Source organism: Mastigoproctus giganteus, chromosome 10 (assembly GCF_048544385.1).
Source record: "Mastigoproctus giganteus isolate SK-2022 chromosome 10, ASM4854438v1, whole genome shotgun sequence".
In the NCBI taxonomy this organism is placed as follows: domain Eukaryota; kingdom Metazoa; phylum Arthropoda; class Arachnida; order Uropygi; family Thelyphonidae; genus Mastigoproctus; species Mastigoproctus giganteus.
This window is the reverse complement of record NC_143584.1, coordinates 198,407,127-198,551,305: the sequence shown is the minus strand read 5'-3', so window position 1 is coordinate 198,551,305 and position 144,179 is coordinate 198,407,127. Positions and strand designations below refer to the sequence as shown.

The following is a 144,179-nucleotide window of genomic DNA, read 5'->3' as shown; positions in this document are numbered from 1 at the left end:
GTAAATTCAAAACCGGAGGCAACTAGCGTGGAAAGAATTTATACACAATATTTGTAAAGAAATACATCGAAAACATAGATCATATATACATTCCATAAAGCAGTTAAGATCTGAAACCATTACGTACAACATATTGGTTTGCAGCATCTGAAAACCACAACAAACTACCTCAAATACACAAATTCAATAACAGCATGTATATGCATATGTTACATGTAATTTCCTACAAGTTACTTGTTTACTACAAGTTTCCTAGGCCTAATGACTCTGATGAGTATAATAAGATATTGTACAGGGAAATAGATTGGGCCAGTAAATCAGGGAGTCTTATAATGGGGGATTTTAATTTCCCAGATATTGACTGGAATTTGGGGGCTGGTTACTCACACACTAGCAGGGCTTTTGTGGATTTATTGGATGATTGTTTTCTACATCAGCATGTTCGTGAGGCAACAAGAGGGAGCAATACTCTTGATTTGATTATCAGTAGTGATTCTTCATGCATTAAGAATCTGCAGATAAATGAACCACTAGGTGGCAGTGATCACAGTGTGCTGAAGTGGGATTTACTCAAAGAGGTAACTACCATTAGGGGTAAAGGGAAGGGTTATTGCTTTCGTAAAGGCGACTATGATGGTCTGAGACAGTATTTAAATTCTATTGAGTGCGACCAACTGATGATGTTACCAACAGCAAACTCAAAATGGGAAGCATTCAAGGAACTAATCTTGGAGGCTACCAGGCTTTACATACCAACTAAGAAATATTGTTCAAGGTTCAGGCCTAAATGGTTGTCAGATGAACTAATGAGACATGTGGCAGAGAAGAAAAATGCATGGGATACATACAAATTAATGGGTGACATGGAAGCCTATGATAGATATAAGTTGGTCTGTAACCAAGTCACAAAGGAGATTAGGCAGGCAAAGGCAGGCTACGAAAAATCCTTCGCAAAGGATGCAAAGAAAAACAGAAAAGAGTTCTTTACATATTTAAACTCAAGAAGGAAAGGGATGAATCAGATTGGTCCACTGGATATTGATGGTTCAACAATTGAGGATCCTGCTCAGGTGGCTAACAATCTAAACGAGTATTTTGCATCTACATTCACACATGAGGAGTTATTCAGGAAGGAGAATGATGTAGGTAAAGTAAACATTGGCAGTGAGCTGGATGATTTTGTAATAACTGAGAGGAAAGTGGAGGAGAGATTGTTGAGGATAAACATAAAAAAGGCACCTTAGGTGGATGGGATCTATCCAGTTATATTAAAGGAGGCAGCAAAGGAAGTAAGCAAACCCCTAGCCATAATTATGAGAGCTTCTTTGGACTCAGGGGAGGTACCCATAGACTGGAGATGTGCAAATGTAACCCCAATTCACAAAGGAGGATCAAAGGCTGACACAAGTAATTATAGACCTGTTAGTTTAACTTCTGTTCCAGGTAAATTAATGGACACACTGGTTAAAGAAGCACTGCAGGATCATCTAGACAAGAATTCAGTTATAGCCCAGACGCAGCATGGTTTTGTTAAGGGCAGGTCTTGCCTGACCAATTTGATTGGATACTATGATGCAGTCACAAAAGAACTGGATGCAGGGAATAACTTTGATATTATATATTTGGATCTTAGAAAGGCTTTTGATACTGTTGCACATGGAAGACTGCTGCACAAATTGGAGCAGTGTGGCATTGGAGGCAAATTGCTGCTATGGATAAGGGGATGGTTGAGTGGCAGAAGACAGAGAGTGGTAATCAATGGACACTGCTCAACGTGGACTAATGTTATTAGTGGAGTTCCTCAGGGTTCAGTGTTCGGTCCGTTGTTCTTTTCGGTGTTTATGAATGATATTGATGATGGGATATCAAGTTTAATGTCCAAGTTTGCAGATGATACAAAGGTTGGCAGGGTTGTTAAGGACACTACTGACGCTATGCTGCTGCAACAGGATCTGGAAAGGTTGAACAGATGGGCTGAGAGGTGGCAAATGAAGTTTAACATTGACAAATGTAAAGTACTACATATGGGAATCAGAAACCCCAGAGCAACGTATCAACTCTGCGGTACTACACTGACAGTGGTGGAGAATGAAAAGGACCTGGGGGTAATTGTGCAGGCAGATATGAAGTTCTCTGAGCAGTGCAGACGAGCTGCAAGAGTAGCTCATGGTGTCTTGTCAATGATATACAGGAATTTTTCTAGCAGGGATAAGGAGGTGATTATTCCCTTGTATAAGGCAATGGTCAGGCCACACCTTGAGCACTGTATACAGGTCTGGAGGCCTCATTTCAAGAAGGATGTAGAGCTGCTGGAACGGGTACAGAGAAGGGCAACAAGATTAGTGAATGGAACAAAGGGTTGCTCTTACGAAGAAAGGCTTAAATTTTGCAAATTACAGAGTCTGGAGACTAGACACCAGCGAGGTGATCTGATAGAGATGCCAATGGGATTCTTCATCTTGCTCAGAATAATCACCTCAGAGGGCATAGATTCAAATTGAGGAAGGACGGATGTCGGATAGATGTGCGGAAATTTGCCTTTGGCCAGCGGGTGGTTGGTTGGTGGAACCGACTTCCATCACTTGTTGTTGAAGTTGATAGCCTAAACAAATTTAAAGCTCAACTGGACAGGTATTTCGAACGAACGGAGGGGTGAAATGGGAGTGGTGTGTTCTTTTTTTTTTTTTTTGGCTGATGCTGAATAAGCTTGCTTTCTTGCATCATATGCCTCTACTAATGCTAATGCTAATGCTAAGTTAAAGCAGTTCTAGAAAAGTATCTGTGATAAAACAAACAAACTTATAAAGTCATTCACCTGCGGCATCCAAAATTTGAAAGTTCACAAGCTAGACGTCTTTGTGTATACAACCTACATAAACAAGCAATAACAGGATCAAGTTTAATGTCACAAGTGAACGAGTATAAGCTTCCCAAATAAGTAACGACTTTTAGAGAAGAGACCATTACAGAAGATCATCAGAACATAACTCTGCATATTTTTCATAATTCGTTTAAAATTGAGATGGCGTGCATTTTAAAAGGGCTAAGTAACAACTTTTGCTTAGACCTTTTACTACAAAAGCAGATAATATATTTGTGTGTCTCAAAGCCGCCTTCAAAAAGGAAAACCCGTCAGTCACATTGCCTGACTTCGCTAGTTGCCATCGTAAAAGGAGTCCATGTAAATTCTCTGTGAACGTTCTGAATTGTCCAAGATAAATGATAGGAAAGGACAATTCCTCTGCGTGATTCATCAAACAGGAAGCTTTCCAGTACGTTGATTGTCCTGGGGCGAGTCTAAGATATTTATCGTCGTCCCACAACAACGATTGCTATTCGGCGATGAGACTTTCCTCGATCAAAACCGCTTCCCTTATGTCGTCTTTAGCAAAATTAATATCATGTGTTTGTCATCGAAGAATGTCTGATCTATCATGATTTTTTACAATCGATGGAGAGGCGTGTCGACCAAACATTGAATCCACGCTTTAAACACTTGCTTTCTCACTAACCCGATCAAACAGCTGGACTTTCGTGATTTCTTACGTTTTATATGCTCCTTGATACAATGATCGTCCTTAAATGGACCATGGTGTTGACTGAAACAAGCACCTTGACCATTTGGCCCAGAATGCTGTGTCATCCGTCGGCGTGCCTCAGGCGCCTTATGAATATGATCTTTATTGTTAGGTTCATAGGTACACGCAGGTACGCTAACTTTACAAACCCTTCACGGCATTAAACCAGGGATTAAAAATTTTCTTTTTTATACTCCGGCAAGACAACCAGGTCAGTGGAGTTTCAATCAATAGAAATTGTTAATCATATTTAGTAGTCACGGGTTTGAATCACGGTCACCCAAAAGACTCGCGCTCCTTACCATTGGGCTACGTCAGGCCCTCTGGGTGCTCCCACATAGAACGCAGGTGACTGCTTACTTGGAACTAGCAGCCTAAATGAACAATGTAAGTCAATGGGAGTGCATACAATAAGAGCGTGTGGACAGCAGCATCGCTTCTTGTTTTAATCTCCCAGCTTACTTCAACAATTTAAGCTTACTGGTCTCAGGGAAGTACAGATGTCACTCAACTGGGTATGCGTTGTTCACACCTCTGATATTAATCTGGCCTTCAGGCAATTTTTAGAACTGCTGTTGCTGTAGAAAGCACGAATTCACGGAAATGTAGAGAAAACTTGTAATCCAAAAGTTTTAAACATGGATATTGAAATTTTTATTTCAGACTGACTTTTATGGATTTAGTCAGATATCAAACTGCATTAAACAGGAATACCATGGAGAAATGCTGAAAAAAAAAAAAACAAAATAAATAAAATAATAATAAAAAAATACCATTATATTTTTTTATTTTCTCAAAGTAACAACAGTTCTTTGACTGACCGACTATTTCTAAATACAATATTTATTAGCACTTTACAAATAAATATAAGAAAACAGTGTTTTTATTATTCGAATTGGAAACATAGCGTTTCTCTATTCGTTCCGAATATTTAAATTTCCAATTCGTTACATAAATTATGATATTCAAAATTTTGCCTACTGTAATGTACAGACATTGGATATGCCCATCAGTTCCTTATTGTTTTCAAATCTTGAAAAAAAAAATTAAATAAATAATCATTATGGCAACGAAGAAATAGTTTTGGAATATCTAAAATAAACTTTTCATTACTTCAGTTTCTAGATTTATACTTATTGTTTCTAAAAACTTCACATTAAATTTATTATCATTGAAAACAATAAGAAACGTTTTAAGAATAAAAAGTTTCTTATTGTTTTCCTTTGTACAACAAATTGCAGCCTGCACGGTGTGTAAAATATGCATTATATTTTAAACGAAGACCTTAAAATAGACAGTAACTGATAACACCCATAGGTTTCATATTTCCTCACTTCTAATTAATCTCGGGTTTCCTTCTGCAGTTAACATTAAATGAAACTTAATTAATTTGAAAAATGCAGGTTGTATGATTTTCATTTCTAAGCTATACCGAAAAATCACTGATAATCATCCAAATTTAATCCGTTAATGGAAAATGTAATTCATCCCCCTCTCCACCAAATCAATTCGTCCCGCTCTCCACCTGCACTTAGGTCTTCCTCTTATCCTTGTTATCACATAGGTCTTCCTCTTATCCTTCTTCCTCGGGATGTCCATTTGAGGATTGCCTTTGCATTTGTGGTTTCTTGCATCCGTTTTACATATCGCCACCTTTTTAAATGCTGCTCTTAGATAGTAGCAATTATATCATTTTTATCTTCTATTTTCTCTCTTATGGCTTCATTCCGTTTTCAGTCCCTCCTAGAAATCCTTGCTGAGCATCTCCAAAAAAATCCATTTCCGTTGAGAGCAATTTCTTTTCTCGTCACCTGTTAAAAGTTCAGATCTCAGCTACATATATTGAAGGTTGTGATTCCGCCCTCTTCTCCTGGAGAGAACGTTAGGCGGAAGTCACGTGTCATAATAATATGGCAAGCGGGTACTGGAAAGGAAGAAAAAGGACCGCCAAAGCTGCATTTTTCTTTTAAAGTAAAAAAATGCACGTTATTCGGCGTTACAATATGTTAACTGACATCGCAATATGACACAGCTGAAATTTAGAAAAGGAAAGGCAATTTTTTTTTTTAAAAAACAAAGAACAAAAATTCACACCACGTGCAACCACCGATTTTTCTCGTCCGTACATTACAAAGCGATTTCACGAGCATTAAAAATGAAAATTGCTAATTTTTTCCCTTTTTTTAATCTTTTTTATTACTTAAGAATGTTAATTTTTACAAGCGGCTCTCGCTTCCTTGGATTTTTGATGTGACTTTATCCTAAGTCTTGGTAAAACACCTCCCAACATGCTCCATTCAATGCCTCCTGTGGTCTTCCGTCAAAAGGATATCACAAGGATTTTGATGAATCTTGATGCTAAGATAGCTCCAGGTCCTTGATGGTATTTCTCCACTTGTTCTCAAAACCTGTGCTCCTGAACTTACTCCTATTCTTTGCCGCCTTTTTTCACTTTCTTATTCGAAAGGTGTTTTTTCCTTCTGCTTGGAAATTTGCTCATATCCAGCCAGTTCCTAAAAAGGGTTACAAATCCCTCCCATCCAATTATCGTCCCATTGCAAATACTTCTACTCTTTATAAAGTAATAGAGAAATCAATTAACCGCCAACTCTTAAACTACCTAGAAACCTTCCGTCTTATGAACGATCGCCAGTACGGATTCAGTCAGTGTCGATCCACTGGTGATATTCTGGCTTATGTTACCCATTTCTGGACTAATTCAATGAAAGGTGCGGTGAAACACAAGTAGTTGCTCTTGACATCTCAACGGCTTTTGATCGTGTTTGGCATAAAGGTTTTCTAAACAAGCTTCCATCTCATGGTTTGCCAACTGTTTTTAGTAATTGGTTATCCAGGTTTCTCTCTGATCGCTCACTGAGGGTGATGGTAGATGGCTCTCTGTCTTCTAACTTCTCCACTAATGCCGGTGTCCTCCAAGGTTCAGTTCTTTCCCCCACTGTTTTCCTCTTGAATATTAATGACCTTCTCCCATTGACTGGAAATCCTATCCATAGTTTTGCCGATGATAGCACATTGCATTCCACTTTCCATTTTGAGAAACCTTGTCCTCAACAATCAGCTTCAACTTCTCGAAAATTGCTACCAATTCCTTAAAATGCCGATCTTCAGGTAATTGTCCATTGGGGCAAAGACAACTTAGTTGATTTCAACCCTTCTAAAACTCAGTCTTGTCTTATATCTCGCAAAAAGAATTCATCTGCTCCTATGCTTATCTTTAGTGACACTCCGATTTCTAGGCAAAACGATATATCTCTTTCGGAGATTAGCCTGACTTCTAATCTCTCTTGGCACAAGCACATTACAAATATTGCTTCCTCTGCATCTAAAAAACTTGGTTTTCTCTTTCCCTCTCGGCGTTACTTTTCTTCCAAACAGCTGCGCACTCTGTATAAATCGCAAATCCGCCCTGCCATGGAATATTGTTCCCACATCTGGGCTGGTGCCCCCAAAACCTCTCTCAGTCTTCTTGATTCCATTCAGAAGAGGGCAGTTAGGTTAATTAATGATTCATCTCTAACAGAGTCTCTCCACTCGCTTTCTCATAGACGTACTGTTTCTGCTGCATGCCTCTTCTACAGATACTTCTATGGGCACTGTTCTTCTGAATTAGCTTCTATAATTCCTGATCTCTCTTTCAAAACAGTCCGAACACGTTCTGCGACCAGCCAACATCCATTTACTGTTCAACTTCAAACCCACAGAACCAACTTTTCATCTTTCTCATTTATTCATTCAACTGCCTGCCTTTTTCTGGAACAACCTTCCTTCATACGTATTTCCTGAAAATTACAGTCTACACAAGTTCAAGTCGAATGTCAACAAATATCTTCTTTCGTCTTCTCAACCTCCAACCCAAGCACGGTACTAAATACTATAGGTTCTAATACCTCTAGTGTTTGGGGTTCGCATAAAAAAAAAAAAAAGTATTCTCTTTTATTGTTGTGTATAAAAAAGGAACGTGCACTTTTAATAAAACTGTTCTACCAGAATAACAGTAAAGCTAATGCAGTACTATGTGAAAATTAAAGGTTTCCGTAAAGGACCTTTGACGTCAGTGGGGCTTGGGAAACTAATAAAGAACTTTGAACCGATCGACCGAGCAGTTAGGTGTAATTCCACGAAAGGGAAGACCACGTATCGGAATGGAGGTAGTGGATGAAGAGGCGATTGGAATGGTCAAAATGCGAAACAATACCAGTGAGTAGTGGCTGCCAGAAGTGTGTCAAGAGACTTGAACTTTCCTTGGTCTACTGTACGTAAAGTGCTTCGACTGGTTTTACGCTGGCTCCCGTACAAGATTCACACAGTGCAACAACTAAAGTCTTGTGATCAGCAATAACGAATAGACTTTGCTCTACGATTTCTGGCTCGTATGGAACTTGACGTTACATATCATGGGCTCGAATGATCTTGTGGTCTGATGAAGCACATTTCTCCCTTCATGGGGCTGTAAATGCACAAAACTGCCCAATATTGGAGAACTTCTCTTCCATCTGCTGTGCATGAAAGACCACTACAAAATCCATACGTAACAGTATGGTGTGGATTCACAGATGAGTTAATAATCGGGCCATTTTTCTTTGAATAGCCTACATCTCATGGCCCTGTAAGGTGCACAGCAACTAGTGCACGGTATTTCGCTCTTCCAAGAGATCATATTATTCCCTCTCTGCAAGAACGGCAATTCTTGGAGACCGTAGTGTTCATGCAAGATGGTGCCCATCCCCACGTTGGTCGACAAGTTAAGGAACTGCTCTGTTCAACATCCGAAATCATTCCTAGAGACTTCCCGCAATTCTGACCAACCCGATCTGCGGATCTCAATCCCTGTGATTTTTGGGCATGGGGATACCTGAAAGACAGAGTTTACCAGTTTACTATACAGACGCTTGTCGATTGAAAGCAAGCATTAAACAAAATGTAGCAAACATCCCTAATGAGATACTACGCGAAACTGTGTCGCATGTAGTCCTCCGTTTTCAAAATGTCATCTCAAGTGAATTAAAGCACATAGAACAATATCTGTAGATTTCTAATCCTAAGTTAAATATTCCACCTCATGTTTACAGTGCCAATGATGTCGGAAATTTGAACTAAATCTTTTCTTCTACAAATCGCTACCCCTACCCTAAATGACATACTCACCGATTTTCACAGCGCTATCTCTAACCGTTTTAACATATCTTGTATATAAATCTTGTATACATCTTAAAATATATCTTAATATATCTTGTATATAAATTTTGTACATATTGTGTTTTGATGTACATAATCTTGAGACTGTATATTGTGTGTAATTAATAAATGAAAAATGAATGAATAACCGTTTTGACACTAGGGTCTCCTGAACAGGGAAGCATTTTATAACCACCCGGTATAAGGGAAATTTGCAATTTGTTGCTGAGTATATTTCCTCAATAGAGTAGAATAAGTAGCCTAAATTGGACTTCAGTGTTATACCCAGTAATTAAACACATAATTAATAATAAAACTAAAATGCAATAAAATAATATAAGAATAAAATTAAAATACAATAAAGATACAATTAAAATGATGTGAAACAAATTGCTGACAAAGGGATTCATTGAATGGTACGTTGACGAGGGCTACCACAATTCAATACATCCTATCAATAATTGGCTAAGGCTATCTTCTATGTGAGCCCTCTGGAAGCATGCCGCGATGTGTATTGTATGATATCTTTATGTACAATAAAGATTAATTAATTATCTGCTTCTCTTTGGTGTTTCCCAGTTTTTCTAGGTCCAAATACTCTAAAATGATAGCATCAATCTATGTGAGATTTAGCATGAAACTTGCAGAATAACACTAGCGAAAGAGATAACAGTGAATCAAAAATAAAGAAAGAAGGTGCCAACTATAAATTGCATATGGTTTTTGCCAGAGAATATTAATTAAGTAGTGGCAAGGAAAGACCTTTTCACGAATTAAGGAGAAAATGAGGAACAGTTAAGGATAGCAATAGTACCTAAGTTTCTCTCCAATTACTTTAATAGATTTTGAGGTATAAAATTTAATAGTGATCCTTGTAATCATCCCTTTAGTAGTGATCTTTGTAATGATGTCTGAAATAAATTAGAAGAAACTGTGAAATACATAATGCATTGCATTACATTGCAAAGATCCCATAAAAAGATTATAGTAATACCAGATGTAGTAAATTAATAACAGAATTATTTTTTTGGAATAATAGAAGCATTTAGAATAAATTAAAATAATATAATAAGCATAAATTAAACTTTACCAAATAGTAAAACAAAATTAGAATTAAAATTGAAATAAATTTCTGAAATAATAAATAATTAATCAGCCCTTCTGAAATAGCGATCAAATAGAATCTTTAGGACATGCACATTACCTTCATTCTTTTAAAAACATTGCTAAAATGATTTATAACTCAGAATGCCTGATAAAGAAAGATAGCAAAGCCCTCTCAATTTAGGTTACATTGTGATCAATTAAATGAATAAATAAATAATTAGTTAAACAACTCACAATTTTAGAAAACTGTGGAAAATTGAAATAATTAAATAATTTGCAACTTTAGAAAAATCGGGTAAATTTTTGAAAACTGAAACGGCATCAAATAACAGAAAATAAATAAATAGCAGATAATCGCGAACATTATGACAAAGAATGATAGCAGCGCCTCCTATTTTTCTGACTTTAATACCAATTAAATAAATAAGTATTTGAATATTTGACAACATTACAAAAATTCAGCAAATTGTGGTAAGATTAAAATAATTAATTATATAACTGGCATTGTTAGAGAATTGCTGGAAATTGAGGAAAAACTGCAAATAGTTGAAAAACTGAATTACTTAAATAACTGAAAATGTTAGAATATTGTTGAAAATTTTTGGATAAACTGTGAAAGGTGAGTAATGACAGAAAATAACAGACAATTACACATAATTGTAGAAAATTGTAGGAAATGGTGCAAAACTGAGGAAACCTGAATAGGTATAAATTAAATTAAAAAACTGAAAATAACAGCTATTTTAGCTCGCTATGCAAGAAATTAGTTGGTACCCTAATAAGAATGAACAAGATAAATATACAAATATCAATAAAGATAAATATAACTCTCTAATTAAATAAAATTACTAATTAAATAATTAATAACTGCCCCTAGTACAAATATAGGCACATCCCTTCTACAGTGTAAGCTGTAAGTAATATATAAGGGAAGTTATCATTTATATATTTACAAGCTCCCAGAATGACCTTAGAATAAACAGAGCGAATCAATACGATTATCGTATTTATTTGTACTGTATATATTTTAAATATTACCTATTTGAGCCATAAGGCCAAATTTCAAGTAGCCTAAGTTGGACTTCAAGGTTATACCCTATAAATAAACATTATTAATAATAAAATAAAATGCAATAAAATAATATATTAATAAAATTAATGAAGCAATGAAGCAAATTACTGGAAATTGTGCAGTCAGATATGAAGTTTTTAACCAGTGCAGATAGGCTGCCAGAGGTTAAGGGGTGTTGTCAATGTATCAGAATTTTGCGAGCAGGGATAAGGTGTGATTATCTCCTTGCATATAGCAATGGCCAGGCCACACAGTGAGTATTATGTACAGGTCAGGAAACGTCATTTTAAGGATGTAGAATTGCTAGAACGATTATGGAGACGTGCAACAAGACTGGTGAGGAGCACGAAGGAGTGCTCGTAGGAAGAAAGGCTAAGTTCTGCAAATTGCAGCGTCTGGAGACTAAGCACCTGTGAGGTGATCTGATTAAGGAGATTAAGCCCTTGAACGGATTGAGCAGGCTCAGTGCTGATGGGATTCTTCCTCTTGCTCAGAGTACAAATTTGAGGGGACATAACCTGAAATTGAGGAAAGACAGTTGTCAAATAGATGAGCGGAAAATTCCCATTAGCCAGCTGGAAGTTGATTGCTGGAACAAACTTCCATCTGTCATCGTGGAAGTTGGTAGCTTAAATAAATTCAAAGCAGAACTAGACAAATATTTGGAACGAATGGATGGATGAAATGGGAAGGTTCCTTTTCTTTCTTTTTTTATTCTTTTTTGGCTGATGCTTTATAAGCTTGCTTCCTTGTATAAAAATGCTTTCATTTTTATCCCGTTTGGCTTACCTATCGGATGCAATCTTTGCTTCAAGACCCCCTATACATGTGTCATTGCCTGTATGTGTAAGACGATCGGGAGAAGGCTGTGTTTTACTTTCGTTTTCGCACGTACAATTGACACCGCACCAGAGAAAGCAGTCGTGAAACATTACATCACTGTTACTTGTCCCCTAGTTAGTAGCGAGAGGTCGTTATTCGTGATTGTTGTCTGGAAATAAGCAAAAATGAACAGACTTTAGAACTAGTGATTACCGCTGGACAGTCTAGAGACGCAACCCGATATAAACATGAAGTTCCCCTTTGCCCCTCATGAATTCCATTTTGATTGCGTCAGATTTCCGGCACAATAGTCCCTGGGAATTTCTTTTCCCCACGAAATTAGTCTTTAGACCAATACGAGGATTCTAATCTAAAAAAAAGGGGAAGACATATATATTTTGAGGAGGGAAAAGAAAGGGGTGCTGGCGGATCATTCTTGTTTTCTGGGCATTCCGGTGACGGTGATCCTTCGTTGTGTGGAGTGTGGTTGTGGCTGGTAGTACAGTTGTAATGAGGTCTGAATCAAAATTGGAAGAAATTGTGAAACACATTATGCAATATATCACATAGAGGGATCACATAAAAATACAGAAATACCGGATGTAGTAAATTAATAATAGAAATTATTTGGAATAGATTTTATTCAAAAAAATAGAATTATTTGGAATAAAAGTATATATATATTCATCTTTTAGAGGATTGATTAAGAAAAATTGGAGAATAGCAAGAAATCATAAACGGAAAACAATTTTACTATAAGAAAATAAATCAAGGAAATCCATATCAATAAAAGAGAGGTGGAATGACCTTGAAATTTCAATGATTTAAAAAAAAAGAAGCAGTGGCACTTATTATCACTTTTCTGCTCTCATTTACGGAGTAAAATTTGCAAATGTAAATCTTTATATGTGCCAACATCGAACCAAATTTATGTACGATAACTGAATTATTCGGTTAGAACTATTTTGCCTGTCAACGTATGTGAAGTATACTCGTAGTAAAATAAATAAATAATTACGAACTGTGCAACTCGATTTTCCTATCAGGCAATCTTATAATGCACATTACAATTCATTCAGAAGAGAAAACGTTCACCTGTTCCACCTGTGAAAAGAAGTTTTCCCGTTCACACCATCTTAAACGACATGTCAAAGTTCATACAGATGAGAAAGCTTTCAGCTATCAGAAATGCGAGAAGCAGTTTAAAACATCACAAGAATTGAACTCACATATCCGAGTGTACACAAATGAGAAAACTTTCTGATGTGAAATATGCGAGAAGCAGTTTAAAACATCAGATTTCATATCACACATGCGAGTACACACAAACGAGAAACCGTTCAGCTGCAAAATCTGTGAAAAGAAGTTTGGACGTTCAGGAGATCTCAGAACTCATCTTCGAATTCACACAGGGGAGAAACCATTTTGCTGCCAAATCTGCGAAAAGAAGTTTGGCAATTCAGCGCATCTCAAAAGACATCTTAGAATTCAGATAGAATTCAGATAGGGGAGAGAGAAACCTTTCACTTGTCCAACCTGTGCAAAGACGTTTTCCCGATCAGGTAATCTTGGAATGCATATTAAAATTCATACAGCAGAGAAACCTTTCACCTGTTCAAAATGTGAGAAAGCGTTTTATCATTCACGTGATCTTGCACTGCATATCAGAGTTCATACAGGAGAGAGACCTTTCAGCTGTCAGAAATGCGAGAAAACAATTTAAAACATCGCGAGATTTGAAATCACACATGAGTGTGTACACAAAGGAGAAACCGTTCAGCTGTAAAATCTGTGAAAAGAAGTTTATCAAATCAGGATATCTCAGAAGTCATCTTCGAATTCATACAGGAGAGAAACCCTTCAGCTGTCAATTCTGTGGAAAGAACTTTAGCTTTTTAGCAAATCTCAAAAGACATCTTAGAATTCATAGAGGAGAGAACCCATTCAGTGGTCAAATATGTGGAAAGAAGTTTCTCTCAACAAGCGACCTCAAAATTCATCTTAGAATTCATACAGGGGAGAAACCTTTCACCTGTTCAACCTGTGCAAAGACGTTTTCCCTATCGGGTAATCTTAGAATGCACATTAAAGTTCATGAAACAGAGAAACCTTTCACCTGTCCAACCTGTGAAAAGAAGTTTTCAGGATTACGCAGTCTTACACTACACGTCAGAGTTCATACAAGTGAGACACCTTTCAGCTGTAAAATTGCCAAAAGCTGTTTAAAACACCAGGAGAATTGAAATTACACGTGCGAGTGTACACAAAAAGAGAAACCTAAGTTGGACAATGCATATAACAAATCTGTACAAAAAAATGAGATTTTATGTGTACTTTTTTTATTACATTAAGAATAAGTTAAATCTAAGAATGAAAGTTACCTTATATTATGCATTAGTGGACTCCCAACTCAATTATTTAGTAAATGTATGGGCACGAGCAAATATAACTGAAAAAAAAAAAAGTGTAATAAACAACTTAACAGGATTTTCAGACTTTTAATGGGGACAAACATTTGGAATGACCTGAATAAGAGAAGGCAATTTTTGTTGAAATATAAAATACTTTATCCAGTTCAAAAACTGAAGTTAAATTTAATCTTGAAAAATCTTAACACTATTTTTGAAGAGTCGAATCTGCAAAGAAATGACTCACATAATTTAAGGAACCCTGAAGCAATTGTTTTGCCTCACCCTAGGCTACTAAAGAGATTTGTGGATAGTCAGTCATACAATGAATATAATAAACAACTTGAAGGCTAATGTAGATTTCAGGCTCAGGAGAAATTATTTTAACTCCAAATTAAAATTCTTAATAAGAAAATTTTTGATACTAAATGATACCGTAGATTTGAATTGCTATGCAGATAAATTGCTATCTCTGTTTGCAGTGCGGAATGTACTATGTGTTGTGATTTCATTATCTTTTCTGTTAGATAACAAATTTTTATGCAAAAACATTTGTAAATGAAGAATTATAACTTGTTGTCAAGAAATTTACTTTTCTTAACAAGTTCATTTATTGTGAACAAATTCTCTTGATAAAAATAAATTGTATTGTATTATTGCTTTATATATTATTTCTCCCTGATTGGGGGATTCCACTCCGTGACGTGTACCGATACCAAGAACACAGGATGGTTGTAATGTCTGGTGTTACTGTTGGTCGAGGAACTCTCTGACTATCCTACAGGTGTTCAGGATTGCGACTTTCTGGAGTTCCTTGTAGGTGTTCTCTGGGGGACCTATTGCTGCTAGGCTGCTATGTAGAGGCTTTGGCACCATACCGGTGGTTGACATGATCATCGGGACGCTCGATAATTCTTGCATATGCCACATCTCCTTGACTTCATGTCTCAGGTTCATGTATTTCCTAATTTTTTCCTCATGGGTTTTCTGGACATTGCTAGTGCTGGGCACCGCTATGTCAATCAGCACTCACATTATTGGCTGTCAGTTATTATTATTATTATTATTATTATTATTATTTAGCCGGTATGACTAGAACATGGATATCACTGCACCTATACAGTATATAAATATGCAGTGTTTCACGGATAGAGTTGATTAATGTGTTTTTGGGATTCTATTACTGCTTATCAAAAAAAAACATTTTTGAATAGGCTCCGTTCGGTCATTGTTATGAAAATCCCACATATCAGATAAAAATTTCATTTGCCTGCAGGCTGACAAATTCTAGAATTCAGATCACTTGTCTCACTGAAAATATCTGGACACCAACGATTATTTACAATTATTTTAATTGTGAGAATTTTAATTTCAGTAGACATATGTTAAGAAGTAAATTTTGGGATGCTTCTTTTAGATGTGCCCTAGGGTCCACCTCCCCCAGTACTTGTAATCTGGAAATCGTTTGTTGCAAAGAAAATCAAAATTGGGGGGGGGGGGGGGGGGTAAAAGGCATTTCGCTTGCGCCAAATCTATAAGGGGAACAGCAATAATTTATAGAGTATACATAGAATATTTCGACATACTTCAAAAGGTTAATATATTATAAATTGGTGGCTCACATGATCTCTTGTACATAAGAGTTCGAGCTCATGCTGGTAACAATACAGAAAATAATGGCGTCCAGATTTGTGTAAGAATTTATCATCAGGTCAGTGCCTGATTATGGTACGAGCTACTAGGGCTCTTTATCGGGGCCTCATTCTTTAAGGGGCGTCAAAAAGAGAAAAACAATGAGGCAAGAAATACATATATCCTTAGTAAGGAGGCGCTGAAAAACCTTTCTCCCCGGGGCGCGGAAATACTTTGTTCCGGCTCTGCTTCAGTTGAAGTATTCTTTTGGCAGTCCAGGAAAAATTGTTTAAAATGTTGGAAATGCACAAGTGCCTCTCGGGCGATATCTGATATACAAAGTTTATAAGATAAGTCATGTAATCTTTAATTGTAGAACCTATGATAGTGACTTCCAGTATCCCACATGTATTAAACGTTGGGTTAACAAAGAGGATTAAAATTTGCTTACTTCAAATACGCTATTTAACATTAAAACTACCCATTTAATCCAAAAAAATTACATTACCCCTGGTCATGGAATTTGTTTCACAAACCACATTGCAAATTTAATGTTGAGAGTTTCTTCATTGAATATGCCATTTTACATTTTATATATTTTCTTTCCACTTTCACAAGACTGTTGAAGAAAAATTGGAGAATTGCTAGAAAATATAAACGTACAAATATTTTACTACAAGAAAGGAAATCAAGAAAAACCACAACAATAAAAGAAACTTAGAATGATCCTGAAAATTCACTGATTTAAAAACAAGAAATAGAGAATGCATGTACTATCACTATGCTGTCTGTTTGCAAATGGAAATCTTTATGTGTACCGTTATCGAAAGAATTTCTGTACGATAAGGGGCGCCTCCGTAGCCAGGTGGGAAGGAGCAGCAGTACGTAGCATACGCTTCTTGATTAGAACGGGGTTCCAAACCGTCACCACCAAATACGGACTATTCGGAATTGTCAGGGAATGACCACCGCATATCCCTGAGCAATATGTCCTTAGTTGCTAATGCTCCTAAAAACCAAATAACAACAACAACAATCTGTACGATAACTGAATTCTATTCTGAGAATCATTGTGTCTGTTAATCTCTACAAAGTGGACAGTAAAGTTGGTACCGCTGTAGTATTACCAAATATCGCCATCTCCAGACAGATTCCATCTGAATGCAGTACTTATACCTCAGAATTAAACGGTATGGTTCTAGCCCTAGAGAATATCAAAGAAGACTCGTATACCAAACCCATCATATATATGGACTCGTTAAGTGCTGTTAATGCCCTACAGTGTAAATTCTTCCCTAATCATCCGCTGGTACAAAACGTTTGGGCACAGCTACTAGAACTTCACGGACATTAATGACAGTACTGTAATGGCAGTGTGCTACTGCAACAGGATCTAGATAATTTGGGCAGATGGGCTAAGAAGTGGCAACTGAAGTTTAACCTTGACAAATGCAAAGTACTTCATATGGGTAGAAGTAACCCCAGAGAAACGTACCAACTGTGTGGTACTACACTTAAGGTGGTAGAAAATGAAAAAGACCTGGGAGTAATTGTGCCGTCAGATATGAAGTTTTCTGAGCAATGCAGACAGGCTGCCAGGGCAGGTCATGGGGTTTTGTCAATGATATATAGGAATTTTGCTAGCAGGGGAAAGGAGGTGATTATCCCTCTGTATAAGGCAATGGTCAGGCCACGCCTTGAGTACTGCGTACAGATCTGGAGGCCTCATTTTAGAAAGGATGTAGATTTATTTGAGCGTGTACAGAGAAGGGCAACAAGATTGGTGAGGGGAATGAAGGGATCCTCTTACCAAGAGAGGCTTAAGTTCTGCAAATTTCAGTGGCTGGAGACTAGGCACATGCGCGGTGATCTGATTGAAGTGTATAAGGACTTGAATGGGTTGAGCACGCTGAATTCTAATGGGATCCTTCCACTTGTTCAGATTACGAACATAAGGGGGCATAAATTCAAATTGAGGAAAGACAGATGTAGAATAGACGTGCGAAAATTTGCCTTTAGCCAGCGGGTGGTTAATTGCTGGAACAAACTTCCATCTGTCGTTGTGGAAGTTGATAGGTTGAATAAATTTAAGGAGGAACTGGACGGGCATTTGGAGGGAATGGTGTGATTTTTTTTTTTTTTTTTTTGGCTGATGCTGCATAAGCTCATACAATTGCTTTCTTGCATCACATGCCACCACTACTACTACTACTACATGGACAGCTAGTAATATTTTGTTGGATCCCTGGACACGTTGGAATACCAGGAAACGAGCAGGCAGATTTAGCTGCTAAATGTGCTACAAATATGATACCATCTAATTTCAGGACTCCTTATATTGACCATAAATCCATTATCAAACAGATGTATAAACAACAGTGGACACGCATGTGGCAAGATCAAGCAAATAATAAACTTCTTGAAATCAAGAGAGAACCCAAGCAATGGCAATCCAGTCTGAGAAGAAACAGAAAGGATTACGCATTGGTCATACATTCCTCACTCATAGCTACCTACTAACAAACGATGATCCTCCACAATGCAGTAACTGTTTATGCTCATTAACAGTAAAACATATCATCCTGGAATTCCCGCTATATCTGAAAGAACGGAAAACTGCTTTCTTCTATCATTTTCATAACTCCAGCCAGTTATCATTACAGTGTGTTCTTGGAGATCGTGAGGATATGGATGATACTTTTCTCTTTCTAAAATTGATAAATAAATATCACAATATATGAACCATATCACGCGTAAGACAAACAAAGAAGATATTAGACAGTAATCAGTGCATTATAGCCTAAGTTGCTGATGCACCAACAAATTTAACAACAACAACAACAAAGTCGACATTTCTCATCGTAAAATAAAATAAAGAAAATCGTTACTAACTCTTCAACCGGTTTTATATACAGTATCAGAAAACTTATAATATTTTAAAGTTCATGCAAGAGAGAAACCTTTCACCTGTACAACGTGTAAGAATAAGATATTTTTCTATAAGCAAATAAGTTAAGAAAACCTAATTCAATAAGGCAGACTTCGAGTGACCGTGAAAATTCAATAATTTATAAACAAGGAGTAGTGAAGTATGCATGTAGTATCACTAAATCGTCTGGTCTGATTTAATGATTGAAATTTTCAAATGGAAATCTTTATATGTATCATTATCGAAAGCAATGACTGCAGAGTAAGTGAATTCAACAGGTAAAGTGTAAAGTGTAAAGTGTGTTTGAGGTCAAACGGCACCAGGGGTTCCCCCCATCTCCGCGTAGTTTACATTGTGGGTGAACCAGTTGACTGGAAAAGCCAGAGATTTAAAAGTGTATGGACTTTGTATATGTGTGATGCCTTGTACCGTTGTTCATCTGGTCATTTAGCCGCTGGGCCTCTACTGAGGCCCAACGTTGCCCCACTTACGCCCCGTGGAGGCAGACCAGGAACCCAGTAGTCTGTTTCACTCTGGCAGGTCCTGCCGCTTAATTTCCTGAGATTTCGGCGGCTAGGACCTAAAAAAAAAAAAAAAAAAAAGAAACGCGTCAACGTAGGAGTAGAATCGCTTAGTTTTGCTAGGCCAAGTTATGGGCGTAAGGTAATTTACACATGTTAAGTTTTTGGTGTGTAGGGCTTTCGCTAGCGTATAGATAGAGGGGGGGGAGGCAGAAGGCTGGAAGGAGAAAGACAGAAATAAGGGGCCAATAGAGTAGATAGCCTCAGTTTTCAGTGGGACATGCCCATGTCCCACCAGAGTAGAAGATATAGGGTGGAGAGGAGGGGAGGACGAATGTCCCCCCTCCTCCCAAGGAAGTAGGTATAAAGGTGAAGGGAGCTAGAGTGCCCTCTTCAGATCGCCATATGGCTATTGGCAGCTATTGCTGCATTTCTGTTTTCAACTTTCTTTACTCATGGGGCAAGCTCCGTCCTTGTGCTTGTGTCCCTCATCTTTAGTTTCAGCCTTTACATTGTGCTGGCTGGTGTCTCAATAGTGGTACTTGATGTCAGTCATTGTAGATGGTGATTAATGTCCTTCTCCTGACGAAGAGGTCTTTTGCAAACTGGGATAATGCTCTATATTCATCCTCAGTATCTATGAAATGGGATTCCAATCCTTTTGGTAGGTATTTTATTTTTGTTAGAAGTATCCCTCTGAGGTCTTCATATTGTGGGCACTCGTACACTATGTGATTCCAGCTTTCTGTCTCTCCGCACGTACAGTTGGGGTCCTCAGTGAGTCCAAATCCGTGCAGCTTCTCATTGTAGGGTCCGTGTCCTGTTATTAAGGATGTCAAATGGTACCCTGGGAAGTACCAGGTCGGCTGTTTTGGGTAGATTTTCTGGAGGTCTGGTAGATATCTTCTGGTTATCTCGCCCTTGGTGGTTTCCGTCCATCTTCTCTGCCATAATTTTAGCAGGTGGTTCTGTAATCTATTTTTTTCCGTTTTTAGGTTGTTCGCTGGGTCAGTTGTGTAGTCCAGATGTGTGGCCGCCACTCCCCTGGATAGCAAGTATAGCAGACCTGTGCGAACGACCTCCAGGTCCAAAGGAAGCGCTCCAGCGAGTACCTGTAGTGCTGGAGTACTCACTGTACTACACGCACGCGTCGTAGTTAACAGTATGGTCCTTTGGATCATGTCCAGAATTCTTCTATTCACTGCCAATGCAGTTTTTGGGAACCAAACTGCTGAGGCGTAAGTAATTGCTGGGAGAAACGTTGTCTTGTAATATAGCGTCAAGATTTTTTTTTTGAGTCCCCAATCTTTCCTAGTAACTCTGGCTACCAGTGCAGAATAGCTCCTGATTTTTTTTCTTATGTATTTTAGGTGCAGCTGGAACGAGAGGTTGTTGTCCAGTACCACGCCTAGGTACTTAAGTTGGTTTACAAACTTAATGGTGACATTGTCAATTTTTATTTGCGGCGGTCGTCGCAATTGCAGGGTTCCTTTAAGCAGGATTGAAGAGGTCTTTATGGATGAAATTGTGAGCTGGTGTTTTGCGGCCCATTGCTGGAGTTGCTGCAGCGCCTGGTTTGCTTGGGTTTCCAACTGGGCCCGGGAATCCGCTCCCACGGTCAATATCAGGTCATCAGCGAATGCTTGTGTCCTGACGGATCCCAGATCCATCACCAAGAACTCATCTAACACCATATTCCACAGGAGTGGTCCCAGCACAGACCCCTGCGGACATCCTCTGTGCACTTCTCTTGTTACCTTCTGGTATTCTACATTGATCTCCACTCTTCTATGTGATAAATAGTTTTCCATGACCTTGAATAGGTTTGTTGGCACCCGTGCCTCCCTCAACCTCGCCAGGACGCTTGGCCACCAAAGTGAGTCAAACGCCCCAGCAAAGTCAACCGAGATGAGAAGCAGATACTTGTTTCTACATTCTTGCACCGTCCTGAGTAGGTTTCCCAGTGCGTCCACTGTCGAGGTCCCTGGCTTGAAGCCATACTGATTCACGGCATGGAGTCCAGCTTTTCCGTAGTGAGCAATTATTCTTGTGTGAAGTAGTCTTTCGAATACTTTACTTACCACCGAGAGCAGTGCGATGGGTCGACATGCATCTGGGCTTTCTGTGTTTTTTTTTGGGTTTTTGGAATTAGTTTTAAGTTGGCCGTTTTCCATGCCTTTGGAAAGTGGCCAGCTTCCAGGCATCTGTTGTATAGGTTGAGCAATAGGTACGGTGCGTATTCAACAGTTTTCTTTAAGATTTCAGGGTCAATCATATCGAGACCTGGGCATTTCTTGCTTCTTACTCGACTAGCTGCCACGCTGAGCTCGTCATTGGTAAAGGGGGGCTCCATTGCCTGATTGGTGTAACTGGCATTGCAATCGCATATTTCGCTCTATACTGGTAGTATCGGCATCGCTGGTTTCTGGTAGATTGTGTCCAGTATATTGTCCATCGACTGCTCCCAGGTCGTGGTAAGGTTCCCCTGCCGGGTACTGGTGGTGGCATTCACCTCCCCTCTGGGCATTTTGTTGGTGGTTACCTTGTAGACTAGGCCCCAGGGGTTAGTGTTTCCTTCTGTGGATACTAAGAGCTCCCAAGAGCGTCTTTTGCTCTTCTTAATGGCATCAGTATAGCGGTTTCTTATCTCCCTATATTGTTGTCTGAGGACTTCGACTTCGTTTGCAGGCCATGATCTGCGGGCCCTCTGAAAGTCCTTCCTTGCTTTTATCGTTTGCCGCCGGAGCGTGGCAATTTCTCGAGTCCACCAGGGTACTGCCCCCAGTTGGGGGCGTTTTTTTCTTATTGCTTGGTTACTGATAGTTGTCATCAGTTCCGTAGTACTTTTCTGCAGGTCGTCCGGGCTGTTCAATGGGTTCAGGGTTAGTGGGTTACTGTTGATCGCTGTGGTCAGTAGTTCTTTGAATAGCGGCCAGTCCGCTTTGGCAACTGCATATCTATGGCATCGTTGGTTGATTGTTGTTGCTCTTGTCATTGTTCTTGTTATTGTGTAAGTTATAACTCGGTGATCCGAGGTGGTCCAGGCTACCTCCACCCTCCAGTCGGCCACGTGGTTCGCCAGGTTCCTAGTGGCTAAGGATATGTCGATTGTGGCCTCCCAGAGGGTGTTACAGAATGTCGGTAACTAGTGTGGCTGGTTTAGGACCGCTAATTGTGATCCCGTCAGGTAATTCTCAAGCTGCTGTCCGTTTGCTGTCCCTTTTCTATCATCTGTAGCGCTATACCATAGCGGGGAGCGGCAGTTTACATCCGCGCCTATTATGATTCTTTCGTTTGGCAGGATGTTCTGTAGGTAGCGTAGGTAGTTGATGGCGATCTCTATGTCTTGTCCCGGTCTACTGTATAGAGCCACCACGTAGAGGGAACCCAGTGCTGTGATGAGTTGGGCACAGGCTGCCCAAGCCGTGCATAGTTGCGTTATTCTTGTTGCGGTAATATTCTTGTTTCTGACGAATACCGCCGCCCACGGGGTGTCTTCCTCTGTGTGGATCACTTTATATTGTAGTGGGTAGCCCGCCACCCGCCTTGCATGGACATACGGCTCCTGTAATATAATAACGTCTATGTTCTCTTCATCAGCCTTGACCCGAATCTGGTCAGCCACCGCTTTTGCTCGCTGGGCATTTGTTTGTATTATTTTGATCATGGTTGTGTTATATTTCTTAATTTTTGTACCCATAATCGATTCTGTTTTGGTAGTTGCTCTTGGATTTTATATAGATTGGGCAGTTAGGATCCCTGATTGAGTGTGTATATTCGAGTTTCATTGTTTTACAATTTCCACATGTGGCTTCCTTGTCTTTGTGTGGGCATTTTTTATATTCGTGGCCCTTTTCAGTGCAATGTCCGCATGTTGGGACTGTCTGAGAACAGACGTGGCTGGAGTGGCCGAACTTACAGCATCTAAAGCATTTCGGTACTGCCACCCGCTCACGAAAACGATAGCTTCCCCATTCTATGTAGACCCTTGTCCGGTCCTTTAGGACTTGCCACGCCTCCGGGATTAGTTCCACACTCCAGCTGTTTTTTAAGCCTCCTCTCGCCTCTATGTGGAACTTTGGTGTTATCACTTCTTGCGGCTGTTTGTTCGGGATCTCGCGTTGGAGGTTTCTGTGTGTAAAGTTCTTCAGCTATCTGGGTGGCTGTAATTTCTGGGCTAACGTCATAAATTAATATATTCGGTCCCTTCCTTTTGGGCGGCTGGGCCGTTAATCCAAGGGCGTCAATCTTGGGGTTTTCAATGATGCTCTGGATTTCTTGCCTGGTCTCTGTCTCTATTACCAGTCCTACGTCTCTCATCTTTCTCATCCCTTTTATTCGTGTTAGCTTCAGGTCCTCCTTCATGTTATTTATACTTTTGCTTTGAGGTCTTCGCTTGTGGGAATTTTTCCTGTTTGTTTCGGTCTAAGAATCACCAGGTTTGGTGTTGGTAGGAGCGTCTTCCTCTTCTGGTGCGTTGTTATTATCTGGTGCGTTGTTGTCTGTTGCGTTTCCGTTGGGGTCCTCAGCGCTTCTGAATATGTCGGGGCGCGCTGTGGCATTTGACTTGCCCCACATTCCATATAGGCCTGTAGTCGTGTGGTAGCTCTCTCTTTGTGAAGATGTTCATCATGTAAGATTGTCTCCATCTTGTGAAAGATTGTGACAATCTCAGATCTGAGTGCTGCTGACACTCTATTTGAATTTTCTTTGAAAATATTCTCAAGTGTGGTTTTGAGAAAGAGCGTCTTTTCATATATGGTGCCCTCTGGTATGTCATGGTCTAGGGGTGAGTCCTGCTGTTTGTCTTCTTTCGGGTATTTTTGTGATGTGGCTATTTCTGGATGTTCTTTAGTATCTGTCTGGGAACGTGTTTCCCGCCCAAACTTGGGGATCAGCTGATTGCGATTTTTCCGCTTGGTGAGTTGGGATCCAGAACGGGGGTCCTCCTCTTTGTCTTGGGGTTCCACAATAACAGGGTCGTCACTATGGCCCTGGGGTTCATTGTGTTTTCCTGTTCTTACTTCCATTTTACGAAATCCGGATAACCGGTACAGTTCGGATTATCGGGTGCATGGTAAAATAGTAGGATAAGGCACTGAAAATGATGGCAAATGATGCCCACCACAAGTCCGTGGCTTAATTTGAGGGCACAGTTGGTTATGGGAGTTTTGGGCGATCCCCTCTGTCAGCTGTGGGGGGGGAGAAAAACACCTAGGTGTGGAAGTGCTTCTAGAAAAACGGGGTTACTTCCCCCTTACGGTTTTCGGAGGCGCTAATCACGCTGGTGAAATCAGTTTCACAACAGGAACAATAATTACAGAGATCTGTCACTTCCATGGTATGTCTATGGAGGGGGGGAAACACTGAGCGCATGGTATATTTAGTTACGCGAGCACATGGTAAATTTAGTTCCGCAAAGAGAGAACACAAAATGGTGGGGCACTCTTGCAGCCCAGAGAGCACTAATTGGCGAATCCTCCCAAGTCAAGAATCAGATTTGAACGTGGCAGCCGCGTTATATCGGAGCACTCTCCATTACCTCGTTGTGAGCGGCATGGTGACCTGTCTCACAACAAAGGAAATAGATAAAGAACGTAAAAATCTGATTATAATTCCCTAGAAATTTGGAAAAGTCTCACCCTATTAGTCCACTGTTGGTTAATCTTCAACTAGAACCAATAATTTTTAACTGTATTATATTTAAAACACAATTTAGACAAATTATTGCAGAGCGACAAACAACACGTCCGTACTGTAAGGCAGCCATATTGGCGATCGGTATGTGAAGCAGTGAGCAGACACGTTATCGTTGGCGTTGAGTAATTAACGCGTTGAAACACACGAATGGATCCACAAACCAAGAGACAAACCTCGCCACGTTGTTCTTCGTCCTTAAAAACCTGGTTATGCAGAAAATCCAAGCTGTAGCACAAGTTAAAATCACTAATTTATATTGAAATTAACGGAGCGGTAATTAGCACGTGCACACTGAACGGCAGCCATATTGGCGATCATGAATTCAACAGGTATGAGGTATGAGGTATATTGAGGGTCTAGCGGCTCCTGGGATTTCTCCCATCTCCGCGAATGTTCTATGTATCGGTGACAGTACCCTGTCAAAGCCAGAGATTTAGAAGTGTGTGGGTCATGAGTAGTGTTATATGTTGTGCCCATTGTTTATCCGGCTTATTGGCCGCCAGGCCCCTAATGGGACCAGACGTTGTCCATACCTCGCCACGTGGAGGCTAGCCGGGTGTTACCATTGAGTCAATTGTACTCTGGCAGGTCCTGCCACTTACTTTCCTGGGATTTTAGTGGCTAGGACCTAAAATAAAATTGGAACGACCGCGGTTGATTTTAAATCACTTACATTAAAGCACTAATATGGGGTTTGACGCTGAAAGCCTGTTTCTGAAGTGCCTAAAAGGTTGGGCGAAATTTAAAAAAAAAACATTAAAAACTGCGCCACTCGGTTTTCCCCAGCTAATCTTACAATGCTTATTAGTGTTCATGCAGAAGAGAACCCTTTCACCAGTCCAACCTGTGAGAAGTTCTCCTGTTCACAGAATCTTAAACAATAAATTTCCACTGTTATAAATGATTCTAAAAGTAGAGGCCGTAATTTCAAGTTGCGCTGGAAGATGATTAGACTGGATTGCAGGAAGTTTTATTTTAGCCAGCTATTTAAAAATGACTGGAATAAGTTACCTACATGGGTGGTAGAGGCTGACATTTGGGGAAATTAATAGTTCAACTGGAACTATGGGAAGACGCATAGGTTGTCTATTTCATTTTCTCTTATTAATTATTATTATTATTTTAATTTATTTTTTTTGTTATTTTATTTTTATTCTTTTGTTTTATTATTATTTTATTTATTTTTTTGTCCAGTGCAGCATAAGCCATAGGCTTCATTCACTATGTTGCCATTGCTAATAATAATACCTTTGTAAAACACGATTTAATATGTTAATTATCATGAATTCGGTAAAAATATCCAAACTAATTATCTGTTTGCAGGGGCTGGAAACTTTACCGAATGTTCACTTCTGCAACTTCAGCAAAGTCGTCCTCAAAACATTACCACATAAGCAGCGACGCGTTATGACTTCATGGGTCCCCGGGCAAATTTTAATTTGGGGGCCCCATGTATAGTATTGAATTTTTCTTCGGGGGGGGGAGGGAAATCCCTACGCCTCCGGTATACTCTTACTCATGCAAAAAGCTAAATAATAATAATTGTAGATATAATTTTATTAAAAATAAAACAAAATTTAGCCCGTTTGATTTCATTAATAATTGTATTTCTTATGTTAGCGGCCATTAAATATATGAATTCGTCACACGTAGTATTAGAAAGATAATTCACCTGTCCTTTACCACATTTCTAAGTGAGTTTTCAAAAACATATCAAAATTAGCTAAGTATTCTGAGCAACTCATCAAATTTCCTACATTACTATCATGCCCTCGAAATCCCAACCCTAATGAAGCTAACAGTTTCACAGTCGCAACAACTCTTTTTAGAACCTCACGCCAATAACTTGTTTGATTTTCATCTAGTCTAAATCAATTCTTCCTACACTTTTCAAGCGCTTTACCTACTTTCCTTATGTTCTCTAGACTCATCGTGCCTTTTTAAAATATCAACAATATGTTTCCGATCATTACAGACAGTAACTAATAATTATTTTTTTGATTTAACTGAAAACAATTTGCAAATAATAAAGTACACAGATTTCGTGGTTTCTGAAAAAATTAACCACTCTTTTTTCTGTGGTACCATCAGCTCTACTTAAATAGAAATGTGATTCGTTTAATTTTCTCGTAATGATTTTTCCATCGCAATTAAAATTTCGATTTGAATTTTTAATGTTTCCAAAATTTTGCGATTTTTCGCGAAGGCAAAACTCAATAAAATCATTTGTGATGGGGTTTGGCCATAAAGCAACATCTTTAGTGTATGTTTTATGTTTGATATTATTTGAATGTATTGCATTCGTATTTTTATCATTATTATCATTGATATTGTTTGTATTAATATTTTGATCCTTATTATCATTGATATTTGTATTAATATTTTTATCATTAATATTGTACACAGTTGCGTTGTTGGTATTGTTTTCAATTTGATCAATAATAACGCCGGCGGATACTGTAAAGTTGGAAGGTTCATTTTCTATCCTATTTTCTCGCCATACGCCTGCGTCACACCTGCAATCTAGGTATGGGATCCCCAGATATGGGACCGAAATTTAATTTCCGATTTTTTTACTACAAAAATGAGTTTATAGAATATTGATTTGGGGACATTGGAGCCCCCCTGTTGATGGGGGCCCCAGGCAATTGCCCTTTTTGCCCATAGGATAACGCGCCGCTGCACATAAGGAAGAACTCTCATCCCACACAGCTACTCCTTGACCCTTCCATTGATTTCTTATTATATATTACTGGAAGTTTTATTTTACATAACATCAGAAAGTACCATCTGGTCATGAGCATTTAGCTACATCGAATGGCGTTTTTAGCTTCAAATTACACAAATTAACTATTAATTTTACTATAATAATGTTGTGCAGATTGTTCAGAGACTGAGAAGTAATGTTCTGGTCTAGTAGTGCTGACCTTACAAAAACGAAAACGGCGAGTTATTTCTTCCTCTTTTCAGAGCGAATTGACCCTTACTCATTGGAGGTCAGTGTAAAAACGGAAGTCATGTGACTATACAAGTCACTGCTGTTTGAAACCACCACCACCACCACCAGAGGGTATAGTTGCGCTCCGGCATGAAAGCAGCATTTCTTCGTGCAGAGGCGTTTTCGCCTCGGATCAGTTTACTTCTTTCTTTGTGTGTCTTAAGCATTAATTCAATTGCGTTTCTTGGCTGAGCGTTCAGAGAACAAAGGGATTGGGTTCTCCTTAGGGAAGTAGAAACGGTAAGAAATCATATTTTTATTTTAAAATGTATAATTCATAATACTGTAATTGGTTAAAGTAATCGAATACTCTTTATTTCACACGTAAAAATTCGGCTGGCAGTCAGGGGAAAGACGGCATTCACTGTAGAGCACTTGCGTAGCATTGTACGAAGGTTTAGAAGTGGGTACGGATGTTCTCACTGCTGGTCGCCGAGATCGGAGTAAGGAGTAAGCAACGGCATGTCACATGACCAGTGTATGACGTGTAACACACGTGACTAGCTTTCGAAAGTTTAGCCAGTTCTGTGGTCATGTGTGTGTGGCAAGCACGCAGCCGGTGTTAAAAATGCATTCATTTTAGCGCTACTTCGCATGTGTAGAAGTGGATGCCCGCATTCTCTGAGACTGCTGTTGCCGACATCCGAGGAAAGCAGCAGGGAACAGCGCCATTGATGTACATTCTGTGAGACTGCCGGTTGCTGAGTGAGTTCAAAGAAAACCGCGGGCATAACGCCATTGATGTCATGTGACCAGCTTACAACGGCAATGCGCAGTCTCGGCAGCCTCCACACGCACATATGTCAAATGACCAAATACGTCATAAGTCACATGATCGGAAGTGACGTCATAAACTTCACGTGACCTCTTCGGAGAAGCAGCGCCTGTCAAACACGGCGTCAGGCAGACCACGCCCACCGAACATTCAAGGTGGGTGTCCGTACCCGTTTGTAAACTTTAACCATTTAAGCAGTAAGTATTGCTATTTACTTACTGCTTAAAAAATTAACCCATATTTTAAATAAAAACCCATATGTGTGCAGGCTGCCAAATTTTAGATTTCAGATCACTTGGCCAACTGAAAAATTTTCAAACCCAATAATTGATTAAAATAATTGTAAAGAAAGAAGAAAAGAAGTGAATTTTGGGTGCCTTCTGTGCGTACTGCCAGAGACATGCACCTCCCGTAGTTCTGCTCCATAATTATGTCGCTGCACCAAAGGGTAGAGATGGGGTAAAGGGCCATTTGGCAGTGCCAGAAGTATAACGAACTAGGGAAAAATCTTTAGCATTTTGGGAATAAAGAACGCCGTTTTGGCCAATCAGTCATATACACATTTTATAATATAATTTCTTTCTTGCAGAAGCTGTGCTAGGGTCTTTCAGTATTCCCAAATGTAATAAATAAATCACATAAATAAATAGATCACAAAACGTTTTGTGATCCCAGTCCAAAAATTTGAAATCAGTGAATCAAAATAAAGCTTTCCTGAAAATTTTCCAAAATATTTCTTTTATATTATTTTATTTATTTTATTTTTAAACAGCTCGTGTGACTAGTACATGGATAGGGCCGCAACTATATATAAATAACAGCTTTTTTTTAACGGATAAAGTTAAATACTGTAATATGTTTCTGGGATTGTTCTTCTATTACTGCTTAAAAGAGGCCATATTTGAATAGGAAATGTTTGGTCATTGTTATGAAAATTCCGCATATTAAATAAAAATATTCATGTAAATGCAGGCAGCCAACTTCTAAAATTCAGACCAATTATCTCACTGAAAATATCTGCATACCGACGATTATTTATAGTTATTTTAATTTTTGAGAAATTTAATTTCAATAGACAATTGTAAAGAAAGAAAAGTTTGGTTTGCTTCTTTGAGAAGTGCCATAGAAATCCACCTCCACCAATCCTTGTAACCCATAAATTGGTCCTACAAAGGAAATCAAAATGGGGATGGGGATATAATAGGCAATTAGCATTGGCCAAAATTAGGAGGCAAAAAATCCGATAATTTGTAGGGTATACATGGAGTATTTCGAACTCATCCAAGAAGTTAATGCCTTATATTTTAAATTGAAATGAAAAAATAGTAGGGTCCAGATTTATGTAAGACTATATCATCAGTTGAAGTGTACTTTTGGCAGTCCAGGAAAAATTGGTTAACATGATCTGAATAGAAAAGGGCTTCTCCGGCAATATCTGATATACAAAGTTTATAAGATAAATAATGTAATCTTTATTGCAGAAGCTATGATAGTGTCTTGCAGTATGCCACATGCATTAACCAGTGCTTTATTTAAGAAAGAAGATTTAAATTTGCTGCCCCCTTCAGACAAATAAACCACTTAACATTGAAATTACCTGTTTAATTCAAAACAAATTCCATTATCCATGGCAACAAATGATTAACAAATTTAATTGCAATTTTTTTATGGTAAGTTTCTTCCTTTAATATCGAATTTCATATTTTATACATTTTGTTTTCCTCTTTTACAGGACTGTTGAAGAAAAATGGAAGAATAGCAAGAAAATATAAACTTAAAAACATTTTCTGTAAGAAACTAAGGCAAGAAACCCACATCAATAAAAGAAACTTATAGTGACCCTGAAAATTCACTGATTCATAAAAGAAGTGAATAATCCGTGCAGTATCACTACTCTGTCTCGTCTGATTTAACGATTAAAATTTTCTAAAGGAAATTTTTGTATAACAGTGTCGAAACGAATTTCTGCACGATAACTGAATTCCAGTTTCAGAGCGATTGTGTCAGTTAATCTCTGCACCGTCGACGTATCTCACCTTAAAAAAAAAATTAAAAATCGTTATTAATCGGCATTTCAGTTTACCTAGAAGGAAACCTTGTAATATATTAAAGTGAATGCAAGAGGGAAACTTTTCACCTGTCCAACCTGTGAGAAAATGATATTTTATTCTAAGAAAATAAGTCAAGAAAACGGACATCAATAAGGGAGACTTTGAGTGACCCCTAAAATTCACTGAATAAAAATCAAAGAATAGCAAAAAATGCATGTAGTATCACTACACTGCCTGGTGTGACTTAAATATTGAAATTTGTAGTTGAAATCTTTATATATATCATTATGAAGGAATGCTTGTAAGGGTAGTGAATAATACAGGTTTACTTTAGTGTCTATTAACATGTTCAAAGCGTTCTCGTCGTAAAATAAAAAAAAAATCATTACGAACGTTGCCACCCGACTTTCCCTATCAGCAAATTTTATACTGCATATTAGTGTTCATTCAGGAGAGAAACATTTCACCTCTCCAAACAGTGAAAAGAAGTTTTTCTTTTCACACAACACGTGAGAATTCACACAGCCAAGAGACCTTTAAAATATCAGAAGTGCGAAAAGCACTTTAAAACATCAGGAATTTTGAAATTACATACGCGAATACACACAGAGGAGAAACCTTTCAGCTGTGAGAATTGCGAAAAGCAGTTGAAAACTTCAAGAGATTTGATATCACAACAATGACACTATACAAACGACAACCTTTCAGCTGTGAAATATGTGGAAAGAAGTTTTCACTAACAGCGAATCTCAAAAGCCATCTTAGAATTCATACAGGGGAAAAACCATTCAGCTGTCCGAAATGCGAAAAGCTATTTAAAACATCAGCAGAATTGAAATTACATACACGAGTGCACACAAAGGAGAAACCCTTCAACTGTAAAATCTGTGGAAAGAATTTTTCCCAAACAGCGAATCTCAAAAGGCATCTGAGGATTCATACAGGAGAGAAACCATTCAGCTGTGAAATTTGTGAAAAGAATTTTTCCCAATTATATAATCTCAAAATGCATCTTACAATTCATACAGCAGAAAAACCATTCAGCTGTCCGAAATGCGAAAAGCTATTTAAAACATCAGCAGATTTGAAATTACATACACGAGTGCATACAAAGGAGAAACCCTTCAACTGTGAAATCTGTGGAAAGAATTTTTCCCAAACAGCGAATCTCAAAAGCCATCTTAGAATTCATACAGGAGAGAAACCATTCAGCTGTGAAATTTGTGAAAAGAATTTTTCCCGATTATGTAATCTCAAAATGCATCTTACAATTCATACAGCAGAAAAACCATTCAGCTGTCCGAAATGCGAAAAGCTATTTAAAACATCACAAGGATTGAAATTACATACACGAGTGCACACAAAGGAGAAACCCTTCAACTGTGAAATTTGTGGAAAGAATTTTTCCCAAACAGCGAATCTCAAAACGCATCTTAGAATTCATACAGGGGAGAAACCTTTCAGCTGTGAAACATGTGGAAAGAATTTTTCCAGCAAAGAATATCTCAAAACTCATCTTAGAAGTCATACAGGAGAGAAGCCATTCTGTGAATTTTGTGGAAAGACGTTTTCTCAATTAAGTAGTCTCAAACGGCATATTAGAAGTCATACAGGAGAGAAATCTTTCAGCTGTCAGAAATGTACAAAGCAGTTTAGAACATCAGGCGGTTTAAAATCACATACGCTGATGCACACAAAAGAGAAACCTTTCAACTGTCAAATTTGTGAAAAGAGTTTTTCCCAAAAAGCGAATCTCAAAGCGCATCATAGAATTCATACAGGAGAGAAACCATTCAGCTGTGAAATTTGTGAAAAGAATTTTTCCCAATTATATAATCTCAAAATGCATCTTACAGTTCATACAGGGGAGAAACCCTTCAACTGTGAAATCTGTGGAAAGAATTTTTCCCGCAAAGCGCATGTCAAAACTCATCTTAGAATTCATACAGTGGAGAAACCATTCAGCTGTGAGAAATGCTAAAAGCAGGTTGAAACATCAGGAAAATTGAAATTACATACGCGAGTGCACACAAGGGAGAAGTCTTTTAGTTGTGAAATTTATGGAAAGAATTTTTCCCAAACAGCTCATCTCAAAAGTCATCTTAGAATTCATATAGGGTAAAAACCATCCAGCTCAAAACTTTGTGGAAAGAAGTTTTCCCACGCAGTGCGTCTCAAAACGCGTCTTAGAATTGATGATGTAGGGGAAAACCTTTCAGCTGTCAGATATTCGAGAAGCAGTTTAAAAATACAGGAGAACTGAAATGAAGTAGCGAGTGCACACAGCAAAAAACTTTCAGCTGTCAGATCTGTGAAAATAAGTTTGGCAATTCAGTAAGTCACAGAAATCATTGTTTGAATTAATTCAGGTCCAGAAATTATTGAGCTGTGAATTACATGGAATGAACTTTTTCTTCACAACCAATCAGAGAAATCAGCTTAGGATTCATAGAGGGGAGAAATCTATCAAATGTCTGAAAAAATGTTTTCCCTTTCAGGGAATCTTAAAAGCATATTAAAATTGATACAGACAAGAAATCTTTACATATCAAATTTGTAGAAAGAAGTTTTCCTTTTCATGGAATCTGAAAATGCATCATAGAATTCTCTCATCAAAAAAAAATCATTCAGCTATCCAACAAGGGAGAAGTAGTCTGCCGAAATTTGAACTCCGAGAAAACCTATGAGTATTTACACTTAGAAGCTCTCTTGTGCAGCACAGTGGACAAATCCCTTTCCCTTACCAGATAAAAAAGACCAAAGTTCAGGTCCGTTCCATGATGTCATAATATTTTATGTACCTTTTTAAAATGTCGTTGTGTCAGTTGGAAATTGTATCAAGGTGGGAATTGTACCCTCGGAAACATGGATCTTTCTTCCAGCAAACAGAAATTCAAGGACAAGACACATGCAATTTCTAGACGGTATGCTCACGGAATAAATGGTCCGAGTTGCTGGTGCTTCTAAAACCTAAAACAAGAGCATATTGAAAAGGCCAGTCTGGTGTGTAACTTACCTGTAACATGAAAGTTTCACGTGTCATCTCTCCGTTCATAGACGAGAAACAGTTTTCGTGTGTCAGATTTGTGAGAAACAGTTTAATGCACCAGGTAAGTTGAAATGCCATACACAAAGTAGAAACCACACTGCTGTAAAATGTAAAAGAAAACTCAATAAGGTTAATGATATACAAAAAAAATTTAAAAATAAAACTGAATATTTTGGACAGAAATTTGAACATTCATATTCTTAAAGGTAGAAATCACTTTTCAAACAGGATCAGCCCTTGCTCACTGATATGCTTCTGACTTTTATGATGTCGTTCTTGGCCAGATGATGCTCTAATGCAAATCTCTTTAGGAAAATTATTCAAACAGAATCGTTTTGAAAGCCAAATATGAACGGGAAACCTAAGAACACCTCTGATATGTGACACTTTTGTGAGAAATAAAAACAAAATTACATGAAATTAGTAATGCCCATTTTTTATGTATTGATTGTCTCTTGAATTGACGTTATATTAAATAGAATTACTGCGCTTGCCAGAGTTCATATGCCCTAATAGCTAAAGCCCTGTGCCACTTTCCCTATAAGAACCAGATGGTTATAAAATAAGTTTCCCTATTCAGGAGACCCTAGTATCAAAATGATTAGATTTTATTGTATTTTATCTATACATGACAAGGATGGCACGAAGACTAATGTCCATCTTCACCAATATATTCTGTATCAAAAAAAAAAGATCAAAATTAAAAAAAACACATGCCTCTTCGCCACCAAGGAGCAGGCCCATTCTGAGTGCCTGATACCTCGAACCCATCCCTATGAAATGAAGCTGGGCCAGGGTCTACTGCTCTGTCAGTGCAATTCGCACAAAAATTCCACACCCACCAGAGGTAGCGCAATACTGGTGGGTGCCGACAATCTCCCTCCCAGGCAATCCAGCAAGAAAATAAATAAAAAGTAAATATTAAAATAAATAATAATACAATAAATAACACAAAAAATGTTAATTAAATTTAAAAATTAATATATAAAAAAATGTAATTATTAATGAAATTTGAAAACAAAATTAAAATTTCCAGCACTCAGTATCTGTCAACCAGGACTAACACGGACCGTTAGAAAATTAAACAAAAAAACGAAACCAGTAATATCAATACTGTATTTATTAAAACAGCCAAATGTTTTCTTTTTTTTAGCATTAGTAAAGGCATTTGATGCAAGAAAGCAAGCTTATGCAGCATCAGCCAAAAAAAAAAAAAAACTTCCCCTTCACCCCTCTGTTCGTTCGAAATACCTGTCCAGCTGAGCCTTAAACTTATTTAGGCTATCAACTTCCACGACAAGGGATGGAAGTCTGTTCCACCAACCAACCAACCACCCGCTGGCTAAAGGCAAATTTCCGCACATCTATCCTACATCCGTCCTTCCTCAATTTGAATTTATGCCCTCTCAGGTGATTATTCTGAGCGAGAGGAAGAATCCCATCAGCATTGAGCATGCTCAAACCTTTCAAGGCTTTATACACCTCTATCAGATCACCTCGCTGGTGCCTAGTCTCCAGACACTGTAATTTGCAAAACTTAAGCCTTTCTTCGTAAGAGCACCCCTTTGTTCCATTCACTAATCTTGTTGCCCTTCTCTGTACTCGTTCCATCAGCTCTACATCCTTCTTGAAATGAGGCCTCCAGACCTGTATACAGTACTCTAGGTGTGGCCTGACCATTGCCTTATACAAAGGAATAATCACCTCCTTATCCCTGCTAGAAAAATTCCTATATATCATTGACAATACACCGTGAGCTACTCTTGCAGCCCGTCTGCACTGCTCAGAGAACTCCATATCTGCCTGCACAACCACCCCCAGGTCCCTTTCATTATCTACCACTGTCAGTGTAGTACCACAGAGTTGATACGTTGCTCTGGGGTTGCTGTTTTCCATGTGTAGTACTTTACATTTGTCAATGTTAAACTTCATTTGCCACCTCTCAGCCCATCTGCTCAACCTTTCCAGATCCTGTTGCAGCAGCATAGTGTCAGTAGTGTCCTTGACAACCCTGCCTACCTTTGTATCGTCTGCAAACTTGGACATTAAGCTTGGTATACCATCATCAATATCATTTATAAATACAGAAAACAATAATGGACCCAGCACTGAGCCCTGAGGGACTCCACTAATAACATTAGTCCACGACGAGCAGTGTCCATTGATTACCACTCTCTGTCTTCTCCCCCTCAACCACCCCTTTATCCATAGCAGCAATTTGCCTCCAATGTCACACTGCTCCAATTTGTGCAGCAGTCTTCCATGTGCAACAGTATCAAAAGCCTTTCTAAGATCCAAGTATATAATATCAAAGTTATTCCCTGCATCCAATTCTTTTGTGACTGCATCATAGTATCCAATCAAATTGTTCAGGCAAGACTTCCCCTGCTGTGTCCGAGCTATAACTGAAGTTTTGTCTAAATGATCCTGCAGTGCTTCTTTAACCAGTGCCTCCATTATTTTTCGTGGAACAGAAGTTAAACTAACAGGTCTATAATTACTTGTGTCAGCCTTTGATCCTCTTTTGTGAATTGGGGTCACATTTGCACATCTCCAGTCTGTGGGTACCTCCCCTGAGTCCAAGGAAGCTTGGACTCAGGGGAGGACTCTTTCATTTTTGAAAGAATAATCTACAGTATTCTTGAAAGATTAAATAATATTCCTTGGATTGAACGTATAAATATTCATAATCTTTATCAAAATTGGAAAATTGTAAGAAACTCGTTTACATTCAATCAACTGAAAAAAGGGCTAAAATCTAGCCATTAAGGAGATTAATTCGCCATACATATGATTTTTACAGGTGTGTGTGTGTCTGTGTGTGGTTAATGTCGAGAATATGGAATATCGAGTGTATTTTGCAAATTTCCCATCAGCAAAAGGGCTCAATTTGAGTAAGGTTAACTTTGCTTTTGAGATTTTATCAGTCCTTGTGATACTAAACATGATTACTGTGGATAGACATATATAGGTGAAAAATGAAATGTTGACCTTGGAAAAAAAAAAAAAAAAAAAATATATATATATATATATATATATATATATTCTGTTAGTTTTTTTCAAGGTAAAAATATCCATTTTAATTCCAAAGAAGTGTAATTTTAAATTTTACTTTGTAGAGATTTACACATCAAGTAAGGTTTCAAATAAAAATTAAAATCATTACAGATAAAAAGTTTTTCATCCAGCAAACCAACAACGTGACACATCTGCATCGCATACGCGGCACGTGGTGAGAGGGTCAGCTAGTGGCCCACAACATAACCACTCCAAAATAAACTTCCCAGAATACCCCTATAATTAATATCCACCCACCCACAGTTCAAAGTGCAAACCTAATTACACATTCACAAACTTTTGACGTCACAGAACGCTTCCTTCAATTACCACCTTTACTCACACTCTACTGATAAACAACATAGCCCCAAAGAAACGCAGATAGACGCCAACCAAACAGATCCCATATTATCCATCAAAAAACATTGAAAATTAAATTCTGAAATTACAAATAACGACATCTATCTAGACAAAACAAATCTTTTTATTTCAAAATACCATTTCCTGCCAAATCGGGACCCGCCTCCGTCCGAACGAAATCGGTTCAAACCCCACCGCAATACTACTCAGTTAATATAAAGCTCTATTTGAGATACTACCCTAACGACCATTCGTGCTAATATATGTGACTGGGAAGTTTATTTTTCATAACATCAAAAAATTGCTATCTTTCCGTGGGCAATAAAATTACTCAAACTACTTCATTGTATTACTTTTACTATATTCATGTTGTGCATGATGTTAAGAGACTGAGAAGTAATGTTCTAGTCCAGTGGTTCCCAAACTACTGAGATCTATGGACTCCTTAAAAAAACAAGTTTACGGACCCCTTCAAAAATGAAAAAAAGTTCGCGAACCCCTATATATATATTTATACGTATGTGTGTGTATATATGTATTAACACTGGGTTTTTTGAAAAGGAAATTCAAGTTTTGTTTAAAACAACTCTACTTTATTCTTATTTTCACATAAATATATAAAAATAACTTTATTTTTCATCAATTTGCTGTACATATACCGAATAATTTGATCAGTTCCAGAGGATCGTTTCGCGTGCCCCCTGGAAACTGGTCTACGAACCCTGAGGGGTTCGCGGTCCCTAGTTTGGGAATCGCCCCCATCTTGGTTAGCAGAGGATCAATTAGTAAGAAAAGTAGTTCATCTATAAGGTCCAACACGTAGGAATAAATTCAGTTACGATTTTCGAACTATGTGCTGAAACGAGAACTGGAGAAGTTTATTAGCAATACGCCAGTTAGACAGGTTTCTTCAACAGGATTTAGAGATTTTCAAACTTTTGTGGCTTGAACCCAGCCTTTTAGTGGTAAACGCTAAAATCGGATCGAGTCCAATGTGGACATGTGTCTTATTTAGGATTGAGTCCAATGTCCCTTGTGTTGTATTAAATTGCATGAAACGAAGGCTGAGTTGAAGGTTTCTCCAGAAGCAGAGTTGGCAGGATCGCCGTTCTGTCAAAGTTTGATTGAAAAGCCTTGAGTTCGAGTCCCGTCGATGACGGGAATAACCTTTAAGGGCCTGTTTCAGAACGTGAATGAGTTGTTTGTTCTCAGGCGAAGGTAGCATGTGTTTTTTATCTTGCAAATATAAAATTGACTTCAGAACACGCAATTTACAAACACTGAACCGAGCAATAAGGCATTAGTCGCTGATTCTCCTGAAATTCAACAACCAGATTGAAAAAAATTTTAAGAGTTGGTTCTGTGAATGATTTTTAACAAAATCGTGCCAATATAAATTGTATCTACAGTTTGCAAGCATAAAGGAGTGCGTTAAGAAAATCCCGAGTATGGATGCTGTTCAAGTGCCACGAGCGTATCTTGGAATTTAGAAGAATAAATGAGCGTGCCCATCGCTGTTTATGTACACCGGACAACGGAACGAGCATTCGAGAAAAGATACGGAAGTAATCAAAAAAATGAAGAAATTTTAAATTACACAACGAAGTTTTAGGAAAAGAGACTCGTGAAAGAAGAGCTTCAGAACATAACTGCACATTGAACATGATTTATTTAAAATAATAAATAAATAAATATTCATTTATTGCAAATACAGCAAGCCCATCACAGCACATGGCTAGGGGCAGATAAGAATACAGAGGAAATGATATAAAGTATATGTACATAGCAAATTTTATATAGATATTAACAATGGCTAGGAATTTTAGTTATGAATTTAAAAAATTGTAGAACAGGGCATTTATTTTTCAGCTGCCATTACTGGGTTGGATTATTTTTCTTCATTTCATCGGAGATCTGACTCCTGTAGGCTTCAGAGTTGATTAACCTGTTGCAATCAACGTTGTGATGATTTATGAAGTGAAGAGATGCATTGGGGAACATTCTGTCCATTTGTTTGAGCCTGGAGAGGTTGGATTTGAATCGCTGGTTTCTTGTATTTTCCCTGTTGGGGGCAGCTATTATATTGCCTAAATTTGGTGAATCGCATGCAGAGGTGATTATCTTTGCAAGAAGCATGACTCCAGACTCGTTGATCATCTGTTGCAGAGGCTTTGTTTTTAGGTTTTTATAAAGCTGTTGCCTGGATATTGTATGGGGAAAGCGAAGCTTCCTATTGAGCCATCTAAGAACCCAATATTCTAGGGCAAGGAATTTCTTGACGGTTACTTGAGGAGCACCAGACCAGATTTCGGAAGCATAGGACAGAATGGGAAAGATGCATCTTTGAACATGCTTAATGACGGTTTTTCTGTCTTGAATCGCTGCTGTTTCTTGTTTCATTAATCATTTTGCTTTTTGAATTTTTTGAGCAACATATAAATAGTGGGCATTAAAGGAGAGATTTTTATCAAAAACAACTCCAAGGTCTGTGTGAGCGTAAACATTTGGGATTGGGACATCTGCAATTTTTATTTCTATGTGGTTGGGTTGTTTCTGAAGGGAATAAGTAATTTGAGCAGATTTGCTTGCATTTATATTCAGATTGAGATCTTTCAGGTACTTGATGATTTCACAAATCTGTGAGTTCGCATCATTGATAACTTTGCGAATATCATCACTGGCTTTGGAGGTTATAAATAACTTTAAATCATCAGCATATGCCAGTAGATTTGGATTTTCTTGTAGAAGTGGTTGAAGAGATGCTGAAAATATCGTACTGGAGAAGAGAACGGCTCCTTGGGGAATGCCTGTTGAGGTTGTGACGAGAATATCGTCAGTATTAGTGGGGAAGAGGAGAAGCCTGCGATTTAGGCTGTATTGAAGATAAGAAATAATCATTGTGTCAACAAGAAAGTGATTTTTTAGTATTTGAAAAGCTTTTTTGAGATCTATGTTGTCGAAAGCACCTTTGATGTCAAAATAAAATACGTCGCATTGTGCCTTGTCTTGAAATGCAGTTTGAATGCGTACAATGGTGTCAGCTAGGCTTGTTGTTGTGGAGCGCCCTCTGGGACCAAAATGCATATTGACAGGTGCCTTGGCGAAGATTGCATGTTGAAGATATGGGAGCATAATTTTTTCAATAATTTTAGTGATTATTGACGAAATAGCAATTGGTCGATGGCCGGGATGGTTATTTCTGCAAGTTTTTTTAGGAATCAGCGTAATCCTGAAAGTTTTCCACTGTCTTGGAAGGAATGGCTGGCAGATGCACCTGGAAATGATATGCCCTAACGAGTCAATGATGTATACGCTGGACAATCTAATAATAAAACCAGGGATGCCGTCAGGGCCTTCACTACTATCAGGGCGTATTTGGTTAACTGCACGCTGGACTGTATTTTTGTTCACAAGTTGGTTAATTAGCAGGGCTTGATTCGGAGACACATCATGTTGCACTTTGTCTGCTTGTTCATAGGAATTAAATGCTATAAATCTGTTTTGTATACCTTCAGTGAAAATGTCAGATCTGCTTGTTTTCATATCGCATCTTATCCATTCAACAACTAGATCATGCTGTAAGGTAGCTGTTGTTTTTGTAGAAAGTGCTCTTTTATTGTGCTTTAGCGTGCACATAACATAATTTTTGTATGATTGAATTTTTTTGAGTTGAAACAAAGCTCTGCTCTTTTTATATTTTATGTGTGCTGATGAAGTGCCGTATTTCTTCCACTGTCTGTGGTATTTTTGCTTACTTTTAAAGTATGGTTTCAGGTGGGATTTGAACCAAGGTTTGGAGTGAGAGGATATTCTAACAAGTTTGGATGCCGACTCTGTTTTCAGTTGATTCAGCCATTTTATAAGAAGAAAGGTGGTGTCCTGTATAGGAATATTTTTGAGAGAATCCCATGGGTAGTATTTTAAGAGCTGCAAAAACTTTTCTTTCTGAAGGAATTTAATTGATGATATTCTTTTAGTGATTTCCAGAGGGGGGCGAGGATTCCCGCAGCAAATTGTTGCTTGCAGTTCTATACTTTTGTGGTCAGATTTAAATGTAATGTTCGTACTAGATTTTTCATGCAGTGGAAAGTTAGAGTATACAAGATCAAGCGCTTGATTACCTCTTGTAACAGGGACATTGATTATGTTTGCTCCTAGAACTAAAAATGAGTCAGACAGCAGCTTCATTTGTAGATTATATTTGGGCAGGGGAAGGTTAAAGTCGCCCATTATAATGATGTTAGTTTGAGGCTTAAGAACAGTGGTGATCCAGGTTATTACTTCATTAATGATGTCATCAGTAGGTCCAGGCGGAATATAAATATTATAAATTTGAAGCAGAGATTCCTTAACTTGAATTAGTAGGGAAATTCCTTCAAAGTTGAAAGTATTAGAGTTGTATGTGTTCAAAACTTTAAATTTGGATTTTAAAATTATTGCTGTCCCACCACCTCTACGATTAATTCTTGATGTCATGAATGGCGTGTAGCTGAGATTCTTCGGCAGTAGGAAAACATCTTGTAAAGATTCCTGCATCCACGTTTCAACTAAACATATGATGTCATGCGATTCTTCAACCATTAATGAAATAAGCGTAGACAGTTTATTTTTTATGCTTCTTACATTTTGAAGAAAAATGCTGAGATGGACATTTGTGTTAGAAGGATGTTTGCAAACAGATGTATTAGATGGCAAATTAAATGATGGATTAGGATGAGAATTAGGAATATTATTCTCTAGCTATGCAGAGAATTCCGCAGATTGGGAATTAGTTGGTAACTTTTCACTAGGGTTGTTGACCGATCCTCCAATGGCTCCATAAAATGGCATGACGAGTAGACCGTTTGGCCAGATATCAGGATTTAGATATTGTTGTATGTCACAATCCTTTAGCTCAATTCTAAATGATGAATATGTGGGATGTTTCGTTTTTATTTTGAACGCTCTACCTGGAATTTCTAACTCTAATAGTAGTTGGTCCATCTGCTGGGAAGTAGTATTCGGGTCTAGCCTGCTAACAAAAATGTTACTATTTCTAAGCGTCGAACTATTTCTGTTTCTAATTTTAACACAAGACTGCATATTTCTTGTTCCTATTATGCTTGCATTTCTGTTGTTTTTGCGAGGAAACTTAAAACTTGGGGAGTTTGTAGGCAAGCCATTATGGGAAGGCACTTCAGGATAATGCTCAGTGCGATCATTTTGACAGTGCACGTACAAATTGCTTGGTTTTTGTTGATTACTAATAGAGCTGGATATAGGTTGTCTGCCTGTGTCAACACGTTGCGAGGAAGCACGATTGTGTTCTCGGACAGAAAGAGAGCTACAGCTTGATTTTTGGTATCGCGCAGCTGTTTTTTCTGGAACGAATTCTTCAGCTTCTGGGCTGAGGGCTGGAACTGCAGAGGCCTGATGAAAAGAAGGGTGAGGCACCGGATGGCTTTCGACCATAGCCTTTAGTTCGAGAAGCAAGTGGTAGAATTTACATTGCTGATCTTCAATACGAAAAAGATGTTGTTTAATATCTTCATTTTCTCTAAATTGTTTCCTCAGCATTTGTTCCAGAGAGGCAGATGAGCGATCATTGTGTGGGGCTGTTGAAGGCAGGGGGGACAAAGAGGAAGCGTCATCCGTTTGGGCGGAGGCATCTTTAGTTGACTTCCTTGTATGGTCTGAGGGCTTAGGAGATTGTACTATTTTGACGGGGGAAGACGAGGGATGGTCAACGTTGCTAAGGAGATCAGCATCTGTTGGGGTATCTTGGGAATTCAGCTTATGCTGATTAGGAGACTGTAAGTTTGCACTCCCCTTGTTAGTACTTTTGCATGAAGGGCATCTGAAATTGTTTTTTAAATTTCTGGATTTAGAAAAGTTCTTTATTAATGAACATGCATCACAAAAAACCATACTGCAAATTCCCTTGCAGATAACCCAATTCCGTACTGTTTTTTGACAGACATTGCATGAAACCGCTTCTTTAGGTGGCATGTTGAAGAGTTGAGAATGGCTTTAAATATCAGCAAAAAGAATGCAACAAATAAGCAAGTGCGCCGTTATTGACACAGCAGGGAATGGAAGAGAAGAGTATTAAGCCTGAAGAAATAACAAAACAGTTCGGATGTGGGAGTGGCTGACTGCAAAATTGCTAGAGGGCTGCAGGACTTTAAGCAGGAACACTGCCAAGGTCACCAACAGCTTTGTGTCAAGGTAGGAATTTCAGGTCAAAAGTCAATAACGTTGCTGTTTGTAGCTATGCTAAACAAAGGCTCAGATAGCAACGTTGCACACTAAAAGATTAAGCTTAAATAAATAGTACTTATCTTGATGAGGACTTCATAGAAACCATCTAAGTTGCTTGATAGTCATCTATGGAACATGTCAATACACAGATTTTATAAAGATGCCATTTAAAAACTAGTTAAAATCACTATAAAGAAGGAGCTGAATCACACACGTCTAACACCTAGGCCACCTGGCGAAATGGAGAAAGCATACGTTTTAAAGAAGTATCAATAACTTCTTGCAGAAGATCTTTAATCTAAACAGAAGCTTATTGTAAACAAATTCACAGTTACATTACAAAAAGTAACAAAGATAATTTCAATTATATTTTAAATCTTTCGCCATCCACCAAACTTTGGGGGAGGGGAAGAAATACGCCTAAATAGTAATAATATCCGCTATATAGTGCGGAAGAAGCCACTGGACTTTGCTGCATTAGCACAAAAAAAAAAAAAAGTGGATAAGGAAACACAAATTATTCTCAAATAAGCACAAATTTTAAATTTAAAGGTCCACTTGACCTTTGAATTTAACAAACTGTCAGCCCCAACTACCTATGAAAGCTACTTGTTTCAACTATCAACCACTTGCTTTTAGAAAGTTCCTGTAATTTGAATTTATGAACCCGACTCCTGGAACTCTTTACAACATCGTGTATAGCAGGGGTGGCCAACTAGTCGATCTCGGCTTTAATTTCGGTCGATCACGAATTTTAAATATATATAAAAAATAGATTACTCAAAATCTAAACATTATTATTATGAGCCCCACTGCATACGCTTATTACAAATATGTTGAACCACATGACTACTCTTGTTGCCGTGCAGACAGAGTGGGAACCATAATACTTTTTTGTAATGAGAAAAGAAATTTGTGGCTGTTTGATTTGCAATGCTTCCGTGGCTATACCCAAAAAAGGAAATTTAGAAAGGCACTTCAACGCACTCCATGGTAAATACCAATCTGATTTTCCGCCAATGGTCACCTTAGAAATAATCAATGAAAAGAACTTAAAACCAGATTATTCGCACAACAAAATTTCTTTGTGACACCATTTTACAATCTAAAGTAGCATCATTTAAAGTGAGTCATTTCTTCCAAAAAAGTGCAAACGATATTGTGATGGTCAATTCATCAAAGACGCATTTTTAGAAATTACAGATTCTCTTTTTGAAAACTTTAAGAACAAAAGTGGAATTAAAAGTGCCCTTCAAAATCTGCAATTATCTCGAAATACTGTGATGCAACGCATCGAAAAAATGAGTAAAAATGTGAGCAAGCAATTGCGTGCTCATATTCCTAATTGTGTTTCCTTTTCTTTGCACACAGTTCAGTGATATGATCGATGATTCTGCCACTAGAGAAGAATTGCTGGGTATGGTTTCGTTAAAAGAAAGAACTAGAGGTCTTGATATATTTAACTCATTCAAATATTGTATTGAAAAAATTAAATCACCACTCTTTAAACTCGTATCAATAACAACAGATGGAACTACAGCGATGACGGGGCATCTTAACGGATTCATCGCATTGTGCCAAAAGGATGATGAATTCTAAGATTTTTTGAGTTACCGCTGTATCATCCACCAACAAGTGTTAGTCAGCAAAAGATTAAATACTAAAAGTCTTACGGACATAGCTTTCGAAATCGTGAATTCCATCAGAGGACAATCTCTTAAAAGGAGACTGTTCAAAATGGAACTCGATGAAAATGAACTAGATCTGATATTACACACAGATGTGAGGTGGCTGAGTCGGAGTAATCTTTTACAGATTTAGAAATTTGCTGAATGAAATTTAAAAAAATTTGTTGATCGAAGGGGAGATGATTATCAGCAGCTACAAGATACAGAGTGGTTGTGGGAGCTGGCTTTTTTGGCAGATTTTACCATTAAATTAAATGATCTGAATTTGGAATTACAAGGAAAAAATAAATCTGTGGGTGACATGATTAGTAGTATTTCTGCATATAAATATCAATTTTTGGAAATGGCTAAAGATCTCAAAGAAAAAATATTCGATCATTTTGCAAAACTATCCTGTTTTTGAATTTAATAGTGAGAAATATGTTTCTGAAATTGAGAATGTTGTGGATGATTTTGAAAGCAGATTTGGTGATTTTAAAACAATTGAAGACATTGTTCAATATATTTTTTGTCCATTTAATGTCGACTTAGATACGAAACAACTAGGCATAATATTGCCTAGCGGTACTTATTCGAGGTAGTGCAATACATGGTAACTTGTTGTGAAGATGGAGCACTATAGGAGATACAGTTGAAATGATTCCTTTCACTCTACTATTGTAGTTTTCCTTTAAGAGTTGTCTGTGGTGTTTTTACACCGATGCAATATTATACATACAAAGATATTCTAAACATACACAAAAGCCACTTTCAAATTCAAGACTAAACATCCCAAAAATCTTACCACACAATTTAAGCAACACGATCAGGAAATACATCTAGATATGAATTGATCCAATCAGGCAGAAAAGTGACCAATCCAAGATGATATTTGAACAACATCATGCCAAAATTTTCCATGCGAAATCTATCAATTATACAATTCTACAGTAACGTCAGGAGGAGAAATAAGTAACCAAATTAAATAATTAAGGTAACTTTCACCAGCAACAGAGTGCCTATATACATAAAAACAACACATATACTGTATACAAGACAACAATTTCAATACAAGTTCAACAAAACCACATATATAAAATCAAACTGCATATACTGTTACAGCAAATATCGAAGCAACCAGCAATAATTTATTAGGACTATAAAATATACATATTAACAGTAATATCAGCATGCATACATACACACACCTAAAACGGACAATCATACATACGCCTAATCAGTGGCTTCCATAAGTAAAAGTTCACAAGAAGAAACAATCAACAGAGAAACTTATGTATACCATCTAAATAAATTCAAAAGAATCTACAAACAATATTTATAAAGAAATACATTGAAATCATATATACATTCCATAAAGTAGTTAAACATCTGAAACCATTACACACAACATAATGGTTCGCAGCATCTGAAAAACCACAACAAACTACAGAATATACAAACTCAACAACAGCATAAATTTAAAAGTTCACAAGCTAGGCGTCTATGTGTATACATAGACGTATACAAAAACTACATAAACAACCAATATCAGGATCGATATTAATGTCACGTGTGAACGAGGTTAAGATTCCCTTTAAGAACTTTTCAAATAAAGGACGAAGTTTTAGAGAAGAGACTCAGGACAGTAGAGCATCAGAAAATAACTGCACATTTTACGTAATTTGTTTAAAATGGAGATGGCATACATTTTAAATAAATAACAATCACTGTTTTATAATGATCTTTAATCTAAACAAAAAACGTATTAAAAGCAACCTTTAAGTTATTTATACAGTTATAGTAATAGTAATATATTAGTAGAATAACAGCAATAGTTATAATAGTAACAGTTATATTAATATTAAAACTAATAATATTCGAGGTACAAGTGAAAGGAACTCGCATTTCAAAATGTCTTTTGTAATCAATTCATCAAAATAATTCGAAATTATTAAAAGGGCTAAGCAATGACTGTTGCTTAACACTTTTAGCACAGAAGCAGAAAATACGGATGTGTGTCTCAGCTAACTGATTGTTCCACTAACATGAATTATCGGTAAAAAAAAGTTCTAAACACAAATTTTCAAAGAAAAATTTGAAGTCAACTTTTATGTCTGAATTTACGGTTAGTTGTTTTGTGTTATGTAATGTGTTAATCAAATTTATTCAATTTGCATACTTTCTATTTAAATATATATTTGATGTGAAAGCATCTTTGGCGCCACTTACTAAATTTGGGACTGAAGTTAAACCAATATGGCAAGAAAATGTAATGCGGAAATGACGTAATGAGCCAACGTTAATGACTGAGTTTGAGTCAGCCGATTTCTTTGGCACTTAAGAGAGCTGTAGTGTGTGTTAGCATGTGCAAAGTATTCTCTTCGTAAAATAAAAAAAGATATCATTAGAAACTGTGCCACTATGTTTTCCCCATCAGTAATCTTATGTTGCATATTAGTATTCATGCAGGAGAGAAACCTTTCACCTGTCCAACCTGTGAGAAGACCTTTTCCTATTCAAGGAGTTTTACACAACATATCAGAGTCCATAGAGGTGAGAGACCTTTCAGATATGAGGAATGCGGAAAGCAGTTTAAAACAACACAGCAATTAAAATTACACACCCAATTGCACACAAATCAGAAACCTTTCAGTTGTGAAATTTCTGGAAGGAAGTTTTCCCAATTAGCGTAGTCTAAAGTACATTTTAGAATTTATAAAGGGGAGAAACCATTCAGCTGTCTGAAATGCGAAATGCAGTTTAAAACCTCAGATGAATTGAAATTACAAACGCGAGTACACACAAAGGAGAAACCTATCAGCTGTGAAATTTGCGCAACAAAGTTTTCCCAATCAGGGAATCTCAAAAGACATCTTAGAATTCATACAGGGGAGAAACCTTTCAGTGGCCAGAAATGCGAAAAGCAGTTTAAAACATCAAGAGAATTGAAAGCACATACTCGAAGGCACATGAAGCATAAACCTTTCAGCAAAATTAGTGGAAAGAAGTTTTCCCAATCAGGGAATCTCAAAAGACATTCTAGAATTCATACGGGAGAGAAACCTTTCAGCTGTGAAATTTGTGGAAAGAAAAATTTCCCAGCACGCAAGTAGGAGGGGAGGCACTTTGAGCCAATTTTAGTTGCAGCGGCGGCCGCTAGGTGGCACCACACTATAAACATTTTGAACCGATTTTGTCAGCGGTGGTCTTCCACCCTCCTTCACCAGACCCGCCGCTAGGTGATGCTGCAGTCGAAACTCTTGAACCGATTTTGTCAGCGGATGGTCTTCCTTCCTCCCCCGCTGCTGGGTGGCGCTGCAGTTGAAAGATTTTGTTAGTAGGTGGTCTTCCATCCTCCCTCCCTCCCCACATCCCCCGCTAGGTTGCGCTGCCATAGAAACACTTTGAACCGATTTTGTCAGCGGGTGGTCTTCCACCCTCTTAATATCTTAAAAGTTTTCACATAGCTTCTTTACTTCTAATTTTGTTGCAGGTTTTTCATTACAATCTTCAAAAAATTTAAATGAAGATTCTTTTATGGCCAAAAAATTCATCTTAACAGCTAAAATTGCATCTGCTCTTGAGGACCATCTTGTAGAACAAATTTCTTTTAATGTTACATTTCCTTTTGTAGTCGCTTTCGTTAAAATATCCCATCTCTTTGTAGAAGGAGAGAAAAATACAAATAAATTTTGAATAAAATCGAAGAAATGGAGTGCTTTTGGACAAGCTTCTGCAGCAGAATTTCCCACTAAATTTAGGCTATGAGCCGCACAAGGGAGACAAAATGCAGGTTTACTATGGCTCGTAATTTTCGCTTGTAACCTGTTGTTTATCCCGGACATGTTGGCTGCATTGTCGTAAGATTGTCTTCAGTCTTGGATATCTAAACCATATTCCGTTAATTTTGAAGTTATAATATTTTCAAAACAATTTGCAAGTAAAACAGTACACAGATTTTGCGGTTTCTGAAAACATTAACCACTCTCTTTTTTCTGTGGTACCATTAGCTCTACTTAAATAGAAATGTGATTCATTTAATTTTCTCGTAATGATTTTTCCATCGCAATTAAAATTTCGATTTGAATTTTTAATGTTTCCAAAATTTTGCGATTTTTCGCGAAGGCAAAACTCAATAAAATCATTTGTGATGGGGTTTGGCCATAAAGCAACATCTTTAGTGTATGTTTTATGTTTGATATTATTTGAATGTATTGCATTCGTATTTTTATCATTATTATCATTGATATTGTTTGTATTAATATTTTGATCCTTATTATCATTGATATTTGTATTAATATTTTTATCATTAATATTGTACACAGTTGCGTTGTTGTGGTATTGTTTTCAATTTGATCAATAATAACGGCGGCGGATACTGTAAAGTTGGAAGGTTCATTTTCTATCCTATTTTCTCGCCATACGCCTGCGTCACACCTGCAATCTAGGTATGGGATCCCCAGATATGGGACCGAAATTTAATTTCCGATTTTTTTATTACAAAAATGAGTTTATAGAATATTGATTTGGGGACATTGGAGCCCCCCTGTTGATGGGGGCCCCAGGCAATTGCCCTTTTTGACCATAGGATAACGCGCCGCTGCACATAAGGAAGAACTCTCATCCCACACAGCTACTCCTTGACCCTTCCATTGATTTCTTATTGCATATTACTGAGAGTTTTATTTTACATAACATCAAAAAGTGCCATAAATCGAATGGCGTTTTTGGTTTGAAATTACCCAAAGTCCTTAATTAACTATTAATTTTACTATAATAATGTTGTGCAGATTGTTCAGACACTGAGGAGTAATGTTCTGGTCTAGTAGTGCTGACCTTACGAAAACGAAAACGGCGAGTTATTTCTTCCTCTTTTCAGGGCGAATTGACCCTTACTCATTGGAGGTCTGTGTAAAAACGGAAATCATGTGACTATACCAGTCACTGCTGTTTCAAACCACCACCACCACCAGAGGGTATAGTTGTGCTCCGGCATGAAAGCAGCATTTCTTCGTGCAGAAGCGTTTTCGCCTGGGATCAGTTTACTCATTTCTTTGTGCGTTTTAAACTTAACAGCATTCATTCAATTGCGTTTCTTGGCTGAGCGTTCAGAGAACAAAGGGATTGGGTTCTCCTTAGGGAAGCAGAAACGGTAAGAAACAATATTTTAAAATGCATAATTCATAATACTGTAATTGGTTAAAGTAATTAAACACTCTTTATTTCACACGTAAAATTTCGAAGACCACCAATCTGGGCATTTTATGTTATTTGTTACGTTAGAATTATCGCTGGTGTTGCATTTTTCATTAGAAATTGCAAACTTCATTAGTATGTTTATTTCAATTTCATTAATAATAGTGAGAGGGATTAAAATAGCTGAAATTTCTTTTATCTTATTAAAGAAAATTATTATGGAAAGTAACTAAATTTCTGAAGGTTACAATAAAATTTATAAGAAAATTCGGCAATTTTTTAAAAATATGAAAAGAAGACCTGGCTAAGATTTAGTACTACACTCGCTGACACGGCAGTGATTGACGGGTGCTGACTCCGCCCAGTGTCACGTCTTCTCCTGAACATACTGAAACATATGGAAAGTGTGCCACGCCGTGCGTGTCACCCGTGTTAGAAATGTCACGTGGTGTTAATATGGTGTGATTAGCAGATTATTTAATTTTATCGATGCGTAATTATAAAACAAAAAAATAAAAGTTGTTTGGTTTTGGAAAAGGCTGAATAATACGTATATCGGGGTTATTATAGATATCGGAGGTATACGTATATCGGGGGTATTTCTGTGGGGGAAGAATCCCCCACAGAAACGAGGTCTGGGGGAAGAGCCCCCGCAAAAAATTTACCTATTTGCTTATTCGATTGTTAGTGACTTTTACTTTTTTGGTTTTCCTTGGTTGAGACGAGCGTCTGTTGTATTGGCTGATTTTTTTTTTTTTTTTTTTCCCTGCGAAATATTAGTTCGAAAATGTTGGGTTGTTTTGAAAATATAATTCGATTGATGAGGTGAGTGGTTTTCTGTCGTTTTAGCATTTCTGTTGACGGGCATCAACCATTTTCAGAGTTGGCACGTGGTGTTAATTTTTGTTACAAATATGCTAATTACTTGTTTTTTCATGTTCGGGCAGAAAGGCAGGGGATCGGGATCTCCGTCTAGTAATGTACGGGCGACAAGAATCAGGGGTTGCCCGTGGTGCGAATTTATTTTAAAAAAACAAAAAAAAAAACTTTTTTGGTTTTGGAAAAGGCTGAATAGTACGTATATCGGGGGTGAGGGGGCAAAAGCCCCCACAGAAACGGGGGTCTGGGGGCAGAGCCCCCAAAAAAAAAAAAAATAATCCCCCTATTTAATTTCCTTAAAAATTACTGTTTTGTCATTTTTTTTTTCTTTTTCAGCCAATCTCATTGTTAATGCTCGTAAAATATAGCTTAGAAAAACGTGCATTTTTGTTTGTTTTATTTTTAATAATTGTACATTTGCCGTTCCTTTTCTTTCGCGAAAATAACCTTTCCCCCTTTTTTTTTTTTCTTCTTTTCGGCTCCATCCGACTTATTCAAATGTCACGTGACATTTTGTGATCCACGAAAACCGTATTTTTGTAACTTGAACTTTTGAAATTATTGGATTTATCCTGTTTTCAGCCGCCGTATTTGTTACTGTGCCACCCGCGTGTCACTCGACATCCGTCTGCCGAGGAGAACACAGTGAGTGTGCGGAGTCACATCCGTCAATCACTGCTTTCCCCCCTCTTCTCCTCGCCGCCATTTTGAAGGGTGCACCATCAACTAAATCTTAACCAGAAAATATATTAAAATGTTTTTGGTATTACTATTTACTTACTGCTTAAAAAATTAAACCATATTTTATAATATAATTTCTTTCTTGCAGAAGCTGTGCCAGGGTCTTTGAGTGTTCCCAAATGTAATAAATAGATCACATAAATAAATAGAGCACAAAACGTTTTATGATCCCAGTCCAAAAATTGGAAATCAGTGAATCAAAATAAAGCTTTCCTGAAAATTTTCCAAAATATTTCTTTTATATTATTTTATTTTATTTTATTTTATTTTTAAACAGCGCTTGTGACTAGTACAGGGAAAGCATCGCAACTATATATAAATAACAGCTTTTTTTTTTTTTTTTTTTTAACGGATAAAGTTAAAAACTGTAATATGTTTCTGGAATTGCTCTTCTATTACTGCTTAAAAGAGGCCATATTTGAATAGGAAATGTTTGGTCATTGTTATGAAAATTCCGCATATTAAATAAAAATATTCATGTAAATGCAGGCAGCCAACTTCTAAAATTCAGACCAATTATCTCACTGAAAATATCTGCATACCGACGATTATTTATAGTTATTTTAATTTTTGAGAAATTTAATTTCAATAGACAATTGTAAAGAAAGAAAAGTTTGGTTTGCTTCTTTGAGAAGTGCCATAGAAATCCACCTCCACCAATCCTTGTAACCCATAAATTGGTCCTGCAAAGGAAATCAAAATGGGGATGGGGATATAATAGGCAATTGCATTGGCCAAAATTATGAGGCAAAAATCCGGTAATTTGTAGGGTATACATGGAGTATTTCGAACTCATTCAAGAAGTTAATGCCTTATATTTTAAATTGAAATGAAAAAATAATGGGGTCCAGATTTATGTAAGACTTTATCATCAGTTGGAGTGTACCTTTGGCAGTCCAGGAAAAATTGGTTTATATGATCTGAACAGAAAAGGGCTTCTCCGGCAATATCTGATATACAAAGTTTATAAGATAAATAATGTAATCTTTATTGCAGAAGCTATGATAGTGTCTTGCAGTATACCACATGCATTAACCAGTGCTTTATTTAAGAAAGAAGATTTAAAATTGCTGCCCCCTTCAGACAAATAAACCACTTATCATTGAAATTACCGATTTAATTCAAAACAAATTCCATTATCCATGGCAACAAATGATTAACAAATTTAATTGCAATTTTTTTATGGTAAGTTTCTTCCTTCAATATCGAATTTCATATTTTATACATTTTGTTTTCCTCTTTTACAGGACTGTTCAAGAAAAATGGAAGAATAGCAAGAAAATATAAACTTAAAAACATTTTACTGAAAGAAACTAAGGCAAGAAACCCACATCAATTAAATAAACTTATAGTGACCCTGAAAATTCACTGATTCATAAAAGAAGTGAATATTCCCTGCAGTATCACTACTCTGTCTCGTCTGATTTAACGATTAAAATTTTCTAAAGGAAATTTTTGTATAACACTGTCGAAACGAATTTCTGCACGATAACTGAATTCCGGTTTTAGAGCGATTGTGTCAGTTAATCTCTGCACCGTCGACGTATCTAACCTTAAAAAAATTAAAATTCGTTATTAATCGGCATTTTAGTTTACTTAGAATTAAACCTTGTAATATATTAAAGTGAATGCAAGAGGGAAACTTTCACCTGTCCAATCTGTGAGAGAATAATATTTTATTGTAAGAAAATAAGTCAAGAAAGCCAACATCAATAAGGGAGCCTTCGAGTGAGTGACCCCTAAAATTCACTGATTAAAAATCAAAGAATAGCAAAGAATGCATGTAGTATCACTACACTGTCTGGTATGGCTTAAATATTGAAATTTGTAGTTGAAATCTTTATATATATCATTATGAAGGAATGCTTCTAAGGGTAGTGAATAATGCAGGTTTATTTTAGTGTCTATTAACATGTTCAAAGCGTTCTCGTCGTAAAATAAAAAAATTCATTACGAACGTTGCCACCCGACTTTCCCTATCAGCAAATTTTATAATGCATATTAGTGTTCATTCAGGAGAGAAACATTTCACCTTTCCAAACAGTGAAAAGAAGTTTTTCTTTTCACACAACACGTGAGAATTCATACAGCCAAGAGACCTTTAAAATATCAGAAGTGCGAAAAGCACTTTAAAACATCAGGAATTTTGAAATTACATACGCGAATACACACAGAGGAGAAACCTTTCAGCTGTGAGAAATGCGAAAAGCAATTAAAAACTTCACGAGATTTGATATCACAACAGCGACTCTATACAAACGACAACCTTTCAGCTGTGAAATATGTGGAAAGAAGTTTTCACAAACAGCGAATCTCAAACGCCATCTTAGAATTCATACAGGGGAAAAACCATTCATCTGTCCGAAATGCGAAAAGCTATTTAACACATCATCAGATTTGAAATTACATACACGAGTGCACACAAAGGAGAAACCCTTCAACTGTGAAATCTGTGGAAAGAATTTTTCCAAAACAGGGAATCTCAAAACTCATCTTAGGATTCATACAGGAGAGAAACCATTCAGCTGCGAAATTTGTGAAAAGAATTTTTCCCGATTATGTAATCTCAAAATCCATCTTACAATTCATACAGCGGAAAAATCATTCAGCTGTCCGAAATGCGAAAAGCTATTTAAAACATCACCAGGATTGAAATTGCATACACGAGTGCACGCAAAGGAGAAACCTTTCAACTGTGAAATTTGTGGAAAGAATTTTTCCCAATCATCACATCTTAAAACGCATCGTAGAATTCATACAGGGGAGAAACCTTTCAGCTGTGAAACATGTGGAAAGAATTTTTCCCAAAGAACGTATCTCAAAATGCATCATAGAATTCATACAGGAGAGAAGCCATTCAACTGTGAATTTTGTGGAAAGACGTTTTATCAATTAAGTAGTCTCAAAAGGCATATTAGAAGTCATACAGGTGAAAAACCATTCAGCTGTCAGAAATGTACAAAGCAGTTTAGAACATCAGCAGGTTTAAAATCACATACGGTAATGCACACAAAAGAGAAACCATTCAACTGTCAAATTTGTGGAAAGAGTTTTTCCCAAAAAGCGAAACTCAGAAAGCATCATAGAATTCATACAGGAGAGAAACCATTCAACTGTAAAATTTGTAAAAAGAATTTTTCCGATTCATCACTTCTCAAAAGGCATCTTACAGTTCATACAGGGGAGAAACCTTTTAGCTGTGAAATATGTGGAAAGAAGTTTTCCCGCAAAGCTTATGTCAAAACTCATCTTAGAATTCATACAGGGGAGAAACCGTTCAGCTGTGAGAAATGCGAAAAGCTGTTTGAAACATCAGGAAAATTGAAATTACATACGCGAGTGCACACAAGGGAGAAGTCTTTTAGCTGTGAAATTTATGGAAAGGATTTTTCCCAAACAGCTAATCTCAAAACTCATCTTAGAATTGATGTAGGGTAAAAACCATTCAGCTCAAAACTTTGTGGAAAGAAGTTTTCCGACACATTGCGTCTCAAAACGCGTCTTAGAATCCATAAAAAACTTTCAGCTGTCAAATCTGTGAAAATAAGTTTGGCAATTCAGTAAGTCACAGAAATCATTGTTTGAATTAATTCAGGTCCAGAAATTATTGAGCTGTGAATTACATGGAATGAACTTTTTCTTCACAACCAATCAGAGAAATCAGCTTAGAATTCATACAGGGGAGAAGTCTATAAAATGGGTGAAAAAATATTTTCCCTTTCAGGGAATCTTAAAAGCATGTTAAATTTGATACAGGGAAGAAATCTTTCATATATAAAATTTGTAGAAAGAAGTTTTTCTTTTCATGGAATCTGAAAAGGCATCAGAGAATTCGCTCATCAAAAAAAAAAAAAAAAAATATCATTCAGCTCACCAACAAGGGAGAAGTAGACTTCCGAAATTTGAACTCTGAGAAAACCTGTGAGTATTTACAATGAGAAGTTCTCTTGGGTAGCACAGTTGACAAATTCCTTTCCCTTACTAGATACAAAAGACCAAAGTTCAGGTCCGTTCCATGATGTCCGAATATTTTATATACCTTTTTAAAATGTCGTTGAGTCAGTTGGAAATTGTATCAAGGTGGGAATTGTACCCTCGGAAACATGGATCTTTCTTCCGGCAATCAGAAATTCAAGTACAAGACATATGCAATTTCTAGACGGTATGCCCACGGAATAATATGGCCCGGGTTGCTGGTGCTTCTAAAACCTATAACAAGAGCATATTCAAAAAGGCCATTTTTTTGTGTAACTTACCTGTAACATCCAATTTTCACGTATCATCTATCCGTTCACAGAGGAGAAACAGTTTTATTGTATCAGGTATGTGAGAAGCAGTTTAATGTACAAGGTAAGTTGAAATGCCTTGCACAAAGGAGAAACCACACTGCTGTAAAATATAAAAGAAAACTCAATAATGTTAATAATATACAAAAAAAAAAATTTAAAAAAAACTGAATATTTTGGACAGAAATTTGAACATTCATATTCTTAAAGGTAGAAATCACTTTTCCAACAGGATCAGCTCTTGGTCACCGATATGCTTGGCCAGATGATGCTCTATTGCAAATCTCTCTAGGGAAATTATTCGAACAGAATCGGGTTTTGAAAGGCACTAATATGAACAGGATAACCTTAGAACACCTCTGATATGTGACACTTTTGTGAGAAATAAAAATAAAATTACATGAAATTAGTAATGCCCATTTTTTTGTGTATTGATTGTCATAAGTTTCCCTATTCAGGAGACCCTAGTATCAAAATGGTTAGATTTTATTGTATTGTATCTGAATATGTCAAGGGTGGCACCAAGAATAATGTCCATCTTCACTTATATATTCTGTATCAAAAAAAGAAAAAAATTAATTAAAAAAACACATGCCTCTTTGCCACCAAGGAGCAGGCACTGTCTGAGTGCCTGATACCTCGTACCCATCCCTAAGAAATGAAGCTGGGCCAGGGTGTACTGCTCTGTCAGTGCAATTTGCACTAAAAATTCTGCACCCACCAGAGAGGTAGCGCAATACTGGTGGGTGCCGGCAATCTCGCTCACAGGCAATCCAGCAAGAAAATAAATAAAAAGTAAATATTAAAATAAATAATAATACAATAAATAACACAAAGCATGTTAAGTAAATTTAAAAATAATGAAATAATATATAAAAAAATTGATTATTAATAAAATTTGAAAACAAAATAAAAAATTCCAGCACTCAGTATCTGTCAACCATATCTAACACAGACCATCAGAAAATTAAACAATTTTGATTCATGAAAGATTAAATAATATTCCTTGGATTGAACGTATAAATATTCAAAACCTTTATCAAAATTGGCAAATTTATCCCTTAATATATATCGGCATTCTTAATATAGCAGACACTCGTATAGAACATGCACCAAACTCTCTGCCATTTTGCATTCACAATATGGTTGGGACTCTAAACCAAACTGATACAACTTTTGTCTTAAAGAACCATAACGCAGGTCTCAATGTTAGGATAAAGCCAATTAGTCATCTTGTTTTCACAATAAAAATTAACTAGTAGAATGAACAAACGAGTCACAACACCAGTTTCACTAGTATTCCATCTTTGCTACCAAATATCAATTAATTTCATAAGAATATTTCTTTTTTTTTTCTTAATATTATCTTTAAATCATTGGTTATGCCCAAAAACGTAATATGTTTACCCTTTCTTAAAAAAAATATCAAAAACCTCTGAATACTACCACCAAATCTAAAGTGCCCCGGGCTAAAACTTGCAATGCATTAGTTGATACAATTTTACATGCTCTCACTATAGTCAAAAGCATAACTCTTTGAATTGATAGTAATCGCTTCTGGAACTTAACATTAGTAATCCTATCATACCACGCTGAGGCTGCATACACAATAATAGGAATAAAAATTGCCTGATATTACTGATTTGGAACACGCTTTGCTAGTCCCGAGTCCGATTCAGTGATACGGACAATAGATGCTGTACAATTTTAATTTTAATACTTATATTTTCAAGGTGTGCAGTAAATAACAACCAGTTGTCTATAATTATTCCTAAATACTTCTACTTCGATACTAAGGGTATTTATTTATCATTTATATGCAACTTAGGAGCCTACCATAATCTAACTTCCCTCTGAATATCATCATTACTAGACGATACTAAGTTTATTGTTTTAGTCCATTCAATCAAGGTATTAATTACATTACTCATTTTTCTATTTCGATTACAGAATTTACGAGAACACAAATAACCAAGACATCATCCGGTTAAGTGCGCTGAATCCGTACACTGCCTTAGAAGTCGAACAGCTTTATGTGGTTTTGAAATTAGCCTTTTAAAAATAAATTGAATAAAAATATCATAGTAATTTCAATTTTTTTTTCTCTGTGTCAGTAACAAGAGCAAATCTAAAAGTTTTTGATGATATTAGATCTTTTAAAAAGGTAGCTACAGACAATGAGAATAGGACAGAAATTTTGGACTGTTACAATGTTTTTTTCAACTCAGTTGAATGAAAATGGGGTCGATTCATACAACTCGTCTTCTGTTGTTTTCGAACGCAGGCAAAAGTGTATTTCCTCGCAGGTTGAATTTGTGTTCTGCTGTTAATATGTAAGAAACTCGTTTACATTCAATCAACTGAAAAAAAGGGATAAAATCTAGCCACTAAGGAGATTAATTAGCCATACATATGATTTTCAGACGTGTGTGTGTGTGGTTAATGTCGAGAATATGGAATATCGAGTGTATTTTGCAAATTTCCCATCAGCAAAAGGGCTGAATTTGAGTAAGGTTAACTTTGCTTTTGAGATTTTATCAGTCCTTGTGATTACTAAACATGTCTACTGTGGATAGACATATATAGGTGTAAAATGAAATGTTGACATTGGAAAAAAAAATAAAAAATATATATATATTCTGTTAGTTATTTCAAGGTGAAAATATCCATTTTAATTCCAAAGATGAGCAATATAACCAGAATAAAATCGAATTGTATAATTCTCGATATTCACAAATTACACTTTTTGTGCTTAATATTAAATTTTACTTTGTATAGATTTACACATCAAGAAAGGTTTCCAATAAAAATTAAAATCATTGCAGATAAAAAAAGGTTTTCATCCCGCAAACCAACAAGGTGACGCATCTGCATCGCATACACGGCACGTGATGAGAGGGGCAGCGAGTGGCCCACAACTTAACCACTCCAAAATAAACTTCCCAGAATACCCCCAGAATTAATATCCACCCACCCACAGTTCAAAGTGCAAACCTGACTTTTGACGTCACAGAACGCTTCCTTCAACTACCACCTTTACTCACACTCTACCGATAAACAACATAGCCCGGAAGAAACGGAGATAGACGCCAACCAAACAGACCCCATATTAACCCCCAAAAAACATTGAAAATTAAATTCTGAAATTACAAATAACGACATCTATCGAGAGAAAAACAAACCTTTTTATTTCAAAATACCATTTCCTGCCAAATCTGGACCCGCCTCCGTCCCAACGAAATCGGTTGAAACCCCACCGCAATACTACTCAGTTAATATAAAGTTCTATTTGAGTACTACCCTAACGACCATTCGTGCTAATATATGACTGGGAAGTTTATTTTTCATAATATCAAAAAAGTGCTATGTTTTCATGTGCAATAAAATTACTCGAATTACTTCATTGTATTATTTTTACTATATTCATATTGTACATGATGTTAAGAGTCTGAGAAGTAATGTTCTAGTCCAGTGGTTCCCAAACTACTGAGATCTATGGACTCCTTCAAAAATGAAAAAACGTTCGCGAGCCCCTATATACATATACGTATGTGTGGGTGTGTATATATTAACACTGTGTTTTCTGAAAAGAAAATTCAAGTTTTGTTTAAAACAACTCTACTTTATTCTTATTTTTACATAAATATATAAAAATAACTGTATTTTTCATCAATTTGCTGTACATATACCGAATAATTTCATCAGTTCCAGAGGATCGTTTCGCGGACCCCAGTTTGGGAACCGCCCCATCTTGGTTAGCAGAGGATCAATTAGTAAGAAAAGTAGTTCATCTATAACGTCCAACACGTAGGAACAAATTCAGTTACGATTTGCGAATTATGTGCTGAAACGAGAACTGGAGAAATTTATTAGCAATACGCCAGTTAGACAGGTTTCTTCAACAGCATTTAGAGATTTTCAAACTTTTGTGGCTTGAACCCCCTTTTAGTTGTCAACGCTAAAATCGGATCGAGTCCAATGTGGACATGTGTTGTGTCTTATTTAGGATTGAGTCCAATGTTCCTTGTGTTGTATTAAATTGTATGAAACGAAGGCTGGGTTGAAGGTTTCTCCAGAAGCACAGCTGGGTTGAAGATTTTTCCAGAAGCACACTCGAACTCCAAAAGCCTTGAGTTCGAGTCCCGTCGATGTCGGGAATAACTTTTAAGGGCCTGTTTCAGAACGTGAATGAGTTGTTTATTCTCAGGCGAGGGTAGCCTGTGTTTTTCATCTTGCAAATATAAAATTGACTTCAGAACACGCAATTTACAAACACTGAACAGAGCAATAAGGCCTTAGTCGCTGATTCTCCTAAAATTCAACAACCAGATTGAAAAAAATTTTAAGAGTTGGTTCTGTGAATGATTTTTAACAAAATCGTGCCAATATAAATTGTATGCCAATATAAAGTGGATAAGAAAACACAAATTTTAAATTCAAAGGTCCACTTGACCTTTGAATTTAACAAACTGTCAGCCCCAACTACCTATGAAAGCTACTTGTTGCAACTATCAACCACTTGATTTTAGAAAGTTCCTGTAATTTGAATTTATGAACCCGACTCCTGGAACTCTAGAACATCGTATATAGCAGGGGTGGCCAACTAGTCGATCTCGGCTTTAATTTCGGTCGATCACGAATTTTAAATATATATAAAAATAGATTACACAAAATCGAAACATTATTATCATGCGCCCCACTGCATACGCTTATTACAAATCTGTTGAACCACGTGACTACACTTGTTACCGTGCAGCCATCTAGGGGCTCTTGTGAAAATTCACTCAGTTACTTTGTGGAGAACATAGTGTCTGTGTCGAATTCTTATGCGGCTTACTTAATATTAAGAACTGGACAGTGCTTATACGTTAATTTAATACCCTTTGATTTAAAATGAATAATACGAAAAAGAGTAAAACGTATCGTTTTCATCAAGAGTGAGAACCAAAATACTTTTTTGTAATGAGAAAAGAAATTTGTGGCTGTTTGATTTGCAATGCTTCCGTGGCTATACCCAAAAAAGGAAATTTAGAAAGGCACTTCAACGCACTCCATGGTAAATACCAATCTGATTTTTCGTCAATGGTGACCTTAGAAATAATCAATGAAAAGAACTTAAATCCAGATTATTCGCACAACAAAATTTCTTTGTGACACCATTTTACAATCTAAAGCAGTAACTGTAGCATCATTTAAAGTGAGTCATATATTGCAAAAAAGCGCAAACGATTTTGTGATGGTCAATTCATCAAAGACGCATTTTTAGAAATAACAGATTCTCTTTTTGAAAACTTTAAGAACAAAAATGGAATTAAAAGTGCCAATTATCTCGAAATGCTGGGATGCAACGCATCGAAAAAATGAGTAAAAATGTGAGCGAGCAATTGCGTGCTCATATTCCTAATTGTGTGTCCTTTTCTTTGCAACACCGTTCAGTGATATGATCGATGATTCTGCCACTAGAGATAACAAGGGAAAGAACTAGAGGTCTTGATATATTTAACTCATTCAAACATTGTATTGAAAAAATTAAATCACCACTCTTTAAACTCGTATCAATAACAACAGATGGAGCTACAGCGATGACGGGGCATCTTTAACGGATTCATCACATTGTGCCAAAAGGATGATGAATTCCCAGATTTTTTGAGTTACCACTGTATCATCCACCAACAAGTGTTAGTCAGCAAAAGATTAAATACTAAAAGTCATACGGACATAGCTTTCGAAATCGTGAATTCCATCAGAGGACAATCTCTTAAAAGGAGACTGTTCAAAATGGAACTTGATGAGAATGAACCAGATCTGATATCCCACACAGATGTGAGGTGGCTGAGTCGGAGTAATCTTTTACAGATTTCGAAATTTGCTGAATGAAATTAAAAAAAATTGTTGTTCGAAGGGGAGATGATTATCAGCAGCTACAAGATACAGAGTGGTTGTGTGAGCTGGCTTTTTTGGCAGATTTTAGCAGTAAATTAAGTGATCTGAATTTGGAATTAAAAGGAAAAAATAAATCTGTGGGTGACATGATTAGTAGTATTTCTGCATATAAATATCAATTTTTGGAAATGGCTAAGGATCTCAAAGAAAAAATATTCGATCATTTTGCAAAAATATCCTGTGTTTGAATTTAATAGTGAGAAATATGTTTCTGAAACTGAGAATGTTGTGGATGATTTTGAAAGCAGATTTGGTGATTTTAAAACAATTGAAGACATTGTTCAATATATTTCTTGTCCATTTAATGTCGACTTAGATACGAAACAACTAGGCATAATATTGCCCAGCGTTCATTCGAGATAGTGCATAACTTGTTGTGAAGGTGGAGCATAATAAGAGATACAGATGAAATTATTCCTTTCACTCTACTATCGTAGTTTTCCTTTTAGAGTTTTCTGTGGTGTTTTTACACCGAATATTATACATACAAAGATATGCTAAAAAATAAACAAAAGCCACTTTCAAATTCAAGACTAAACATCCCAAAAATGTTACTACAGAATTTAAGCAACGCAATCAGGAAAAACATCTAGATATGAATTAACAATAATTAATTTGACGTATTTGATCCAATCAGGCAACAAAATGACCAATCGAAAATGATATTTGAACAACCTCATGCCAAAATTTTCCATGTGCTCAAACCAATCACTAAAACCAACAGATTAAAATATCACAAAATCTATTAATTATACAATTCTACAGTAACGTCAGGAGGGGAAATAAGTAACCCAATTAAATAATCAAGATAACTTGCACCAGCAACATAGTGCCTATATACATAAAAACAACACATATAGCATATACTGTATACAACACAACAATTTCAATACAAGTTCAACAAAACCACATATACAAATCAAACTGCATATACTATTACAGCAAATATCGAAGCAACCAGCAATAATTCATTAGGACTATAAAATATACATATTAACAGTAATATCTGCATGAATACATACACACACCTAAACCGAACAATCATACATACACCTAATCAGCGGCTTCCATAAGTGAAAGTTCACAAGAAGAAACTTATGTATACCACCTAAATAAATTCAAAAGAATTTACAAACAATATTTATAAAGAAATACATCGAAACGTATATACATTCCATAAAGTAGTTAAACATCTGAAACCACAACAAATTACAGAATATACAAACTCAACAACAGCATAAATTTAAAAGTTCACAAGATAGACGTTTTTGTGTATACAAAAACTACATAAACAACCAATATCAGGATCGATATTAATGTCACGTGTGAACGAGGTTAAGATTCCCTTAAGAACTTTTCAAATAAAGGACGAAGTTTTAGAGAAGAGACTCAGGACAGTGCAGCATCAGAAAATAACTGCACATTTTACGTAATTTGAATGGAGATGGCATACATTTTAAAAAAATAACAATCACTATAATGATTTTTAATCTAAACAAAAAACATATTAAAAGCAACCTTTAAGTTATAGTAATAGTAATACATTAGTAGAATAATAGCTGTAGTTATAATAGTAACAGTTATATTAATATTAAAAGTAATAATATTCGCGGTACAAGTGAAAGGAACTCACATTTAAAAATGTCTTTTGTAATCAATTCATCAAAATAATAATTCGAAATTATTAAAAGGGCTAAGCAACGACTTGCTTAACCCTTTTAGCATAGAAGCAGAAATTATGGTTGTGTCTCAGCTAACTGATTGTTTCACTAACATGAATGCTCGTTAAAATAAAGTTCTAAACACAAATTTTCAAAGAAAAAATTGAAGACAGCTTTTATGTTTGAATTTACAGTTAGTTGTTTCGTGTTAATAAACTTTATCAATTTGCATACTTTCTATTTAAATATATATTTGATGTGAAAGCATCTTTGGCGCCACCTATTAAATTTGGGACTGAAGTTAAACCAATATGGCAAGAAAATGTAATGCGGAAATGATATATTTAGTCAACATTAATGACTGAGTTTGAGTCATTAGCCGATTTCTTTGGCACTTAGAGTCAAGAACATTGTAGGTTTACCGAGCTGTCTAATTATAGCGAATTAATGGCATTGCGTTGAGCCCAGTAGTAGGTCGAGTTTGCAATTGTCCTTAGGAAGGCCAAATTGTTTTTGATACAGCTGTTAATGTATTCTTTGGTTGAACTTGCGCCACCTTCAAAGAGTCTCTCGTTCTCAATCTCATTATCTTCATTGCTACGTAAAGGAGATGATATAGAGGAACACCGCGTCGGTAAGGTCGTCGAAGCTCCCTCGTTGCCATCCTGAAAGGAGTTCCATGTAAATTCTCTCTGAACGTTCTGAATTGTCCAAGATAAATGCTGGGAAAGGACAGTTCCTCTGTATTCGTCAAACAGGAAGCTTTTCAGTACGTTAGTTTGTGTTTGTCCTGGGACGAATCTTAAGATATTCATTGTCGTCCAACAATAACGTTTGCTATTCGGTGATGAGGCTTTCCTCGATCAAACCTGCTTCGCTTATGTCATCTTTGCATGCACCATCACTACGCTGTCTGGTCTTATACAGGGTGTTTCAGTTAAACGTTTCAGAACTTCTAAGAGGGGTAGGGTACATCCTGACAACTCGAAATCATATAGCAATGTGGGGTCGGAAATGCTTTCCTGAAGCGGTATTGTACACAGAAGTCGTCGTGCGACGTCGTGCAGCACAGATTCGATTTTCGGTCAATGTATGGGCCGGTATTATGGGAGATCACCTCATCGGACCTTACCTGTTACCGTGTCGTCTAACCGGACCTATCTACTTGATCTTTCTGCAGCAAGTATTGCCACAACTTTTGAGAGATGAACAGATTTCTGCATCGACGCAACAGACAATGCGGTTCCAACACGATGGAGCCCCTGCCCATTATAGCGGAGATGTTCGTAACTACCTGGATGTCACATTTGGTCAACAGTGGATCGGACGTGGTGGACCCGTGCGTTGGCCTGCTCGGTCACCCGACCTATCATGTCTTGATTTTTATTTCTGGGGTCATATGAAATCGCTAGTTTATGACACCCCTGTTGACAATGCTGAGGAGCTGGTTGCAAGAATCGCAGTAGCTGCCGAAGAAATTCGAAATTCGCCTGGAGTATTCCAGAATGTTCGGATGTCCATGCGTCGGAGATGTGAGGCGTGCATTGTAGCCCGTGGAAGAAACTTCGAACACTTACTTTAATCCATGTACCTTTTGCTTCTTTTCATGTATTATTAAAACGATTTCTCACTTACGGTCTCTTTTCTTTATGGTGCTTCTGTGTACAACACCGCTTCAGGAAAGCATTTCCGACCCCACATTGCTATATGATTTCGAGTTGTCAGGATGTACCCTACCCCTCTTAGAAGTTCTGAAACGTTTAACTGAAACACCCTGTATAAAGATTGAAATTTTCTAATGGAAATCATTATACATGTATATATCATTATCGAAAAGAATAACTATACGGTAGGTGAATTATACAAAGAGAACTGTAGTGTGTGTTAGCATGTGCAAAGTATTCTCTTCGTAAAATAAAAAAAGATATCATTAGAAACTGTGCCACTATGTTTTCCCCATCAGTAATCTTATGTTGCATATTAGTATTCATGCAGGAGAGAAACCTTTCACCTGTCCAACCTGTGAGAAGACCTTTTCCTATTCAAGGAGTTTTACACAACATATCAGAGTCCATAGAGGTGAGAGACCTTTCAGATATGAGGAATGCGGAAAGCAGTTTAAAACAACACACAATTAAAATTACACACACAAATCAGAAACCTTTCAATTGTGAAATTTCTGGAAGGAAGTTTTCCCAATTAGTGCAGTCAAAAGTACATCTTAGAATTTATAAAGGGGAGAAACCATTCAGCTGTCTGAAATGCGAAATGCACTTTAAAACCTGAGATGAATTGAAATTACATATAAATAACTCCAGGGACTCACAATAACTCACAATAACTAACATAATAACTCCAGGGGTTCACATGTGGCGAGTATGGGCTTGGGATACCCAGGGTCCTGAGCTGGATATCATCATCGTTCTTCTCTTTCTTGGTGATTCCTTTCTACTTCTCTCTCTCTCTCTCTCTCTCTCTCTCTCTCTCTCTCTCTCTCTCTCTCTCTCTCTCTCTCTCTCTCTCTCTGTCAATAATTCAGAATTTTTTTTTTTTCGGCTGGTGCAGCATAAGCCTCAGGCTTCCTTGCACCGTATAGGTAATAATAAAATAATAGAGGACAACTAATAGGAATACAATGGGTTTTTGGTGCATTCGAAAGAATTACTAAATGATGTTTTTTTTTTAGTTCCGGTAGAAAACAGAGATAAAACAACTCTATTATCAATTATAAGAAAGATAATATTGCCAGGTGCAAGAATCATCACTGATGGATGGCCTGCACATAAAGATCTCTACCGAGACATTAATTATACCCACGATGAGGTTATTCATCGCTATAATTTTGTTTCTCCAGATGATTCAATTAGGACGAAGAAAAATAATCCAATGGCATTCCTTCGCGGTTTCAAAAAAAGGTGGGGCTAATTCATTAGAATTTTTTCCACATTTTTAGATTTGATTCAACAATTTAACAATTTAAAGCTATGAACCAACGGTAATATCGTTTGACCACGAGTGTAACTACGTATTGAAATTGTTGTGGTTCCCCTCAGGGGATCCCTGAATAATATAAAACCGATTCTTCGCTTTATAAAAAAAAACTATTAAATAAGATATCCCTACTATGTTTACGATTTATAGAAATAAAACATTTCAATTATGAAATATTTATATTGTTAAATAAATATTTCTTAATTTAAATGTTACATTGCCAAAATACATAAAATGCTAAACATATTTAAAATTTTTACATTTAAACTCATTCCGCTAAAAAAAACCGCTATCTGCTATTACATATTTTAATCCGCCAAACCTGAAGCAATTCCGCTAAATCTAGCGGGGAAAACCGGTAAATTGGCAAACTGTGCATGTTGCTGCTGCTTCAAAGTAAGCGGTCACCTGCGTTCTACGTGAGAGCACCCTATGACTGATTGGCCCGCTCGTACGCTGTACCCACAGAGTAGTAGCATGTCCTACTTCTGTGGCTGTACCACAGCGCTCCACCTCACTACAGTTGATTTCGTCAGGGGATCTGACTCAACAAGTGGTGCATTCGATTAATTCATCCACCGTTAGACTAAACGGGTTTTATTTTCCACAAATGCCAATCGCGCAGAGTCTGTGCGGAGGTCCCCTCTCCCGATGGAATACTGTATTAATAATTTCTGAAACTTTATTTAAATAAATGTTTCTTACATATTTTAAACTTTTAATTAGAGCTCAAAAACTAATTTTATTGCGAATCCCCAAATGTTAATGGCAGAACCCTAGGGTTCCGTGGAACACAGGTGGAGATTCCATGCTCTAGAACAAAGTAGATTCTCTGCCGTCAGCTGTAATCCTGTTTGCTCTAATGTTTATCCGTGTCTCCGACCACCTACAGTTATCCTATTTTGCAGCTGGCCTGAAAGGATATCGCTCCAGGCACTACCGTAATATCGTCCTCTCCTGTCCAAAGGCGTCATTGCACACCTGTCCGTGATAACATCTTTAGCCAATCAAGATTAGAGGAAAGGTGGGAACCATTAAAGAAAGAAAGAGGCCATTAAACAGAGCCATTCACTCTGTAACGTTTCTGTGTGAAGTGGACATCATCACGTAGGTGTTGTTTTACTTGTCTTAACCTTTATTGCATTCATCCTTCTACTTTTCCCTCGTGTGACTGTTAATGCAAAAAAGTAAATGAGACCTTCTAGAAGGTTTAAGTTGAGGAGTTATCAAAGTTTAGCTGATTCCTTTTCTTCGGAAAACTGTACGGTAAGAAATTCTTTTATTTTTTATTGAATTTCGGTTAATCTTTACAAGCTGGTACATCCAGTTGAGTTCCGAGGAGGCGTGACGTCACTGCAGGGATCAACAAGTTTCGTTCCTCCCACTATTTGGGTGCAGTTTACACTGTCACTGACCATTTCTTAAATGTATTTGAAAGAGGTTACAAATCATATTACGCATGATTTAATGCAGTAACAACTTCAAGAATTTTGCTAAAATTCCGTTTGCCAGAATGACGGAATGGAGGTAATATTTTCATCTGCTTTATAAAGGGGTTGTAAGTTACATCTGCGATGTCATTCTCGAAACGATCATGTGATCATTCAGCGATGTGGCCGAAGTTGCAAGTAGAAAATGGCTATTCTCCGTTTCATATTGATAGATTTTAAATGACACCAAAACAAAATACGATTGGGTAAGGATTCAGTTCGGTCATCATCATCATCATCATCATCATCATCAGCCATTTTCAATCCACTTCAGGATGAAGGCCTCTCTAGTAGCTTTCCAGTTCCTTCTGTTTTGAGCACTGTCCATCCATTTACTACCCACAAACTCATGAATTTCATCCATCCATCTCCGCCTCTGTCTTCCAGGTTTTCTTCTAGCTCCTCTTGGGTACCATTCTGTTATTTTCTTAGTCCATTTGTCATCGTGTGTTCGAGCTATGTGTCCTGCCCAAGACCTTTCAGTTCTTTAGTTCTGATAAGAATGTGTGTGTGTGGGGGGGGGGGAATGATGATGATGCTTCTTTTGGCTTATTTTGTATTATATATTTTATATATATATATATTTTTTATTATATATATATAACTTTTATTTATTTAATTTGTTTCAAATTCCAACTCCCTTATTTTACAGGTCTTATTTAATTATTCCCTGTACTCTACTATGCCCCCCGTTTTGTCCCCTCCCACTTTACACCTGATTTGTTTGTCTCCCAGAAGATTCTAGACTCTAAGGGGGTCTCTATTTTTTTGTATTCCTCCTCTGGATTGGCTGAAGCTCAAAATGACTGACAGACACTTAAGTACCAAACCATAATAATATTTATTGACAATCAATAGCTACGATTAACTGAGAACTTTATTATGTGTGGCTTTGTTAGACTGATAGGCCTTATCTGTGTAAATATCCTTGTAATTCAAACTACAGAATTTTTATGCATATATATATATCATCATGTTCTTCATGTGTCTCATCCTTGGATTGTAACAGATCTAGGAGTTCACATTACATCTCATAATCTTTACATCAGATTTTCTACCAATCAACTGTCCTAGCAGGTCTACAAGTGGCTTTCAGCATGGTAATAAACAATTTCAAGTAGCTATATATATATATTTATATCCCTTTCCAAAATTATGACGTACACATATATATATATATACATATATATCTCAGTTAGAAAATCCTTTCCTCAACTACAGACCTGTTCATCATTCATAATCAACCAATGTAATTAACCATCTTCCCGTATCTAATCCTATAATTCTTTAACTAGCAGGGCACTCAAACAGTGTTTTATCCGTTTAAACAATTACTATCACACTAAGTTATACTCTCTATAAATACAAATTCACTATAATATCACATTCAACTACAATGCTTTGTTACCTAATTAATCATTCCCCCAAAATTAACTATTATCTCAAAGTATCCTTTCTACCCATTAATAAACTTTTACCATAAGGTCCTACTCTTAATTTCTCTAGAACTCTGTGTACATGGGTGCAATTACATTTAGCTTTCTCCCATAGGTTAAGTATTTCTCCTAGAATCCTTCCTTCACTAACTTAAGATTTTTCCTTACTGAACTATCACTTACTCAGTTTCCCGAGTGTTCTTTTTATTCAGGGCTGCCATAACCATCAGCGTAACGGCGTAGACTTGAAGGCGGGCGGTTGTTCATCCTTGGAATACATCAATCTACCTGAGGTTCGCTCTCCCGTGGGCACTGCTCTGCTGAGTTGAATAAGGATCCTTTCTTTACATCATTCTCTAGAATTCTCCTTGGGCACTCTCCTTCCTTCACTGTGAATTTCATCAGCTTCTCACACTGTTGTTGTATTCATTGGCCACTCTGTATCTTCTTTCTTCCACATGGACACATTCTTTCCCCAACTTTAGACTTACAAAATTTCTCACAAGGAAAATTTCCTTCCCATTACTAAACTATCACCCCAAACTCAACAACGATTCTACCACACGTCTGTCTACCTCCACGCACTTCCAAAGACTCTCTTCAAAACTTTTTTTTTTTCCACTCTGAATTTCAAAATTTTCTAAGCTTTTCTCTCTGACCAATCGCTCACCCTTTCACCCCTTTCCCTGCAATTCCCATTCGTCCCCTACACTCTTCCGTGGGCGTGTCTTCCATCCTTTTTAGAGAAGGCTTCCGATTTCCAGCAATTTCTGGCAATCTCCTGGCCTTCTCCCCACCAAAACAGTATTTCTCTCTCTCTCTCTCTCTCTCTCTCTCTCTCTCTCTCTCTCTCTCTCTCTCTCTCTGTCTAGGATTGAACAAGAAAAGTGAACTCCCTCCCCAAGTGAATGAATAGAACTGGAAATTTCAGGAAAAGGAACCCTGTTTTCCTTGATTCGGTAAACAGCTACTCTGTGAAAGCAAGAGAAGTGAAATTATATTTTTATGGTAATTATGAAAATGCGATAATATGTTAACCGTATTACTGGATAAAATGCATCAATTGTTTAAGAAAATGTTAGCAAATAATTTCAATCCTTCTCTTTATAATACATAAAGGATTAAAATATAACTATAGTCATAATTTGGGTATTAAAGAGTGCTTTTACAAGTAGGATTGAAATTTGCTGCTCACTTCAAAAAAATAAACCACTTAACATTAAAACTACCCATTTAATCGAAAACAAATTCTATTATAAGTTTATTCATTGAATATGAAATTTTATTTATATATATATTTCTTTTTTCCCTTTCACAGGACTGTTCAAGGAAAGTTGGAGAACAGCTAGAAAATATAACGTACAAATATTATAACAAAATAAGTCAAGAAAAACCACATCGATAAAAGGAACTGAGAATAACCTGAAAATTCATTCAGTTAACAACAAGAAATGCAGAATGCATGTACTATCACTATGATCTCTGATTGCAAAGGGAAATATTTATGTGTACCACTATCTAAACGAATTTCTGTCTGTTAATCCCTGCAAATTCTATGTTTCTCGATGTAAAATGAATTTTAAAAAACGCTACTAATTCTGCAACTCGGTTTTACCTATCAGACAATGTATACTAAGGTTCATGTAAGGGAGACACCTTTCACCTGTGAAACCTACGAGAATAAGATATTTGACAATAAGGAAATAAGTAAAAAACACCCACATGAATAAGGAAGAATTCTTGTGACCCTGAAAATTCACTGATTTAAAAACAAGGAGTTTGTAGTATCCCCACGCTGTCTGGTCTGATGTAAAGAGTGAAATTTTCAAATGGAAATCTTTATATATATTATTATCGAAAAAAATTCTATAGTGTCAACATGAGCAAAGTGTTGTCGTCAAAAAAAAATCATTACAAACTGTGCCACTCAGTTTCCCCTACACCTAATGTTATAATGAATATTAAACTTCATGCAGGAGATATCTCTCACTTGTCCAACTTGTGAGAAGTTTTCTCGTTCCTGTGATCTGACACATCATGTAAGAGTTCATTCAGTAGAGAAACCTTTCACCTGTTCAAAATGTGAGAAGTTCGCCAATTCGTGGAAATTTATATACATTCCACTTTCCATTTCATATTTTTAGATACATTCCATACCTTTCACATTCCATACATACCTTTCATCTGTCCAAACTGTGAGATGAATTTTTCCTATTCAGATAATCTTACACAACGTAGAGTTCATAAAGGCGAGAGACTTTTCAAATGTCAGGAATGCAAAGAGCAGTTTAGCACATCACAGGAATTGAAGACACATGCAAAAGTGCACACAAATCAGGAACCTTTCAGCTGTGAAATTTGTGGAAGTGAGTTTTTCCGATTAGCGAATCTCAAAACACATTCTGGAATTCATACAGGGGATAAACCTTTCAGCTGTCAGAAATGCGAAAAGCAGTTTAAAACATCAGGACATTTGAAATCACATATGCTAGTGCACACAAAGGAGAAACCATTCAGCTGTGTAATTTGTGGAAAAAAGTTTTCCCTATCAGTGAATCTCAAAACACATTCTAAAGTTCATACAGGAGAGAAACCTTTCAGCTGTGAAATTTGTGGAAGAAAGTTTTCGGCTTCAGGGAATCTGAAAACGCATCTTACAATTCACACAGGCGAGAAACCTTTCAGCTGTGAAATATGTGGGAAGAAGTTTGCCAATTCATCGTATCTTAAATGTCATCGTAGAATTCATACAGGGGAAAAACCTTTCAGCTGTCAGAAATGCGAAAAGCAATTTAAAACATCAGGACAATTGAAAGCACATACGCTAGTGCACACAAAGGAGAAACCATCCAGCTGTGTAATTTGTGGAAAAAAGTTTTCCCGATCAGAGAATCTCAAAACACATTCTAGAATTCATACAGGAGAGAAACCTTTCAGCTGTCATAAATGCGAAAGGCAGTTTAAAACATCACAAGAATTGAAAATGCATATGCGAGTGCACAGAAATGAGAAACCATTCAGCTGTAAAATATGTGAAAAGAAGTTTTCCTATTTAAGGATTCTCATATGTCACCTTACAATTCATACAAAAGAGAAACCTTTTACATGTGCAACCTGCGAGAAGCAGTTTAGAACATCAGAAAATTTGAAATCACACACCAAAGTGCACACAAATGAGAAACCTTTCAGCTGTGAAATTTGTGGAAAGAAGTTTTCCTGTTCATCGAATCTCAAAACGCATATAAGAATTCATACAGGGGAGAAACCTTTCAGCTGTGAGAAATGCGAGAAGCAGTTTAAAACATCAGGACAATTGAAATCACATACGCGAGTGCACACAAATGAGAAACCATTCAGCTGTAAAATATGCGAAAAGAAGTTTTCCTGTTCAGGGAATCTCAAATATCATTTTAGAATTCATACAGGGGAAAAACCGTTCAATTGTGAAATTTGTGGAAAGAAGTTTTCCCAATCAACGCATGTCAAAAGACATGTTAGAATTCATACACGAGCGAAACCTTTACAGCTGTCAGAAATGCGAGAAGCAATTTAAAATATCACAAAAATTCAAATCACATACGCTAGTTAACACAAAGGAGAAACCTTTCAGCTGTGAAATTTGTGGAAAGAAGATTTCCTGTTCAACGAATCTCAAAAGGCACCTTGAAATTCACACAGGGGAGAAACCTTTCAGCTGTGAGAAATGCGAGAAACAGTTTAAAACATCAGGAGAATTGCAATTACATACGCGAGTGCACACAAAGGAGAAACCATTCAGCTGTAAAATATGTGAAAAGAAGGTTTCTTGTTCAGCGAATCTCAAATGTCACCTTAGAATTCAATCAAATGAGAAACCTTTTACCTGTCCAACCTGTGAGATGCAGTTTAGAACATCAGGAAAATTGAATTCACATACCAAAGTGTACACAAATGAGAAACCTTTCAGCTGCGAAATTTGTGGAAAGATTTCCTGCTCAAAGAATCTCAAAAGGTGTATAGGAATTCTTAGAGAACAGAAACCTTCCAGCTGTTCGGAATGTAAAAAGCAGTTTAAAACATCGAAAGAATTTAAATCTCTTTCGCGAGTGCACACAAATGAGAAAAGTTTCAGTCGTCAGAAATGCGAGAAGCAGTTAAGAACATCAGGAGAGCTAGAATGACATACGCGTTTGCACACAAAGGAGAATCCTTTCTGCTGTAAAATATGTGGAAAGCTGTTTTGCTTTTTATGGAACCTCGAGTGCCATCTTAGGATTCATAGAGGTATAAATCTTTCATCTGTCATTAATGTGAAAAGCAGCTTAAAACAGCAGCACAATTGAAATCACATAGTGAGTTGCGTGCACGCATATAAAAACTTTTCAGCTGTCAGAAATGTCAGAAGCAGTTTAAACTACAGGAGAACTGAAATCAATGAGCAAGTGCACACACAAAAGAAAAAAAAAAAAAAAAAAAGACCACAGCAATACAACACGAGTTGCTGATGCTGCAAAAACCTTTAACAAAAGCATACTGAGAAGACCTTTCAGTTGTCTAACTTACCGTGTAGCATGCACTTTTCGCATTGCAGTATGATCTCGTCTTTTTCATACAGAAAAAATAAACTTTCGACAGTCGAAATGCAATGCGAGAAGCGACTTAAAGCACCAGCTAAATTGAAGTTCCACGCAACAGTTCACACCTAGAAGAAACCTTTCAGCAGTAAAATTTGTGGAAAAAATTTATCTCTTAGAGGGAATATCAAAAGGCGTCTTAGAATTCATACTGGGTTGAAAACTTTCATCAGTGAAATTTGTGGAAAGAAATTTCCCCTTCAGTATATCTCCAAAGGCATCTTAGAATTCTTATAGGGCGAGACCTTTCAGTTGCCAAATTTGTGGAAATGAGTTTTACCTTTTTTGGGAATCTTGAAAGGCATCTTATTCATACAGGGGAACAATCTTGCAGCTTTCATAATTTTGGAAAGAAATTTTCCTGTTCAGACTGTCTCAAAACGCACGTTTAAATTCGTGCACGGGAGAAACCTTCCTAGGATGTAGGTTCATTTCTTTAAATGTCCAATTTGTGGAAACAAGTTTTCCTATTCAGGGTATATCAAAGGCCTCTTAAAATTCATACATCAGAAAAATTATTCAGCAGTCCAACCTGCGAGAAGGTGTTTTCCAAATCCGAAACTGTGAGAAAACCATTCAGTTGTCTAACTTAACTGTATCATGCAGTTTTCACTTTGTATTTTCAAAACATAAAATGTCACCCAGAAATACTTCGCAAATTGGTGTCCTGCAAATACTTATTCTTTGGAATTTCCTTACTCAGGAATGAAAGGAAATACTTCGTGGTGCTAACTGTCGTACTAAAGATTAATATCACTGTAATCTCTGGTGAGGTTACCATAGATTCAGTTGTGCATTTTCATGAGAGTTTAAAAAACAAGTATGAGGTTACTTTGGTATTTATGGTAAAGGGCACGAGAACTAGATCGAAAATCACAATGGTGTCCCGCAATTTACTGTTTTGCCTTTCTTGAAAAAATTATTTTTTGTGTGTTTTTCTTGTTCATACGAAGAAACTTCTAACACAGCTTTTTTTTCGACACAAATTTTAACACATTCTGAAAGGAAGAAACTCTTTTCCAACTGGACCAGCTCTTTGCTCATCGATATGCTTCTGACTGTTATTTTGTCGTCCATTGCCAGATGATGCTAGTGTGCAAAGATAGTATCATGAAAAATGTATTTTAACGGAATGTGTTTTGAAAGTAACAAATATTATTGGACAGATTAACATTAGAACACCTCGGCCATGGGACACTTTTTTGAGAAACAACAATAAAATTACTGGAAATTTGTAATTGTACTGTTTTTTGTTTTTTCACTCCATATGACGAATTTATACTGTTTAATGATCTAAACACGATGGATGGAGGACGATATGAACGATATTTTGGGAGGGTACTCAGGAGGAGGCGGGTCCCGACAATATGAACCGATTTTGCAGGGACGGAGGCGGGTCCCGATTTAGTGGGAAATGTCATCTGGAAATAAAATGGGTTGTTTTTCTCTTGATACATGGCGTTAGTGGTAATTTCAGAATTTAATTTTGAATTTATTTTTTCGGCCGGGGCAGAATCTGTGGTTTATCTGGCTAGCGTTTCCTTGTTTATTGAGTGATTGATAGTAACGCTGGTAGTTGAAGGTAGCGTATGTGACGCCAAAAATGTTTTTGAATGTGTAGTTAGGTTTGCACTTTGAATTGTGGGTCTTAGTTGGGTAAGTGTATTCTGGGAAGTTTGTTTTTTTTTGGAGTGTTTATGCTGTGGGTGGGGGAAGGCCCCGCGTCGCAGACATGGAACATTGTTTCTTTGTGGGATGAACGACTTTTTTTTTCTTGACTAAGGTTGGTCATACCTAAAAGATAAAAATTCCTTGCTGTTTTCGTCTGTGGTTAAATTAAACATGTTTGCTTCCTTAAAGTCTAATAAAGTTTATCTGCAATGATTGTTATTTTCTCAAAACCTCTGTATTTATGTACTTGATGTGTAAAATATTTTTTGCAAAGTAAAATTTAAAATTAAGCAGTTGCTAAACACTTAAAAATTAATTTCCTCTTCTTGGAAAGCTGAAAAAGTAAACCTGTGTCTTACCTTGAACTCTTATCAAGTTGTGCAAAGATTACGTTATTTTCTCAAACCTCTGCATAGAGTGGATGTGTAAAATTTAGTTAAAATTGTCTGTTTGTATCTTTGAAACTTAATCCAAGCAATTAAAAAATGTTGGTAGAAAATTATTTCTCAATGACTTCAGTTAATTTTTTCTTAAGGGTGAATCACATGCCTGCTGCTTAGGTACTCACAGGCAAGAACACTGTTTGGCTGGTTAATTCTTTAGATGTGAGAATGCGACCATCAATCATTTTACTAATCTCAATCAGAGCCTAACCATAAACCACCATCGGGTAACCTCTGAGTTGCCTGGTTGCCAAGCTCTGTAGCCCATGTAATCCAAGTCTTTCCTCATAAAGACTTCCTTCTGTCGATCTGACCATTCGAGTCGTTCCTTTGGACCCTTCTAAGAAATTCAATGTCTTTTTTTAAATGAGGTGGCCACACTTGTACACAGTATTCTAAATGTGGTCTTACAATTTCCTTATAAAATGCGATTATGACTTTTCTCTACAGGATAATGTTCTGTAAATTATCAATTGGACTCCAGACTCCATAGGCTTTTCTGGCAACCTGTTTGCACTACTCAGAAACCTCCATATCTGTCATATAATTCAATGGGTTGCTATTACCGAAGTATAAGTCATTGCATTTAGCACTATTGAAACAACTTCTCTGACCATCTTTGGAGCCTGTTGAAGTCACCCTGAAGGAGCATTGTTTGGCACTAATCATTAAACTACAATAAATTTTAGGCAATAAATTGGTCAAGGGCTGATCGGAAAGATAGGGAGGTGGGAGCAGCAGGAGCTGAAGAGTAGTACAAACAGTGCTGGATGGTGTTGAAGAGCCTGCTGGAGTAGGACCAGAGATGATAGCTTCAGAAACTGGTATTGCAGACATTTCTGAAGCTTCCTGTACCACATGTGATGCAAGAAGCGGTAGAGCAGCTGGGTATGACATGGGAGCTTCTGTGGCCAGCTTATGGGCAATGACAATCTGATATTTCGCCATTCAGCGCGTGTATAATATGTTTCCTTACTGCAAAGGTCACATTTTCATTGCGCTTTTTATCGATCCCCGAATGCAAGCTACTCGCATTTTAAAACTGCCTGGAGCGCGCATGAAGACGTTTCACTTCCAAACCGTTTGATCGTAAAACTTCAAGTTGAACTTGAAGTGATTTTGAACTACTGCCACATCCACCCCATCGGCGATTTTCGATTCAAACTGAGTTGAACCTAGCAAACGTACAAATAACAACTAATGGATCAAGCCCGGAAGCGTATTTCACTACTAAACTCAATAGATTAATCTAACAGTGTAGAGATAAACCCGTACCAACAAATTCGTTTTCTGATAACTTAAATTGAAGTTCGTTTTTTTTTTGTAAGTTGAAAAGACATTGAATCACAAAGAGAGTTTTAAAAATTAAACAGACACCGATCATATTATTCCTATTGGAACTTGTCATTACCACGTATAAAATTTCTACAGTTTTGCTTTCTGTATTTCTTTCTTCTGTTTCAGAGATTCATCGAAATTCCTCACATGTACAATTTAACGATTAAAAGCACATAAATGGAGAGATAGACCTTAAAACAGCATGGTGATTATTTCTAAATGTTTAGTTTCTAGTTTGGCTTTATAGAGATAACAAAGTTTGCATGGTGTTGTTGAGAACATATGCAGTTGTTGCCAATGGATTCGTTCACAAAGTGTTTCTTTAAATGTACAATTGTTAAAAATTATAAATATCACGCACGACATTTAACGGTAATAGTGTGAAGTTTAAATACAGTAACATGAATCTCCATATAACGTACAGTTTTTAAAAAGAACTTCTTGATAAAGTTCTGCTCTGCTCTCGTCAAAAGTGGTATCTCCTTATGTGATTTTGAAAAGCTGAAAATCGAAAGGATAGTCAAAAGCAGGAGGAACCGTAGATAGATCATCACAGGGGACAATCGGTGTACTCTTGCGGTTCAATTTATATATGTTTCATCAGATAGGTCAAGGATAATATTCTATATATCGTACGCTTTATTTTCTTTACTGTTTTGCAAGTTACAAGTTCTTCATACAAACAACAACATTAATCTTTAGAAAGAGTTTAGGAGATTTAGTTCCCAATATTGAAATCTCCACAGTTCAGGAATTTCAAATGAATTTTTATTTTTTTTTTCAACAGAATGGTTTCTAATCGCCACCCTTACGTGTAGGGTGTCATTGTTGGTCCCATTTAGGGGATAAAGGGGCTCTAGCAGTCCCTTTTGATTAACAAATAAATGAAGATAGTAGGCCACCGTAGACAGGTGGTCAGGTGCGAGGTACTTTGAGTGATGGTGGTTCGAACCAGTGAGAAGTGAATATGTTACTGTTTCTTGTATTATCTACATGTTGTGAAATCCTCTGACCATGCAGTCGTCCCGGAGTAGAAACACAAAATTATTATTATTTGATTTGCCTGGTCCCTTCTTAAATTTTTCCAAAAAACTCTAGAACACCATGGAGAAGTTTTTTTTCGACAATCAACCAAATGTGCATCCAATCTACTGAGAAAAAGTCAAAAATATTTGCATAATAAATCTATGTTATCAATTATACATATTATTTCAATTTAAATACAAAAATTTAACTCACTAAATAACAAATATTAAAGGACACAATACAAAATTAAGTATAATATGGTTTAAACTCTAAACCATAATTTCATAAATTCAACTGTCCGTTATTCACGAACCACCGGTTGAGAAACGCTTCTCTAGAGTCTAGAAAAAAGCAAATACATGTATTCCGCTCTTCAGGTGACTTCCTGTTTGCCCTAATATTTGTCCTTGTTTCCATCCACCTGCATTTGCCGTGTTGGCAGCTTGCCTGAAAGATTGCAACAACGGATATTACCATAATATCATTCTCTCCTGTACAAAGACGTATTTGCATAGATCATATGATAAGAGCGTAATCCAATGAAGAGTAGAGTAAAGGTGGGAGCCATCAGAGAAATCGGTCATCAAACACAGCCAGTCGTTCTGTTATATTTCTGTGTGAAGAAGACATTTTCACGTATGCGTTGTTTTGCGTGTCTTCATTTTGATTGCACTCATTCGTCTACTTTTCCACGCTGGCAGGAAACAATGAGACTAACAGATAACTTTAATTCCAATTAGACTCAATGCAGAAAAGTAACCGGGACCTCCTAGAAGGTTTAAGTTGAGAAGTTATAAAAATTTAGCTGATTTCTTCTGTTCGAGAAACCTGTACAGTAAGGAATCCTTAATTTTCCATTTTTCGAATTTTTAAAGAATTAAACGTTTACTTTAGTTCTCATGTTTAAAAAAAGGTGTATAAATATGACTTGGGTAAGGTCTTATGTGGAATTATTCATAATTAGCAGTGTAAAAATCTTAAATTTTCAGGAATATTTTTCCTTCATTTTCTGATTTATTTTTTAAACTGATGTATAGTATTTTTTAATTTTCCTAAAGATTTTCAAGAACATCCTTAACAAAATGATTAGAAAACGCACTATCGTAGAATTTTCTGAAATATCCTGGATTGTAAATATTTTATCCGTGATAAGATTTTCAATGTAAACTCTTAGAAATTTTCAGCATCAATAAAATAAACCAAGATTATCGGAGTTTATCCCTAACCTGTGCCAAAGTCGATTAAAATTTACAATAAAGTCTCCCTACTGTGGTTTTTCCAAGGACATGATCTGATGTAATATTTGACAAGTGTCCTTCCTCGAAAGTGATCAAGTGAAGTGTTAGAGGTACCTACCGTGTGTGATATACTGTATGCCATAATGTGGTCATGTGACATCCGTGGGAGAGAACTGGGGAGACTGCCCCTTATGGCAGAAACGCAAGATTGTCACCTCACTGGACCAAGCCATTTCACCTTTTAGTGTAAACTGTGAAGTAGGCGACATATTACTATTATAACACTTTATATATATGTTGTTTTCTTTGGAGAAAGCTGAAACGAAATGAAGTGCTGCTAAATTGAATTTGCAACAAATTTTTATGAGTTGTACAAATTGAAATGATCGACTTGTGCCTCCTTCGTAATTCTGTTATTCTATTTGACTCATTTGGCCGTTTTTGAGCATCTATGTTTCTGGACATTGTAGTGTCAAGTAGCTGGTCGAAGTGGAGGGTGTTTCGGAATGGGCACAGCAGCAACGTTCTTGTTGGTATTGGCTTTCTAATATTCTTATTTGTGCAATCAAACAGCATTACTTAATTGTAATTTAATTTTCCATTCACATTTCCTCCATTTTCCTCTGCTCACACAGTCAGGCCTCACGAAATTTCTGTTCGAACAGAAAAATTTAAACTCCTGAAAAGGTGAGTCGGCCTTGTAGGCCAACGTGTAATCTTGTGAATACAGCCTATGACAACAGCGTGTCTCCGATCAATAAACTAAATAGGAAATATAGCTCCCGTACATGTTTACATGTGAGCTCCCATTGGTGATAACAGTGTGTTTCCGCTTTAATTCCTTTAGTCGGCACCGTGATAACAGTCACCTTAAGCATCCCTTTCTCTGATACTGCAGGGACGGCACCACTTTCCTCATTGCCTTCAGATGAATTATCGTCTAGTAGCTGTTTGGAGGCTAGAATAGATTCATCAGAGAAAGGAATCGTATCACTTTTGTCAGGGCTCCCAATCACACATTCATGGCATCAGTTTCATGGGATACAAACCTCTGGCTTCCTTGCGTAGTGTCCATATGAATTGCATATTCTTAACATATATCGGTTGGAAATGTTTTCAACTCTGACCACAGCTAACTTAAGAGACAGTTGGTGACAGGGCATGATGGGTTCCGTCTTGCTGTTAGCCCCAGAGAGCGATCTGCTCTCATTAAAGTAGCCCACAAGCGACCTTGGCGAGCTCTTCTTGTAATTGGTCCTATCTCCTGAAAATGCTTGCACAAAAAAACTAAAAATTAAACCGTTATTTTAATGTCACCTGGAAAGTAACTCTCATTTAAGACTAGTTTTATTATCATATAACATTCACGTAATTAATTAATTTTCAACTGCCATAAGGCCCTATTGGCTGTATCTGTCCCCAGGATGGACGAATGATTAAGGTGCCAGACTCTGCCAAGATGGTATTATGGTGGTTGAAAATATTAAGCCAAAGTATTTTTGAGGAAAGTAATTAAATATCGGAAAGTTACATTCAGATTGGAATGAAATTTATAAGAAATTTTTAAAAATATGAAAAGAAGACTGATTCGACAGCAATATATGCTGTCAAATCAGAGTCTAACGGATCATAAAGTGCTCGGGTTGGACAAGTGGAAAATAATTAACGAAACAACGAATGTTGTGGTCCCAGTCCAAAATGAAACCTGCTGGTGAAATGAAGATTTCCTGAAAGTTATCACAAATATTTCATTTATTATTAATATTTAACTTTTTTATTATTAAACTGAATGTGTGAATAGTATACGGATTGCACGGGATATACCTATATATATATAAGTATGCAGTTTTTTTTAACGAGGAAGTTCATTAAAGTGATTTTGTGATTGCTCTTTTATTACTGCTTAAAATAGAAACCATATTTTTTCATTAGGCTGTCATTATTATTAAAATACCAAATATAAATAAAACAATCCATATTTGTGCACGGCTCCAACTTTTAGATTTCGATTCATTTGTCTCACTGGATATATTTTGATAACAAAAGTTATTTTCAACTATTTTAAATTTTAAAAGTACATTTTTGGTCCTTTCTGTCAGATTTACCAGAGAGATGCACTTCCTGCAGTCCTTTTGATCCATGAATGGATTTCTGTAAAGGATGTGAAAGGGGGAAGGCATCATACATTTTGAAAACTGTGACAGAATCTTCGCTATTCCGACTTGTATTGACAAGTGCTTTAAAAAATAGGATTGGAATTTACTGCTCACTTCAAACTAATAACCAGTTAACATTAAAATTAAACGTTTCATCCGAGAGAAAATGCGTCATCGATCGAAACAAAGGCTTTCAAACTTAAATGTAAATATTATATTGTGTGTATTCATTGAATATGCAAATTTATATTTTATATTTTTTCTTTTCATTTCTTACAGGACTGCACAAGGGAAGTTGGAGAATAGCTAGAAAATAAAAAAAAAACAACAGCACAAATATTTTACTTTAAGAAAATAAGTCAAGAAAATAACATCAGTAAGGGAGACTTTAGGTGATTCTAATAAATCATTGATTTTCAAACAACTAGCGAATAATGCGAGTAGAATCATTATATTGTCTGGGCTGATTTATATATTGAAATTTGCAAATGGAAATCTTTTTATATGATCAAAACGAATGACTGTACATTAAGTGAATTCTACAGATAGAAACTGTTATCATCAGCAAAGTGTTCTCTTCGTAAAACAACAACAAAAAAATCTTCTCAAACTGTTCAACTCTGTTTCCTCTATCACAAAATTTTATAATGGATTGCAGGAAAGAAATCTTTCATGCAGGAAAGAAATCTTTCACATGTCCAACCTGTCACATGTCACATGTGCACACAGCGGAGAAACCTTTCAGCTGTCAGATTTGTGAGAAGCAGTTTAAAGTAAGAGGAGGACTGAAACGACATACGAGAGTGCACACAAAGGAGAAACCTTACAACTGCCAAATCTGTGGAAAGCAGTATTCCTTTTCATCCAATCTCAAAACACACCTTAGAATTCATACAGGGGAGAAACCTTTCAACTGTCCAACTTGTGGAAAAAAGTTTAATACTTCAGGACAAGTGGAATTGCATCGCCGATTTCACACAGGAGAGAAACCTTTCAGTTGTGAATTATGTGGAAAGAAGTTTCAGTGTTCTGGGAATCTCAAAAGACACATTAGAATTCACACAGGGGAGAAACCTTTCAGCTGTATAATATGTGAAAAGAAGTTTTCCTATTCAGGGAAACTCAAATGTCACCTTAGAATTCATACAAAAGAGAAACCTTTTACCTGTGCAACCTGCGAGAAGCAGTTTAGAACATCAGAAAATTTGAAATCACACACCAAAGTGCACACAAATGAGAAACCTTTCAGCTGTGAAATTTGTGGGAAGAAGGTTTCCTGTTCAACGAATCTCAAAAGGCATATAGCAATTCATACAGGAGAGAAACCTTTCAGTTGTTAGCAATAGGAAAAGCAGTTTAAAACATCAAAAGAATTGAAATCTCTTTCGCGAGTGCACACAAATGAGAAACGTTTCAGTCGTCAGAAATGCGAGAAGCAGTTAGGAACATCAGGAGAGCTAAAATGACATACGCGTTTGCACACACACAAAGGAAAAACCTTTCTGCTGTAAAATATGTGGAAGGATGTTTTGCTTTTTATGGAACCTCGAAGGCCATCTTAGGATTCATACAGGTGTAAACCTTTCATCTATCATTAATGTGAAAAGCAGTTTAAAACAGCAGCGCAATTGAAATCACATATTGAGTGCAAACATAAAAACTTTTCTGCTGTCAGAAGCAGTTTAAAACTACAGGAGAACTGAAATCAATGAGCAAGTGCACACAAAAAAAAAAGTCCACAGCAATACAACACAAGTTGCTGATGCTCCAAAAACCTATAACAAGAGCATACTGAGAAGACCATTTGACTTACTTTTCACATTGCAGTATCATCTCGTCTTTCATACAGAAAAAATAAACTTTCGACAGTCGAAATGCAATGTGAGAAGCGATTTAAAGCACCAGCTAAATTGAAATTCCATGCGACAGTTCACACCTAGAAGAAACCTTTCAACAGTAAAATTGGTGGAAAAAATTTATCTCTTAGAGGGAATCTCAAAAGGCGTCTTAGAATTCATACTGGGTAGAAAACTTTCATCAGTGAAATTTGTGGAAAGAAATTTCCCTTTCAGTATATCTCAAACGGCATCTTAGAATTCTTACAGGGCGAGACCTTTCAGTTGCCAAATTTGTTGAAATGAGTTTTCCCTTTTTGAGAATCTTGGAAGGCATCTTAGAATTCATACAGGGGAACAATCTTGCAGCTTTCATAATTGTGGAAAGCAATTTTCCTGTTCAGATTGTCTCAAAACGCATGTTTAAATTCATGCACGGGAGAAACCTTCTTAGGAAGTAGGTTCATTTATTTAAATGTCCAATTTGTTGAAAGAAGTTTTCCTATTCAGGGTATATCAAAAGGCCTCTTAAATTTCATACATCAGAAAAACCATTCAGCTGTCCAACCTGCGAGAAAGGTCGAAATCCGAAACTGAGAAAACAGATGAAAATGTAGCTATTCAGTTGTCTAACTTAACTGTATCATGCAATTTTCACTTTGTATTTTCAAAACACAAAATATCACCCAGAAATACTTCGCAAATTGGTGTCCTGCAAATACTTATTCTTTGGGATTTCCTTATTCAGGAATGAAAGGAAATACTTCGTGGTGCTAACTGTTGTACTAAAGATTAATATCACTGTAACAGTTCATAAATGGAAGAATATTTCTGGTGAGGTTACCATAGATTCAGTTGTGCATTTTCATGAGAGTTTAAAAAACAAGTATGAGGTTACTTTGGTATTTATGGTAAAGGGCACGAGAGCTAGATCGAAAATCACAATGGTGTCCCGCAATTTACTGTTTTGCCTTTCTGGAATAAAATTATTTTTTGTGTTTTTCTTGTTCATACGAAGAAACTTCTAACACAATTTTTTTTTCGACACAAATTTTAACACATTCTGAAAGGAAGAAACTCTTTTCCAACTGGACCAGCTCTTTGCTCATCGATATGCTTCTGACTGTTATTTTGTCGTCCATTGCCAGATGATGCTAGTGTGCAAAGATAGTATCACGAAAAAAGTATTTTAACAGAATGTGTTTTGAAAGTGACAAATATTATTGGACAGATTAACATTAGAACACCTCGGCCATGGGACACTTTTTTGAGAAACAACAATAAAATTACTGGAAATTTGTAATTGTAATGTTTTTTTTTTTCACTCCATATGACGAATTTGTACTGTTTAATGATCTAAACACGATGGATGGAGGACGATATGAACGATATTTTGGGAGGGTACTCAGGAGGAGGCGGGTCCCGACAATATGAACCGATTTTGCATGGACGGAGGCGGGTTCCGATTTAGTGGGAAATGTCATCTGGAAATAAAATGGGTTGTTTTTCTCTTGATACATGGCGTTAGTGGTAATTTCGGAATTTAATTTTGAATTTATTTTTTTGGCCGGGACAGAATCTGTGGTTTGTCTGGCTAGCGTTTCCTTGTTTATTGAGTGATTGATAGTAACGCTGGTAGTTGAAGGTAGCGTATGTGACGCCAAAAATGTTTTTGAATGTGTAGTTAGGTTTGCACTTTGAATTGTGGGTCTTAATTGGGCAGGTGTATTCTGGGAAGGTTTTTTTTTTTTTTTTTTTTGGAGTGTTTATGCTGTGGGTGGGGGAAGGCCCCGCGTCGCAGACATGGAACCTTGTTTCTTTGTGGGATGAACAACTTTTTGTTTCTTGACTAAGGTTGGTCATACCTGAAAGATAAAAATTCCTTGCTGTTTTCGTCTGTGGTTAAATTAAACATGTTTGCTTCCTTAAAGTCTAATAAAGTTTATCTGCAATGATTGTTATTTTCTCAAAACCTCTGTATTTATGTACTTGATGTGTAAAATATTTTTTGCAAAGTAAAATTTAAAATTAAGCAGTTGCTAAACACTTAAAAATTTATTTCCTCTTCTTGGAAAGCTGAAAAAGTAAACCTGTGTCTTACCTTGAACTCTTATCAAGTTGTGCAAAGATTATGTTATTTTCTCAAACCTCTGCATAGAGTGGATGTGTAAAATTTAGTTAAAATTGTCTGTTTGTATCTTTGGAACTTAATCCAAGCAATTAAAAAATGTTGGTAGAAAATTATTTCTCAATGACTTCAGTTAATTTTTTCTTAAGGGTGAATCACATGCCTGCTGCTTAGGTACTCACAGGCAAGAACACTGTTTGGCTGCTTAATTCTTTAGATGTGAGAATGCGACCATCAATCATTTTACTAATCTCAATCAGAGCCTAACCATAAACCACAATCGGGTAACCTCTGGGTTGCCTGGTTGCCAAGCTCTGTAGCCCATATAATCCAAGTCTTTCCTCATAAAGACTTCCTTCTGTCGATCTGACCATTCGAGTCGTTCCTTTGGACCCTTCTAAGAAATTCAATGTCTTTTTTTAAATGAGGTGGCCACACTTGTACACAGTATTCTAAATGTGGTCTTACAATTTCCTTATAAAATCCGATTATGACTTTTCTCTACAGGATAATGTTCTGTAAATTATCAATAGGACTCCAGACTCCATAGGCTTTTCTGGCAACCTGTTTGCACTACTCAGAAACCTCCATATCTGTCATATAATTCAATGGATTGCTATTACCGAAGTATAAGTCATTGCATTTAGCACTATTGAAACAACTTCTCTGACCATCTTTGGAGCCTGTTGAAGTCACCCTGAAGGAGCATTGTTTGGCACTAATCATTAAACTACAATAAATTTTAGGCAATAAATTGGTCAAGGGCTGATTGGAAAGGTAGGGAGGTGGGAGCAGCAGGAGCTGAAGAGTAGTACAAACAGTGCTGGATGGTGTTGAAGAGCCTGCTGGAGTAGGGCCAGCGATGATAGCTTCAGAAACTGGTATTGCAGACATTTCTGAAGCTTCCTGTACCACATGTGATGCAAGAAGCGGTAGAGCAGCTGGGTAAGACATGGGAGCTTCTGTGGCCAGCTTATGGGCAATGACAATCTGATATTTCGCCATTCAGCGCGTGTATAATATGTTTCCTTACTGCAAAGGCCACATTTTCATTGCGCTTTTTATCGATCCCCGAATACAAGCTACTCGCATTTTAAAACTGCCTGGAGCGCGCATGAAGACGTTTCACTTCCAAACCGTTTGATCGTAAAACTTCAAGTTGAACTACTGCCACATCCACCCCATCTTCGAGTCAAACTGAGTTGAACCTAGAAAACGTACAAATAACAACTAATGGATCAAGCCCGGAAGCGTATTTCACTACTAAACTCAATAGATTAATCTAACAGTGTAGAGATAAACCCGTACCAACAAATTCGTTTTCTGATAACTTAAATTGAAGTTCGTTTTTTTTTTTTTTTATGTGTAAGTTGAAAAGACATTGAATCGCAAAGAGAGTTTTAAAAATTAAACAGACACCGATCATATTATTCCTATTGGAACTTGTCATTACCACGTATAAAATTTCTACAGTTTTGCTTTCTGTATTTCTTTCTTCTGTTTCAGAGATTCATCGGAATTCCTCACATGTACAATTTAACGATTAAAAGCACATAAATGGAGAGATAGACCTTAAAACAGCATGGTGATTATTTCTAAATGTTTAGTTTCTAGTTTGGCTTTATAGAGATAACAAAGTTTGCATGGTGTAGTTGAGAACATATGCAGTTGTTGCCAATGGATTCGTTCACAAAGTGTTTCTTTAAATGTACAATTGTTAAAAATTATAAATATCACGCTCGTCATTTAACGGTAATAGTGTGAAGTTTAAATACAGTAACATGAATCTCCATATAACGTACAGTTTTTAAAAAGAACTTCTTGATAAAGTTCTGCTCTGCTCTCGTCAAAAGTGGTATCTCCTTACGTGATTTTGAAAAGCTGAAAATCGAAAGGATAGTCAAAAGCAGGAGGAACCGTAGATAGATCATCACAGGGGACAATCGGTGTACTCTTGCGGTTCAATATATATATGTTTCATCAGATAGGTCAAGGATAATATTTTATATATCGTACGCTTTATTTTCTTTACAGTTTTGCAAGTTACAAGTTCTTCATACAAACAACAACATTAATCTTTAGAAAGAGTTTAGGAGATTTAGTTCCCAATATTGAAATCTCCAGAGTTCAGGAATTTCAAATGAATTTTTATTTTTTTTTTTCAACAGAATGGTTTCTAATCGCCACCCTTACGTGTAGGGTGTCATTGTTGGTCCCATTTAGGGGATAAAGGGGCTCTAGCAGTCCCTTTTGATTAACAAATAAATGAAGATAGTAGGCCACCGTAGACAGGTGGTCAGGTGCGAGGTACTTTGAGTGATGGTGGTTCGAACCAGTGAGAAGTGAATATGTTACTGTTTCTTGTATTATCTACATGTTGTGAAATCCTCTGACCATGCAGTCGTCCCGGAGTAGAAACACAAAATTATTATTATTTGATTTGCCTGGTCCCTTCTTAAATTTTTCGAAAAAACTCTAGAACACAATGGAGAAGTTTTTTTTCGACAATCAACCAAATGTGCATCCAATCTACTGAGAAAAAGTCAAAAATATTTGCATAATAAATCTATGTTATCAATTATACATATTATTTCAATTTAAATACAAAAATTTAACTCACTAAATAACAAATATTAAAGGACACAATACAAAATTAAGTATAATATGGTTTAAACTCTAAACCATAATTTCATAAATTCAACTGTCCGTTATTCACGAACCACCGGTTGAGAAACGCTTCTCTAGAGTCTAGAAAAAAGCAAATACATGTATTCCGCTCTTCAGGTGACTTCCTGTTTGCCCTAATATTTGTCCTTGTTTCCATCCACCTGCATTTGCCGTGTTGGCAGCTTGCCTGAAAGATTGCAACAACGGATATTACCATAATATCATTCTCTCCTGTACAAAGACGTATTTGCATAGATCATATGATAAGAGCGTAATCCAATGAAGAGTAGAGTAAAGGTGGGAGCCATCAGAGAAATCGGTCATCAAACACAGCCAGTCGTTCTGTTATATTTCTGTGTGAAGAAGACATTTTCACGTATGCGTTGTTTTGCGTGTCTTCATTTTGATTGCACTCATTCGTCTACTTTTCCACGCTGGCAGGAAACAATGAGACTAACAGATAACTTTAATTCCAATTAGACTCAATGCAGAAAAGTAACCGGGACCTCCTAGAAGGTTTAAGTTGAGAAGTTATAAAAATTTAGCTGATTTCTTCTGTTCGAGAAACCTGTACAGTAAGGAATCCTTAATTTTCCATTTTTCGAATTTTTAAAGAATTAAACGTTTACTTTAGTTCTCATGTTTAAAAAAAGGTGTATAAATATGACTTGGGTAAAGTCTTATGTGGAATTATTCATAATTAGCAGTGTAAAAATCTTAAATTTTCAGGAATATTTTTCCTTCATTTTCTGATTTATTTTTTAAACTGATGTATAGTATTTTTTAATTTTCCTAAAGATTTTCAAGAACATCCTTAACAAAATGATTAGAAAACGCACTATCGTAGAATTTTCTGAAATATCCTGGATTGTAAATATTTTATCCGTGATAAGATTTTCAATGTAAACTCTTAGAAATTTTCAGCATCAATAAAATAAACCAAGATTATCGGAGTTTATCCCTAACCTGTGCCAAAGTCGATTAAAATTTACAATAAAGTCTCCCAACTGTGGATTTTACAAGGACATGATCTGATGTAATATTTGACAAGTGTCCTTCCTCCAAAGTGATCACGTGAATTGTCAGAGGTCACTACCGTGTGTGATATACTGTATGCCATAATGTGGTCATGTGACATCCGTGGGAGAGAACTGGGGAGACTGCCCCTTATGGCAGAAACGCAAGATTGTCACCTCACTGGACCAAGCCATTTCACCTTTTAGTGTAAACTGTGAAGTAGGCGACATATTACTATTATAATACTTTATATATATGTTGTTTTCTTTGGAGAAAGCTGAAACGAAATGAAGTGCTGCTAAATTTGCAACAAATTTTTATGAGTTGTACAAATTGAAATGATCGACTTGTGCCTCCTTCGTAATTCTGTTATTCTATTTGACTCATTTGGCCGTTTTTGAGCATTTATGTTTCTGGACATTGTAGTGTCAAGTAGCTGGTCGAAGTGGAGGGTGTTTCGGAATGGGCACAGCAGCAACGTTCTTGTTGGTATTGGCTTTCTAATATTCTTATTTGTGCAATCAAACAGTATTACTTAATTGTAATTTAATTTTCCATTCACATTTCCTCCATTTCCTCTGCTCACACAGTCAGGCCTCCCGAAATTTCTGTTCGAACAGAAAAATTTAAACTCCTGAAAAGGTGCGTCGGCCTTGTAGGCCAACGTGTAATCTTGTGAATACAGCCTATGACAACAGCGTGTCTCCGATCAATAAACTAAATAGGAAATATAGTTCCCGTACATGTTTACATGTGAGCTCCCATTGGTGATAACAGTGTGTTTCCGCTTTAATTCCTTTAGTCGGCACCGTGATAACAGTCACCTTAAGCATCCCTTTCTCTGATACTGCAGGGACGGCACCACTTTCCTCATTGCCTTCAGATGAATTATCGTCTAGTAGCTGTTTGGAGGCTAGAATAGATTCATCAGAGAAAGGAATCGTATCACTTTTGTCAGGGCTCCCAATCACACATTCATGGCATCAGTTTCATGGGATACAAACCTCTGGCTTCCTTGCGTAGTGTCCATATGAATTGCATATGCTTAACATATATCGGTTGGAAATGTTTTCAACTCTGACCACAGCTAACTTAAGAGACAGTTGGTGACAGGGCATGATGGGTTCCGTCTTGCTGTTAGCCCCAGAGAGCGATCTGCTCTCATTAAAGTAGCCCACAAGCGACCTTGGCGAGCTCTTCTTGTAATTGGTCCTATCTCCTGAAAATGCTTGCACAAAAAAAACTAAAAATTAAACCGTTATTTTAGTGTCACCTGGAAATTAACTCTCATTTAAGACTAGTTTTATTATCATATAACATTCACGTAATTAATCAATTTTCAACTGCCATAAGGCCCTATTGGCTGTATCTGTCCCCAGGATGGACGAATGATTAAGGTGCCAGACTCTGCCAAGATGGTATTATGGTGGTTGAAAATATTAAGTCAAAGTATTTTTGAGGAAAGTAATTAAATATCGGAAAGTTACATTCAGATTGGAATGAAATTTATAAGAAATTTTTAAAAATATGAAAAGAAGACTGATTCGACAGCAATATATGCTGTCAAATCAGAGTCTAACGGATCATAAAGTGCTCGGGTTGGACAAGTGGAAAATAATTAACGAAACAACGAATGTTGTGGTGCCAGTCCAAAATGAAACCTGCTGGTGAAATGAAGATTTCCTGAAAGTTATCACAAATATTTCATTTATTATTAATATTTAACTTTTTTATTATTAAACTGAATGTGTGAATAGTACACGGAATGCACGGGATATACCTACATATATATATATATAAGTATGCAGTTTTTTTTAACGAGGAAGTTCATTAAAGTGATTTTGTGATTGCTCTTTTATTACTGCTTAAAATAGAAACCATATTTTTTCATTAGACTGCATTATTATTAAAATACCAAATATAAATAAAACAATCCATATTTGTGCACGGCTCCAACTTTTAGATTTCGATTCATTTGTCTCACTGGATATATTTTGATACCAAAAGTTATTTTCAACTATTTTAAATTTTAAAGTACATTTTTGGTCCTTTCTGTCAGATTTACCAGAGAGATGTACTTCTTCCAGTCCTTTTAATCCATAAATAGATTTCTGTAAAGGATGTGAAAAGGGGGAAGGCATCACATATTTTGAAAACTGTGACAGAATCTTCGCTATTCCGACTTGTATTGACAAGTGCTTTAAAAAATAGGATTGGAATTTACTGCTCACTTCAAACTAATAAACCCGTTAACATTAAAACTAAAACGTTTAATCCGAGAGAAAATGCGTTATGGATCGAAACAAAGGCTTTCAAACTTAAACGTAAATATTATATTGTGTGTATTCATTGAATATGCAAATTTATATTTTATATTTTTTTCTTTTCATTTCTTACAGGACTGCACAAGGGAAGTTGGAGAATAGCTAGAAAATAAAAAAAAAAACAACAGCACAAATATTTTACTTTAAGAAAATAAGTCAAGAAAACAACATCAGTAAGGGAGACTTTCGGTGATTCTAATAAATCATTGATTTTCAAACAACTAGCGAATAATGCGAGTAGAATCACTATATTGTCTGGGCTGATTTATATATTGAAATTTGCAAATGGAAATCTTTTTATATATTCAAAACGAATGACTGTACAATAAGTGAATTCTACAGATAGAAACTGTTATCATCAGCAAAGTGTTCTCGTCGTAAAACAACAACAAAAAAATCTTCTCAAACTGTTCAACTCTGTTTCCTCTATCACAAAATTTTATAATGGATTGCAGGAAAGAAATCTTTCATGCAGGAAAGAAATCTTTCACCTGTCCAACCTGTGGGAAGAATTTCGCTCGTTCACGGCATCTTACACATCATATCAGAGTGCATACAGGAGAGAGACCTTTCGGATGTCAGACATGCGAAAAGCAGTTTAAAACAGAAGGAGATTTGAAATCACATTCGCTAGTGCACACAGCGGAGAAACCTTTCAGCTGTCAGATTTGTGAGAAGCAGTTTAAAGTAAGAGGAGGACTGAAACGACATACGAGAGTGCACACAAAGGAGAAACCTTACAACTGCCAAATCTGTGGAAAGCAGTATTCCTTTTCATCCAATCTCAAAACACACCTTAGAATTCATACAGGGGAGAAACCTTTCAACTGTCCAACTTGTGGAAAGAAGTTTAATACTTCAGGACAAGTGGAATTGCATTGTCGCCGATTTCACACAGGAGAGAAACCTTTCAGTTGTGAATTATGTGGAAAGAAGTTTCAGTGTTCTGGGAATCTCAAAAGACACATTGGAATTCACACAGGGGAGAAACCTTTCAGCTGTCTAATATGTGGAAAGAAGTTTCAGTGTTCATGGAATCTGAAAAGACATTTTAGAATTCATACATCAGAAAAATAATTCAGCAGTCCAACCTGTGAGAAGAAGCTTCCCTTTCACGTAGTCTTATACAACATGCAAGAGTTCATAGAGCAAAGATGGAAAGATACCTTTCAGATGTGGGAAATGCGAAAAGCAGTTTAATACCACAGGAGAATTGAAATCACATACGCAGGGAGTGCACACAAACCAGGAATCTTTCAGCTGTCAAATCTGTAAAAAGAAGTTGAGCAATTCGGTAAATCTCAGAAACCATCTTCTAATTCATACAGGAGAGAAACAATTCAGCGGTGAATTATGTGGAATGAAGTTTCCGTCTACAAGGAACTCTCTGAAAATATCTTAGAATTCCGACAGGTGATAAACCTTTCAGTCGTCAAATTTTTGAAAAGAACTTTTCCCTTTCAGAGAATCTCAAAAGGCAACTTAGAATTCACGCATCAGAAAATCCTTCAACTGTCCAACCAATGAAAAGCAGTTTTCCGAATCCTGAACGCTGAGAAAACGTCCAAGATTGACAGAAACATTTTTATTGCAACACACAGATGGTGATGTACATAGTATTTCAAATACAATTGCCCATCAGGGAATAGTGGCCGGGTGTTAACAATATAATGTAATGACAAAGTTGCCTGAATAAACCAAAAAAATGAAAGAGTACAATAATAAAGAATAAGTTAAATAAAGTATTAGAAAAACAGAGAAATGAATTGAGTATATTAACCATTAAGTGAGTGCACGGATCATTAGTCGCAAAAAATACGTAGCATAAAAATATACTGTACATCGAATGGAATAATTATTTACAGAATCATCGGGACTCGGGTTATAATATTGTAGGCTTTGACCACCAACTACGTATTATTCATTTTCATTAACATTGATCCTGACTAAACTTGCTTAAATCAACAACCAGATCATGGACGCGTGATAACATCTGTTCAGGTAGGAACCGTCTTGACAAGTGAAGGCGTGTTTGAAGAAGGAATAGCTGTGGATTTGCTCGCAGATGCGCCACAGGGATCCTCCATGCACAGTTATCCCAGAAGGAGGAAGAGGACATGAGACCAATCTTGAATTCGACTGTAATGACGATTTTTTCATCAATAAGCCACGTGAGCCTTGGAATATCGAGTATGTTTGCCATAGCGGTGGTTCGGAGCTGGGGAGGTAAGCTGAGCTTGGGGCAAGCCCATTTGAAAAGCCAATACTTGGAGGAGAACACTGGTTTGGTGGTAGAGGGAGATATGGTGCCCAGATCTATGCAGTATAGAGAAGTGGAAGATAAACAACTGTTGAATATTGAATGCATACTGAGAAGCCCTCGTGGGTAGCACAGTTGATACAATCGCCGTCCTTCCCACACCCTTTGGAAAGAAGATGGGCGATGGCCTGGGAATCCCCCATGTCACGCTCTAAAAATTCATCTGAAACCATGTTCCACATGAAGGAGCCGAGGATCCACCCCTGCGGGCATTCCTGTTCGACCTGAAAAATTTCCTCCTCAAGAGAGGACCGAAAAATTATACTACGGTTCGAAAAGTAATCCCGCAAGATATTGTATAAGTCCCCTGGAGGGAGGGCAGTTCTCGCCCTGAAGAGGATGCTACCCCACAACAGGGGATCAAACGCACCCTAAAGTCCACAAATAAACCAAGGACATATCATCTTGTTTCTCCCTGTACAATCTTAATAAGTTTACATATCGCATCTTCGGTCGAGAGGCCCTTCTTAAACCCATATTGTTTACTTGAAAAAGGATGTAAATTTTCGTATTTAAATTGATACCTAGAATTATCAACGTCTCAAAAAATTTTTCCCAAGATTGGAAGCAAAGCAATTGGGCGATACGATGTTTGCTCACACATGGACTTCTCCGGGTTCTTCAGGATCACTCTTAGAACCGTGGTGTGGTTTTCCACAATTTTGGAAAACCTCCTTTTAGTGGGCACATATTGTAAAGATCTAACTTTATGTTGGGGATCATAGAATAAAATGTTTTACAACATGTGTCTCAATAAAGTCGATCCCGGTGCCTTCCCATCCCTTACCCTATTAACATCAGCATCTAATTCAGTTCGAGTAAACAGGGACTGTCTCTCATTAGAGATATATTCCTGATTTGCTACCTCAATGGATCTCTGCAAGTCAGTATTCATCTTCTTATTATCTTTCAAAAGGTCTGACACGACCTGCCGGACCAAATGAGCTCAGGTCACGGTATCATCGTGTTTCCCATCCAGTACAGAATAAGCAATATTACGTAATACTGTACATGTTACAAAGAACTCGATACATTTATGAATATTATAATATGAGAAAACAAAAATCACCGTTTAATAATAACGAAATCACAGATTAAAATTCGCACAAAATCGTACTAATTATAATCAAACGTTATAAGTACTACAAATCTTATTCATCTTTGCATACGTATCCATCACATGACTTATTAATATTTCTGATAATGTAATTTTGTCATATTAATATGGAAATTCCTATTTTTCTCCAGGTGGGAGGAAAATAATCTACCGGAGATTAAACTCACCCCAATGTTCTGTTGGATTTGACCCTGCATGAGAGCTAAAGAATTTTTCCTTGAAATTTTGTTAGACCAAGCGGTTATGTATAGTTAGGAAACATACTAGCTTAGGGGGGGAAAATAAAATCGGATTTTTCCGGTTTAGTGACTTTCACCCCTGGTAGACATGTAGGACTGCACCTGAACGAAAGTTCAACTCCGTCTTTGTACACTGTGATGGTTACAGAGCACTGTAACAGGCCAGAAATGTGTGTAATGTTATATTCTTGCAGTGTGTGTGTGTTATTGTGTTGTTTAGTTGTTTCTGGCCGTTTTGTCACCACGCAGGCGATCACCTGGAAGGCCTGCCCAGTGTCCGTCTACACCACGGGGAGGTGGGTCACAACTACGCATGTACCATGGCCAACCTCAACAGTCACGCACTGACTGTCCAAAGATAGTTTGAAGCCATTCAAAAGAACCCCGAGCCAGCAAGCCGGCAACAGCGCGCGCACACACGCACAAGCACACACAGTCATTCCCAGGAGACAGAACAGCAGAAGACGAAGAAATAAGGATGAGAATAGCATAAAGTAAAAAATAATAAAAAAAAAACAACAATAAAAATAAATAAAATCTTTATCCATGTCTTTGACCACGTCTTTATGCAGTGCTGTCCAAAGTAGTCCACAAAGAGAAAAGGTGTATTGTCAAACAGAAGTAGTAATGTCATTCAAACAAGACCGGCAGGAGTTCTAGATATAATTCTGAATTCTGTTAATCTGGAGTGGTGTCAGAAGTCTCTGGTGGATAACGGTATCACTGAGCAGAAGTTTAGTTGAAGAGTCTTGATAAAGGATGAGTCAGAAAAGTGCAGCATCTTAAAAATCTTTGCGTGTTCTTGAAAACCACAACAATTTTGTATACGACGTCATCAGGACGACAGACGAGGCAACACACAGTTGTATCATGATTTATGATGTGTTTTCAGTTTGATTTCTTAAATTAACATTGAGGTTGAAAGCCTTCCTGCAATTAAAAGCAGCATTGCAGAAGGTTTGAAGGGCTTGTAAATTGTTGGCAGAAATGAGTATCTTCTCACCTCCGGGACACAAGTTTGGTACTGTTGCCTTAAGAGCCGATGTTAGGTTCTCGTAAATGCAGCATTCAAAAAGGATGAGTCTTCCGGCAGCCCATATCGACAGGAAACTGTATTGTAATGTCTGAATTGGTAGAGTTTTGCGTTAAGCGAGCCATGTCCAGTTAGTGTATATGAGGTAAACAGTGAGGGTGAAAACCATTTCTGGTGGATGATCAAATTAGTGCAGTTACGTCGGGAACGAAATTTTTGATAATAACTCCTCCTTCGGTAGAATTCCATCTATTCTGCCAGGTGTTCACTAACAAATTCCAGCATCTGGTTCGCTCAGTTTTGGGATCAGTCTGAGGGTTAACAATGATTCCCTGAAATTCCACAGAAATGCCTTTGCGGATGTAAAAGCAAAGCCCTCTAAACACAACATGCAGGTCAAGTGGTATAATGCCTGCAAGAGTCTGTAAAGCTGGAGTTGATACTGTTCGGCAAACGTGAAGTAGGCTAAGGAGAAAACAACGTTGAATAGTGGATAACTTAGTTTGTACAGTTTTAAATGCAGTATGTCTAAATCAAAGGCTGGCAGCATAGGTTGTAATTGGGATTATGGCAGCATTATAAAATAGATGTAGGGTTTTAGTGTTCAATCCCCAGTCTTGTCTGGTAATTTGGAGCAGCATTGCGGTAACACTGGCCGACCGAGCTAGCCGAGTGGGTAAAGTGCCTGCCTGACAACCCAAAGGTCGCGGGTTCGAATTCCGCCTCGGGCTTGGATCAGAGTAAGATGTAAAAACTTTGGGAGGTACATTATGGCCACAGAAGCCGTTGCGCCAACAACTAAAAAAAAGAGACCGGTAAAACTCTTAACTTTGACGGACAGATGTTGAATATGTGCAGTAAAGGAAAAGCGGTCGTCGATGATAAGTCCTAAAAATTTGGTGCTTCGGACAAGTGGAAGACATTTCTTGTCAAATTTTACAATTGGTGGTCTGCAATAGTCTAATTTGTGTTTAAAAATCATGATCTTCAATTTGGTTGGGGATAATTTCAATTTGTTCTTAGAGGACCAAGACAATAGTTCAAAGAGTACTTTATTGGCAAAGAGTTCTAAATCAGATCTTGAGTTTTCATTCACCAAAATGATAATGTCATCTGCATATGCAAGTTGTTGCACATTCCCAAGCAGACAATCATCAAGAACTAGGCTCCATATCAAGGGACCCAAAATTGATCGTTGGGGGCAACCACGGGTGACAGATTTGTGAATCTTAGTGCTTTTAGTGATGACGGTGACGGTGCGATCGGCAAGTAGTTTATAACAAGTTTATAAAGCTAAAGAGAGCAATGGTTGCTCTGCTAGGGCACTCTCCCACCATAAAGGATCAAAAGCGCCCTCAAAATTGATAAGATCACCATAACGTACTTGGAAGTGAAGCTATCAATAAGGAGGTGAAGTTCTGATAAGGCGTCTTCGCATCCAAGCCCTTGCTTAAAACCGTATTGAAGAGAGGATGTGGAGCTTGTAGCTCCCTGCAGTGTGGTAATTTTATTAGCGATTAATCTCTCTAACTCTTTGTCCAGGTGAGTTACCAAGGCTATGGGGCTGTAGAATCTGTCATTATCTAGTGAATTACCAGGTTTATGTAAAATCTTAAGAATGGCATGTTTCCATGGTTTGGAAAATGTTCAAGTATTGAAGCAGTTGAATAATTTACAATATATTTATCAAATATTTTTATGAACTAAGGCCCAATGTTCTAAGTTCATAAAAATGTTTGATAAATATATTGTCAATCAGGTCATCGCCAGAACATTTGTTTTACTGAATTTTATTCAAGATTGAAGTAAGTTCCTCTGCAGTGAATGGACTTGTTTCTTCTAAAGGAAGTTTTTTTAGGTTTAAATCTCGAATAGATAGATGGTGTGAAGTGTCAATAGTGAGATCATCATTAGGCAGCAGTTGGTCCAAAATGGCATTTATGGAGTCTGTTAACGTAAGGGTTTCCATACTGTTCGAGGTAATGGAGTTAAAAATGTCACCCAGGATCATTTTACTTTTAGCAATTTTACAAATGACGCCCCAAGGATTATTATTCCCAGACGTACAGACAAAATTGTGCCAGGATTGCAATTTGTTTTAATAAATCAATTTTTCGTATTTTCTTTTGAGAGTTTTGTATTCTTCATGTAATCTGTTGACTTCTTCTTGAGTCCAAGTACGCCGTTTGCGCTGAAAATTTCTTCTGGCTTTATGTACAAGTTTCCAAGTAGAGGAAAGTTCGTTGTTCCACCAAGGTGTGCAGTTAGTTTTTACTTTCTTTTTATGCATAGATTTCTGAATTGCAGTAATGATAATGTTTTGAATCTGCAGTGTTTGAATCCCCTTGTTCGGTGTTAAGAGAATTAAAATTTTCTATGTTGTCTTCAGGCAAGTGAGAAAGAACGGAACGATTAAAACGTTCCCACTTTATGTTTCTAAGAGAGTACCGTATGAGATTACGAAGAGGTTGTTGAAGAGGAAGAGTTGATTCCAGCAGGAAGACGATAAAGCGATGGTCAATTGTTGTTAGGTCAGTTTCTACTTGCCAGTCAGTAATATAAGGAGCAATACGGGCTGTGGCCAGAGAAATGTCTATATTTGATTCACCCGGGGAATTAGAAAAGGTACATGGCTGGTTTGGTTGATTCAAGACAGTAAGCTGATGGGAGAAAATGGTATCCTCAAGCAGTAATCCCCGAGCATCTGTGAAAGAACTATGTCACAATGCAGACTTGGAGTTTGAATCGAGTAAAATTAACAGAGTAATAGGTCATAATAAACTGAATACGGAATCGATACAGTGTAAGTGAGGAATCAAGTCAGATGACAGAGGACAATGCATTGAGATAACATAAGTCGAGTGATTAGAACTCAAGACTTGAATGCAAATGGCATGCTGTGATGTTAAACAGGACAAGAATAAAACGTAAAACCTTTTTATTAAATATTACGATGGGTACCTTAGGATCTGTATGAGTTGGTTGTAAAATCCGTTCTTTACTATGATATGGTTCTTGAAGAATACGAATGTCAATGAGTTCCTCCTCGGATACACGACGTGGCTCATCTACCACGGTGCGTGAATGGTGAGCATTGGCTTTCAGAAATTTTAAGTTGACAGTCGAGATATTTGGCTGGGAAGCGCTTGAACTCGATAAGACTGTGATATTAGAAGGGAATTGTTCGTTGCCTTACTGTGTCTGGAGCCTTTATGTATTCAGGACAGTTGATATCTCTGACCGAATGATTAGCATCATGTTTGTGTCTCTTGCAATTAATTAAGACAGGCGGTTGATCCTTGCTGGGCACTCAGCAAAGATATGGCCTTGTTTGCCACAATGTCCACAAGAAGGCCGTTCTTGTTTACAAGTACTTGAAGTGTATCCGAATGCAAGACAACAATAGCACTTTGTCACAACAATGAAAGGCTTAAATCGATGAGCGGCCCACCCAATAAATAACCTGTCTAAAGTAGAAATAGCTGAAAAAATACGTGGGGTAAACTCAAACACCCAATTCGAAGTGTTCTTTGATTTGGATTTCATTTTAAATTGGAAAGTGATCTCTTGTGAGATTTCTTCAAGTGTGAAATTAAATTCTTTCAGGTTTTTGAAGTAGAAGTCATCAAGTATTTCCTCTTTGGTTAAATCATTATCAATATTGTATACCAATAAGGTTGGATTAAATTTCTTCGGTATCTCAGGGGTGATTCCAACATCAGACAGGATTTTTGAGGAACCGATGGTATCCAAATCTTTACGGGAATCAGTTTCTATAATTACGCCTTTGTTTTTAATGAGACGGAGAGCTTTAACTTTGACTTCTTTCAAGTCTTGCTTTAAGGTTTTGCCTACACGTTCTTTAACATCAGTGCTCGTAGTAAGAGTAGAACTCTCAGATGTCTTTAGAAGTAATAAATGTGGTTTTCTGGTTGAAGTAGTTTTAACATTAGCCGATTGCAGACTGTCCGTTTGGTTAACAGAAATTTTTGCAAGGGATTGTGCAGTAGCCTCAGAGAAGTTTTCAGGAGAAACTACGTTCAAAGAATTATCAAGTAATTCTGTAGAAGTTGAAGATTTTACCACAGAAGCATATGAGAGAGGTGTGGGCACAGTTTTTGAGTCATCACTTCTTACCTGCCGCATCTTAATTTTAATCTTAAGAGCTTCGTTTTCTGTAATCAAGCCATTCACAACTAATTGAAGACAGCTCCAAGAATGAAGAATAGCTTTGATGGTAGTTTTTGTGCCCTTACTATTGTCGTTTAATAAGTAAGTGTCAATTTTTTTCTCGCAGGAAAGAGTGAATCGACAGGGGAAAGATCTGAAAGTAAGACAGTAGTCACCCTATACTTTCGCCACTACTATATTTGTAGAATAACATCCACTTCCTGCAGAAGCCTGTTTTCGTTTGCTCTAGCAATCGCTCGTTGACGCCGCGCTAGGGAAAGCAGCAGCTGAAACACTGTTCCACCGTTATGAATCCGGCTGGTTCACAGCAAGAGATCGTCATTCGATCGGATCGGACAAACGTCGTGGACGTAATATTTATAAAAACGGTGAGAAAGTATGTGACTTTCGTCGGGGAAAACAGAGTAATGTTAGTAAGGAACATACTTTTAGTGTAATCTGAACTAGGTAACTACGGAGTGCTTGTTGTTTGGAGATTCTTTGTGTAGGAGTGGGCGAACTTTGTCTGGTAACCTCCGCTGGGTCGTCCTGAGACGTAGACGTAACCCCGTGCAGATATGAAGTTCCCCCTGCTCCTCATAAGTCCCATTTTTGGCTGTGTCAGGTCTCCTAGATGACAGTCCCTGGGTTTTTTCTTCTCCCCGCAAAAATAACCTGTGAACCAATACGAGCTCTCGGAACTCGAAAAGGGGGACATATATATATGGAAAGGGGAGAAGGAAAAGGTGTGGATGTGCGGACAGAGAGAAAGAACATAGACGGACAGAAGAGCATAAGGAGAGAAATCTAGAGAGAGACTAGATTGGTGAAAGGTTTCGCATTGAAATGAGAAACCTTTCATCTGTCAAACCTGTGGAAAGCAGTTTTCCATTTCAAACAATCTGAAAACACCTTAGAATTCATACAGGGGAGAAACCTTTCAGATGTCAAATTTGTGCAAAGAAGATTACTCTTTCAGCGGAACTCAAATAGCATCTCCGATTTCATACAAAAGAGAAGCCTTTCAGCTGTGCATTATGTGGAAAGAAGTTTCAGAGTTCAAGAACTCTCAAAACACATTTTAGAATTCATATATCAGAAAAATAATTCAGCAGTCCAACCTGTGAGAATAAGTTTCCCCTTTCACGTAGTCTTATACAACATGCAAGAGTTCATCGAGGAGAGAGACCTTTTTGCTCTCAGGAATGCGAAAAGCACTTTAATACAACAGGAGAATTGAAATTACATACGCAGGGAGTCACAAACGAGGAACCTTTCAGTTGTCAAATCTGTGAAAAGAATTTCATCAATTCGGTGAATCTCAGAAATCATCTTCTAATTCATGCAGAAGAGAAACAATTCAGCTGTGAATTATGTGGAATGAACTTTCTCTCTACAAAGAACTCCCTGAAACTATCTTAGAATTCATACAGGTGATAAACTTTTCAGTTGTCAAATTTGTGAAAAGAACTTTTCACTTTTAAGGAATCTCAAAAGGCATCTTAGAATTCACGCATCAGAAAACCCTTCAGCTGTCCAACCAGTGAGAACAATTTCAGAATCCTGAACTCTGATAAAAGTCCGAGAGCGACAGAAATATCTTTATTGCAACACACAGATGGTGATGTACCTAGTAGCGCAATTACAACTGCCCGTCATGGAACAGTGGCCAGGGGTTAACAATGTAATGTGAAGACAAAGTTCCTGAATAAACCAAATAAAAAGAGTACAATAATGATGAATAAGTTAAATAAAGTATTAGAAAAATAGAGAAATGAATTATGTATACTAAACATTAAGTGAGTGTACAGAATTTTAGTCGCAAAATACATAACAAAAGAATAAACTGTACATCGAATAGCATAATTATTTACCGAATGATCGGGAGTCGGGTTGTAATATTGGAGGCCTTGACCACCAACTATGGACTGTTCATTTTCTGTTTCGTTGATCCTGACTAAACTTGTGTAAATCGACAACCAGATCTTGGACGCGTGATAACATCTGTTGAGGTAGGAACCGTCTTGACAATTGAAGGCGTGTTTGAAGAGGGAATAGCTGTGGATTTGCTCGCAGATGCGCCACTGGGATTGTCGATGCACAGTTATTCCAAAAGGAGGAAGAGGACATGGGAGATGAGTTTGACTATAATGACGATTCTTTCTTTCATCAATGAGCCACGTGAGCCTTGGGATATCGAGTGCTTTGGCCGTAGCGGTGATTCTGAACTGGGGAGAAGTAGGCTGAGCATGTGGCAAGCCCATTTGAGGAGCCAATGCTCGGAGGAGAACACTGGTTTGGTGGTAGAGGGATATGAGGATGCCCAGATCTCTGCAGCATAGAGAATTGGGAGATGAACAATTGTTGAATACTGAATGCATACTGAGAAGCCCTCGTGTGGAGCACAGTGGATACAATCACCCTGCTCCCCACACCCTTCGAAAGGACCCGCGTTCGAGTGTTTTCGATTATTTCAAAACATTTTCTGGGCCTTTTGGACAACATGGCTGAGTTAGTCGATCGCAGGAGAGGGTGGTACAGTTTTTTCTCAGGGAAATTCTGGTTTTTAGTTCAGCAAACAGAAAATAGACTATAGAACACACTCAATTTACAAGAGTGTGTACACGTAACAATAAGGTCCTAGTTTCTGATACGCCAAAAATTCTACAGCAACAAAATTGAGTGAAACACATTCAGTTATCTAATTTAACCTGTAGCTTGCAGTTTTCACGTTTCATCATTTGCAAACTATGAAATATCATCTAGAAATTATTCGCAAACCATGTTCTGCAAAAACGTTTTATTTGGGATTTCTTTCCAATGATCCACCAAATACGGAGAATGCGGAAAGGTCAGGGAATGACCACCGCATATCCCCGGAGCAATATGGCCTTAGTTGTTAACGCTCCTAAAAACAAAATAACAAACAACTTTCCAACGAATGAAAGGAAATACTTCGTAGTGCTCGGTGTTGTACTTAATGTCAATAACACTGTCACAGTTCGTACAGGGAATAAATGTGTGGGGTGAAGGTACCACAGATTTTATTCAAGAGATGCTTCGGAATTTATGGTTAAGGGCATAAATGCTACATTGAATATCTGAATCATTTCTTGCATGCATTCTGGGTGAAAATTGTTTTACGTGAGTTCTTTCACGTTAAATTTCGTACCAAGATACTAACTATTGAACACTGACAAAATAATTTTCATTGCCGATTCGTAAAAATATATTTTTGTAGTGTACGTAAAGGAAAATACGGGAGGGTGAATAATATATAAAAAAATAATAAAAAAACAGCTAATATGCTGGACACAAATTTGAATATTCAAATTCTCAAAGAGAAAACCACTTTTCCAACTGGACCAGATCTTACTCATCTGTAGACGTTTGACTGCTATGCTGTTTTCCATGGTTACAAGATACCATCATGCAAAGATAGTGTGTCCTACCAAAACACAAAAAAAACGTCCATACGTGGTGCAGGATTTGAGAGGGGGAAATAAACAAAGAAAATGAGAAACGAGGAAAGGGGAAAAATAACTAAATAAAATAGAATAATATGCCTGAAAATGTCAATACGTTGATCTTTGAATGGTGCTTTGTGGTTATGTTCTTACCGCATTAGTTGTAAGCATATCTTTACTTCTGGCAAAGACATCACCAGCAAAAGCCTAGAATGCAGACCGGCGATGTGGGGTCAGAACAAGTTGGCCAACTTTATTTATGCGGAATGATGGGTCTTAATTTCGCAGCTCATTCCTAATGTCTTCATAGTAGGCACTTTCGTGGAGAAGATGTTGTCAGTTTTCTTTTGCTGCCCAGAAACAGTATTTAACAAGCCTAGCTGGCGGAGTTTTTCATTAAGGGAACCATGCCCAGTAAGAAGATACGATGTTTCCAGTCTAATTGTAAACCATGAACTAACCTACTCCGACATCACAAAGGAGACATCCGGTAGGAAATTTCTGGTTCCAGTGCCAACAGTGATTCTTGTCCCACCTTGTTTTCCAGACATTTATTAGCTCGATAAAGCATCGAGCCTTCTCCCTTTTATTGTTATCATTCTACGATAGGTCTATATCCACGATGGAGGTAGGTGTTCTTCATTTGAGCCTGAAGCATAATCTTCTAAATGTTACATAAAGGTCTAATGGCAGAGTCCCAGCAATAACCTGGATTGCCGCAGTGGACACCGTTCGGCAGATGCGATGTGTTCCCTCTCTGTGGAACCAAGCTACGTAAGCTCTTTGTAACCTCTCTGTGGATCCAAGCTACAGCCACAAATGAGATGATGGGAAGCAATACCACTTTAAAGTAGAGTAGCAGGGTCTGCCTGGACAAGTCCCACTCATTTCTGGAAATTCTAATGATGGAGGCTGTAAACTTCCTGGTTTTTTCAAGAATGTGTTGTAAGTGAGGTAGGAATGATTGCATGTGGTCTATGATTATGCTCAAGATCCTGGCCTGCACGACCAGTGGGAACTGGATACCATTAATGTTAACCTGTGGTGGCCTTCTTATATCAAGTTTGTTTTTGAAAATCGTCATCTTCGTTTTGATGGTATTAATTTGAAGTTTGTTGGTTGCCACCCAGTAGGTGAGGCTATCAAGGACTGTCTGCGCTCTCAGTTCAAGGACACATCTTCAATGAGCTGAGATGATGAGAGTCAAAGCATCGGCAAAGGCAATGACTTTACTATGTTCAACTGATTAGTGTAGACAGTTTTGTAGCACCCCCGGTAAATAGGCCTGCGAATCTGTTGGTATTTAGATTTTACGATGATCGATCGATCTGACAATTAGTTCGGATTAGCCAATGGAGATTGTGAGGGCATTCTGCCGATTTGGGCATTCCACGGCCCTTCCCCAACACAAATTGTCGAAGAGCACCCTGAAAATCAACGAACAAGACCATTTCGTACTTGTAATTGGACATCTGCATATGCAGGACCAGGTCTTAGAGGACCTACCTGGGGTAAATCTATATTGTGCAGGCCAGATCAGATTCCGGAAAGAAACAAATCTGTAATGCACAGAGTGAAGTGTCTGAAGAATCTTGGCTGTAATTAGTTTATAGGTCTTGGCGATGATACGGAGCAGTGCAGTCTTCCAGATTTGTGGGAAAGAAGAGTGAGAGACATTTGATGTATAACAGTAGCAGAAGCTCAGGTTTAATTTTATGTAGTGTAATGTTGAAAGCATATTCCACCATGTGTAGACCTGGTAATTTTTTATGTTAATCTTCCTAAGAACTGCTTCAATTCCCTGTTTTGTGAATGGGTCAGTTTGCACCAACGTTTGGTATTTTTCATTGTCTCTTCTGATTGTACTGTGTTCTTTAAGGCCTACCAAAGTGTTATCGTCAGAAAAGAGTTTTTTGAGAATGGCGTTGACTGAGTTAGCCCAGTTAGAGGTTTCCTGTTGACCACATTTGATGGTTCCAAAGATGTCAGCTGCGAGAGCCTGTCTCGTGCTAACTTGTATAGTAATCCATGTTGATTCGCATTATATGATTCATTTAGAAAATTGGACCAGGTCTCTTTCTTTATTTTTCCAATTTCCCTGGTATATCTATTTTTCTTATTTATGTAGTCTCTATAGAGACGGGTGATATCAGGAGCTGGCCAGTCTCTGTAGTTTTTGCGCTCTGTGGACATCTCTTCTTAGATTGGTCAATTCCGTTGTCCACCAAGCACAGGGTCTGGTGCAAACTGCCTTCTTACTTGTCGACCTGTGGGATATCTTGTTTATAGCGATTTGGATGGTATCTGCCAGTTCCTCAGGCGAAAGCACTGTGAGACGGTAGGAGTAGGATTTCGGAAAGTCCTGTTTAATGGATTCTTCAAATGTTGCCCAATGTACCTTTTTCATAGAGAATCAGACAAAGCCAGGCTGTTCTTCATGGAGAGGGACTGGCGGTTGGTTGTTAGTAATGTGGAAATATACGACCCTGTGGTCACTAAGCGTCTAGACTGAGACGGATTTCCAGTTTTGTATGTGTGTTTGAAGATCATTGGTAGTAATCGTTACATCAAAATGTGGCTGTCCTATTGAACTCCAATATGTATAGTGTATAGTGTATAGTGTGTTTAGGGTCTAACGGCACTAGGGGTTTCCCCATCTCCGCGTAATATACATTGACTCCAATGTATATTGGAGTAATATACTCCAATATGTAGGTAGTAGGTTTCGTAAGTTTTGGATGGTTAGGTTCCTGGCGAGGATCTTCCACAGCAGTCCTTGGGGATCAGGAACTGGTCTGAGAGGGATATTAAGTAGAAGGACATTGAGTGGTGTCTGATTTGGATGCAGGTAGGAAATCTCGTGCCCATGAACTACCAGGACATCCAGGTTCTCGTTTCGAACAATTATACAATTTTTTTGGTCTACTGTATATTGGTTGGCCGTATGATTCTTGCTTGGGTTGCGTACCCTATGATTTTATGGCTATTTCTCTTGAGGATTTTGGTTGCATATGGCTCCTGAATTGCAATAATATCAATCTTGTTATATCTATATCTATCTTCTATGATATCTATCTTCAGCTGCTTTTCGGATTTCATCGAACACCACAAGTGATCGCTATCCATTAATTTGCATGACCCTAAGTGTTTGGGATATTTTGTTTAGATTGTTAATTTGTTGATTGGTGAGCTAATATCCTGAGTTTGATGGTCAAATGACTGGGGACATGTGGATATGTGTATATGTAAGGGCGACACCTAGAACGTTTGTTCAACTCCGCCTCGTGTCTCGGTGAAGAACAGTATCACTACAAATGGGCCAGATATGCGTGTGACGTACGTTTGTGTGTGTGTGTTCTGTTGTTATGTTCTGGCCGCTTGGCTACCCAGAAACATCAATCACCTGGACAGATGATTCTGGGTACTCGTCCACACAACGGGAAGGTGGGGCAGTACCAGAAAAGACGTACTGTCTCAAGAGAGACCCACCTAGTGTTGCCAGAAGGCGGGACAGATTCCTCTGGGGATCCATTCCAGAGGAAGGAGATAAAGAAGAGCCCCCCCCCCCAAAAAAAACACGACCCGTGGTGCAGTTAGGGAAAAAAAAAAAAGAAAAAAATATATATATATAATAAAAATAATAAATAAATAAATAAAATAAAAAAAAATAATAATAAATTAATTAATAATATATATATATATATATATATATATATATATATATATATATATATTAAATAATAATGATAAAAAAATAAATAAAGAAAAATAAAGAAACAAGAATGAAATAAATTGGCTGCATTAGAGTGGGAACTCCAAGCAGAGCACGTGAAAAAAAAAAGATATAAAATAATAAAATAAGTAAATAAATTGGCTGGGCTAGAGTGGGAACCCAAGGCAGAGCGCGTGAAGAACAAATTAAATAAATAAGAAAAATAATAATTTAATAAAAATAAAAATAAAGAAAAGAAAAATTTGATTTAAAAAATAAAAATAAATGGGGACTAGAACAGAGGGTTTCAGCCCACCGCGGTCCTAACTCGTGCCAGTTTTAGTGCTTTTTAGTATTTCGGACAGGCTGCTTCTCTAGCAGATTGATTATGATCACGCCGTTATATATGCTTTTTTATTAAGCATTAAATAATAGGACAAAACACTTAAAATATAGTATCAGTGTTAGTATTGGCCATATGGTGAGAGGAAACCTATAGCTTATGCTGCAACAGTCAAAAAAGAGAAAAGAGTAAAATAATAACAAGAAGAAAATTTTTAAAATTAAATATTAAATAAAAGAAAATTGACAAAATTGGGTTTCCCTCATCCCGTGGGTAACTAACCAGCAGATCTTTGAATTCCCCAAAAGAGTCATCGTCTACCACTCATTGTCATCATGGCATCACTCGGGTACCTACCCACCCACCGAAGAAGGGCCAAATAGCCCTGAAACGGTGCCATCTGGGTGGTGGTATCCATCTGAGAATAAATAACATTAGTCTTCTCCTCAGGTGAAGCGTTACTTATTCGAAGTAGTGCAATATCATGGCAACTCGTTGTGAAGGTATTCACAATATGAGATATAACTTAAAACGATGCCGCTTTGCTAATATTCTGTTCATTCAGATTTGGCTATGTATTATTGATGCCTTCGCACTATACTTATACATAGTCTAGACTTTTCCACAGCTTGAGGCTTACGCCCTAAATGCTTTATAGTCTAACCAGATTTATTAACCATGATTTTCCCTTTACAAAACCATGCTGAGTATTCTTCAGAATTCCATTTATATCCTGAATTCCACCCTTGGTCATTGCCTCCATCATTTTCCCTACTACTGAAGTTAGATTTATACGGCCGGTAATTTCCCACATCACCCTTAGAACCTCCCTCCCTTACGTGTTGGAGATACACTGGCACTTTGCCAATCAAACGGATTCATTCCCGAGTCCAGTGAAGCTTTCATAATTAGCCTCAATGGCCCAATGAGCTCATTTGTCACCTCCCTTAAGATTATATCTTATATGCAGTCAACCAAAGGAGCCTTATTGGCTTTACGATCGAAAATTTTTTTCATTAAATTGTCATGTGAAATTTCTATATCATTAAGTACTTATTTTTAAACTTCTCTCCTATAATTTCTCTTTCTCATAAATAGTTTATCTTCACTAAATTTGATATAAAGTAACTATTGAATTCATCTGCAACATCAGCTGGAGTATCTAATAGTATACCAAGTCCATTACAGATAAGGCTCTGGGGTAGTTGAGAAGACAACACGCATATCATATTGAACATCCAATCGATGTCGATTTTTTTATGTTTTGAAACACCCGTAACCACAGTATTATCACAGTATTAACCACATTTCAAAATAACTGTAGAACAACCTGGAAAGGTTTTTTTCAACAATCAACTAAATTGCCTACATTCAATCTGCAACCATCTTTTCTTAATTTGAATTTACGCTCCCTCATGAGTGTGAAGTGGGCAAGCAGGTTGCCATCCGCAATGCGTTTCTCAAACCATTAAATCACACGAATCAGATCTGCCGAATAATTCCTCTCTGTTAGTCTCATTGTGATGAGCCATAAGTAATGTGGCATTAATAATTCATAAAATTATTATTTGAAAACATCTGAGGAAATCATCGCTGCGTATTTAGCTCTAAGTTTCAAGCAAAGTTTTTTAAGTATATCCCTATGTTCTTTGACTCGTCTATTAAATTAGTGTTTTTCTTTTCTCTATAAATAAGATCTTATTGTCAGCAGGGACGTACCCAAAGTGATTGACTACAAGGCTTCTGCCTCGATGAAAAGGAAAAACGCAAACAAAAGCAATAATTAAATAAAGCAAAATAAAAAAAATTAATATTCTCTAGCCCAGCGGTTCATAACCTTTTTTAATTGAAATTAACTGAAAAGTGCTACCAAGATTGAAAATTTCGGTGAACTCATTTAAATATGTATTTCTATTAAAAGAAAAAGTCAAAAATATTTGCATAATAAAGTTTTGTTATCAATTATACATATTATTCCAATTTAAATACAAAAATTGAACAAACTAAATAACAAATATTAAAGGAAACAATACAAAATTAGTTATAATATGTTTTAAACTCTAAACCATAATTTCATAAATTCCGTGAATAACGGACGTGAATAACGTCCGTTATTCACGAACCACCGGTTGAGAAACGCTTCTCTAGAGTCTAGAAAAAAGCAAATACATGTATTCCGCTCTTCAGGTGACTTCCTGATTGCCCTAATATTTGTCCTTGATTCCGTCCACCTGCATTTGTCGTATTGGCAGTTTGCCTGAAAGATTGCAACAACGGATATTACCATAATATCATTCTCTCCTGTACAAAGACGTATTTCCATTGATCATATGATAAGAGCGTAATCCAATGAAGAGTAGAGTAAAGGTGGGAGCCATCAGAGAAATCGGTCATCAAACACAGCCAGTCGTTCTGTTACATTTCTGTGTTAAGAAGACATTTTCACGTATGCGTTGTTTTAATTTTCATCGCACTCATTCGTCTACTTTCGATGCCACACTCTTAATGCAGAAAAGTAACTGGGACCTCATAAAGGTTTAAGTTGACAAGTTATAAAAATTTAGCCGATTTCTTTTGCTCGTTAAACCTGCACGGTAAGGAATCCTTCATTTTTCATTCAAATATTTAAAGAATTAAACATTTGCTTTAGTTCCCATGTTTAAATAAAAAAAGGTGTATAAGTACATTTTCAGCAGCAGTAAACTAAGATTATCGGAGTTTATTTCTAACCTGTGCCAAAGTTGGTTAAAATTTAGAATAAGGTATCCCACCTTGGTTTTTCCAAGGACATGACTTCTCCGGACTCACGCCATCTCACCTTTAATGTAAACTATGAAGTAAGAGACGCATTACTATTAGATCGCTTTATATATATTGTTTTCTTTCGAGAAAGCTGAAACGAAATGAAGTGCTGCTAAATTGAACTTGCAACAAATTTTTATCAGTTCGACAAGACAATCGAAATGATCGACTTGTGCCTACTGTAAATTTGATAATTGTAATACTGTTAGTCTGTTAAAATTGGGAGGAAGAGACAAAACACAAAAACTGGCAAGGCTCGTCACAAAGTGCATTAGAAAAGGTGTGATGCCTAAGCAGTGGAATAATGCAATCATAGTTTTGCTGCATAAGAAAGGAGATAAATCAGAAATTGGAAATTATAGACCAATTAGCTTGTTATCCCACATCTACAAGTTGTTCACAAGGGTCATTACTAACAGATTAGAAAGAATACTTGAAGAGAATCAACCGAAAGAACAAGCTGGCTTTAGGACAGGATTCTCAACTATGGATCACCTTCACGTAATATCACAGTTAATGGAGAAAGCAAATGCATATAAAACACCATTATGCCTGGCATTTGTGGATTATGAAAAGGCAATGTTTCAGGCACTGGAAAGACAAGGCATAGATACCACATATATTATGATTTTGAAGAAAATATATGAGAGTGCTACCTCCTTTATTAGACTAGACAAAGACAGTAGGAAATTTAAAATCGAGAAAGGAGTTCGACAAGGAGACACAATATCTCCGAAGCTGTTTACTGCTGCCCTTGAGGAAGCTTTCAGAAGATTAGACTGGTCGCAGAAAGGAGTCAATGTGAACGGAGAGTACCTAAACCATTTACGATTTGCAGATGACATTGTGGTCATAAGCCACGATCCCAAAGAATTAGAGGAAAGTATTAATCAGTTATGCACAGTTAGTAAGGATTTTGGACTAAAGATGAATATGGCTAAAACAAAAGTAATGATGAACAAGTATGCCACAGAAAGGGAAATAATGATTGAAGGAGCAGTAATTGAAAAGGTGGAGTCATATACTTATCTGGGACAAGTTATTAGCTGTAATAATGATAAATGGCTGGAAGTCAAGAGAAGAATAAATTTTTGATGGATAGCATTCAGGAAATATAGTCACATACTGAAGAGCAATATCCCAGTTTGTCCCAGAAATAAGAAAAAATAAAACAGTGTGTCTCCGATCAATAAACTAAATGGGAAATATAGCTTCTGTACATGGTTACGTATGAGCTCCCATTGGTGATAATAGTGTTTCCGCCTTACTCCCCCTTAGCCGACATCGTGATAAAAGTCACCTTAAGCATCCCTTTCTGTGATGTTGGAGGAATGGCACCACTTTCCTCGTTGTCTCCAGATAAATTATCGTCTAGTATGTGTTTGGAGGCTTCAACAGATTCATCAGAGAGCAGAATCGTATCCCTTTTGTCAGGGCTCCCAATCACACATTCATGGCATCAGTTTCTGTGAGTTACGCAGTGGTTTCAATTTCATGGAATAGAAACGTGTGACTTCCTTGCGTAAGTATCCATATGAATTGCATCTTCTTAACATATATAGGTTGGAAATGTCTTCACCTCTGACCACAACTAACTCAGAGACAGTTGATGGTAGAGCGTGGTAGAGTTCCCTCTTGCTGTTAGACCCAGATAGCGATCTGATCTGGTTAAAGTAGCCGTCTAACAATCTTGGCGAGCTCTTCTTGTAATTGGTCCTATCTCCTGAAAATACTTGCATAAAAAAACTAAAAATTAAATTGTTATTTTAGTGTCACCTAGAAAGTAATTTTACACTACCTGTGTGCAAAATTTGTTTCACAAAAATTGAAAACAAAACAAAAACAAAAATTGTTTCTGTAAATTGCGTGTGTTCTCTGGTCAATTTGCGTCATTTGCACGAAGAATCTCCATTTTTTTTCAGGGAGAAACGTTGCTATTTATGCCTAACACCGAATGACTGAACTACGAAGTGAAAAAGGTCTATAAAATCTCCTCTAGGCATGAACGCGATTCAAACCTTGACCTTTCGATCAGGAATGGTGAGGCCAGTGACGACACAATTGTGCTACAGCGCAGACAAATTGCATTCTCAGACTGCTGCGTAACGCATTAAGCCTAGTTTTATTATCATATAACCTTCACGTGATTAATCAACATTCAACTGCCATAAGGCCATATTCGTAAGGTCTGTACTCAGGATGGACGAATGGTTATGGCGCTAGACTGCGAAGATGGCCTTATGGTGGTTGAAAATATTAAGCCAAAGTAAAACCTCTGCCTGCTACTGCTTCACTACAATTCGTCCAACCGCTGACTATCTCAATGAATCATCTGGACAACAATGACTTGCCATCGTTTAGCAGTAGTATCAGTATTAGTTGAGGCATATGATGCAAGAATCGATGCTTGTATAGCAACAACCAAAAAAAAAAAAAAACTTCCCGTCCCACCCATCCATTCGCTCCAAATGTTTGTCTAGTTCAGCCTTAAATTTATTTAAGCTATCAACTTCCACAACAGCAGATGGAAGTTTGTTACAGCAATCAACCACCCGCTGGCTAAAGACAGACTTCCGCAGAACTATTCTACAAGTCTTTCCTACATTTCAATTTATGCCCTCTCAGGTTCGTAATGTGAGCAAGCGGAAGAATCCCATCAGCATCGAGCATGCTCAAGCCATTCGAGGCCTTGTACACCTGAATGAGGTCACCTAACAAGGGCCTGGCCTGCAGCCGCTGCAATTTGCAGAACTTAAGACTTTCTTCGAAAAACGTCATATGCCACATGACCAGTAGTAGTGCAATTCTGACGACACACGGGCAACTGACGCCATACACGTCACGTGACCACTTCAGAGGAACAAAAAAAAAAAGTAAATATTGACACAAATGTTCACTTTTATTGATAATATTCCACTGAATTCCACATTACTGTACTTTACCTGCAGAACAGAGACAAAGCAAGTGTCAAGTTTTCTTTATATTAAACAAAATTTGATCTTTGTCTTCAAGATGTCCATTGGGTGGACAATTATCTCATACCCGACACAGTTGAATTGGTTACCAGGTAATTTTGAAATTTGTAGCTGAGGTCGAAGTTTCAGTTCTTGAATGAAATTTCAATAATTTAATATATTACTGCATCAAATAACTATTTTTAAAAATCTTCCCTACGAAGTATTAATTTTAATTTTCAGCGGTGTTTTTTACGTGCAATTTGAATTAACCTTGACACTACTACATCATTCATACGTTTATAAATTATGCAATATTTTATAAAACATTACTTATATATTTTATATAAGTAAGGTTTTCTAGATTTCAAAGTTATGTTTTTCTTCCACACTCCTCAGACTTTCTCTCTGTCACAATATTTATCAAATGTGAACAGAAAAAAAACAGATACACCTATAATTTTCAATACACATATATTACAATATACATGGTTATTAAAATTAAAGTATCCCTAATCGAAGTTAATGCCAAGGCGCCACTACTCGGCTCTACTGTACTGTATAAAAGCAAAGCAGTCTCTTCAAAATCATACAGTAGATGTTTGCCTGCACTACAGCAGCAAAGCCAACAACGTTGCAGGAAAAGGCGCTAGTAGTGAGGCTCTACTATCAGAACAGCAACGTTGCAGAAAAAGACGATATTAGTGTGGCTCTACTATCAGAACAGCAATGTTGCAAGGAAAGGCGCTATTAGTGAAGCTGTACTATCAGAACAGCAACAATGCAACAATGCTCTCAGACAGTTCAGGCGTCAGAAGCGCATAAGACACAGATGGACCTACGACTGTTTCTTCTGTCCGCAAATGATTGGGAATATTCAAGTCACAGGACATCTTGTTCAACCAGGTAGAGGTCGAAAACGATTGGACTCCTCTCGTCTTGAAGATGTGGCTATGGCTGTCGTGGATTTATCGAGTCAATCTCCATGTGGCAGCGCAAGTGTTTCTCTTAAAGTGGACATGCCGTGTTGCACTGTAAGGCTCGTAATGCGTCAAGTGTTCCGGTGCTGTCCTTATAAGATGCACATACTACAGCAGCTAAAGCATGGTGATGCAGATATTCGTTTCACATACGCGCTTCAGTTTCTGGCTGAATGACAGCGAATTTCACTTGGGAATGGAACATCCTTTGGCGTGATGAAGCCCACTTCTGCTAAAATGGACAGATCGATATGCACAACTGTCGAAATTGTGCGTATTCACCTCTTGCAATGGGACCTCTTGTCGAAACAAGCGGTCCCGGTGCATTCTCCAAAAGTGACTGTGGTGTGGTGTGGATTTATAGCCACATACATGATTGGCCCATATTTTCTTCAACAGGTAACACCGACTGGACCGACCCCGAAACTTTTCTGTCACTGGACAGCGATATTATAAAATGTTGCCAAATTTCGCAATACCAGAACTGCAACAACGTGGGTGCCTTCAGATACCATATTCATGCAAGATGCTGCGCCATCCCAATTCCACCGTGGGTCCAAAGATTGCTAAGGCAACACTTTTCAGACGAACTAGTCATCAGCCATTGCTTCCAGACATCTTGGCCACCCCAATCACCGCACCTCACCCCATGAGACTTCTGGTTGTGGGTTTTTTTTGAAGAACTAGGGGTATCGGGGCAGGATGTCAATCTCTGCAGATGAGAAGAACAGCATTAGACGCCATGAGCTGGCTGTTCCAGTTGACATGATACGTTCTGCTGTAGAATGCTGTTCTTCGTGTGGTAATCGTTACTGACCAAAATGGAGGACATATTGAACATCTGTAGCGCTGTTTAAGTCATTTGTATTGCAACAGCGCCATAATTAATTTTTAATTATTTTTTTATTTCATGAAATCCGAACGCATTCTTTGTTGTACGTTTTTTCTCCAAATTTCTCTTCAGTACGATTCTAGGGAACTCGCTCCAGAGCCCTCTACATAGGGATACTTTAATTTTAACAACCTTCTATAAGAACTGACTGCAAATTAGATGGTGATTATTTAAGACAAGGGGATTTCAACCTACACATTCACTGGAATTCCAAATCGCTGCCTGCTACGAGGTCCTCCCTTCCCAAAGCAAAACTGTAGCAGGTCAAGTGCTTTCTCATCGGGGTCTGTGTGAAAAACGAAGTCATCTGACTAAAGCAGTCACTGCTCCTTGAAACCACCACTCCCAGAGAAAGTGGTTCAGCTACGGCAGGGGTCTCAACCTTTTTGAATGACGAGCCGTTTTTGATCTAATTAAAAAAAAAAAAGAGAATCCGAAGAGCGCCGCATTTCAGCTCAAGCTGGGGGGATGAGGTTTTTAAATAATGGAATAGTGTGGGAAGGTGTTTTATTAAAAAATATATACTGTAATTTGAAATATTATTTATTAATAATATTTCTAATTAAAATGACTTTTTCTGCTCAACTTCTTGAGCGAGTCTGTCAACATCAGGCGCGTATGTCTTAATTTTCATCTTTAAGCACGCTGAGAGACTCGAATTGCTCAGACAGTTTCTTGATTTATTTTTAATATAAGTCATGTTCGAAAATACTTTCGCGCAGAAATTCGTCGAACAAAAAACTGAGAGAAGATCAAATGCAAATATTTTGAAATTTATGTACGTGTCCGGTAAGCTACACCACGCATCGAACAAAATTTAGTTTTGCTCTTTCAACTCATCTATCGGCATCGATTTATGCAAAATTGCAAGGGCAGCCTGTTACCTCTCCAAATCCTCAATTTCAGTTTTAATGCATTTTAGTCTTGCACTCCACATGTCCTTGATTTTTTAGTCCTCTGACTCCATTTCAAACTTTGCTTCGTGTGTGCTAAAAGTTAAAGAGCCCCAGTTAAACCTCAAAGAGCCGCAGGTTGAGATCCCTGAGGGTTAAGGCAGCATTTCTGCGTGCAGAACGCGTTTTTTCCCCCTATCTGTTTATCCATCTCTTCATTTCTTTGGTTGTTTTAAGCATTCAAATTAAGTTCTAAGCATTCAATGAATTGCTTTTCTTGGGTGACGCTGAGAGAACAAAGTGATTGGTTTCTCCCAGTTGTGTTGATATCTGAGTCTCGTTATGGTAGTAGACATGGTAAGAAATTATATTTTTGTTTTAACTTATGCAAGTCAGAATTCTGTGACTGGTTAAAAAAAACAATAAATACCCTTTATTTAGCACACAAAAGATCTTAAAAATACCCTTTTTCAGCACGCAAATTTAAATGTCACATAATTATTAAAGCATCTTGATTTGCCGTATTCATTAGAAATTGCAACCTTCGTTAGTGTGTTTATTTTAATTTCATTTATAGGTTCATTAAAAGGACTGAACCTGTTTTTAGCTTTCTTAAACAATCATTGTGGAAAGTAATTAAATATCGGAAAGTTATATTCAGATTGGAATGAAATGTATAAGAAATTTTTAAAAATATGGAAAGAAAACTGATTCGACAACAATATATGCTGTCAAATGAGAGTCTAAAGGACCATAATGCGCTCGGGTTGGACAAGTGCAAAATAATTAACGAAACAACGAATGTTGTGGTCCCAGTCCAAAATCAAACCTGTGGGTGAAATGAAGATTTCCTGAAAGTTATCACAAATATTTAATTTATTATTAATATTTTTAATTTTTTATTATTAAACTGAATGTGTGAATAGTACACGGATTGCACGGGATATATAAATATGAAGTTTTTTAATGGGGAAGTTCATTAAAGTGATTTTGTGATTGCTCTTTTATTACTGCTTAAAATAGAAACCATATTGTTTCATTAGGCTGTATTCCGTCATTAAAATGAAAATTCCAAACATAAATAGAACAAATATATTTGTGCACAGCGCCAAATTTTAGATTTCGGATCACTTGTCTCACTGGATATATTTTGGTACCAAAGGCTATTTTCAACTATTTTAAATTTTAAAAGTACATTTTTGGTCCTTTCTGTCAGATTTACCAGAGAGATGCGCTTCCTCCAGTCCTTTTAATCCATAAATGGATTTCTGTAAAGGAATTGAAACGGGGGTAGAATCTTCGGTATTCCGACTTGTATTGACAAGTGCTTTATAAAATAGCATTGGAATTTACTGCTTTCAAACTTCATTGGAAATTTTATATTGTTTCTTCATTGTATATGCAAATTTATATTTTATATATTTTCTTTTCCTGTCTTACAGGACTGCACGACGAAGATTGGAGAATAGCTAGAAAATAAAAAAAAAAACAAAAAAAACGGCACAAATATTTTACTTTAAGAAAATAAGACAAGAAAATGATATCAGTAAGGGACACTTCAAGTGATTCTGTTAATTCATTGATTTTCAAAGAACTAGCGAATAAAAGTGAGTAGAATCACTATAAGGGTTGATTTAAATATTGAAATTTGCAAATGGAAATCTTTATATATGATCAAAACGATTGACTGTGCAATAAATGAATTCTACAGGTAGAAACTGTTATCATCAGCATAGTGTTGTCATCGTAAAATAACGGAAAAAAATCTTAGCCCATTGTGCAACTCTATTTCCCCTATCACTATATTTTGTAATGGATTGCAAGCAACACACCTTCCATGCAGGAAACAAACCCTTCACCTGTCCAACCTGTAGAAAGAAGTTCTGTTTTTCTTCCAATCTGAAAAAACATCTCAGAGTCCATACAGAAATAAAACCTTTCACCTGTCCAACCTGTGAGAAGAAGTTCCCCCGTCCTTGGAATTTGAAACAACATCTCACAGTCCATGCAGAAACAAAACCTTTCACCTGTCCAACCTGTGAGAAGAAGTTCTCCCGTCCTTGGAATCTGAAACAACATCTCAGAGTCCATACAGAAATAAAACCTTTCACCTGTCAAACCTGTGGAAAGCAGTTTTCTTTTTCAAGCAATCTGAAAACACACCTTAGAATTCATACAGGGGAGAAACCTTTCAGCTGTCAAATTTGTGCAAAGAAGTTTACTGCTTCACTGGGATTGAAATTTCATCTCCGAATCCATACAGCAGAGAAACCTTTCTGCTGTCAAATCTGTGGAAAGAATTTTTCCATTTCAAGCAATCTCAAAACACACCTTAGAATTCATACAGGGGAGAAACCTTTCAGCTGTCAACTTTGTGGAAAGAAGTTTACCACTTCAGGGGTACTGAAATCGCATTTCCGATTTCATACAAAAGAGAAGCCTTTCAGCTGTGCATTATGTGGAAAGAAGTTTCAGAGTTCAGGGACACTGAAAACACATTTTAGAATTCATACATCAGAAAAATAATTCAGCAGTCCAACCTGTGAGAATAAGTTTCCCCTTTCATGTAGTCTTATACAACATGGAAGAGTTCATCGAGGAGAGAGACCTTTTTGCTCTAAGGAATGCGAAAAGCACTTTAATACAACAGGAGAATTGAAATTACATACACAGGGAGTGCACACAAACGAGGATTCTTTCAGCTGTCAAATCTGTGAAAAGAATTTCATCAGTTCGGTGAATCTCAGAAATCATCTTCTAATTCATGCAGAAGAGAAACAATTCAGCTGTGAATTATGTGGAATGAACGTTCTCTCTACAAAGAACTCCCTGAAACTATCTTAGAATTCATACAGGTGATAAACTTTTCAGTTGTCAAATTTGTGAAAAGAACTTTTCACTTTTAAGGAATCTCAAAAGGCATCTTAGAATTCCCGCATCAGAAAACCCTTCAGCTGTCCAACCAGTGAGAACAATTTTCAGAATCCTGAACTCTGAGAAAAGTCCGAGAGCGACAGAAATATCTTTATTGCAACACGCAGATGGTGATGTACCTAGTAGCGCAATTACAACTGCATGCCATGGAACAGTGGCCAGGGTTAACAATGTAATGTGAAGACAAAGTTCCTGAATAAACCAAATAAAAACAGTACAATAATGATGAATAAGTTAAATAAAGTATTAGAAAAATAGAGAAATGAATTATGTATACTAAACATTAAGTGAGTGTACAGAACTTTAGTCGCAAATTACATAACAAAAGAATAAACTGTACATCGAATAGCATAATTATTTACCGAATGATCGGGACTCGAGTTGTAATATTGGAGGCCTTGACCACCAACTATGGACTATTCATTTTCTGTTTCGTTGATCCTGACTAAACTTGTATAAATCGACAACCAGATCTTGGAAGCGCGATGACATCTGTTCAGGTAGGAACCGTCTTGACAATTGAAGGCGTGTTTGAAGAGGGAATAGCTGTGGATTTGCTCGCAGATGCGCCACTGGGATTGTCCCTGCACAGTTATTCCAAAAGGAGGAAGAGGACATGGGAGATGAGTTTGACTATAATGACGATTCTTTCTTTCATCAATGAGCCACGTGAGCCTTGGGATATTGAGTGCTTTGGCCGTAGCGGTGATTCTGAACTGGGAAGAAGTAGGCTGAGCATGTGGCAAGCCCATTTGAGGAGCCAATGCTCGGAGGAGAACACTGGTTTGGTTGTAGAGGGAGATGCGGATGCCCAGATCTCTGCAGCATAGAGAATTGGGAGATGAACAATTGTTGAATACTCAATGCATACTGAGAAGCCCTCGTGTGGAGCACAGTTGATACAATCGCCCTGCTCCTCATACCATTTCGAAAGGACCCGCGTTCGAGTCTTTTCGATTATTTCAAAACATTTTGTGGGCCTTTTGGTCAATCGCAGGAGCGGGTGGTACATTTTTTCTCCTGGAAATTCTGGTTTTTAGTCCAGCAAACAGAAAATAGACTATAGAACACACTCAATTTACAAGAGTGTGTACACGTAACAATAAGGTCCTAGTTTCTGATACGCCAAAAATCCTACAGCAACAAAATTGAGCGAAACACATTCAGTTAACTAATTTAACCTGTAGCTTGCAGTTTTCACGTTTCATCATTTGCAAACTATGAAATATCATCTAGAAATTATTCGCAAACCATGTTCTGCAAAAACGTTTTATTTGGGATTTCTTTCCAAGGATCCACCAAATACGGAGAATGCGGAAAGGTCAGGGAATGACCACCGCATATCCCTGGAGCAATGTGGCCTTAGTTGTTAATGCTCCTAAAAACAAAATAACAAACAACTTTCCAACGAATGAAAGGAAATACTTCGTAGTGCTCGGTGTTGTACTTAATGTCAATAACACTGTCGCAGTTCGTACAGGGAATAAATGTGTGGGGTGAAGGTACCACAGATTTTATTCAAGAGATGCTTCGGAATTTATGGTTAAGGGCATGAATGCTACATCGAATATCTGAATGATTTCTTGCATGCATTCTGGGTGAAAATTGTTTTACGTGAGTTCTTTCACGTTAAATTTCGTACCAAGATACTAACTATTGAACACTGACAAAATAATTTCCATTGCCGATTCGTAAAAATATATTTTTGCAGTGTACGTAAAGGAAAATACGGAAGGGTGAATACTTGAAATTATTATTATCTATGTTTGCATGTTGTGCGTTTTTGAATCGACGCTATTTGAAATATAATTCCACCGTGGAACACTTTCGACCATTTTGTGGTAGCAAGAGACAAGAATTTGTGCCTCCACTGATGTCCGTCACAGAATTTAATGCTTCCAGTAATGCCATTCACAAAGTGGGATCCCGAAATAACAATTTGTCAAAATATCAGTGTACGACATGGGATTTTGAATTATTGTCACTACCCTCAATTATTACAGGTGAAACGACAAGTATTTCTCCATAACTTATTCCTGGATCCAAGATCTTCTGTTTGGAAGATTCTGTTTCTCAAAAATTTTCCACATCGACATTTATACTTCCAACCTGAAAAGTTGTAACGGGTTTTTTAACTCCATTGTATGTGTTTGTACTGTTTCATGATCCAAACACAATGGACGGGGCACCAGTACAAAGGACATTGTGATTTTTTTTTTTAAGAGAGAGAGAAAGAGACTGGTTCTTTTGAGAAATGTTTATGCCCGAATATTCTTACCTGTCTTTCGAACAATCTCGTATAAAAAGGTCTTCGGTAGTTCATCTATTTGGATAAAAGAAAGGACACACAGTTGTTGAAAGGAGCGTTCATTTTGAGGTTTTGAACTTCAATATTAATATAGTCTCTGCTATTTTATAGTTATATTTTTATATTACTCTCATCTTGTTTTTATCTATAATAATGTATATTTTACAGGATTAAAATGATTCTGGAAAAAATGCTATAATTTCCTTATCGATTACTCGGATTTCATAGTTTAAATTGAACATAGAATTGAAATGATTCCAGTTTAAATTAAATTAAATACATAAAGTAATGACATTTTTTATTTCATTTCCGCTATGATTGGTGATCTGCAAGTGAAAATCACAAATTATATTATTGGATCTGAACAGAATCATGATTTTTTATCAGTGACGATAGTAATACTCGTTAAATCCCCTATAATTTAATTGAGTTGGGTAATTTCAATCACAGCATGGTCACTAAGAACACTCAACGACTTTTACTCATACAACGAGTAAAAAACACAAAACTTGGTTGTGATCAGACTAATTAACTTTTTGTTCTCAAGACTTAGGATAAATGAATGGATGTTTATCCTAAGTCTTGATCAAACTATCCATTCATGAAAATATGCACACATAAGGAGGAATAGACTCTGTGCATTAGACGATATACATGGGATCTCTCTCCCGTCATCTCATCTGCTCCTTGCCCCTTCGATTAATTTCTTATGGTATATACTTGGAAATTTATTTTTCATATTATCGAAGAAGTGACATCTTGTCATGCGCATTTAGATATTTCGAATAGCCTTTATGCTTCAAATTAACCAAACTGCTAAATAAAAGGAAATTAATTAATTACGGCACCTTTCATCATGTATGTTCTAGGTAACTGGTCCATCCCCCCCCCACAGGTGTTACCTGGACCTTCTGATGTGGCACTTGCATTACGCCTTTGCACTTTAGAAAAGTGGAATGCTCCCAATATTTTGCACCTTAAGTGTAGGTTCGGCGTAATGTGTTCGTCTCGTGGTTTTGATTAGGACCAGGTCTCGTATACCCTCAACATAGGAGAGAGAAGAGAAACTCACCTCTCCTAAAGCCGCAGTTTGGACCTCTTAGCGTTGTGGAAATATTGAGGGACTTAAGTTCGCCAATGTGCAGTAACCCTTTATCATTTTATCTTATTCGAGTGTGACGATTATTGGCGTGAACAGGAGCTTAGCAGCGAGACATAATTTCAAAACAACAAACACGTATTGAATATATATAAAAAGCATGTACACATCACTTGGAATTCTCTTAAAATCTTCCTCATTAAAATTTCATTATCAAAACAAGATTTCCACCAATATAAAGTATTACAATGATTCATTTGGTTATATTATATCCTTTTACAAAGGGTCATACCATTAACATAGCAATTTACAGTATATAAAATTCTCATATATGTATGGCCATCGCCATTGCTTAAGTATCAACATCTTACTCTTGGCTTATCCCTCACTATAATATTTAAGTTAATGGGATAATTAAACCTTTGTTTTAACCATTTAATATCCATGCTACTCTCCAAAATTAGGTTCCGCAACATATAATACATATCATGCATAACATTGTAAATCATAGGAAGGAATCATCTTCTTTTAGAACTTAGTTATTCCATTACTATTCCTTTAAAGGTTTGCCTTTCACACACACACGCACACCGCACACATAATAAAGCTTTCCTGCTTTCCCTTTTATCTTCTTCCTTGTCTCTATGGGCTGGCTTGTCTACACGGGCGTTTCCTCCTCCTCCTCCTTGCTTTCTTGCTTCTCTGGAATGGCACTGGCACTTAGCTAACTCTTTGCCGCAATTTTCGCTTCGACATTTAACACAGTACCAAAAGACTGACCGACTAACTCTTGTCAACCACTCGCACAACTACCGACAACAATTCTTTCTTTACAACCCTCTCTCTTTACAACCTTCTCTCGGGGTCCCGCTAAGGCCCTCTTTTTAAACCAGGAGCAGCTCTCTATGTTTAGACAACTACTCCCTCTCATGGATATTCTAAGTCCGGTGTCAGATCCCAAGTGTCTGAACAGCGCGTGATGGATAAGGAATCTTCACCCCATACTCCAGAAATTTCCACGACCATCGAACCATGGGTACTACACGACTCTTTTGGTACAGTCACCACTGTGGCTCTCTCTGGCGCCTCCGTAGCCAGGTGGGCAGGAGCAGCAGTGCGTAGCACACGCTTCTTGATTAGACCGGGGTTCGAGCCCGTGACCACCAAATGCGCAGGATGCGGAAAAGTCAGGGAATGACCACCGCATATCCCGGAGCAATATGGCCTTAGTTGCTAATGCTCCTAAAAACCAAATAAAAAACAAACAAACTGTGGCTGTGCGCATCACATGCACAATCTTGACAATTTTGGGCAAGCAAGAATGTTACTTAACACCAGAGAACACTTAGAGAGAGCTCAAGGTATTTGCTGTATAAGTGGGACGACAATTTTCCCCACTCTGGTGTCATCCCATACTTGTTAAGCTCTCGCATGTTTATAAGGGAAAATAGTCTTTCTTGACCCTTTTCTGACCTTACAACGGAAAGCTACCGCTGTACTGTGAATGCAAACCTAGGCTTATGTGGCATGTACATCTAGATGGCTTCTTCTATGCTAGTTACGAGTGGGTTGGCTTTTTCTTAATATTTTAAACTCTAATTTTGAATAATATTTGCTTGATTCTACTGGTTTCCCTCCTTGTTGACAGAATTAACAGTTTATTGATTAAAATACAGGTGCTCGATTAATAATATAGATATCAGCAATAAAGGAAACCAAGCTAATATTGGTTTTATCAATTAATAAAGGTTTTAATTTATTCAAAAGAGAAAGGTCGGATCTATACCAGAACAGTAACAGTAATTATATGTAACGTATAAAGAAATTAAATTTAGATGTAAAACTCAAGAATTCAGTACTCATTATAAAAATTATTTTTAATATTTTGGATTTAATAAATATTTATTTCGCTTTTAATAATATAACACACGTAAAGATGCCAAGAAAGTTTGAATCCGCAGCTAATAAAAGAAAAGGACTCAGAGAAAAGGCAAAACAGCTAAATAGACAAAAGGGGGAAATTGTTTTTCTTACGTCCTTCTGAAAATGAAGAATTTCACAGAACTGAAGATATATCTCAGATTACTCGAAATGAAAGCGAAACATTGTTATCGGTATGAGGAGACGAAAATCAAAATGAAGAACATCAAAATAAAGTGCAAAATATAGAAGAAGTAAATGAAACGGTTCGACAGAGTTTTGAAGAACATTTTCAATCGGAGTCTGTACTTACCAGAAAGCAAGTTATCTCTTATCCTACTGATATAGCCGTGTGGCTAATTAGTATTATTGCAGAGAGGTTTTAAAAAGAATAATAGCTACCGTTAAGTTACTGTGTAAATTGGGACTATCGTTTAAAGGCAATATAAACGATATTTTTTCTGATTCTTGCGGAAATTATTTATCGTGTCTACATTATTTAAGTGAATTGGATGATTTTTTAAAACATCACATTAAAATGTACGCCAACTGTGGTTCTCGCACATCAAATTATCTTTCTTACCACACTTGCGATGAATTCATAGAGTTAATAGCTAATAAAACGAGAGATATATTAATATCAGAAATTAAGGAAGCTGCTTATTTTGCAATAATACTCGACTCAACACCAGACGTTGCCCATATTGACCAACTAGCTTATAATTAGGTACATTGCCGCAAATTCCGACATTAGAGAAACATTTATTGAGTTCATCAGCATTACACAACGTAATTCATTATATTTAGAAGAGGTAGTATTAAAAATATGAGAAGAAAAAATGAATCTTTGGATATAAAAATGTGCAGAGGGCAAAGCTATGATAACGCTGCCAATATGAAAGGTGTCTATACAGATTTGTTACAGTCTTTAGTTGGTTTTATAACAAATAGTTTTGCTGCTTTAAATGAACAAGCGAATTTATTAACAGATGAGACACAATTTAAAGTTGGGACGAAAAGAATGAAAAAAAAACCTGAAAAAAATGTGTGATGAAGTTTCATAGTCCAACGATGATATTATATTATATAGAAAAGAAAATTTCAATGTTAATACTTTTAATGTCATTTGCGATAAGCTAATTTTGGAAATTAACGAAAGGACAAAAAGCTATTTAGACATATTAGATATGTTCGACATATTTTTAAAGAAAGATATAGATCAAGACAAGTACATGACTAGTATTAACAAAATTTTACAAACTTATAGGACTGATATTGACGAAGCTAAGCAATTTTTAATAAAGATGAAAGAAGAAAATTTTTCAATTAAAAATATGTACAAATTTATAAACGACAAATTTATAAAATTTATAAAATATTTTTGACTATGCCTATTTCAAGCGCAAGTGCTGAACGGTGTTGAAACGAATTAAAAATTATTTAAGAAGCAGAAACTTGCACCAAAATAAAAGAAGTGACCTATCGTTATTATTCATTGAATCAGATGGAATGGACTCAATTACTTATGATGATATTATTTGCTAAGACCAAAGCCAGAAAAAAAAAACCTTCAGTTACTTTTTATTTTAATTTAATGCATATATACTTATGTATGTATAATACTTTATTTTTAATAATATACACCAAAGCTGTGTTATTTTATTTTATTTTTTATTAAAATGAGTTTCTATAGAAATGTCGACTTTTATTTTCAATAAATTAAAAAAATATATTTATGAATTTGATTAACTGAAATAAACATTTGAAGTAATTTTTTTATTTATTTTTTTACTTTGTGCTGACTTCACCTGACCCTCTGGGGCCTCATAATTGTGTTGGTCCTAGGACCTACAATTGTAAATGCGACCCTGAAAGTAATTAAACTAAATTGATAGAATATTCGCAGTAAATTCTCAATATATTTGAACCTAGAATAACTGGCAAATGATAAACATAAACAGATAGCCTCAGGTAATTTATCGATGGGATATATAGAGTGTAGCAACCTTTCACCTGTCGAATTTGTGCCAAAATGCTTCCTCTTTCTGGGGATCTCAAAAGGCATCTTAAAAGTCATAATACAGAGGAGAAACGTTTCAGATATCAAATTTGTGGGAAGATGTTATTCTTTTCTTGAAATATCAAAGGGCATCTTAGAAATCATTCATCAAAAAAAAAAAAAAAATTGAGCTATCCAATCTTTGAGGAGCAATTTTCTGAATTTTGAACTCTAAGAAAACCTATGAGAGTTCATACTGAGAAGCCCTCGTAGGTAGCACAGTCGACAGAATCGCTTGCTTCTCCAAACAGGGTGGAAAAGACGAACCAGAGTTCAGGTCCCTTCGCTCATATGAGAAATTTTTATGATCTCTTTTCACAAAGTAGCAGAGGGAGTCGGGATTGTATCATCGTGTTTTCCTTCCATCAAACAGGAAATGGACTTCAAGACACATGCAATTTAAAGACAGTATATAGGGAGCATTATGGCCATAGTTGCTCATGTTACTGAAAACCTATGACATGAGCATATTGAGAAGACCATTCAGTTGACTAACTTATCCTGAAGTATGCACTTTTCACGTTGTAGTATCATCTCGCTATTCATATTCACACACGAGAAAAAACTTTCCACTGTTCGAAATGTGAGAAGCGATTTAAAGCCCATACAATAGATACACAAAGCAGAAAACTTTCTGCTGTAAATTTTATAGAAAGAAGTTCTCTTACAGTGAATCTCAAAAGGCATCTTAGAATTCATACAAGGGAGAGCCCTTTCATCTGTCAAATGTGTGGAAAAAAAATTTTCTATATCAAAAGGCACCTTAGAATTCATACATCAGAAAAACCATTCAGCTGAACAACTGGTGAGAAGCAGATTTCCAAATACGTAACTCTAAGAAAACATGGTAGAAAGCATATTGAGAAAACCCATTGAATTGCTTAACTTAAAACCAGTAACATGCAGTTTTCACGTCATAGTATTTTCAAAATACGAAATGCCAACCAGAAATACTTTGCAAATGGTGGTCTGCAAATACTTATTATTTGGGATTTCCCTACTCAGGAATGAAAGGAACCTGTTTCCCTTTATGAACTGTGACAGTTCATACAATCACAGTTCATAAAGGGACCATTAGTGCTTCTCGGATTAGGGCACTCGACAGTAAACCATTTAAAATGTAAATCCATCCTGAATCACTTTCGAACATTTCCTAAAAGTAGAATACAAGAATTTGTGCCACCACTGACTTACAGACTTAGCGCTTCCATTAACTCAACAGATTAGCCACAAGAATTTGTGAAAGTTTTAGTGTACCACTGGGTTTTTTTTTAATTATTGGCTATAATCCAAATGATTTCCGATGAAACTACAACCAGTACCCCAATCCCAGATCTTGTATCCAAGAACTTCTCGTTGAGCGGATGCCATTTCCCAAGATTTGTCCACATCCACATTTCTTCCTCTTATCTGAAAAACTGTAATGGGCTTTTCATTCCGCAGGTGGAATTTGTGCTGAGTCACGATGCAAACACGATGGACGAAGCTGCAACACGTGAAGCATTTAAGCCCGAAAAATTCCTACTGTTCGTTCAAGCTCTCTCATATAAAAAGTTAGGGAATACAAGTTTATTAATTTAGATTAACAGAAAGGATAAACATTTGTTGAAAATAACTTTCACTTATAGTTTTATGAACTTCAAGGTGTCTCTCATATTTTATATTTCTATTTTCATATTGATGTATCATCATGTTTCATTTATATTAATGTATGTCTAGCAGGATTAAAATGATTTTGGAAAAAAAAAAATTACAATTTTTTTTTTATTTATTGCCAGAATGTTAAATAAGAAAGAAAGGAATCGTTTATTTCGTTTCCATCACAATTGGTGATTGGAAAGTTAAAATATTATATTATTATATTGGATGTGAAGATAATTATTATTTTTCTCATTTACGATTTAATACACGTAAGGCTCTCCATAATTTTACATTGTTTTCTAACTTCGATCGCAGCAGATTCATATTTCTTTAAACATATTTCCGAATCAAATGAAAATTCGCCGTAAACATTATGAACAATAATTAAGAATTTAAAATTGATGAAAATTCCCTTTTCCTGCTATCAGTGCAATTCTAAATCTGGGAGTCATGATCCCAATGGGGATTTATACTGGAATGGTGTCCCAAATGAAATAATCATTTTTTTATACATGTAAGGGACATGAAAAATCATTTATCCTATTAGATGCTTGTTCTGATCACAATTTGACAAAACTCTGATTTCTGCCCATGAATTCCCCAAAAACAGCTTACAGTCAATGGGTTGGCTGTTTTTCAATAGTTTTTTTTTATCATACAATCAGTATAAAAACACGACATTGCTTTGATCTTTTCAATTAAGATTTTTGTAATCAAGATTTAGGATAATAAACGTACCACACAAAACCAATACCTAAGCTCTGTAGTCCTATAACCTGGAAAGATTACAGACCTATTTCCATAAGATGCATCCCATTAACAATTTTTGAGAAATCCATAATCAAACAAATAAATAATCAATGTTTTGGCCATTGTCCATCCAATCTTCACTCATTCCTTGAAAACAGGTCTGTTATTACTAACCTCATAGAGACAAGTTGCAAGATCCAAATCGCCCTGAACATTAAAAGACACCTGGATATCCTATTCCTAGACATCAAAGCTGCTTTTGACAGGATAGCGATCCAACCCCTCCTCCACTTTCTTGAATCTCACTTTGCACTACAGGAAACTTACTCCAAACTACTGTGCGAATAACTTACAGAGAGGATCATTATAGTAAAGAATGAAGATTTTACCGTCATTTGCACACCAAATAGAAGAGTGCCCCAGGGAGAGGTTTTTTGCTACAATATTCCTTGCAGTCCTTGATCCTCTCCTTTCAACCTGAAATACATTTCCAGGTGCGGACTACCTGGAAATGTTCTTCCCATCCGGCAATAATGATAGTGATCCGAGTGTGGCTCTTCAGCCACTCAGAAGTTAACTAATCTCGCCAACTTCCTCGCCTCTATTGGGTTCGAAACTAATCCTCTTAAAACTGCCCAGATGCTCTTTTCCATAAACCATAAAATACATTACATTACCATTCTCTTAAATAGTTAAACCCATCCAAAAAGTCGATCATCAGAACTGGGAATTACCTGGGAAATCAAGTTAACTTTCACTGAGCATTTCACTACCACCAGGAAGAAAACACTAGCCACCAACTCAACTGGTTCTCAAGACAAGAATTGGTTGGGGTTCTAAATGCTTAACTAGTTCTTCTCAAGCGAGGGTAGCATGGGTTTTTGTGCAGTAAATATAAAATTAACATTGGAAGGAATACATTGCTAGGCATGTTGCCTTATATGTATCTGGTCCTCAGCTCCTGAAACGTACATTAAAAGCTTTCTAAACATAGAATATTTGATACATAGATGGCTAAACAAGATTTTCCAATTCCACCTTCACTCTCTACAGAGGTAATTTGTATGTAAATATGGAGTGGACACCTTGGATGTTTATTGTAATTTGGACAAATATTCATATCCTGGCCAAGCTATTGGCAGAAAGATATGACGCACCAGTACCTGCAGGCAACATCTCGCACCCACGAACTCAGAGGCAACCACTCAGCCTGCAAATTAAGCACTTCGCTCTAATTTAAACTCCTTGAAAAGTTTAAACAGGACGTTACCACTAAATACAATAGAAACCCTAAACCAGTTTCAGATTAATTGTGAAAAACTATTCTCTAATAAGGCCTACAGAAAGAATATCTATCAACACACAATTGAGTCACAACACAACTAGCTCTTCTACGAAGGCATCCAGGAATGAAGAACAAAATTTTTATGTTAACATATATATTTTTCCTTAAATACTAAACTGTAAATATTTTTGTAAATGTACTCTCTACATTGTAAATACACCCCTCTGCCTTGCACGCCGTACAAGGGGCAATTGTGACTTGCATCAACTCAATAAATAAATATGATCGTCCTTGAATGAAAATATGCACACATAAGGAGGAAATCTCCCCTTCACCACGCCCACCCCTTCACAGTTCAGTTGATTTCGTATTGTATATTACTGGAAATTTGTTTTCATAATATCAAAAAAGCGACATCTTGTCATGGCATATAGCTATTTCGAATGGAGTTCTAAGCTTCAAATTAACCAAACTTCTTAACTGTATTATTTTTACTATATTCATTTTGTGCAGAATGATCAGAGTTACCCAAGATGGACTAAAAGTAATGTTATAGTCCATCTTGGGAAACAGAAAGAGGATTGATTAGTAAGAAAAGTAGGTCATCAGTATGGATCAACACATAGAAACGTATTCAGTCACTATTTACGAATTATATGCCTTTTAGTGGTCAAGGCCAAAATCGGATCGAGTTCAATGTCCATTGTGAAAATACGTTGTTTTAACTTTTAAGAAACCAAGGCCAGTTGAAGGTTTCTTAGGAAGCACAGTCAGGAGGATCGCCGCCCTCAATGTTTGGTGGAAAAGAATTGAGTTCGAGTCCCGTCAATCATTGAAGTATCGTTTATTGGCCTTTTTCAGAACGTGAGTGTTATTGTTGTTATTGTTATTTGGTTTTTGGAGCATTAGCAACCAAGGCCATATTTCTCCGGGGATATGCGGTGGTCATTCCCTGACCTTTCCGCATCCCCCGTATTTGGTGGGCACGGGCTCGAACCCAGGTCTAATCAAGAAGCGTGTGCTACGCAATGCTGCTCCTGCCCACCTGGCTTCGGAGGCGTCAGAACATGAGTGAGTTGTTTGTTCTGAGGCGCAGGAAGCAGGGTTTTTTCGCTCAGCAAATATCAAGATTTAGTATTGTATATTTGTGGAGCCCAATTATCATAATTATATTTGTGGGCACCGGTACCCATGTTAGCAAGAGCGCTAGGTTTTACTGAGTGCGGGGTTAAAAACCATTTGTCGGTAGCGCTGAATTTCCTCTTCAGCAGTTAGTTAATAGCAACCGTCCTTGAGTTAGTCAGTTTCAAGACCGAGTGCTATTATCAAGTCAAATCTAAAGATCCTGACTAGAAATGCATTTGAAATAAATTATATCTTTAAGTCTTTCGTCTTCCATAGAGCTTTACGGAAAAAAAAAAAAAACACTCCAAAATAGTAATATTAATATAGTGGTGTTCCTAGAGTTCATGGTGCCCAGGGAAAATAAAATATGGAGCCTCTTGAAAACTGTTATTTTGGTTTTTTTTTCCCTTTTTCTGACCATAACAACGTGTCCCTAAATTTGATGCCCACGGCACGTGATCCACTCTGGTGGGGTCGTCAATTACATTGTACCCCCTGACACCGAAATCTAATATTGCTGCACTTAGCATTAAGCAATTGGCGCCCCCCCCCCCTTTTTTGTGAATTTACCTGCTGACAAAAAATCCTGGCTATACCACTGATCGTCTTCTAAGGTGAAGTTAATAAAAAAAAATATTTCAGAAATACCATGAGTCAAGAACAACTGCCTTAACTTTTATCACAGAATCAGAAAATATGGACGAGTCTCACTACGAAATTGGCTTCAAATAGCAATTACAAGGTTTGTTCCAAATTTAACAGAAATTGTTTTAAAAAAAAAAATGTAATTGCTCTCATTAATATGAATATGTACATAAATTTTAACATTGTATCCATTGAAATTACATAAATAAATACAAATATCACCTAATGTTTATCGAACAATTTATTTATTTTTTTTTTTAATTTAAAGCATGCGGGCAGCGATAGATGTTTCTAATACAGACCTCGATGAAAACTAATTGCTGACCCTTGCCCTAGACCAAAGATGCTTCTCTACTGTTCAGATAAATTCCGATTTGCAACAATTTTATCTGTCTCTGTCCATCAGTAGTAACCGATTCTTCAGCTACCTTGAAAGGATCCCACACTGGAAATAACCATAACAGCTTTCTCTCCTGTCCAACGATATAACTGCCCACAGGTCACATGTTAAAAACCTAAGCCAATCAGTATTAGAACAAAGGAGGGATTCATCAAAAAAGAAAGAGGTCAAAGCCATTCTTTCAGTAACATTTCTGTGCAAAGATATTTTCATGTATGTGCAGGTTTGCGTGTATTAAACCTTGATTGCACTCATTCATCTAATTTCCATGGTACCCTGTTGAACAGAAAAGCAACCGGGTTACTGGAAGGTTTAAGTTGAGAAGTTCACAAAATTTAGCTGATTTCTTTTATTCGAGAAATCTGTACGGTAAGAAATCCTTTTATTTTTGCTTCGAATTTCTAGAGAATTAAACTTTTACTTAAGCCATTAATTAGCGCTAAACTCCTATAATCTCTGTTTACCATTGCTCAAAATTCCTATAAATTAATATTACAACTCTTATCAAAAATAAAATATTTAAAATCCAGGAAATACAAGAAAATTCTACGTTAAGGTCTTTTTAAGTCAGTTTTGTTCAGGATGTTCCTGAATATTTCAAATATCATTTTAAAAGTACTATCTATCACTTTTTTTAAAAATGTAAAAAAAAACCATGATTTTTAGACTCTGCTAATAATGAATTATTCTGAGCAAGCGGAAGAATTCCATCAGCATTGAGCATGCTCAAACCATTAAAGGCTTTATACACCTCAATCAGATCACCTCGCAGGGGCCTAGACTATAGACACTGTAATTTGCAAATTTAAGCCTTTCTTTGTAAGAGCGACCCTTTGTTCCATTCACTAATCTTCTTGCCCTTCTCTGTACTCATTCCCACAGCTCTGCATCCTTCTTAAAATGAGGTCTCCAGACCTGTACGCAGTGCTCAAGGTGTGGCCTGACCATTGCCTTATACAAGGGCATAATCGCCTCCTTATTTCTGCTAGAAAAATCCTATATATCATCGACAAGACACCATGAGCTACTCTTGCAGCTCGTCTGCACTGCTCAGAGAACTTCATATCTGCCTGCACAATTACCCCCAGGTCCTTTTCATTCTCCACCACTGTCACTGTAGTACCACACAGTTGATAAGTTACTCTAGGGTTGCTGCTTCCCATATGTAGCACTTTACATTTGTGAATGTTAAACTTCATTTGCCACCTATCAACCCGTCTGCTCAACTTTTCTAGATCCTGTTGCAGCAGCATACTGTCATTAATATCCTTAACGACTCTGCCAACTTTCGTATCGTCGGCAAACTTGGACATTACGCCTGATATACCATCATCAATATCATATATAAATACAGAAAACAACAATGGACCCAACACTAAACTCTGCGGGACTCTAATAATATTAGAGGAGTCCTGCTCAGGAATAATAAATTCATGGGCTAATATTATTAGCCACTAATAAATTAGTCCATTGATTACCACAGTCTGTCTTCGCTCACTCAACCACCCCTTTATCAATAGTAGCAATTTGCCTCCAATACCACACTGCTCCAATTCGTGCAGAAGTCTTCCATGTGCAACAGTATCAAAAGCATTTATAAGATCCAAATATATGATATCAAAGTTAATCCCTGCAACCAGTTCCTTGTGGCCACATCATAGTATTGAATCAAATTGGTCAGGCAAGACTTCCCCTTAACAAACCCGTGCTGTGTCCTAGCTATAACTGAAGTCTTGTTTAGATAATTCTGCAGTGCTTCTTTAACCAGTGCCTCCATTAATTTCTCTGGAACAGAAGTTACACTAACAGGTCTATAATTACTTGTGTCGCCCTTTGATCTTCCTTTGTGAATTGGGGTCACCTTTGTGAATTGGGGTACCTCCCCTGAGTCCAAGGAAACTCTCATAATTATGTCTAAAGGTTTGCTTACTTCCTTTGTTGCCTCCATTAATATAACCGGATAGATATCTTTCACCCCAGGTGCCTTTCTTGTGTTTATCTTCAACAATTTCTCCTCCACTTTACTCTCAGTTATTGCAAAATCATCTAGCTCACTGCCAGAGTTTAATTCCCCTTTGACATTTCCCTCCCTGAATAAATCCTCATGTGTGAATGTAGATGCAAAATACTCATTTAGTTTGTTAGCCACCTGAACAGGATCATCAACATTTGAACAATCGGTATCAAGTGGACCAATCTGATTCATCCTCCTTCCTTTTAGAGTTTATATAAGTAAAGAAATCCTTGCTGTTTTTTCTTTGAGTTCTTTGCCAAGGATTTCTCATAATCTGCCTTTGCCTGCCTGATTTCCTTTGTAACTTGGTTACAGACCAGCTTATATCCATCATAGGCTTCTGTGTCACGTGTTAATTTGTATGTATCCCATGCATTTTTCTTCTCTGCCGTATGCCTCATTAGTTCATCTGACATCCATTTAGGCCTAAACCTTGAACAATATTTCTTAGTTGGTATGTAAAGTCTAGTAGCTTCCAAGATAGGTTCTTTGAATGCCTCCCATTTTGAATTTGCTGTTGGTAACATCATCAGTTTGTCCCACCATGTGAAATTTAAATTCTGTCTGAGACCTCCGTAGTGTCCTTTACGAATACAAAAACTTTCTCTTTACAACCGATGGTAGTTACCTCTTTGTGTAAACCCCACTTCAGCACACTGTGATCACTGCCACATAGTGGTTCCTTTAACTGCAGATTCTTAATACAGTACATGAAGAATCACTACTGATAATCAGATCAACTCCCTCTAGTTTCCTCCCGAACATGCTGATGTAGAAAACAATCATCCAATAAATCCACAAAAGCCTTGATAGTGTGTAAGTGACCAACCCACAAATTCCAGTCAATATCTGGGAAATTAAAATCCCCCATTATAAGACTCTCTGATGTACTGGCCACTCAATTTCCCTGTACAGTTTCTTATTATACTCATCAGAGTCATTAGGCCTATTTGCACACTCCTACTCTCAATTTTGAGCCCCCAATGCTTATATTGCACCAAACTGACTCGACACTGCACTGTCCAGTGATGTCGACTGGCTTCACTTCCTTGGATTTTATGTGTTTCTTAACTAATAGCAAAACCCCTCCTCCCTTCCTATCCTGTCTATCCTTTCTGTAGACGATGTACTCCCCAAATTCCAGTTCTGCATTCCTTATATCTGTGTGATACCACGTCTCTGATATCCCAACAATATCTGCCTTTGATGTTTTGAGCAATACCTCAAATTCATCAAATTTATTTACCAAACTCCTAACATTGGTGTACACGCAAGTATACATGCACCTGTTCCTATTCTTAGCTACCCTAACACAACCCATGTGTTTTCTTGTACCCGAATGATTCTCAGCAGTCTCTGAAATATCCTGTATCTTGTTTTTCAGGCTTCTGCTGATATCAATAGAAGCAGTGCAAGAATCACTTCCACCTCTGCCAGTGGCTACTGTTAATCTCTTAATCTTGTATTTCCCTAAGCTAGAAGTTTTTCGACCCCCCCCTAACACTGCCTCGACAGCATCAGCAAAAATTCTCGCACCCTTTCTATTTAAGTGTATCCCCTCCCTGTAGAAGCAGTCTTTCCTGTTAACAAGCTCAGACCAGGCTGGGAAAATTCTACCCCTTGAGCTTTGCACAATCTCTGCAGGGCCGAATTATATAGTAGTAGTAGTAGTAGTAGTAGTGGCATGTGATGCAAGAAAGCAAGTGTATGAGCTTATGCAGCATTAGCCAAAAAAAAAAAAAAAAAAATCACACCAATCCCTCCAAATGCCTGTCCAGTTCCTCCTTAAATTTAATTAACCTATCAACTTCCACAACGACAGATGGAAGTTTGTTCCAGCAATTAACCACCCGCTGGCTAAAGGCAAATTTCCGCACATCTATTCTACATGTCTTTTCTTAATTTGAATTTATGCCCCCTTAAGTTCGTAATCTAAACAAGTGGAAGTATTCCATCAGAATTCAGCGTGCTCAACCCATTCAGGCCTTATACACCTCAATATCTAGTATTATAGCGCTGTATACATTTATTTTAAATTGAAAACTCCTAACTCTCCTATAGTTAATAAAACTCACACAGAGAAAAAGAAAAGAAGAAGAATTACCATAAGAACATTAAAGCTTGGTGGCAAACTTGATATAATAATAGAACGGATGAAGGAGTGTATTAATGGCAGAAAATAACAATGGATCATGGTCATGTTTATTATTTTTTTTTATGCACAGATAATAAAATTGCATCCTTAAGCTCTATTACTTATTTAACCTAATTATTTCTGAATTAAATATATTAAAAATGAAACTCTGTACACAAAGGAAAAATCGAAATAACGCCATCTTTAATCCCCCAAGGTGCTGTTATTCTGAAGGTCTACTGTACTTCAAAAAGTTAACATATTTTAGATTGAACGGGTCATTTTTGTTCATACAGATGTGTAGTCTTTAGGGCGAAAGGTGATGGAGAGCCATAATGCGCCTGAACCAACCATATATCTTGTACATAAGTGTTCGAGCTCGTGGTGGTAACAATGAAACAATAATGGCTGCCGAATTTGTGTAAGAATTTATCTCCTGTTGAAGATAAGATTCTTTTGGCAGTCCGTGAAAAATGCACCTTGGAAAGATTGTTTAACATGTTGGGAATACACAAGGTTCTCTCGGACCACATCTGATATACAAAGTTTATACGAAAAATAATGCAATCTTTATTGCAGAATCTATGAGAGTGTCTTCCAGTATCCCATATGTGATACCAGTGCTTTAACAAACATGATTGAAATTTGCTGCTCACTTCAGACATAAAAACCGATTAACATTAAAACTACCAATTTAATCCATTAGAAATTACATTATCCATGGTAACAAATCCTTTTAAAATTTCATTGCAAAGCTATATTGTAAGATTCTTCACTGAGTATGCAATTTTATATTTGATATATTTTCTTCTCCTCTTTCACAGGACTGCTGAAGGAAAATTGGAGAACAGCTATAAAATATAAACGGAAGAACTTTCGGAGGTCGCAAAGGCCAAAAGCAGTTTAAAACATCAGTGGAACTGAAATTACATACGTGAGTGCACACGAAGGAGAAAGCTTTCAGTTGTCAAATATGTGGAAAAAAGTTTTTCCAATCTAGGGCATTTGAAAAGCCATCTTAGAATTCATACAGGGGAGATAACTTTCAGCTGGGAAATTTTTGGAAAGAAGTTTTCCCTATCAATGAATATCAAAAGGCATTTTAGAATTCATTCAGGAGAGAAACTTTTCAGCTGTCGGAAATGCGAAAAGGGGTTTAAAACATTGGTAGAATTGAAATCACATAAGCAGGTGCACACAAAGGAGAAACCTTCCAGCTGTGAAATTTGTGGAAAGAAGTTTTCCGGTGCAAGTGATCTCAAAAGACATCTTAGAATTCATACAGGTGAGAAGCCTTTCATCTGTGATTTTTGTGGAACGAAGTTTTCCTTATCATGGACTCTGAAAACACATCTTAGAATTCATACGGGGGAGAAACCTTTCAGCTGTCAGAAATGCGAGATGCAGTTTAAAACGTCAGGAGAATTGAAATCACATACGCAAGTGCACACAAAGGAGAAACCTTTCAGCTGTGAAATTTGTGGAAAGAAGTTTTCCGATGCATCTGATCTCAAAAGACATCATAGAATTCATACAGGGGAGAAACCTTTCAGCTGTGAGTTTTGTGGAAAGAAGATTTCATTTTTATCGTCTCTGAAAAGACATCTTAGAATTCATACAGGGGAGAAACCTTTCAGCTGTGAGTTTTGTGGAAAGAAGATTTCATTTTTATCGTCTCTGAAAAGACATCTTAGAATTCATACAGGGGAGAAACCTTTCAGCTGTAAAATTTGTGCAAAGAAGTTTTCCCTATCATTCAGTATGAAAAGGCATCTTAGAATTCATGCAGGGGAGAAGCCTTTCAGCTGTTCGAAATGCGAAAAGGAGTTTAAAACATCGGAAGAATTGAAATCACATACGCGAGTGCATACAAAGAAAAACTTTCAGCTGTCAAATGTGTGAAAAGAATTTCGAAAATTCAGTAAATCATAGAAATCGTCTTCTAATTCATACCGGGGAGAAACAACTCGGCTGTGGATTATGTGGAATTACTTTACCCTCTACAAGAAATCTCAGAAATCATCTTAGAATTCATAGACGGGAGGAACCTTTCATCTGTTAAATTTTTGAAAAAATATATTCTCTTTCAGGGCATATCAAAAAGCATCTTAAAATTCGTCAGGAATCACAAATGGCATCTTAAAATTCATAAAGAAGAGAAACCTTTCAGATATCCAATTTGCGGAAAGAAGTTTTCCTTTTCTTGGGATCTCATAAGGCATCTCAGAATTCACTCATCAACAAAGTCATTCAGCTATCCAACCAGTGAGAAGCAGTTTTTCTAATTCTGAACTCTGACAAAACCTAAGTGTTCGTACTGGGGAGCCTCGTGGTTAACACAGCTGACAGAATCGCTTACCTCCAACACCGGTTGGAAAGGCCAGAGTTCAGGTCCCTACGCTCATTTTAGAAATTTTATTGGCCTTTTTAACAAAATGGCTGAGCCAGAAAGCGAGATTGTATCATTTTGTATTTTTCTTCAGGAATCATGGGTTTTTCATCCAGCAAGCAGAAACTCGATAATAAGACGCATGTAATTTAGAGAGGTATACACAAAGCAATATGTCCTAACATGCTACATCTGCGTAAATGGATAACAACAGCATATCTGTTGTTATGCTGTTGAATACTGAGAGGACATTCAGTTGTCTAACTTGCCCTGTAGTATGCACTTTTCACCCTGTAGTAGCATGTCGCCTTTCCTATAGTAGAAAAAACATTCGGCAATCCGAAATTCGAGAACCGATTTAAAGCACCTGATAAATTAAAATCCCATCATTATTCTTTTTCTTGGTGATTCTCTCTCTCTCTCTCTCTCTCTCTCTCTCTCTCTCTCTCTCTCTCTCTCTCGATGTAATTCAGAAATTTTTTTTTTCTTTTGGGCTGATGCGTACAGCATAAGCTTCAGGCTTCATTGCGCCATATGGTTAATAATAATAATAATTCACACAAAGGACAAACCATGCTGCAGTAAAATCTGTGGAAAAAAGTTCTCTTAGAGGAAATCTCAAAAGGCATCTTAGAATTCAAACAGCGCAAAAACATTTCAGAGGTCAAATTTTTGAAAAGTAATTTCCTTTTCAGAGTATCTCAAAATGAATCTTAGAAATCTTACAGAACAGAAACCTTTCAGTTGACAAATTTGTGGAAAGACGTTTTCCCTTTCAGGAAATGTTGACAGTCATCTTAAAATTCATACTGTGGAAAATTACAGCTGTCAAAATTATAGAAAGAAATTTTCCTGTTCAGACTGTCTCAAAAACTCATGTTTGAATTTATACAGAGGAAGAACCTTCCTAAGATGTAGATTGATTCATTCAAATGTCATTTTCCTATTCAGGGTATGTCCAAAGGCATCTTAGAATTCATACATCAGAAAAACCAGTAAGTTGTCCAGAGTTGATTGATTGATTTTTGATTTGGTAGTTGTTGGCGCATCGGCTTCTGTGGCCATATTGCACCTCCCAAGGTTTTTGCAGTACTTTGATCCAAGCCCGAGGCGGTAATCGAACCCGCGACCTTTGGGTTGCCACAGAAATGAAATTTCTTGGGGTTGTCCTTGATAGAAACCTATCCTTCACTCCCCATCTTAACTATCTCAGAAACAAAATCAGAAATTACTCGTCACTATTTGCAAGAATCACCCGCAAGGACTGGGGCATAAAGAAGAAAACCCTTGCTCTTTTTCACAAAACTGTGTTCCTGCCAGTCATCCTCTATGCCTCGGGTGTCTGGTACAAGAAAGCAACCACTGCAACTAATAAAAGAAAACTAGAAACCATACAGAGGTACATCTTACTGACTATCTCACGAGCTTGCAAAACAGTGAGTACACACGCGCTTCAGGTGCTCACGGGTGCCCTCCCCTTGGACCTGGAAGTGATACGCAGTGGACTCCTCTACAGCCTTTCCAGAGGCATTCCGGATACCTGCCTAAATTTCACATTAAATGTAGCCATCGAACCGAAAATAGAGAAAAGAAGACTAACTGTATATCTTCAGCAAACCTGGCAAACACGGTGGCAAAACTCAACAAAAGGGCAAATAACGCGAAAATTCCTCCCAACTGTCTCGGCCGTATACCCAAAATACCCAAGCTGGCTCTCCCCAGGATTGCTGGCCACGTACCTCCTAACTGGCCACGGCGCCATCAGATTCAAACTAATGACCTTTGGACTGAGCAACACTGCCCTCTGTCATTGTGGCTTAGTGGAAACGTGGGAGCATTTAATGTACCACTGCAAGCTTTATGAAGACCTCCGATGCCGACTAATTACGGAATTACATTATGTACCAGAGAATCAAGAGGAACGCTTATTGGAGGAAGAGCATAGCTACAAAGCACTGGCAAACTTTGCACAAGATCTTTTTCACAGAAGGTATACTCTTCCGCCCCCACAGCCACAATAGCGTTTCTCAGGCTCACAATATATGACTTTGCAAACAACCATATAAGGTGCACGGACAGTCACCATCAAGACAATCCACAAAGGGATTGCATCCCAGGAAGAAACAGCATTAAAAAAAAAAAAAAACTCGACAAACTCGGATCCAACAAATGGACCCAGGATCCAATAACTAATGACCATGACTCCAGATAGAGACATAAGTACAGACTGGACTAAATACCCACAACTACGGACCTGACTAAGACACCTGTCCTGCTGCCAAGTGACAACCACAGACAGGAACCTACACACGGATGGGACAACAAGGACCTGACTCAAGCAGACATGCAGCCGCCAGGCCATATGGCGACCTGTGCCGGCTCCCTTGCCGGGCACACTTTCCTCCCTTCCCTGGCAGAGGGGGAGGCGACAGCCTTCTTGTTGCCTCCCCCCTGCCATCCCACATCTTTCTCTCTGGTGGGGCATGGGCATGCCCCACTGGCACATGCTGGGGTCGTCTACTCTATTGACCCCAGTCTTTCCTAGCTATTCCCCCCCCAGCCTTCAGTCTCCTCCCCTCTCTATCTCTATGCCAGCGCAAGACCCACACCAAAATTCTAGCTTCTCTAAATTATTTCGCCCTCTCCTCGGCCATTAAATTTTCAAATGCAACACCTTAAAACCGGGAAACATGTATGTGATCAACATGCAACGTGCGAATTTTTTTTTTTTTTTTTTTTTTTTTAAGGTCCTAGCCACTGAAATCTCAGGAAATTAGGTGGCAGGACCTGCCAGAGTAAATTAATTATAATACTGGTGTACCTGGTCTGCCTCCACGGGGCGAAAGTGGGGCAACGTTGGGCCTCAGTAGGGGTCCAGCGGCTAAATGACCAGATGAACAACGGTACACGACACTACATATGAACAATATCCATACACTTTTAAATCTCTGGCATTTCCAGCAAACTGGCACACCCATCACAATGTAAACAACGCGGAGATGGGGGAAACCCCTGGTGCCGTATGACCCTAAATACACTTTACACTTTACACTTTACACTTTACTTTGGGTTGCCGGGCAGGTACTTTACTCACTCGGCTAGCCCGGTCGGCTCTGTCCAGAGTGTATGAAGCAATGTTCCAAATCCGAAACTCTGAGAAATCGTATGAGAATGCATAGTGAGAAAAACCATTCAGTTCTCAAACATAATATTGCATGTATTACGCCGTTTTCACGTTTTAGTATTAGTAGTAGTAGTAGTAGTGGCATGTGATGCAAGAAAGCAAATGTATGAGCTTATGAAGCATCAGCCAAAAAAAAAAAAATCACACCATTCCCTCCAAATGCCTGTCCAGTTCCTCCTTAAATTTATTCAAGCTATCAACTTCCACAACGACAGATGGAAGCTTGTTCCAGCAATTAACCACCCGCTGGCTAAAGGCAAATTTCCTCACATCTATTCTACATCTGTCTTTTCTTAATTTGAATTTATGCCCCCTTAGGTTCGTAATCTGAACAAGTGGAAGGATCCCATCAGAATTCAGCGTGCTCAATCCATTCAAGGCCTTATATACCTCAATCAGATCACCGCGCAGGTGATCTGATTGAGGTATATAAGGAGATCTAGGAGGTCTAGATCTCCTAGTCTCCAGCAACTGCAATTTTCAGAACTTAAGCCTCAATTGGTAAGAGGATCCCTTCATTCCCCTCACCAATCTTGTTGCCCTTCTCTGTACCCGCTCAAGTAAATCTACATCCTTCCTAAAATGATGTCTCCAGACCTGTACGCAGTACTCAAGGCGTGGCCTGACCATTGCCTTATACCGAGGGATAATCACCTCCTTTACCCTGCTAGCAAAATTCCTATATATCATTGACAAAACCCCATGACCTGCCCTGGCAGCCTGCTGCATTGCTCAGAGAACTTCATATCTGACTGCACAATTACTCCCAGGTCTTTTTCATTTTCTACCACCTTAAGTGTAGTACCACACAGATGGTACGTTTCTCTGGGGTTATTTCTACCCATATGCAGTACTTTGCATTTGTCAAGGTTAAACTTCAGTTGCCACTTCTTAGCCCATCTGCCCAAATTATCTAGATCCTGTTGCAGTAGCACACTGCCATTACTGTCATTAACAACCCTGCCAACCTTTGTATCATCTGCAAACTTCGACATTCAGCCTGATATACCTTCATCAATATCATTGATAAATATACAAAACAGTGGACCTAACACCGAACCCTGTGGGACTCCACTAATAACATTAGTCCAAGAAGAGCAGCACCCATTGATTACTGCCCTCTGTCTTC

General features: G+C 37.2%; 1 protein-coding gene across 1 annotated transcript; it reads left to right on the top strand.

The window, feature by feature from the left end:
* The first annotated feature begins 71,648 nt into the window (after positions 1-71,648).
* LOC150079751 (uncharacterized) lies at positions 71,649-73,338 on the top strand. The gene has a single exon (XM_090383215.1). The coding sequence runs from the start codon at positions 71,986-71,988 to the stop codon at positions 73,336-73,338; it is 1,353 nt and encodes a 450-aa protein (XP_090239341.1). The 5' UTR covers positions 71,649-71,985.
* The last annotated feature ends 70,841 nt before the right edge of the window (positions 73,339-144,179 follow it).

What these genes read in the sequence shown, in the direction of transcription:
- LOC150079751 (XM_090383215.1), top strand. Translation starts at nt 71,986, where the DNA reads ATGAATTTTTCCTATTCAGATAATCTTACACAACGTAGAGTTCATAAA.